Source organism: Calypte anna, chromosome 18 (assembly GCF_003957555.1).
Source record: "Calypte anna isolate BGI_N300 chromosome 18, bCalAnn1_v1.p, whole genome shotgun sequence".
Lineage (NCBI taxonomy): Eukaryota > Metazoa > Chordata > Aves > Apodiformes > Trochilidae > Calypte > Calypte anna.
Window position 1 is genome coordinate 1224617 of NC_044263.1, and position 135834 is coordinate 1360450.

Genomic DNA, 135834 nt, shown 5'->3' on the forward strand with positions numbered 1-135834 from the left:
ACAGCAGCTGTGGCTGGTGGCTCTGAGCTCACCGGGCTCCCTCTGCCCCCAGCACCACTGCCAGAGGCCCGGGGCCACTGTCCCTGCTCTGAGCATCCTCCCCTCTCCTGGTGCCTGCATCTGGGGAGCTCACAGGCTGCCGGGCGCGACCTTGCTCCTCCTGTCCCTTATGGATGCGGCAGGGCAGAGCAGGTCCCTGGGCTTGGCACCTTGTCCCCTCCTTGTTCCTCGGGGAGGGGGAGAGGCCCCCGGGGCAGCTCAGCACCAGCCGCCTGCGACCATCACTCAGCAGCCACCATCGTTGTGACGCCTGTCGGGTCCAGCTCCGGCTCGGCAGCACCGCGCTGCCGCGACCCGACGGGGCAGAAACTGCGCGGGGGTTCGCGGGGCGTGGGACAGGATGGTGGCCCTGGCATGCTCAGTGCAGCCTGGGCTGGCAGCGCCCGGGCAGCTGCAGGAGAGGGCAGATCAGCCGGGGGGGCACCCACAGCCTCCCCAACCTCTCCCTTGCACAGCACCGGGGTGGGTGGGTGGGGAGCAGCTCTGCGTGGGACCTGGTGCATGCGGGGGCTGCAGGCAGCAGGACGGATGGGTGCTGGGTGGGTGCGAAGCACCCGAGGGCAGCGCCGGGCCGGTGCGTTTATAGCTAGTGACAGAATGGGAGCAGAGCTCCATCCCCGATGTGTCAGCCCACGTCGCTGCGGGCGCGTGCCGGGGACACGCGTGGCTGCGGGAGCTGCGTGATGGAGGAGGGGTCGGAGCCTTGGGTTACACCCACAGGGGCTGTGGGAGCCTTTGCCGAGTGGGCCACCAGCAGCCCAGCGCCGTGTGCCACAGCCAGCCCGGCAGCGGGGACGGGAGTGGCTCCTCATGGGGCTGCGAGGTGTCACCTTGTCACCCTCCCCTCGGGGACGTGGATCTGTCCTGCTGGGGATGGAGCTGCTGTGCACCCAGCAGTGCTCAGAGCACTGAAACCCACGCAGGATCAGTGCCCTGGTTCTGGTTAGGGCTGAGCAGCAGCCCCGGGGCTCGGGGGTTGACCCGGCCCCTGCAGACTCCCTTGAGACTGTTCTGCCCCCAGAGGCAGCTGTGGGTGCAGGGAGGTGATGGGGGGGGTGTGGGGGTGTGATGGGGGCCCTGAGCTGCCTGCAGCTGGGCTGCAGCTCCAGGCACTCAGGCTGCAAATGGAGAGCAGCTGGGAGCAGCTCCTCTCTTTAAATGGAGGGCTCTGGGCTACTGCTGGGTTCCTTTCACTCTGGTTCAAGGAGGAAGAGGAGGAGGAGGGTTCCTCAGTGCTGCTGTGGCCCAGGGTGGGTGTCCTGACCTGCAGAACGTGGAGCTCCCTCGGGAGAGCTCTGATTTCCTGGGGCAGCCCCTGTGCTGCTCCCTGTCTGTGCTGGCTGGAGCTGGGTGATGCTGGAGCTGGGTGATGCAGGAGCTGCTGTGGAGCAGCTCAGGTTTGAGCTGGGGGCTGCTGTGGAGCAGCAGTGAGGAGCTCAGCCCTTGCCCTTCCTGGGTATGGACAGTAAGTTGGGGACAGGGTCTTGTGGCATCCTTGGAAGGTGAGAGGGGTGCAGGGGGTGTTGGGGTTCTCCTCCCTGCTGCTGCTCCTGGCTCTTGCTGCACCCCCACAGTACCTGGGTGTCTCTGGTCCTGCCTCCTCCCTGGGCTCCTGCCAGAGGCCAGGCTGGCTCTGGGTGTTGCTTCCTCAGGGATGCACCTGGCCCAGCTTTTGGGATGGGATGGGATGCTCTGTCCCTCGGGGGGTTTGGTGGCACTGGGGCTGGAGGGTGAAGCTCTCCCTGCCCTGCTTTCCCTGCAGAGCTGGGGGTGGCTGTCTGTGAGTTCATCCCTGAGGGGCTGTGCACCAAGGGTGAGCGTGGGAAGGGGCAGGGATGGGACTGGCATCACCCCTGGGGACACCAGGGAACAGGACAGGGCCCCTCTCCCCTCCATGAACCCCCCTGCCCATGTCAGATTGCTCCATGGTTGGGAGTTTGGGCCCCACATGTGAACCCTGCTCAGAGTCCCTCATTGCCCCAGCCCTGTGGCTGAGCTGCTCGGGGAGTGGGGGCTTGGACCTTGGCAGAGCTTTGGGGGGAGGGACTGAGCCCCAGGTGCTGCAAATCCCCTCCCCATCCCAGGAAGCTCCTGCTGGGATGTCCCAAGACCAGGAGCCGGGGGCTTTGCTGGGGTGGGGGGGTGCCTGGGTGCAGGTGGGACTGACTGGAGGGGCTGCCATGGGGGGATGTGGGGCACAGTCGGGGGGTCTGTGGCGTGGCCAGGGGTCCGGTGTCCCTTCTGAGATGTCAGTGGGGAGGGGACAGTGGTGTGCAAGCACTGGGGGCTCTGCAAGAGGGGCGAAAGCTGCGACTTCTGCAGGAGCAGGACACGAGCAGGGTGCCCGAGTGCTGTTTCTACTCCAGGTTCGGTGAATCCCGAGGGAACAGAGCTGGAGATCCCTGAGAACCTCTCCCGGCACCCGAATCCCTCGGGTCTGGCCCGGAGCAAGTGCCTGATGCCACCTCCTGTCTGCGGGAAGAAACGCTCCTGCCACCCCCCTGTCCCCCGCGGCCACCGCTGCCCGGCCCCGCTCTGGGGAGCTCCTGGGGCCCCTCGGTTCTTCCCATCCTTGAGGGATTTCCCCCTCCTTGGGCTGGAACCGCCCTTGTCCCCCCCATCCCACCCAACCCCTCGGTCCCGCAGGGGGTGCAGCAGCAGGGATTGTCCCTTCCTGCACGTGGGTGTCACCTCCTGCACCGTGGGCTGTCCCACGTGTGACCGAGGCTTCTGCAGGCGTGGTGAGACCCGGAGTGGGCGCTGGGCTGAGGGGAAGGGGGGGCTGCCCATATCCCTGGTGATAATGGGGGCTCTGGATCCTGGGTGCTGCTGGAGCCACCTCCTGCCACCTCTGGGGTGAGCAAGGGGGGGACTGAGTGCCCTGCAGGACCCCCACCCCCATTATGGGGACTCCAACAGCAGCACCCTTAAAGTGGGGGTGTCTGGCTGTGCTTCCAGCCCCAGGCAGCTGGGGTGTGAGGCTCTGCTTGGGTGTGGAGAAGGGAATTTTGTGGCAAGGGACAGAGGGTGAGGAGTGGAACAGCCCTGGGGGGCAGCAGGTCCCTCACAGCCCTTCTGGCTGGGAGGTTTTTTGGGGGTTTTTTTGCAGTTGGAGGTCTTGGGGTGCAGTTTGCAGGCAGGAGCTGTGCTGGAACAGGAGCCATCCAGCAAACTGGTTGCTGGGAAACGCTGAGAGAGCAAATCTGTGGCAGCCTGGCAGGGGCTGATCCTGCACAAACCCACTGCCTGTCCCCCCCTGGGCAGGCACAGAGGGCACCCAGCTGGAAGTCCTCCTGGGGAAGGGATTGGGGTGATTCCACCTGGAGCACAGGAGGAGGAGGAGGAGGCTGGGAAGCACCATGGAGCTCCCAGGACTCCAAATCCCAGCTGGTTTTACCCAGCACAGCCTCTTGCAGCAGAACCATCACTGGTTCCATAAAGCCACTCAAACTGGACTCTGCCTGAACCCCAAGCCCTGTGCAGCTGAGGTTGGAGGGGTCCCAGGCTTGGTTTAACCCCCTGGGAAGGGAAGGGGGGGGGGGGAAGAAGCACCAGATGCCCATCAGGAAAGGAAAATTGACAGAAGGTTTAATTGCTGGTGAGAGGGAGGTTTTGGTGAAGCACAGAACTGCTGCACTGCTGCTACAGAGCTCAGGCCTTGGGGTTTGCTGGGGTTTTTTTTGTCTTTTTTTCCTTCGTGCCTGTAACATGATCACTCCTCTCCCAGACACGTTGAGCCCTGGCAGGCAGTGACCAGCAGCTCTCCTGACTGCCCTGGTTTGCCTGATGCAGGCAGCAGTTTGCCCTTTGGGCTCAGCAGCTCATCCAATGGATTTTCCTCCTCCAGAAATAGTGTCCAGCAATCCTACAGCTGCCTTCCCAAAGCTCCTTCCCCTAGAGCCCGGGCAGAGCTGCCCACCCTGACACCCAGCAGGGCTGGGGGGGCTTTGTGGGATCCCCACCTCCTGCCAGTTGGTGTTTGCTGTGGGGAGGGGTGAGTTAGAGCTGGGCACAAGGCTGCTAAGGGGCAAGAAGTGGTGTTATTCCAGCCTAACCCCCCCGTGCCACGCTCCCTCTCCAACCTCTCTGCCTAAAACACATCAGTTAATCCTTATCAGAAGGGTTTGTCCTGTCTCTGGTGTCCCCAAGGAAGAGATCTGGGGCTCTGCAGGAGCCCTGAGGGGTGGCTCAAGCACATTTCCTGTCAGTGCTGAGCAGAGGCTGGCACTGCCCCTGCCCCTCCTCTGCCTGCAGGAGGGTGACTGAAAAGCAGCCCCTTCCACCACTAAAGCACCTGCCTGGGGTTCTAAACTGGGCTCTGCTGGGTTGCAGTGCTGGGAGTTGAGCTGCTGAGCACTTCTGCTGCCTCCAGCTGGGAGATCCAGGGCTGCTCCTTGCTGCTCCAGCCCCTCAGTGGTACCTGTGCCAGTGGTGATGCTCTGGGAACACAGGGAAGGGAAAACACAAACCCCAGGAGGGTGTTAGCTGAGTGCTGAGCTCGGGCACTACAGCACTGCCCAGCACAGCCTCTTGCAGCAGAACCATCACTGGTTCCATAAAGCCACTCAAACTGGACTCTGCCTGAACCCCAACCCCTGTGCAGCGTGCTCTGACTGCTGCTGAGCTGTGCAGGGGAGGGGGTGCTGCAGGGAAACCCCCCCAGACCCCGGGCAGTGCCCTGTCAGCTGTGGGGACACCCAGGGAAGGGGTGTTCAGTGCTGGAGAATCCCCCCCCTCTGCTTTGTGCAGGGTTTGGAAGTGCTGCCTGAGTGCTCCTGGGGTGAGCTGCTCACCCCCATCCTCCCTTCTGCTCAGCTGAATTCCTGAGGCAGCCCCAGAACGCTGCTCTGAGCCCTGGCATCAGCCTTCCCCAGGAAGGGATTCAATTCTTTCAGAGCTGGGGTGACAAGAAGTGAGAACCCCACCTCCTGCCTGCCCCCCAGCTGAGAGCTCCTGCCCCAGGGAAGGGAATGTGCTTACTGGTGTGCTGGGATTGCCAGCAGGAGGTGAGGAGACAGGACCCTGCCAGCAGCACCGAGACCCCCGCCAGGCTCCCCCTCTTCACCTGGAGGTATCTGCTGGAAAAGCTGCTCCAGGCTGTTGGAACAAAGCCCATCCTGCAGACTGCACTGCTGCCCAGAGCCACAGGCTTGGCTTTGTATCCATAGAGCCAGAGATCCATGGATCTAACAGAGCTGGAGGAGGAAGATCAGGGATTTGGGGTTCAGCCTCACCTCTCTGTGCTCCTCCAAGCAGCCCCTGAGGGGAAAGCTCTCTGGTGGGCAGCCAGGCAGGCAGCTGAGCTGAGAGGAAACCTGGGGAAAGGCAGAGTTAGGCTGGGGGGGGGGAAGGCAGCACCCCCTGTGCTGGGGGGCATCAGGGAAGGGGTGTCTGACACTGCTGGGGGGAGCAGGGAGGGGGTGTGTGACACTGCTGGGGGTCTGGGGGAGCAGGGAGGGGGTGTCTGACACTGCTGGGGGTCTGGGGGGAAGCAGGGAGGGGGTGTGTGACACTGCTGGGGGTCTGGGGGAGCAGGGAGGGGGTGTGTGACACTGCTGGGGGTCTGGGGGAGCAGGGAGGGGGTGTCTGACACTGCTGGGGGTCTGGGGGGAAGCAGGGAGGGGGTGTGTGACACTGCTGGGGGGACCATGGAGGGGGTGTCTGACACTGTTGGGGGTCTGGGGGAGCAGGGAGGGGGCGTGTGACACTGCTGGGGGTCTGGGGGAGCAGGGAGGGGGTGTCTGACACTGTTGGGGGTCTGGGGGAGCAGGGAGGGGGCGTGTGACACTGCTGGGGGTCTGGGGGCAGCAGAGAGGGGGTGTGTGACACTGCTGGGGGGCTGGGGGACAGCAGGGAGGGGGTGTGTGACACTGCTGGGGGTGCTGGGCAGGGCAGAGTCCCAGGGAGCTGCCTGCAGCACCACAAGTCTGCAGGAACCTGACCCAAACCCAAATAAAACCCCATTAAACCACTGGAGGGTTGGGCACTGAACCTCCTGGGATCTTCCTGGATCCCAAGCCAAGCAGCTGAGTGTTCCCTCCCCCTCCTCTCCCACTCCCACGGGACACCTGAGCCCCTCAGGGACACAAGGCTCAGCTGCAGGGTTTTCCCTCCCCAGTTACCTGGCTGTCCCCTGGAGGAATCCCCCTTCAGGGCCCTCACTGGGATCCTGCTGTCTTCCTGGAAAAGCTTCTCTGGGAAAAGCCTCAGCCCCCGGTAATTGGGATACAAGTCTGGAAACCATTCCAGGCCCTTGGCAGGGGCTGCACAGATGGGTTGGTTTGGGGAGGGCTGGAGCAGAGGTTGGGGCAGTGCCAACCCCGGGTCCCTCCTCCCCTCCGGGCTGGGCTGGGCAGTGGCAGCCGCCTCCTTCCCACCCCCCCGGAGCTTCTGGGTGTCCCTCGGGTCACTCCCGGGTGTCCCTTTGGGGTGACCTCTGGGAGGCTCTGCTGCTGGCAGGAGGTTGGGGGGATCACATCCCACCCCCACCCCCGGGAGCTGCTGCTCTGCCCCGGCTCTGTCCCCTCCCTCCCGCCGGGGGGGCTCACGGGGGCTGCTCCCGCAGGGACCCCCTGGTGCCTTCCCTCGGCCCTTCCCTCCCTTGGCCCCCGCAGCTCCGGAGCCCCTCGGTTCCCTCTTTGCGGTTCCGGGACCGAGCGTCCCCTCCCGGGGCTCAGCCCGGGCCGGGTCGGTACCGCTCGGGTCCGGCCCCGCCACGGAGCCCCCGTGGGCGCTCTGCTTCTGCCTTCCCGTGGGAAAGCCCCTGGGGCTCCGGGAGCCGCCGTCCTCCCGCAGCACCCTGGCGCGGTGGTTCCTGATGACGATCTGCGCCCCGCTCCTCAGCTGCTCGGCGACTCCCGTCACCTCCTCGGGGGACAGATCGAGCCACTCGGACACGTCCCGCACCGCGGGTTCTGCGCCGTGAGCCCCGTGCTGCCGGCGGATCCCTCCCGACGCCTTCTCCTTCCCGCTCCCGGGCTCCTCGCTGCCCTCAGAGGCCGCCGCTCCCCGCGCTTTGCCGGCAGGGAGGGCTCTGCCGGTGCCAGAGCCGCTACCGGGGGTGGCGGTGCCCGGCCGGGGTTTGGGGTTGGGTTTGGGTTCGGATGCGGTGCTGGGCGCGGCCTTGCAGTGCGGGAGGTGCGCACGGAGCCGTTTGAAGGCCCTGAGGCAGTGCGGGCACCGCTGCTCCGCCGCCGCCATGGCCGCCGTCCTGCCCGCGCACGCTGATGACGTCAGGGAAGGGAAGGCTGGGCAGGGCGTGGCCGGTGCGTTCTGAGCGCTGCTGACGCCCCGCCCCCTGTCCTCGTCGCGCTCAGTGACGCGCAGGGAGGGGCGTGGCCGGCCCTGTCGGGAGCTGCGCAGGCGCAGGAGGCGGCGGCGGCGGCGGCGGCGGCGGAAGCGGCGGGAACGGAAGGGAACGGAAGGGAAGGGAACGGAACGGAAGGGAACGGAAGGGAAGGGAACGGAACGGGGGGAAGGGAAGGAAGGAAGCACCGCGGGTCCCGGCCGGGCAGCGCAGGGAAGGCCGCAACCCCGCAACCCCGCCCCGCAACACAGCCCCGCGTTCCCCCCCGCCTCGGGCCGCCCCATCCCGCCATGAGCTGCCGGCAGCCGCTGCCCAGCGAGCGGGGAGCGAGGCAGAGGTGAGGGACCGGGCCTGGGGGCGGCGGGAGGCGGCGGCTGGGCAGGGAGCCCCGGTCCGTGCGGGGACCGTGCGGGGACCGTGCGGGGACCGTGTGGGGACCGTGTGGGTACCGGGGGGAGGCGGGGAGCGGGTCCCGGGAAGGGGTTACGGGGGGGGAAGGAGGCTGGGAAAGGGGCGAAGGGTTTGGGGGGGTTTGAGGGGCATTGGGGGGGATGGGGAGGATGGGGGGGGGAGGCAGGAGGGAGCGTGGAGGATCCGGGCTGTGCCCACCCGCGGTTGTGACGCGGGAGGGGGGCAGGGAGTGGGGGTTTGGGGTGGTTTCCCAGGGGCTCTGGAAAGGAGAGGTGTGGAGGAGAGGGAAAGGAATGGGGACTGGGGAGGGAAAGGTCTCCTCGGAGGTGCTGAGGGAGGGGGGATGTGGTGGTGGTGGCCGTGGGCACCCCCGGGATGAGGCAGCTCCAGCTCCGTGGGCGTGGAGCAAGAGCTGAGTCTGCTGCAGCAGCTTCTGTGGGAGAGGAACCCAGTGGGAAATGCCACACTCCAGGCTGGTTTGACTCAGCTGGGGACGTGTTGGGTTTTAGTCACCAACCCCAGCTCTGCCCTGCACTGGGGATGGTGCTGGAGCTGCTGCCTGAGCCCTGGGAAAGGAGGCTTAAAATCAGGGTTAGATCCTGGGCTTGGGGTGCAGGAATCCTGCTGAGTTCTGCCCCTGGAGCAGCACTGAGATCCCCAGAGGAGGCACTGGAAAGGGACAAAACCTCCTGTCCTGCTGGGACAGAGCCTGGGGGGGCTTTGGGGCAGCTTTGGGGTTTGGTGGCAGTGTGGTCACTGCCCTGGGGGCTTTGCTCAGCCTGCTGGGTGTCCCTGGAAGGTCTGGGCTTCTCTTCAGCTGTTCCTGGGTACTGGGAGCAGTTGCAAGGCTGAGGATTGTCACAGGAGTTCCTGTGGGAAGGTTCTCTGCCCCTCTCCCTTCAGCCCCAGCCTGGCAGCTCTGGGGGTGCTGATGGTTTTGTCTCTCAGGGGTTTGGATCCATCCTTCAGGAATTTATCAGCTTTTCCTGCTGGCTTGGCAGAGTTGCCCTTGGAGAACAGCTCAGGAGGTGTGTCAGCAAGCTGATAATGTCTTTGGTTTCTGTTTTTTCTCCTTTCTCCCTGGCCTCTCCCTCAGGAAGAGGAGGAGGAATGGCCCTGAGGAGGATGGGCACGTGCCCCAGAGCAAACGTAGCACCAGGAACTCTGTGCTGCAGGACTCCTGGGACACTGAGGTGAGAACCTCCCTGGGCAGGTCCCCTTCCCTCTGGTGCTGAGTGTGGGGAGGGGATGGGAGAGCCTGAAATGGGATTTGTTTGGCTTTGTGTGGGAGCTCAGGAGGCACGAGAGGAGTTGGGAACCTGGGACTCAGGTGGTTTGGGACTCAGCACCTTTGCCCCTGAGCCTGGTTCCCTCCTGCCTGGATGTTCCTGGTGGTGCCTTTCACATCCTGGTGCACAGCACCCAAGGGTGCCACAGCAGGGACGTTTGGTGCCACTTGGAGCTCTGCTGCCAGGATGAGGTGTGTGACCTCTGAACAAGGGCAGCCCACCAGGGGTCACCTCCCCTGCCCACCCTGCTCCTCTCACTGGGCATCTCCTGAGGTGAAAGTGGTCCCCAAGCCTCCCAGCCCCTGTGCTGCAGGCAGAGCTGTTGTCTGGTGTTTGGAAAAGGCTCTGGGTGAATCCAGGCTCACTTGGTCACAGCTGAGCCACTTGGACTCAGGTATTGAGTTTCTGTTCCTGTTTGTCATGACCATGGGATAAACTGTCCCTGCTTCTCTCCTTGCTGAGGTGACAGATGTCCCAGGATGGTGCAGGCTGTGCTAGCTGGGAGAGCTCTTTAAGGAAAAAATAAAAATTAAAAAAAAAAAAAAGCTGATTTCCAGACTGGTGCCAGGTTTCCTGAGCTGTTCCCTGTGCTCATCATCACCTGGATGTTGCTGTGTTCATACCTGGCTGGCACTGCTGCAAAACATCCTGGGCAAGGGCATGCAGAGCAGAGCAGAGCAGAGCAGAGCCCCCCTTCTGCTTCCTGGCCCTGGGAGTTCATATGGAAATCTCCTTGGTGGTGGTTTGGGTTTTTTTTTTTTGTTTTTTCCCCCCAGCCCTCTGCAGATTGTAATTCTGAAGCAGGACACCCAGCAGAGTGCTGCCTCTGCTTGGGCTGCAGGAGATGGTTTGTGGGTTTGTTTCCATGCCAGGGGAAAGGCTTCCCCCTCACACTGACATTCCAGCCCAGCCACAGCTCTGCATCCCACTGCTCCTTTCCTGGGGGAAACCTCCCACCTGGCTGGGGTGAGGGTCACTGATGGGAGGAGAGGTTTGAGTGTTCCCCAGGAAGGAATCTGCTCTGCTGCAGAGTTCTCCTGGCTCCTTCCTGCAGGGCTGGGGTCTGAGGGGTAGAACCATCAGGAGCTGCTCTCCCTCTGACACTGCCCCACTTGTCCAACAGGTTAAACACCTCTGCTCTGTAGAGTAGTTAATGGCTAAAGGAGCTTTGTGGCAGGAGGAGGAGGAGGAGGAGGAAGAAGTTAGTGTGGAACAAGGGATTGGAGTAGGAGTAATGAAATTAAGGCTCTCAGGAAAAAGCCTTCATGGTGAGTGGCTGAAGCACCTCTGCTTGTCCTGTCAGCACCTGGCTGCTCAAATGCAGGAATGGGGAAGTGTCCTGTGGTGGCCTCACCAGGGGGTGACCTCAGCTCTGTCCCTAACTCTGTCTGCCCAGCAGCACCCACCCCATCCCACCCCATCCCACCCCACCCCCAGGGCTAACCCTGAGCTTCCTGCATGCCCTGCAGAGCACAGAGCTGCTCCTAACACCCCCAGGGGCACAACAGGAGGAGCTGTCCCTGGGGACACTGGATTTGGGGGGGGGCTGTGCTTTGAGTTGCCCCAACTCAAGCCTGACAGTGCTGCCTGCTGGTGAGCAGAGCTTTTTGGGGTTTGTTTTGTTTCCCTTTCCTGCTTTGTTGTCCTGCTGAGCAGGGTCACTGAGCTGAGCATGCCCAGGGAGCTGAGCCACGGGGTGAAATCAGTTGTTTGTGTCAGGACTTCCTGTGCCACAGGGAGACATCCCTGTGCTGACAGTGCAGGAGTGCTTCCCACGGGTGGCACTTGGAATTTCTGGGCAGTTTGTAACCCTTTGAGTCACTTTCCTGATTCTTTGCCATTTGCTGCTGCAGGTGAGAGCCCCTCAGGACCTTTGGGATATTGAGCTGGGAGAGAAGGGGGGGGAGGAGGAGCAATTTGTACCCCCAAAGGGCACATGAGGAGAGAATTGCTTTTCATCTGAGAGCATCCACACTCCTGCTTTTTGTGGAGCATTCCCTACAGCAGAGGTTCCTTTGCCCCCTTCAGCTCCAAGCTCTGTTCTCTGTGGTTTACCCCAGCCCATGACCTCAGTTTGCAAACCAGGCTGTGGAACTAACCCTGAGCTGGCTTTTTTGTCACCATCTCTTTCCATTTATATATGTTTTTTTTTCTAGGTCTTGTTCTTCCTCCCTGACAGAAAGATGTGTAAGATGAAAGGTGGTGTTTTTTTTGATGTCTTAGAGCCAGGTTTTTATGTCTTAGAGCCATGGGCTGCTCTGTGAGGCTGCTCCTCACTCCTGCTCACGTGAGCTCAGTTGGGTGCTCAGAAGGATGAACAGGATGGTGCTGTTTGCTCCCACTGGATTGTCCTTCATCCAGGCTATGCAGGCAGCATCCCTGGCTCTGACACTTCCAGGAGGGAAGCAGAGGTTTCTCCTCAGCTTCTGAGCAAACTGCTGAGCTCATCTGCAGTTCCTGCTGCTCCTCCTGGAGCTGCCACAGAGCTGGAGCAGTCACAGCCCCCCCAGGAGCTGCCAAGTGATGGAGGGGCTGGGCTGGACCCCCAGCAGAGGGTACACAGAGCATTTCCCTTCCCCTCAGCAGGAGGTCACCTGTGTGGTGCTCCCTGCTCCTCACTTAGGCAGGAAAAGCCCTTCCTGCTCTCCTGGCAGGCAGAGCATTTGGGGATCCCTCTCAGAGGAGTCATGAGCTCTGCAGCCTGGGGAGTCAGGAATGAGGAGCCCTTTGCTCTGATTTTCCATGAGAAGGAAGGGAGCCTGCAGTGTTCTGTTCAGCCCTTTTCCTTCCTGAGCAGCTTTCTGCCCTGAAACCTCCTTTTTTATTTCAGGTGGTTCCTCTGTGTGGCTGGCAGGAGCCTTTCTCAGCACTTCTCTCCCACCTAAGTTTTGCTCTATCACCCCACTGCATTGCTCTTAGGGAGGGGATGATCTCCAGCTCTGTTTAAACCCAGCTGACACCTCTCTCCAGGTCAGCCTGGAAGCTTCTGAGAGCAGCAGGGTCAGGTTCTTAAGTTCCTTAAGTCGTGGATGGTTGAGATGCCACCTCCCAGCCCACCAGATGGTGATCACCACATGAACACACTCAGCCTGGCTTTGGGAATGGTTTAAAACCTCTGTGGCTGCTCAGGGTGATGTGGAGAGGGGTGAGGTGTGCAGCTGCCTCTTTAGTGCTCCAGAATTCACATAAAATCTCCCTGGGCTGCTCCCCCTTTGCACCTTTCCACCTGAAGCTGTGTCTGGTTGTGGCTGCCTGTCACTGCTGCCATGATGACTTTTAAGGATTTCTTTTTGTTTGGTTTTTTTTTGGTTTTTTTTTTGGCTGATTGTGGTCCAGATGCCTCTCAGGATGTGCACCACAGCCTGGGGCAATGGTAGGTGGGTCTCTGACATGGTTTGGGCAGTTCACCTCACCTGCTAGTGAGTTTTTGCCTTGGAGAAATGGAAATAAAGAGGGTCTGAGAAAGCAGAGCTGCCACAGCCTGAGGTGCAGGAAGCACCCAGGACACTGACCTTGTTTCTAAAAAAAAAACTAAACCCAAAAAAACCCCAAAGAAACAAAACTTAGCACCAAATAATCATTACTAACAGCTCTGAGAGTGCTTCTTGCTATGTGGAAGGGCAGCAGGGAGCAATCCCAGGTTCTCACTTCCCTTTTTCACCTTGATTTTCAGAAAGTGGCGGTGAAAAGCCCCAAGGAAACCAGGCAAAAAGGCAACAAAGTGTCCTGTGCGGTGGGTTCCTCTCCAAGGCTGCTCTGAGCTGCTCAGCATTGCAGTGGTTGTGCTTCTGGGCACTGCTCCTGCCTCCCCCTCTCCTCCTGGAGCTGCTCCCTCTCCAGCTTCACCAAAGGGAGGAGAAGGAGCTGGAGGTGTAGCTGTACCTGCTGCTTCCCTCAGGAGAGGTTCTCTTGTTCCCTCCTGCCTGAACCTCACCCCCCAGCACACCTCACTGCCTTGCTTGCTTTACTACAACTGAAGCATTTCTTTTATTTTAGTTTTTTTCCCTTCTGTGACTTACCAAACCAGGGAATTTTTATGCCCCAGTTCTCACCAGCACTTGTGGAATCAGTGCTGGGGTGGAGGGGGGGGGGTTTCCCCCTCTAATCCTCATGTTCTTCCTCACTGGTTGTTCACAGCTGGGTTGGGTGCAGCTTGCACCATTCTTCAGATTTATTTATTCCAAAGTGAGGCCTCCTGGATGTGGAGCTGCCTGTTGGATTTACTGAGGGCTGCTCTGAATTTGTTGTCCTCCCCCTGTGGCCACCAAGCTTCGACCTTTGTGGTTTTAGTTTCAGACTTAGGAAAAAAAAAAGTGTTTTCTTTTTAGCTGCTTTTGTGAGTTCCCTCCTTGCAAGGTGGCACTGCAGCCCTGCTCTGGTTCTTTAGCACCTAAACATCTGCAGCCTTACCTTCCAACTTAATATCACCCAGCAATGAAGCATTTCAGCTGTAACCAATGGAACTTTTCATGACCAGCCCTAAAAATGGTGCAAGCCAAACAGTTTTATGTCTTTGAAGCACTGAAAATGCTGATTTTTCTCCCAGTCATTTCTGTGTTTACCCTAACTGCTGGCAAACCTGTCCTCCAGGAGACCCAAACCATCAGTTCCCTCTTTGGAACCTCAGTGCCTGTTGCTCTGGTCAGTAAATTGTTACAGAAAACCTCCAGTTGGTGTTGCTGGTGCTGAACTGGGAGGAGGAGTGGTTGTGTATGGTACCAGGGTGCTCAAAGACTTAAAATGGGCATGGAGCTGTGTTTGTAACAGCCTTGGGCTGCTGCAGATCTCCCTTCAGAAAGGCTGGAAGATGCTTTGCATGGTGCTAACCATCTGCCAGGGCAGCAGGGAGCAGTGTTCCTCCTGCCCTGCCCCTCCTCACACCTCCACTGGGCTCGATTTCCCAGTTCTCAGGTGAACCCAGCAAACTTCACTCCTGCTGCAGGGGGTCTTGGGGCAGAGCTGGTGGGCTTAGAATTGGAGAGAAGGTTGAAATGCAATGTCCTGGAGGTCAGGGGAGCTGTGGGGGAAGGATTGCTCCTCCCTTCCCACCTGCTGGCAGTGAGGGAAGCCAGGAATGCCAGGGAAGCAGTGGGTGGGTTTGTGTTTGGGCATCGGGTGGTCTGGAAGGGAGGGATTTGGGGTGAAGGAGGTTTGCTCCCCCCAGGGGCTTGGTGCTGGACAGAACTGTGTGACTCTGGTGTTCACTTTCTCTCTGTCTCAGTCCTCCAGCAGTGATAGTGGCAGCAGCAGCAGCAGCAGCAGCTGTAGCAGCAGCAGCATCAACAGCCCTGACCCAGCCTGTGGTGCAGAGAGCAGCCTGAACCCCAGGATTGCAGGATCCAGCCCTGTCTCCTCTCAGCCCTTCCACGAGCAGTCTGCACTAAGCCAAGGTCCCTACTTCCACATCAACCAGATCCTGAAGGAGGCACATTTCCACAGCCTACAGAGCAGGGGACGTCTCCCCACATGATGCACCAGCAGCTCCCTGCCTTCTGTGAAGGGACAGCACTGTGTAGATTTGATATTTCAACCTAAAAGTTTGTTAAAAATGGAATTGCACAAAACGCCTGTTGCCTTTTCAGTCTATATTTGGAATAACAGGTTAACAGGAAATTGTTTACTTGTGGTTTGCTGCACTATTGCAATGCAAAAGGGGCTTTGAAGCAATTTTTATAGGATTCTTTTCGAGGTGGTTATAAAGTAGGTGGCAAGAGGAGACCTGAGGAACCCACATCTGTGTTATAGGATTGCAAAATGTCCAATTCCAATCGACTGCCTAATCTGTTTGTTAGCAGTTTGTTGCTTTCTGTAAAGTTCTCTCCAACATCCATCTTCAGTTTTATAAGTCTTTTTTTTTTTTTTTTTTTTTTTTTTTTTTTAATTTCAATAAACTAGTAAAAAAATGATTTGGCACCAGAATTCTTTTGAGCATTTAGAGGGAATCAGGCAGTAAGAACAGGGGCTGTCTCTGGAGTCCCCTAGAAATGCTCTGGCTGGGAACTTTCCACCCAGCCTGGCATGCCAGGAGCCTTATCTTGCTTGATCTTTATTGCTGCAGTACTGGAAAAAAAAAAAACAAATGTGGAACTAGAAGCTGGAAAGGTTGGGCAGCTGGAGCTGGGATGTCAGGTGCCTGTGGAGAAAGGAGAGGAGGCTGGGGAGGGCTTTCTGAAGGTGTTTTGGGGTGATGTTGCTCCAATGCCCATGTTTAGCTGTGAAATGTTTTCTGTTGCAGTGTGTAGCCTGGTTGTTGTTGTTGTTGTTGTTTTCTTCTTCTTCTTCTTTGACTTAAGGTTAACAGCTCCTAAAGAAGAGGAAGTGAAGGACTGGCACCCCCTCTGTTCCAGCAGCCAGAGGCCAGGCCAGTGCTGAGCTGTGCCTGGTCCCTGCCCAGGGAAGAGAAACATCTTGCCTCGAGACACACACACACACAAACCTTTTTATTTTTAACTGCATCACTTGGTCATGCCCGAGAGCCACCCCAGCTTGAAGAGAGAAGGTGCAGCTGTGTCCTCCTCCTCACTGAGGAGCTGCCTGAAGAGTGAGCCAGGGCGTGAGGCCTCCTCCTCTGCTCTTGTCAGCCCAGGGCTGGGAACCTGCTCAGTTTGGAAGAACAAACCCATCAGGAGCTGCTGCAGCTTGACTGTCACCCCCTCCATCCCCTCATCTACAGGAGCTGCCAGGAGGTGAGGACTGCATCAGAACAGCTCTGCTGAGGCAGCTGGAAGCCCCAGGGCAGTGAGGAGCAGGGGCAGCAGCACAGCCCCTTGCTGCCAGCACCAGGGAACGTGGCAGAAGTTGTTCACCTGCAGGAAAGGGGCTGTTGCTCCCAGAGCATGGGGATGCCAGCAGGGCAGAAGCACAGCTGGTGCCCTCACAGAGAGCTGTTCTGGAGGAGTTATGGACTTGAACCTTTCCTGAAGTGTTTGAGCCTAAAAGAAGGTGCAAGCATCTGCCAGGGATGCTGAGAAGTGTGGCTGGCACTGAACACAGGTGTGTGTGTTTGTGTGTGTGTGTGTGTGTGTCTGTGTGTGTGTGTGTGTCTGTGTGTGTGTGTTTGTTTGTGTGTTTGTGTGTCTGTCTGTGTGTCTGTGCCACCACAGCAGGAGAGGGGAGCAACAGGAGTGAGCCAAACATCACTGCACACTTCCACACCACTACAGGTGAGGGATGAGAGGTGCAGGACACCCTCACTGCCAAGCTTTGGGCTTTTCAACAGCCCCCATGCTCTGCCTGATCCTTAATGGTTCTGAATTGGGGGAAGCTGCAGAGGAAACATCTGCATCTCTGCTTGGATCAAACCAAGCTCTTCCATCCCAGAAAAGGAATCACCAGAGATGGTTATGGGGATGCTGAGTGCTCATTACAGCATCCTGGAGCAGTGAGGTGTTCCCTGCCCCTCTCAGACCTCAGCACAGAGAACTCCATTGAAGCAGATGTTGTAAACTGGGGGAGATGAAGCAACAGAATGGTTTGTTTAGTGCTAAAACTGAGAACAGGACAAGACAGAGCCTTTGCAAGAGAAGCAAGCAAGCCACTCTGTGCACACAGGCTTCAATACCCAAGCAGCCTTCCTCAGGAGTTAAAGGTCAGCATCCCACTGGAAAGGAGGTCAGAGAATTAGCTGGAATTCTTTGATCTTTCTCACAGCCATCTTTAAATGAACTTTTATGCTTTGATCTCAAAATGCCCCAGCTGTTTAAGTGTTCACTGCCTTCTCGTGGTGGTTATTGCCTGGCTGGTACCACAGAGCAGTGAGCCCCAGGGCTGCAGGGGCTCTCGGGTGGTTTTGGTGAGGGTCAGGGGGAAATCCAAACCACCCCACACTGTGTTGGTTCTCTCGTTTTACCCAAAATAAAAATCAGGTTAAATGTTAACTGTTTGGCTACTTTCTTCTTTCCCCTCTAGCTCTAGTGTTGGTGGGAGAAGGAGCCCTGCAAGAAGCTGTACTGACCTGAACCCTTTCTGTGCTCCTGGCAGCAGATTTGCTCTTCCGTGAGCTCGACATACTCAGGGGCAGGAGTCCAAACCTTCAGAGATGGAAGAAGGAAACGTGAGAGGTCACAGGGAAGTTCCCAAAGAGACAGGAGAAGGCCCAGGAGAGCCGAGTACCTCACCTGATCTGGCTGGATGCTAAAGGCAAGATGTTGTGGAGCTCCTGGGAGCTGGGGGTGCTGCTCCGGCCCGTGTACTGGTTCTCTGTCCCGGTCAGCAAGCCAAAGAGAACCTGGAGGGCAAGAAGGAGCTGTGGGTATTTGGGGGCAGGGTCTCAGGGTTGGTTTTAAGTTTGAAGTGTCTCCCTTCCCCCTCTTCACTCTTGCTTTTAATTGGCACTGCTCCTTATCACCCCAGCTGAGTTCTAGCCCTGTTCCAGCACTATTTAACTCCAGGCAGGATGGAGCTCAGCAAGCTCCTCTTATCTTTGGCTGGCATTAAATAATTTCCTGCTTCTGAGAAGTGCCAGTGGTTATCTCGAGCCATTAAGCAGTTTATGAAGCCAGCCCAGCCACCCTTCCAAATGTGGTTTGCAGCCCTGCTTCCTGATCCATCCCTTCCTCCTCCTCCAACTCACAGAGGTTCTCTGAACCTGCCGATTCAGGTTGCTGTTCAAGTGGGGAGTGAACACATCCAGGTCGAAAGGATCAATGTGTCCCTCCAGGAAATCTGTCACCTTCTCCATCCTGCAAGCAGAGCAGAGCAGAGCCCTGTCAGGGTTTCACTGGCCCTTCCAACAGTGAGGGATTTTTTCCTGAGCAAACCAGGAATTACTCAGCAGAACAGCAGCTGCCTCAAGGGCTTCCAGCAATTACACAGCCTCCAGCAGCTGCTCAAGAGGAACCTTCTCCCCGTGGCACCACTCAGAGCTGCCTCAGCTCTCAGGGTGAGCATACACAAGGTTATCCTTAACTCCTGGGTGGAGGCTTAGCTGTTCTCTCCAGAATATCCCTGCCACCATATGGACACAGTGTGGATGGAAGCAGGGGGGACCAGCCCGCCGTCTCCAAGCTCTGTGCTGCAGGATCCCACCCCTCCCTCTCTATTTTGAGGACAAGCTTAGTGTGGGTGAAGATATCAGAGACCTGTGTCTGCACTGCCCTGCTCCCGAGGGATCCTCCTGGATTTTAAACCCTTTTAGAGCCCCACAGCTGACCCCCAGCACACCTGGAGTCATGTCTCATCCTGCTGGTTTTTCCTTCCTCGCCCTTTGCCGCCAGGATGCTGCTCAGGTACCGCAGGTCATAGAGAAGCTGCAGAGCTCTGTTCTGGGTCATGGGGAAGGCACCTGCTCTCTGCAAAGAGGAGGCAGGAATGGGCTGCTCACTGGCACCAAGAGAGGGCTGCCAAGGGCTGCCTCAGGGGAAATGTTTAGAAACAGCAGCCCCAAGACACAGCCCCCCCTAAGGAACTGTCCCAAGTGTGCCAGCTGCTGCCTGAGCCCTTCTTGGCTGTTTTTTGGGGAGCAGAGGAAGAAGAGACTCACCCAGATCTCTCCTGTCCCCAGTGACCCTCCCATGTCCCCCCAGCTGGAGTGAGGGCTGATCCTGTACCTTCTCCTGCTTCTCTTCCATGAGCTTTTCATAGGCACTCAGCACTTCTGCCATGCAGGTCTTCAGCAGCTCCTGCAAGGTGACTTTGGGAAGAGTGTGACCACCCACCCTGTTCACCTCTTGGCACAGGCTGAAGAGGAGGCACTGGACATGCCAGGAGGGCTGTTTAGGAAAGCTGTGTTAGTTCCCTGGGCTCTGTAAACAGCATTAACTTTCTCAGCAGCACAGCATCACTTGGGTTCTCCTGGTAGCAGCTTCCTACTTCCTCACAAAGCTCAGAGCCTGAGACCTATCTGCCCCCACACAGCATGGCTAAGGCACCTCACACCTTTTTGCTGATTGGTTGTGGTTCTCAAAGTCCCACAAGAATTTTTACCAGAGGTGTTCACCTGAGTGTCCTCAGAACAGGATTTCCTGGGCCTTTTCTGTCCCCACCCACTCCCTGGCCTCTGGAGTTACTCCCCTGCTGGGCTTCTCCCAGCTGTCCTGAGCTCTCACCCAGCTGCTTTTTCCTTCAGAATCAACAAAATTCCCCTTTCTCAGGTTCACTACAAACCTGGCCAGCCCCTCCTGTACTCTGCAAACACAGAACTTGCTCTTGCTCTTGCCCTCCTCTCCCTCCAGAATTGTCCCCTCTGTGTCACTCCTGTCACACCACACCCCAGGGAAGCTGCTGGGTCTCCTGGGCTTTGCCCAATCCCCCTGCTGCATCCTTGTCCTTCAGTGCATCCAAGTTCCATCAAATCTCTCTTCTGGGGGCCTCTGTGCACAAACCAGACCCAAGTCCTTCTTTGGCTCAGTTCTACAGGATCTGGGCCCATCTCATTCACTGGAACATAAAGCAGCAATTCTCTCATTTCCTTCCTCTGACCTCTGTTCTTAGAAGCTGAGTTATCTCCAACAGTAAATAAGAGCAGTGGAGCATTTGCCCTGTGTTCCCAGCACCAGGCACACAGCTCAGCAGGGCAGCCTTGTCTGACAAAGCAGCAGGTTTGCACACCAGCACTCTGCTCCCCCCCTGCAGGTAATTCCTCTGCATTTTCCCCCAGGATGTTTCTCATACCTGCACAGGCAGCCGGATCTTTGATGTTACACTGTTCCCAGCCTCAGTCTCCTCCTGAATTTCAATTTCATCCCAGTTGGTGGCTGTAGCCAGGACAGAGCCAGCTGTGTCCAGCAGCAACGTGTGGCTGAAGGACTGCACCAGACCCTGGAGTGGAGAACACAAAAGCTCCCAGTCACAGCTCCAACAGAAGGACCAAAGGATGGACAGCCTGCTCCTGCTCACACATCCCTGGGGGTTTGGATGGGGCTTGGAGCAGCCTGGTCTAGTGAGAGGTGTCCCTGCCCAGGGCAGGGGGTTGGAATGAGATGATCTTTAAGGTCCCTTCCAACCCAACCCAGTCTGGGATTCTCTGATCCCCTTGCTCCACCCCAGGTCAGTCTTCTGGAGACCTTCCCACTGGATACCACCTCTGGGCTGCCACCACCTCCTGTCCCTGTGGGCAGGGTGTCCCTGTCCCTGTCCCACGAGCACCGTGGCAGCAGCACAGGCTGCAGAGAGCCACAGCCCACGCAGGAAGCAGCTGTGACAAGAGAAGCAGCTCCTTACTTTGGTGACAGCCGAGCTCCAGATCTGGTAAGCAAACAGGCTCTGCTGCAGGAGCTCTGCCTTCACCTCCTGCCACTTGGCCTGCACAGGGGTCATTTCTTGGCTTTTCCCTTTTCCCAGCTTCTTGGTGGAGCGGGGTTCCCTCAGCAGGGTCTGGGTGCTGCTCCCCCTGCCCAGGACACAGCGCTGCAGGTGAGGGCAGAGCTCGCTCAGCGCCTGGCACAGCCTGGCCATGAAGAGGACGGCGTTGAGCTTGGGATCGTTGGGAACGTCCCCCTGAGTCCCCAGCAGGCTCTGGGCAGTCTGGAGCTCCTCCCGGAGGCAGCCCAGGAGGTGTTGGATGCAGCCCAGGCAGTGCTGTCGGAGCAGCTCCTCCACCCTGCCCGCGTCCCCGTAGCGGTCGAAGGCAGAGGGCGGCGGAGTGGCTTCCCTGGGCTCTGGGGAGTCAGGGGGAAGGTAGAAGAGGAGATCGTCCAGCTTGTCCTTCAGCTTCCAGTCCAAGGCTGAGCAGAAGCTCTGCAGGCATGGCGTGAGGGCCTGGGCCTTCATGGAGAGGCCACTCTTGGGGAGAGGGCCACGGTTGGCCACGCTGACCCAGGCGGCGTCAGGGGGAAGGTCCCCGGGGCTCTCTGACCACAGGAACAGAGCCACGTTGTGTTCCAGCTGGATCTGCCTGCTGAGCCCAGAAGTGCTGGGTTGGACTTCCAGTTCCTGCAAGGCTGAAGTGAGAAGCTGTTTGGAGCTGCTTGAGATGGAGTCGAACCCTTCTTTGGTCAGTGTCTGGAGAATCAGGAGGGAAAAAGGAAAGAAAAAGAAAAACTTTTGTGTGTGCTCCCTGGCAGTTAAAATACATAATTAGTGCTGCTAACAGGAACCAGTGGGTGCTGGAGATCACAGAATCATTTAGGTTGGGAAGGAGCTCTGGGATCATCAAGTCCAACCCCTGATCCACTCCCCCTGTGGTTCCCAGACTCTTTTTAAAAACCTCCAGGGATGGAGAATCCACCCCCTACATGGGCAGCCCATTCCAAGGCCTGATCACCCTCTCTGGAAAGAATTTTTTCCTAATATCCAAGCTAACCCTTCCCTGGCAGACCTTAAGCCTATGGCCTCTTGTCTTACTGGTAGCTACTTGGGAGCAGAGCTCGACCCCCCCCCCAGCTCCAACCTCCTTTCAGGGAGTTGTAGGGAGTGATGAGGTCTCCCCTGAGCCTCCTCTTCTCCAGACTCAAAGAGTTATGTCAAGAGGGAGCAGAGAGCAAGGCCACTCACCTCTAGCCTGTCCAGGAAGAGCTGCTGCAGCAGGTCCTCCCAGAAGGAAGCAGTTTTGTGCAAGAGGCGCTGGCACAGGGCCTCCCAGTTCTGGCTGATGGACTCACTGGTCAGCAGCTCCCAGACAGCATCACGGATCCCTGCCAGGCCCTTCATGCTCTTCACATAGACCAGCAGGCTGCTGACCCCAGCCCTGATGTCCTCACTGCACCTGAAAGCAATGGTTTTTTTTCCCCTCAGTCTGAGAGGCTCAGCTGCAGCCCCTGGGAAGGCAGGAGAGCAGATGAGCTGCACTGAGGTGGGGGAATTCTCCATCTGTTGGGCAGAGGCTCTTCCAGCAGGGCTGAGGAGACCTTTGCCTCTCACATCCCACACCAGGATCCTGCAGGAAAGCCACTGGGAGGAACCCTGGGCTGTGGGGGGTGTCAACTCCAAGAGGATGGCACCCAAGGAATGCTGGAAAGGTTGGAGAGGGGAGGCTCTGGGAAGGGCTGGGGAAACATCCCATGGCCAAGGAGCACCCTGTGGGGGCTGCAGCTGCTGGCAGGGACCAGCTGGCCCATCAGATCATGACACCAGGGCTGATGAGGATGTTAAGGGGCAGTGGGGCTGCCCCCATCAGCAGTGCAAGGCAAGGGGGGAAGGGGTGGAGCTGGCAACTCTATAAAAGGGGTCTGGCTGCCCCCAAACAGCTCAGGGAAAGGCAGAGAAGAGGAAGGAGGTGCTGGAGCAGGAGCCAGGTAAGGGATTTTCTTCTCATTTATTCTGTGCTTGTTGCTGGAGGCTGTGGCAGTGTAAAGGAGCTCTAGAAAAATATCTTTGTGCTGCTGGGTCTGTTACAGCAGTGTCACTGCTGTTAGGGGGGTGCTGGCCCAGAAGCCAGCAGAAGGAGCAGCTTGGCTGGAGTAAGGAAGGAGGAGAGCTTGAGTTTGTGGCACGGAAGCCCTGTGGTGTCTGGGAGAGCCCTGCAGAGGGGAACATGGTGCCACTCACATGGTGATCCACTTCTGCAGTGTGTCTCTGAGGTAGTCCTGGCTGATGGGGTGTGCCAGGGTCCTCAGGGTTGGCTGGAACCCCACTACAGACTCTGGGAGGTACTTGAACCAACTGCTCAGTTTCATCTCCTCCTCCAGAACCCCTCCTTTCCCTGGAAGCACAGAGGGTTGGGTCAGCTCAGCATGGAGGTGACCTCCTGCCTGTCAAGCCAAGGTGGGCAGAGGTCTAAGAGAGGAGTTGCTTGGGTGCTTACCTGCTGGGTGCTGGCCTGTGGTGCTCTCCAGGGTGGAGAAGAGCAAACCACAGGGCAGGGTGGGATCTGGGGGCATCCCTTCAGGCATGGTGTAGAAGAGAGCGTGGGCCTGGTAGAGGGTGGTGGTTAGCAGCTCCATCAGTGAACACACCTGAGCTTTTATACCTGCACCTGCAGAGAAAAAACTTCCAGCCCAGGCAGCCCTGAGGGTTCAGTGAGACTTTCCAGAGAAGGCCCCAGGCTTCACCAAAGCAGATGGGCTTGAGCACTGTTATTTTTTTTCTGGTGTTTTATTGCTGTGCTAACAGTGTGGTGGCTGCATCCCCCCCATCCCAAGCTCTAAAGGTAATAACCACCCACCCACCCTTCTGTGGGGCAAGAGGGGGATGAAGTGAAGGGGGCTACCCTGACTTGGGAAAAAAAACCCAAAAAAGGAGCCAGCATGTTCTACTGACCATGGTGTGGCTGGTTGAGGAGCTGCTGGATGGCCAACTTCCTGGCCAGAAGGAAGTCAGCCAGAGCCTGGCGTGGAGAGCTGTCCTCCAGGAGCATGATGGCACAGAGGGCTTCTGCCACTGCCTGGTCTGATGCAGTCTGGCTCTTCAGCAGGCACTTTGTTTCCTGCAGGATGGTGGATCTGCCCAGGGAAGGGGGTTCAGCAGTCAGTGCTCGTGGGGATGTTCTTATCCCCAGACACGGGGACTCAGGACTGAGCTGTTCCTGCCCCAGGACCTTAGGGTTGCTGTGGGGTCTCAGGGGTAGGAAGGGACCTTCAAAGCCCACCCTGGGCAGGGCCATATTTTGCTAGCCCAGGCTGCCCCCAGCCCTCTCCAATTTGCCCTTACCCACATCCATCCCCTCGGATTAACCCATTCCAGCATCCCACCACCCTCACTCCTCCCCGGTGGCCACCAAGGAGCCGCTGGTAGCCCTGTCCCAAGGGTGTCCCTCACCTGAGGTGGCTGGCAGTCGCCACTTGCCGCAGGAGGATGGGGAACCGGGTCAGAACCGGGCTGCTGTGTGCCCGGGGCCCGTCAAGCTGGAGCTGGTGCCGGAGGTGTCCGGCGAGGAGGTGTAGGCGGGCAGCAGGCAGGTACCTGGCAGCTTCCACAGCCCCCCACACCTTCTCGGGGACATCCAGCAGCAGCTTCAGCTGTGCTGCTGCCCGGTAAAAGCTTTCCTGAGCTGGGGGCTGAGCCTGGAGAGGGGGAAAGCAAAGGATGAGGAGGGGATTGAAGGCATGAGGAAGGAATTCACAGAATCATTTGGGTTGGAAAGGGGCTCTGAGGTCACCAAGTCCAACCCTTGATCCACTCCCCCCGTGGTTCCCAGACTCTTCTTAAAATCCTTCAGTGATGGAGAATCCACCCCCTTGGAGATTCCCAAGGTCTGATCACCCTCTCTGGAAAGAATTTTTTCCTAATTTCCAACCTAACCCTCCCCTGGCAGACCTGGAGCCCATGGCTTCTTGTCTGACTGATAGAACCCGACCCCCCCCTGGCTCCAACCTCCTTCCAGGGAGTTGGGGACAGTGATAAGGTCTCCCCTGAGCCTCCTCTTCTCCTGAACCCCCCCAGCTCGCTCAGCCCTTCCTCACAGGACTCCTGTCCCATCACACCATCAATCATTAAAAGGATTCAATTAAAAAGCTTCCGGGGCCGCCTCCCAACCCCTCACCAGCACGGTGGGAGCGGGCCGGGCCGGACTTCCCCGCTGCAGCCCCCGCACAGCCCCCAGCAAGCGTTGGGCGCTGATCCGCATCTCGGCGATGGTGTCGGCCGCTTCGATGAGGTCTCGGTAGCGCTCCCCCACCATCTGCCTCAGCTCCTCCCGCTTCTGCTCGATGTCTGCCCGCAGCTTCCGCTCCACCGCCCGCAGCTCGGACGCGGTGTGAGCTTCGAAAAGGGCTTCGGCCTCCGCTCCCCGAACCCCCGGGACCGAACCAGCCCGCACGGACGTGGCCGCCGCCATCTTAGGGCAGGGGGATGGCGGGGAGGGCCCTTCCGGGGTGGCCCCGGGGGCGCCGCCATCTTTGTGCGGGGCAGAGCCGCGTTGCCATGGTGACGGTGCCGGCAGGCCGCGCCGATTGATAGACATCTTTGTGTAATTAATTTATACGGATAATTTTATTTATTTATTTATTTACTGACGGTCCACGCGTCCTGCGGGTGCCGCTGTGGCTCCACACACACCACCGGAGGAGGGGAGGGAGAGGGAGGGAGGGGGGTGTTGGTGTTTTCCCGGCTCAACCCCCCGGGAGTGGGGATGGGGGCTCGGGGGGATCTCTCCGAGCCCTCCTTGTCTCCTCTCAGTCGGGTCTGCCTTAAAAGGGACCTCCCGGAACACCCCCGGTTCCGTGTCATCCTCCCCGGCAGCACTAGAGGGAGACAACGGGACGGCGGAGCATGGCGGGGACTGGACCGGACCGGACCGGGCTCGGGGTTCTCCTGCTTATGGGGCATTTTTGGGGTGGGTGGGCTCTGCTTAAAGCTCTGCCTGCCAGGGGGACGGCGAGGCTGCAGCTGGGGGGTGCTGAGGTCCCCTCTGCCATCCCTGCTCTGCGCACCCCCCAAGAAATGCCCCAATCCGCGTGGTTTCAATTGGGGGGAAAACCCCCAAATAACTGCTCCTCTTGCTCGGGTCTGGCAAAATCACGCCGAGTGGAAGGGTGTTTGTGGGGGGAGCAGCTGGAAAGCACCCCATGGAGTCAAAACTGCTCCGAATTGTGGGTTTTTCCTGCCTTTTGGTGCGGCTCCATCCCGCAGATCCCATCCCCACCACCACCCCACTCGGGGTTTGGGTCGCGAACATCATCCTAGGCACTTGCTGCCTTCCTTTTCTCAGCCGTTGTGTGAAGGCTCAGTATTTCTGGCAGGCACCATCTCTCTGTACTGATAATTACAGGAATTCCTCACCGCAGGAACCCGAGGTCCCTGTTCGGAGCCCGATGCTCCCTCAATCCCGTAACTCCCCCTTTGTGGTGCGAACAGGGGGGAAAAAAATCCTGGGTGTTTAGGAGTGAAGGGGTTTATTTGCACAGAAGCTGCTGGTGGCAGAGCCAGGGCAGGGTTTATGGCAGAGCTGAGTTCTTTATCTCTTCATGTGATGATTTGCTAAGCAAACACTCCCGTGCATCCACACCTTCTGCCACTGCTCTTGTCTCCGGTGGATTAAACCCCCAGTGATGGCACTTGATGTGCCCTGAGCTCCTCAACAACAGCCTGGAGCTCTGGGAGTTGTTGGCTGAGTTTCTTGGACCCTTTTTACTCGAGTTATTTGTTGTTGTGCTGTGTCTGTGACCCATCCAGCTCAGGGGTTGATGCTGCCTGGACCTCGGTGCCCCAGGTTTGTGCTGAGCCAGGAATGATTCTGTGGGGGTTTTTTTTGGGGGCTCTGTGTGGAAAGCTGAGATCACCCCAAGGTGTGGTGCTCACCAACAGGGAGAGGGATGTGGGGGAGAAGGACTGAGCACGGGCGGTGGGACTCCAGGCTTGGTGCCTCTTTTCCTCTGCTGCTCGCCCAGCTCTGACACACACACACGGAGTCAGAAACTGTAGGAAAAATCTTTTACTTCCTTCCCACCCCATCCACAACTCCCTCCCTTGGGGTACAGACCGCGGGAGCCTTTGCTGGGGGAAGGTTGAGTTCCACACGCACAAAAAAAAACCCCAAACAACCCAAACCAACCAAGAAAACAAACAGCAAACAAACCCTTTTATAGGGAGGAAAGCAAGAGTTACAGCAGGGAGAGGTGCTGGGGGTGTTCCAGTGACAGCAGAACCACACACACTGCACAACAGCTACAGGTACAGAGAGGGGTATGTACAGGGGGTGCAGTGCTGCTGGGAGGGGGGTGACCCCCAGATGGTTCCCAGCTTGGCAGGGAAAGGCTTTTTGTATTCAGCAGAGATTAAATCTCATTAAATCTCTCCCCTTCCCTCCCCCTGCAGAAGTCCCCTGGAGCAGCCTCCATGGTCCCTCCTGGCTCCTGCCCGGTGTCACCAGCCCCACAGCACATGAGGAGGGTGAGGGGGAGCCAAGGGACCCCCCAGGGGTTGGGTCTGAGTCCTGTGTGCACCAGGAGGGGCTGATCCAGCAGCCACTGCAGAGTGGGGTAAAACACTGCTGGTGTGTCCACTATATACATCTATGTACAGGCACCCCCATCCCTCCTGGCCACGGGGCGTCCCTCATCTCCTGCTCAGGACACAGCTCAAGGAAAGTTCCCTGGATCTCAGCTGGTGTGTGGCTGTCCTCCTGTCCTGGCTTTTTGCAATCCAGGTCCTGGAGCAAGCAGGGAATGGGCTGAAATCCATCAGGAGAGACGGGTGTCAGGCCAGGGCTGGGCAGAGGTGTCCTTGGCTTGGGAAGCAGCAGCTTTTGTCTCAGACTTAGCAGCAGGAAAGGTGGTTTGGGGTCTGCTGTGCCCTTTGCTGGTGCCTTGCTGGCCATTCCTCCTTGGAGCAGCCCTGGCAGAGGGGATGGAGACTCTCCCTGAGCGGGCTGAAATCAGCTCCTTGGCAGCAAAGGCTGAAACAACCCCCAAAAATGGGAGAGTCAAGCCCAGCTCTGAAGCAGCAGCAGCAGCACAAATGTGGAGCAGGGGAGCTCCCAGTACAGGAGGGGAGCTGACTGGGAATCACTGGCTGGCTGTGTCTGTACGGGTCTGGGAGGGAAGGGACCTCCCCATGGAGTCTCCAGCTAAGAACAAAGCCTTTCCATTGGGATGGAGAGTCAGGGAAGCCATCCAGAGTCAGGCAGGGGGGGTTCCTTAGGAGATGGTTATTTTTAAGAAGTCCAAGGCAGCTTTGGTGCTGAGATGAGGAGCTTCAGAGCTGGAAGAGGAAGGCTCCAGGTCCAAGCCCAGCCTCTTCCTGCCCATCAGACTGGGGTCTGGCTATTGAGCATCACTGAGCAGCACAGCTCCAGGAGCCAGGCTTGGTCTGAGGTCGTGGTTGGGAACGTTCCTGGGGTGATGCTCAGCCCAGCCACAGCACCCTTCAGCCCCCAGCCCCCCAGGGATGGGGAAGAGCTCAGTCCCATGGGGGGGGTGGGTGGCAGAGCTGCCCCTGGGGTTCCTGATCTGCATGGGGGGGAGGCAGGGAATGGAAAGGGAAGGGGAGTTGGTGTCTCGTGGGCTTTGGGGGTCTGTGTAGGTGCTGGGACTGGCAGCTTCCTGCAGCACTGTCACACGGGCATCCCTGCAGCAAAGTGACACCTGCTCTGACCAGATCCCTGCTCCCAGCATCCAGAGGAGCTGTGGGACAGGCAGGTTTCTGCTTCCCATCACCTCCCCTCGGTGATAAATCTGTTCCTGCTGCTCCAGCCAGGCAGGCAGGAGCTGGAATTAATCTCACTTGCCTGGGGACAGCCTGCGTGTGGAGCAGCAGCAGAGCCACTCCAGCAGGATCAGCTCTGCAATAACCGGGAGAGGTTTCTCATTATGCTGCCAGCAGCCCCGCGAGGCTTTTCAGAACAGACCCAACACGGGGTCAAGTTCCCACTAAAATCAAGTGGCTGGGAAGGAAAACTTTGTTACTCAGAGCAGCGCTGGTGCTGCTGTTCATTACCCAGCAGTGAGGCAGCAGCAGGTTTTATTCTGTGGGGTTTGCTGCCAGCCTTGGGCTCTGGTTCCTTCCCCTGCTTGCTCCTGGTTTTGCTCTCCTGCCCTTTCTGCCTGGGTGAGGAGCTGGGGGGTGCCCCTGACACCCCCTGGGACCCTCCCCCTGCCCTCAACATTTCACCTTGGTGGCCTTTGGGATGTAGTGGCAGCCCCCACCCCCCTGTGCCCTTTTCTGCTCACCTGCAGCCCCCTTGACCCCAGCCCTGGCTGCAAAGGGGCAAATGGGATATTTGGGATCACAGCCCCCCCTGAACAGCTCTGAGCTGCCAGAAATCACTGCCTGAGGGGTGCAAAGCTGAACTGGGCACACGGAGTGCTCGGCACAGGTCCTTCCTGAGGCTTAGGAAGTCAGACTCCTGCGTTCTCAGCATGAAAGCAGCACCCAGAGGAGATGCTCCCAGCCCAGGGCTCCTGCTGGAGACTGCCCCGGGGTTACAGCCGGGAACAGGCACCCCCCTTCCCCTCCCCTGCACTGCTCCAGGGGCTGCTGGCAGGACTGGGGTCAAGTCTGGGTTTGGGGGTGCAAACATCACCCCCCGTGATGGGCAGGGGGCTCAATGCCCCCTCTCCCTGCCACCTCCTCTGCTTTCCCCACAGATCATTCTCTCGCTGCCCACCAGAACCGAACCCCCCCGAGCCCCCTCAGCCTCACCCCGGCTGCACCATCCCCCCAGTGCCACCACCATCCCAGATGTCACTGTAGCGTGACGGGCTGCTTGTGTCTCCATTCCTGCAGCATCAGCAGGGCTGCCCGCACTCTCAGAGCCCGCCTTCGGTTTCTTTACCGCAGGCGCTGCGGGGCTGTGCTCGGGGAACCCCTGCCCGGCACAGGCAGAGAGGGGACGGGCACACGGGAGGAGCCGTAAAGGGTTAAAAGCGAATGAATGCTGAAAAAAAGCAAATGAATGCCGAAAAAAAAAAGGAAATGAATGCTGCAAAGGCTCCGCTTTGCTCCGCAGGAAACCCCCGAGCCCTGAGCTGGTGCTGGGAAGGTGTCAAGCCGGGCACTGAGCCCTTTCTGTGGGGCTGGGGGGTGCTCGGGTGGCACCGCGGGACCTGTGACACCCCGGGCAGGGACTCGCTGGGCAGAGCCATGGGAAAACTTCTCCCCGAGCTGCTGCTCCCGGAGCATCGCCCTGGGGTAGGTGTCTGAGCGAGGTGTCACCCCGCAGCGGGTGTCCCCTGATGGGCAAGGCTCAGCCTGTCCCCCCGCACGGCTCAGAGCACAGGGAAGGCTCCGGTGCTGGGATGGGGAGGAAAGGGGAGCGGGAGCGAGTCCCGGGTGTTTTCTCCACCTATTGCCCTGCGTTCCCACGGCTCGGGAGCACAAGAGGCTGCGAACAGACTGAGCTCTGGCACTGCTGCTCCCCTGGGCTTTCCCCTGGGAAGGGGGGGCTGTGCCAGGGGTTAGGGCTCTGGAGAACCGGGCTGGAGGAGCAGAATCCATGGCTCCAGGGTGGACTCGAGCCTTTACATGCAGTGGGTGCCAGGACTGACCTGCCACCCACCCCTCACCACGAACTGCACCCCCTGTCACCTCTCACCCACGCTGCTGTGCAGGAGAGGGGTGAAGGGGATGTGTGCTGGGCTGCTCTGCTCTGCCCCATGGCTTGGTGCTGGGAGAGGGGGGGGTCTGCTCTGCCTGGTCCCCCACCACCTCCTGTCCCCCATCCTCTCTTGTCACCCCGTCCTCCGGTGTGACTTGCCTGGAAGGAGCAGGACAGGTGTCACTGGTGTCACTGGTGGGCGGCCAATGCTGGAACCCCCGGGGCCAGCAGCCCCTTCCAGCCATCCTCAGAGCTGGGGCAGGACAAGCTGAGGTATCACCCGGCTGCAGGAGCACTGGGATGTGCTCCAAACCCCCTGTGTTTTGCTGTTCCCAAGGATTTCCTGGCAGCTGCTCGGCGAGTTCGGGTGGGATGCTGGAGTGGCTGTGGTTGGCTGGAGGGAGAGCAGCTACCTAGGAGGAAAAAGGAGGAAATCCTCCATCCGAGGAGAAAACCTGTGAGCAGGTGACATCAGGAGGGAAGGGAGATGGTGAGGCTGGAGGAGGCACCGTGGGAGTGTGGTGGGAGCAGAGGGGGCAGAGATCTTTCCCATCCTGAGGTCTCACCTCCAGGCAGGGTTTGGAAACGATGCAGCCAGCAGCAGGGAGGCTTCGGGGGAGGTGACGGAGTAACTTGTAAACCAGGTAAAACACAGCCCCAAATATCCTCTTCCCCTGGGGGAGGGTGACTGGGGAGCATGGGTGGACTCTCCAGGTTCTCCCCCCAGGTCTTGGCTGGGAGATGGTGCATCTCCATGGTGGCCACACACCCATGGCCTCAGCTCCTCCTGAGGCCACCCCACTGCGTGTGTTCACGTGCAGGCACCCAGGGGAGAGCACCCAAAGCCAACTGGTCCCAGAGGTAACACCAGGGAAGCCATCAGAGCTGCCTCAGAGGTGGCTGTGGCCCACGGTGGCACTTTGGTGTTGCAACATGCTGCATTGCTCCAAGCTGTCTTTGTTTTCCTGCTGAGGAAGCTCCTCTTGATCCATATCCTTCCCAGCACTTGCAAGTCAACCCACCAGCAGCTCAGGAGGAACCCAGATGAGGGTCCCCATCACCATCCACGTCTGCACTGCTGTCCCCTAAGCTGGCGCTCCTGCCCCGACCCCGTGGGTGCCGCTGCCATCTGGCAGCAAGCAGGGAGAGGAGAGCAAAGGAAGGACAACCCTGCTGTCCCCTCAGATGCTCGTCTGCAGGTCCCCATTGAGCAGGGTCCTCTGGGTTTCTGTGGTCTCGTTGAGCCGGGATTTGTCCTGCTTGCTGTCGCTCCGGTCAGCCTCGTCCATGCCGCTGACCTTCACCAGGCAGAGGACGTTCTGGAAGCTCTTCTTGAAGTTGTCAGACAAGAAGGCATAAAGGATGGGGTTGGCACAGCTGTTGGCATAACTGAGGACCACCACGAAGTCGAACATGCCCTTGAGGACAGGGGTGGGCACGATCAGGACGGAGACAGAGGAGACGTTGAAGATGTAGAAGGGGAGCCAGCAGAAGATGAAGACGGCAACCACGATGGAGACCATCCTGGTGACTTTCTTCTCGGACTTTTTCCTCTTGGAGGAGCCCACTCTGATGCCTGAGGACTTGACTTTGATGATGATGAACAAGTAGCAAAGGCAGATAATCGTGAGAGGCACCAGGAAGCCCAGGATGAAGGTGTAGATGATGAAGCCCGTGTACCAGGCACCCGACTCTCCTGGCCAGATGATGGTGCAGCTACTCCTGCCGTGATTATGCTGCACCCCAGCATAAATCATGATGGGCATGATCACCAGCAGGGAGACACCCCAAACGGCCACATTGATCATTTTGGCTGTCCTGGGTCTCCTCCACTTGGCAGATTTAATGGGATGGACGACAGCCAGGTACCGGTCCACGCTCATAACCGTCAGGCAGAAGATGCTGGTGAACTGGTTGATCCCATCCACTGTCATGACAATTCTGCAGATGGCTTTGCCAAAGGGCCAGTGGACCAGGGCAACCTGCATGGCCAGGAAGGGCAGGCCGAGCATGAAGAGCTCATCTGCAATGGCCAGGTTGAGGATGTAGATGTTGGTGATGGTTTTCATCTTGGCATAGCGAAGGATGACGTAGATCACCAGGGTGTTGCCACACAGCCCTATGATGCACACCACGAAGTAGATGAAGGTGAGGATGGCGTTGCTGGTCAGGTCAAAGTGCTGGCCCGTGGTGTTCTGGGATGTGTTGGTGGGTGCATCCACGGAGAAGTTGTCAAAGGGTGAAGCCGGGGAGAACCAGAACGCGGTGGCGTTGGGCAGCTCGTATTCCAGCTCCATGGCTCTGCTGGTGGTTCAGAGGAGCCGAGATGTCATCTTCCTTTGCTCTGGGGAGAGAGGAGAAGATTCTAGAATCGGAGGACAGAAATGAAGGGATTCCTGAGGAGGAATTGCCCATCCTGCTGCCAGGCTCTGTGGGAGAGATGCTCCCCGGAGGGGCTTTCCCCAAACCACCTCCCCCGTCTTCCCTCCGGAGATGTGTCCGCCTGGACACACCACGGCTCCTCCCGGCTACCGGAGTCCTTCCGACTCCCCAAATCCAACCGCAGCGTCCCCTGCGGGTGCCACAGCCACCCGGACCCCTCAGCGCCGGGGGAAAACCTTTCCCCTTGCCTCGCCCTGCGGAGAAAGGGGAGATTGTCACCCCCTTCCCGGCCACCCCGGAGCTGGGATGGGCACCCCGAGCTCCCCCAGGCTGGAGGATGAGCTCGGGGGCGGAGGAGCCGTTACCCCCCCCCCCTCCCCCGGTCCCGTCCCTCCGCCCCGCACCGGGGTGCACCGGGAGGTGCTTCCCGCAGCGCGGCCCCGCCGCTCACCTGGCCTCGGTCCCGGTCCCGGCCTCGGTCCCGGCCTCGGTCCCGGTCCCGGTCCCAGTCCCGGCCCCGCAGGCAGCACCCGCGGCTCCGCTCCTGCCCGTTCCGTTCGGCTCCGTTCGGCTCCGCCGGACCCAGCGCACCGGCTGCGCTCCGCCCCGTGCGGGGCGGCTCCGCGGGACCGGGGCGGGGACAGCCCTGCCCGTGGTGCTGCTCGGGGCTCCCACCTTGCCCACCTTCACCCCAGCCGGAGACCCCCAGGAGGTGTCTGAGGGTCCCCGGGAAGCTTGGGGAGTGCCTCGGCCAAGGGATTTTGCAGCTCGCCACCGAGGGCAAGGCAAGGCAGGTGCCTGCTGGCCCGGCACAGCCCGGGGGGGTGGGAAGGTGGGGAGGTGATGCCAGGGGTGCCCACGGCTTTGGGGACTTGGGGATTACGGGGAGCTACTGCCACAGCCTCTCCCTCTGCGGTCACCCAGTGATGATGATGACAAGTGGAGGAAGACCAAAAAAAAAAAAAAAAAAAAAAAAGAGAGTTTTGGGGTAGATAATCTCTGCTCTGGTTTCTTTGAGAGCTTGAAAGCAATTAAATAATAGCTACTCCTTCTCCCCTTCCTTCCATCACTTATCAGAGACAAGGGAAAGCAGGAAATTAAGGGTGACTTGGAACAAAGAGCCCAGAGGAAGGTGGCTGATGATGGCAAGAGGAGCTGGAGGTTCTCACTCACACTTGGCCATCCACTTTGCCAGGGTGGGTCTGAGAATCTGAAAACCCCGAGTCCTGGAGCAGGAGAATCACTTTCAGCCTCATAAATCTTTACGAGGCTGGGAAAAGCTCTCCAGGAATAAACGGTGTGGAAATGAATATCCCTGTAAAAATGTGTGAGGAGGGGGTGGGGGAGAGGATGGTTTGGCTGAGGATTGGGGTTGGGTCTCTGGGGGGTGCTGGGCTTGGGGTTCTCCCGGTGCAGCCACCCTGTCTGGAGTTCCCTGGGGGCTTGCACAGGTGACAGGCAATGGAACTGCAGCATCCCCTGGTTCCCCCCCACCCTGGCATTGCCTTTTGAAGGTATTTTTAACATCCTGCTTAGATTTAGGGTTGCATTATAGCTGATGGACATCTGGGTGGTCTCTGGTTTGGAGAGACTTTGTCTTACCCCAGCAGCTGGTTTGGTGCTGGCAGATAAACTCCTCTTTGTCCTTAAGCCTGGGAAGCATCCATTCTGCTGAAAAGCAATTGACTGGCAGGGCTGGTGGATGGAAGAGAGAGGCTCAGCCTCTTCCCACAGGGCTCCAGCGGCCCATGCAGCCCCTGGGAGAGGGGCAGGAGGATTACGTGACCATAAAGCCGTTTTTTAAAGTCCTTCCAAGTCTCCTGCCATCTATTCCCAGCTGTTCTGCAAGACTCCTGGTGGAAAACAAGCGTGTTTGACCCCTGTCCTGGAAATGAGTGTTGTAAGGAGCTGGGGCTTCGGCTGCCAAGGGAGGGGTAGGGTGAGCTGGCCTTTCTCCCCAATATGGGGGGAGGCAGTGAGATCTCGGGCATTTTGTGGGAGGGAAAGGGGTTGTGTGGGCCTGGTGGGGCTCTCTGATGGTGGAGGGTAACTGGGAGGCAGCTGCCATCCCCCAGCGGGCAGGAGGGGAAGGGTTTGCTCTGCCACAGCTCACCCTGCAGCTTGTGCCTGCTGTGCTCTGCTCACCTGCTGGGGGAGAACTGGGGGTGCTCAGGGAACATCACCCACTTTTGGGTCCCAAGTAGGTGCCACGGGAACCCACAGGCCTTCTGCTGGTCTCTTCTCTTAAAGACTGATGGCAGAAGCACCGGGTCACTGGTCTGGCCCCTGTCTGTGCTGGGAATAAGTCACTGGGAGATGACCGGGATGTTTCCCATGGGTGCTTTGGGTGGCACTGCCCCTTCCCTGTCCTTTCCCTTCCCCTCTCTTAGCACAACAGCAAGAAGCAGCTTCGGTGGCTCTGCTGAAGCCTGGCTGGAGGCTATGGGCTCGATTAGAGGCATGCCCAGGCTGGGGGAGGCTTTGCTTTTAGCTAATTACCCAGACAAACAGACCTGGATCATCTCCCCGCACCCCCGGGGCAGGTCAGACCCAGGCCGGACACGTAATCTAATCGGGGAGCAGCAGCAGCAGCGTCTGGAGCTGTGATTGATGGCGAGGGAGAGGCCCTGGCGCCTCCACCTGCACCCAGGGGGGGCGAGAGCATCCCTGCAGAACCCGGAGCCCACGGGATCCAGGTTTTGGGGTGGTAGGGGAGCCCCACGCCCTCCACACACGGCTCCATCCCTGGGGCTGCATCCCGCTCCCAGCACGGCTCCTTCCCCCGCTCTCTCCCTCCGTAATGAGTTCATGGGTCTCCGCCCAGAGTCCCGGGGATGGGCTGCAGGCAGAGCTGCCGCACAGGGTCCCCCCCCCCCGGGGCTCATCCCCCTGAACCCCTGGTGCCACGGAGCCTTTGGTAATCACGGGTGGAATTAATGATTCTCTCTGCTCCTGCCGTGCCTGGCTCGTTGGGAGTGTTGTGCTCCTTAAATCGGGATTTATTAATCCTCTGCTTTTGGTTTCCCGCACCCGTTTGAAATGTCGGAGAGTGGGAGGTTCCGGGGTGTCAGGGAGGGGGATCCCCCGGTACTCGCCATCCCCTCCCGGGTGGGCGCTCGGTGCCGGAGGGGCTCAGCTCTCGCCCATCCTGGCACCGCGGAGAGGCAGAAAGCTGTCACCTTGTGCCCTGTGACTCACAGGTGCCAGGAGCTGGTGGGATGGAGGTGGCCCTGCCCGGGGCTGTGCTGCTCCCCATTCCCGGGCTGTCTCGGGGTGTCCTCTGGGTCCGGGCTGGCTCCATCCGCTGCTCCAGCCTGACACGGATGGGTTTGTGTTGGGAAAGAGCCCGGCCCCGAGCCCAACCTGCACAAAGGGGACAGGGGGCGGGGGCAGAGGGACATGTGGGACATCTCCTGACCCCCCCGGTGCCTCAGGACATTGTCCTCCTGGGACCTGGCTCTGCACCTTCTGCCCGCCCAGGAGCTTCATTGCCACCAAACGAAGGGATGGGGGTCCCGGGTGGCCCCAAGGCACCTCGGAGCTCATTAAGCTGCACCTCTCACGCACCTTAATGAGAAATTGCTCAGGGATTTGTGTCCCTTTTGTGGGTTTTCAATGTAGGTAATTGCTGGCGCCGCTGCTCGCAGCCTCGCTGCCACCGGGACTGTCCCCACCTCCCGGGGGACACGGGGGACACATCCCTGCCAGCTGCCCCCAGCCCATGGCAGTTCGCAGAGCTCCTGTGTCTGCGTTGTCCCCAAGGCTGCTCACCAGCTGTCCCCAGCCCTGCCAGTCCCTCTGTCACGGCTGCCCGGGGAACCTCGGGGTGTCGAGGAGGGGGGAAAGCTCCGTTTGTCCCCGTGTCCCTCCTCCCAGCTGGCACCTCACGCTGCATCTGCCTCGATGCGGGAGCTAATGAGAGATGCGGGCAATTAAAAGGGGAGATTGATTAAATCCTAACTCGGGAAGGTTTCAAACGGCCTTGGCCTTCCGCAGTGTGGCAGGGGAGGCCGATCAAAGGCTGTGAAAAGATAAACACTGGAATAAAGGGTTGTGTTGCAAAAGAGCTGGACGTGTCCTTCTGCCCCTCCTGGCACGCCACAAGCAGGAGCCACCAGCAGTCCCAAAGCTGTCCTGGACCCTCTGGAAACCCCGATCGCTCCCGCCGGGGGAGGAATCGCTGCCGGAGCTGCTCCTGCCGGGGCTGCAGCCTTGGGCACCGATGATGCTCTGAGGGGACACCAGTGGGTAGCAGGGGATAGGGCCGTGCCTGCTGCATGTGCTGCGAGCAGCGATGGGGCCGGGGGGGTTGTTTCCATCCGGCTGCCATGGTTACGGTGCAGGAATTGTCAACGAGTGGCGCTGAACGGACACAACTCATCACACCAGTGGCGGGGCCGCGCTCAGGGGCTGCTGGACGGCGGGAACTCTCAGAGCGTTCAAGCCCAAGGCCCGGGGTGTCTTTATGTCACCTCGAGGCGAGGAGGGGGTCTGGGCCGTGCCCGGGGGTGGCGGTGCCGGCTGTCCCCAGCCCTCCCTTTACCGCGCCCGCCCGCTCCGCCCGCCCGCGCCGCTTTGCCACCGCCTCTCTCGCCCGAAACTCAAAGCCGCGCTGGCGGCCCGCCCCCGCCGCGCTCCTATTGGCTGCAGAGCCCACGGGGGGCGGGGCCACGGCGGCGACACGTGTGCGGCACCAGGAAGTGGCGGCGCGGCCGGGCCGGGAGTGCCGGGGTGAGCGGGACCGGGACCGGGCGGGACCGGGGGGATCGGGGTGCTGGACCCGGCTTGGGAGCTCTAGGACCCGCGGGTACAAAGCGCTGGGGTGACCGCGGTGCGGTTTGGGAGGGTCCGGTAAGGGTTGGGGTCCCCCCGCCGTGGGGACCCGGGGGGCTCCGTCTCTCCGGGACCGGGGTCTGACTCGGGAACCCCCCCCCCAAAGGGTTTGGTAGTGGAGCTGGGGCAAAGCTGGGGTCTCGGGAATGACTTTGGGGGGCGGAAGGCAATGGTGTGTGTGCTTACACTTATAGGTAGATGTAGGTGTGTCTGTTTCCGTGTAATCCCGGTGTGTGTTTATATGTTATTTACACAGAAAGGTGTCAGTACGTGATTAATCTCTGTGCTTACATCCAAACGTACGGATACCTGTCTGTTTCTGTGCCTTTACATCTCCATACTGCCCCACAATCTGCATTTCCTTGGCAGGGCTGCTCCAGAACCCACAGAACCCCCCCTGGGTCCTGGGCACCCCCAGGCACAGCCCTGAGCCCCATTTTCCTGCCCTGTCCCAGCACTTGTTCCCCTTTTTGCCTGGTGCTGCGAGGGCGTTTGCCTCCTGTGCCAGAAAAATGGGGATTTTGGCCCAGAAAAGTGCCCCCAAGAAGTGGGACGAGCTGTGTGTGTGCTGGGAACCTCCTGGGGTGGGGGATGGAGCACCCGAGGTTTGAGCACTGGGTTTTTTAAACATTTTTTTTGGGGTGTTTTCTCCAGAGCTGCTGTGCCCTGGTGCTGGCGTGGGGAGGGGGCTGAGCTCAGGGGGCTGCACATCCCATCCCTCCTGCTGCTTCCACCTGGGATTAAACTGCAAAGCGATTAAAGAGAGAACCCCAAAGAGGTGTGGAAGGTCCCTCTGTCCCCTCGGGGGAGGAGGGCTTTGGGGCAGTGCCCATTCCTTAGCCAGGCAGGAATCTGGGGGTTGTTTTCTGATCCATCTCCTCTCTCCCTCTCTCCCAGGTCAGGATGATCCCGGGGCAGGGGCCGGTGATCCAGGCAGTGCTGGGGACATTCCTCACCTGGGGGCTGACAGCAGCTGGCTCAGCACTGGTGTTTGTGTTCTCCAGTGGGCAGGTGGGTGCTGGGGTTGTGTCCCCCAGCCCAGGGGAGGGTCACAGAGCTGCCCTCTGCTCCTCTGCCTGCCTTGGAGGGGTTTGCTGTGGCCTTTGGGAGGTCCTGGGGTGTAAGAGGTGGAAAAAAAAAACCCTAAAATCCAGCTTGTTCCTGTCCCACGTGTCAGCACAGAACGCAGAAGAGGGGAAGGAAATCCCATTCCTGCCTCTGGTATGTGCTGGAGGGCACCCAGAGCTGGGGCAGAGCCACGGGCAGGGCTCAGTGTTTGGCACAGGTGCAGGATTTGGGTCAGCTCCAAACAAGCAAAGTGCTGGTTCTGAGGTCATCTTGTATTCCAAAATTAGAGGAATCCCCCCCTTCCCCCCCTGCCTCCTGCCAACTTGCTGCTGTGCTCTGAATTACTGGGGTTCATTTATTATTTATCCTCTCTCTTGTGATGATTTATTCAGGAGTTTGTTGCAGGGTGAGATGCTCTCTGCAGCCACACTTCAGTTTTCTTCCTGGGCAGGGAGGGAGGGATGGGGGGGATGTGCTGGAGGGGGTGCAGTGGTGGGCACAGCAATGCCTTTGTTTGTGGCAGCACCTTGGGAGAGGAAGTGAAACCCCCCAGGAAGGGAATCCCAGAGGGCAGGAGGATTCCTGCTTCACCTTTCCATCTCCTCAGAGCATTTTCTGTCCCTCTTTTTTGCAGAGGAGGATCCTAGATGGGAGCTTGGGCTTTGCTGCAGGGGTAAGTCCAGCACCCTCTTTGGCACCCACTCTGTTCTCCTCCTGCTGACACCCCTGAGCTCTCATCAGGCTGTGGGGGCTTTTTTGGGGTGTTTTTTGGCTGCCTGGGGCAGGGGGGAGCAGGGATGGTCACATCTCATCCTGTCCTGGGGCCTCTTCAGTCAGGGTGGAGGTGGCACAGGGTGGGTGATGAGGATGCAGAGCTGCCCACCCTGGGTCTGGCTCTTGAGTCAAATTCTTGTCACTTCCCTGGCCTCTCAGCCCTTCCCCCAGGAGCACTGGTGTGGTAGAGGGGGGCAGGAGAGCCCCTGTCCTGCACCTTGCTTTGTGCTTCTGGCTCCTGCAGAGTGCTGGGGGTGCTTGGTGGCTTTGCAAAGAGCCCAGGGAGAAGCTGGAGGACAAATCCCTCCTGAACAGGATCCCTGAAATGGGATGGGATGGGATGGGTGTGATGGGATGTGATGTGATTGGATGGGCTGGGTGGGATGGGTGGGATGGGATGGATGGGATGGGATGGGTGTGATGGGATGGGATGGGTGTGATGGGATGGGATGGGTGTGATGGGATGGGATGCTGGAGCTCAGCAGGCTGCATCCCAGGTGGGAGCAGTGGAGAGGGAGGTGTGGGATCCTCCTGGGAGCTGGGGCTGTTCCTGCCTCATCCAGGCTCAGTGTGTTTTGCCAGGCTGCCTTTGTGGAGGGGGAGCAGCAGGTTTGGGAACCTGTTTGTGCTTTCTTCCCTCTCCTTCTCCCTGCAGGAAGCCCTGCTGCAGAGAGGGACACTGAGCATGGGCTTCTGCTCCTGCTCCAGGGGATTTCTGTTTCAGTCCCTGTCTCTTTGTTGGAGGTGCCCTGCAGAGATGTGTGAGCTGCTTCTCTGGGGCAGAGCGAGGCAGAAATTCCCTTTCTTTATCTGGGATTTGTTCAGTTTGGGCCCTGGGAAGGCTCAGCTCAGCTCAGCCTTCACCAGAGGTGCTGGAGCCTGGCACAGGGTCCAGCCCAGTCCCAGCACTTGGGTGCCTGAGCATTTCTCTGCTCTCTGCCTCAGTTCCCTTCCTGGCACTCAGGGATAATAGAAGGTTTTGTTTGCAGGAGGCTGGGAGGTGATGTGTTGCCATGGAGACAAGGCTGCTCTCGCTTGGGCATCTGAGGTGGAATTCTGCCTTTTCTCTTAAATCTTGATGTTCTTAAACCAGACCTTTTTTTAGATCTTCTCTGTTATCTTGGTGTTATCCTGGAGCTGCTGAGGCATCAGAAACACTCCAAGCACTCTCAGTCCTCCTTCCCTGCAGCTCCTCATGGCTTTCCCTCCTGCTGGATCCCAGTTTCATCTCCTCTTCTGTCCCGAGTGAAGCAGAAAATCAGAAAGCCAGGCTCCTTGGAGTGCACCCACCATCCACCTACTGAATATTCCCTTTCAGTGCTGCTTAAATCAGCAGCAGTTATTTACAGGGGTCTGCTCAGGTTGCTTCTCCTTGTTGGAGCCTTGATGAAGTCAAAGGCTTGGGAGGCAAAGGATCCTGCCAGTCTCTCTCTTCCCTCTTTTCTTTCCCACCCTGATCCCTCATCCACCACCCCATCCTGTGGCTCTTTCCCTTGGAGCTGCTGTGGAGAATCCCAGGCTGGTTTGGGTTGGAAGAGGCTTTAAAGAACATCTCATCCCCCCTGCCACAGGCAGGACACCTCCCAGGTGTTCCCAGGAGTTGCTGGATTTGTGCAGTTCTTGTTGCATCCTGGCTCTGGAACGTGATGCACAAATGTTCCAGTCCAGTTTGGCAGGAGGTCTGGGTCCCAGTGCCAGCACTGTGGGTCCCTGCTCCCTGCCCTGGGGGGCCTGATGCTTGGGGAAGGCTTTGTGCAGAAAATCTTACCCTCTGGGTTTGTGTTTGGGTGATCTGAGGAGAGCCCAGGCAGGGTTTTGCTCTTTGATTTCTGGCTTTGATACCAGCTTGCTGGCTGCCACTGGTGGGGGGGATTTGGGCTCCTGGCCCTGGCTGGATAATGAGGAAGTTTCTTAGAATTGTGGGTGAGATTTTTCTTTTAATTATTATTACTGGGTTGTTGTGGGGTTATTTTTCTTACTTACCTGAACTGGCTGGCAGAAATCCTCACCCTTTTGTCCCTTCAGGAGCATCACCTGCCAAGAGAGGCTGCAGGAGCAAAGGGGTGGGTGCCAGGCTGAGGCTGAGCAGGAGCTGGGGGCCAGGACCTGGCCAGGACCCCCCAGCCAAACCCATGGCCCTAAAACCCCCACCCCTGAGGGGGGGGGCACGGGGACATTGTCACTGCTGCAGGACAGGGACATCCAGCTGCCCCACCACAGGGGCTCACGGGGCTTCTCTGCATGCCAGGGAGGAGGAATAAATCACTTTTGCTTCTCCAGGAGGTGGGTGCAGCCCCACAGTTTGCTCCTGGCGGGGTCTGGAAGCTTTTGTCACCTCCTTCATGTGCTGGTGGGAGCTGCACTCCTGGCTTTGGCAGGGCTGGGATCTGGGGGCTGAGCAGTGCCAGGTCTCTGCTTTCCCTGGGGAAATGATCTCCTTCCAGAAGATGACAATGTAATTCTGCAGAGCAAATTTCCCTCTTGCTTGTGTTTCCACGTTGGGGTGCGTGGTTGTTGTTTTTTTTTTTCAGAGGAGGTGGCATTTGGAATATGAAGTTTGACAGCTGTAGTTAAGCCTTGGCATGACAGCCTGCTCACTTCTTACTCACAGCCCCTCAGGGACTGGTGTCTGCAGCAATAGGCAGCTCCTCCCTCCCTGGAAGGTGATTTCAGAGAGGAATTCTTGGTTATTCACTTCTCTTCTCTCAGCACGGGGGGAGCAGCATCACTGCCCAGCATCCTGCAAAGGGGCTGGGGGGTGCTGGGTGGGGTGGGCTCAGCTTTCCTCCCACCATCCCAGAGCAGTTCCCGTGGGGTTAAATGGCAGCAGGGGGAGAAATGGGGGGGCAAAGGTTCTGCATTAGGCTGATGACTCTTTAATTAACCCAGCCCAGAGGGTAATTAACCCAGGGGGAGCTGAGGTGATGCAGTGGGTGGTGATGTTACGTGCTGGAGCAGAAGGATGGGAAACCCATCCCTTGCTTGGCTTTCTGGTCTCTGCATTGGGCAGCACCCTGAGCACCCAGCTCTGCAGCTGGCTCTGAGTTGGGGAGCCCCATAAATCCCCAAATCTGTTTGGTTTTTTTTTTCTCTCATCTTTTGGGGTAGTTGTTCCTTCTCCCTCTGCCACTCTGCTCCTCAGAAGGTTTATTTTCCTGGTGGAAGCTGGAGCACTGGGCAGCTCTGGCTGGGATACTGGGATGCTGGGCAGGTACAGGGCAGGAGGCAAAGCTGTGGAGTGGCCTCAGCTGGCTTGGAGCTGCTCTTTGGCTCCAGGTGATATTCAATATTTATTCTTATCTTGTCTTTCCTTTCCCTCCTGCCTGCTCTGCAGAGAAGCCCAGAGCTGGGGGCAGGAGGGATTTGGTTCAGGTGGATTTGGTGGGGTGCTGGGACCTGCTCTCATGGTGCTGAGCCCCCAGGGGCTGGGGGGGCTTTACCTGCTCCCCCTTCTCTGTCCCTTTTTGGGCTGTGCCAATCCCCCTGCCCAGCCCCTGGGGGTTTGTTTGCTGCTTTAGACTTCTGAGCCCAGAAAAACCCCCTTGGTGAAAACAAAAAAAAACCCCCAAAACTCTTCACTTCTCCCCCTTTCTCTGGGGTTTGGTGGCTCTGCCATGGCCACTGCAGAGGGGGGTCCTTGGCTGGAGGCTGCTGGGTCCCCCCCACAGCAGTGTCCCCAGAATCTCCCTCCTGTCCCCAGGTGATGCTGGCTGCTTCCTACTGGTCCCTGCTGGCCCCAGCCATCGACCTGGCCCAGGACTTGGGCACCTTTGGAGTTTTTTCCTTCCTCCCTGTGGCCCTGGGCTTCTCCCTGGGAGCAGCTTTTGTCCATCTGGCTGATCTGCTCCTCCCAGCACTGGTGAGTAAATGGGCTGGACTGGGGGGGGGTTCCTGCAGCTCTGCCTGGACAGGCACCTGGGGCAGATTGGTTTCCATCCCAGATTTAATGGAATTGTGTTCTCCCCATGACCCCAGAGCTGAGTGCAGCTTTAGGGGCTGTGTAGCCTCTTTCTTTCTTTATTTCCCCCCTCCACGTTTCTGCCTTTGTTCTTTTTCACTGGTAAGACTTTTTTTTTTCTTTTTTTTTTTCTTTTTTTTCCAAGCAGTTCAGGTGTGACCTTCTCTTTCAGCCCAGGGGTTTAATTTGCAGCTGCCAAACCCTCCGAGTGCTTCAAAATTGAATCTTCCTGTCAAGGATCAGTATTCAAATATTAAATAAATTGGGAGCTGCTGGATTTCTCCAGCTGAAAGCATAAGAAAGGCTTGGTGGGGGAAGATGCTTTCCAAAGCTTCCAAGGAGCTTTTCAATTTTTGTTTTTAATTATTTTGGTGGATTTGGTGAGTTATCTGTGGCTGTGAGTAAGGAGAGCTGAGGAGTTGGAGTGGTGCAGGCAAGAAATGAAACTCTGGTGTTGCACAGAGCAGGGGGGGTGGTGACAAGGGGGGACCCAGTGAGGAGCACAACTTCATACATATATATATATTTATATATATAAAATATACTCTTATTTCTTTAGGATAAGGATGGAGACTTGGCAAAGGGATGAGTCCATCTGGAGCCATCCTTGGGGCTGTGCTGGCAGGGAGCTGGGCTCAGGGTGCATCTCCCTTCCCTTGCAGCCCATGTTGCTCAGACAAGGGTCAAACCTTTGCCCTTCACTTCTTATTTCTAAATCAGTTAAAATCTCAGGGCTGGGTTGTTGTTTTTTTCCCCCCCCCTCCACTGAAGTGGGGCAGGGAGGGGATGCTGGGACAGGACCCATTTTTAGCAGGCTGCTCTCTGTCCCCAGCTCTCTCTCTCTCTCTGCCTGGCACTCCTCCATCACTGCTTTGCTGGAGAGCAGCAGGTACTGGAAGCTTTTCCTAAATCCTTGTCAGCCCAGCCCTGGGAAGGGAGGAAGCTCCTGAGCAGCCCCACCAGGAGCTGAGTGGTTCTGGTGGTCCCCAGGTGTTTGCTCAGCCCCAGAACCAGGACCTGGGGGGGGTTTAAGCCTCCAAGACAAAGTGGTTAATGATGCCCAGCAGCTGCAGGCATTAAATCCCCCACAAAAGGCAGATCTGGTCTCTTACATCTTTATTTCTCCCCACGTGGAGCCCTTACCATGCTTGTTCCTCCTTCAGCTGGGCTGGGGAGGAGGTGCTGGGACATGGCTCCTGCCTTTCCTGGGCAGGGTTGGGGCTGGGGGGGTCTTTGCCAGCACCCAAAGCCCTCGAGGGAGAGGTGGCTACAAAAAGCTGCTCAGTGCAGTAGGTCCCTGGTCCCTGTGTTGGCTCTGCTGGAATTCCTAAGGATCCTGGCATGAGGAATTCTGCTGCTCATCCTTCAGCTCTGCTGGCTCAGAGGCAGGTGGCAGTGAGTTTCTGGGATGGGATTCTTGCTCCAGCCTCCTCCCTTCCTCCTGAAAGAATCCCACAGGAGTCCAGAGGACTCCTCCAGCCCTGACTCTTTTTATTTTTTCTTTTTTTACTCCTCATCTTCCCCTCGTGACTCTGCTGCCATCGGGAGCTCCCAGGTCCCCAGGAGTGGGTGCTGTGGGAGATCCCCCCAGGCTTCCCCTGCCCACCCAGGTGGGCTCTGGGTGGGATGCTGGAACCCCTGTTGCAGCTGTGGATTCCAGGAGCTCCCTGACTCCTGCCCTTTCCACACCTCTGGCCTTAAACTCCCCTGAGCAAGTGGGAGTTCACCGGTGGGATGCTGGTGGAAGTGGGAAGGGGGGGCATGGGCAGGGAAGGGGGGACAGGGAGCTGGGTATAATGGGAGAGGATAAACCCCCCCTCAGCTGGGCCATGCCCCTCTGCAGAGCTGCTCCTCCTAACCACATTATTCTTCCCTCTCCCTGGCTGCCTGACGTCCTCTCCCAGCTCCCCCATCATTCCACTAAATAGGATAATGAGGCTTAATCAGCTTCATCTCCTCTACCTCCAGGCTTCATTTTGCTCAGAAACATCTGTCCTCACACAGAGCAGCCCCAGCCCTCCCAGCACACTGGGACCTGGCTGGGTGCTGCAGGATGGGGGGGCTGGGGCAGCCCCAGGGAGAGCTGAGGGGGGGTTGGAGGGGGCTCTGGGGCAGGGAGAAGGGGGGGAGATGTTGCAGGAGAAGGAGGAGTTAATGGAGAATCTGAGGAGAGAGCTGCTGGGCCAGTGCTCAGCTCTAGCTAGGAGCCTGCCAATACTTCTCGTGTAAAAGCTGATCAGGGATGGGGAGCCAGGGCTGGAATTTTGCACTGGAAATACCATCTCAGTTGGATTGTTGAGATTTTATTTCATGTCAGCTAGATACAGGCTGGTTTTTTGTTTTTCTTTTTCCTGAATGCAGAATAAATTATTAATAAAGCTGCACGTGATGGGTGGACCACTCCCTAGATTTAAACCCAAGCCTAGCAGAATTCCCTTTTCAAACCCTTTTGCTGGGCTTGGTGTGTGCTCTGTGGGTGCCAGCCCTGGCCCCTCGTGCTGCTGGAAGGACCAGCCCAGCCAAAAATCCCTGCCTGGGGTTTGGGTCTTTTTTTCAGACCTATTCTGAAATATTTGGTGGTTTGGAGCTGCAGGGGGGGTTGTGAGGAGCTCCCCGTGGGACAGAGGGGAGCAGGATGGGTGCCTGGGGGTGGATGTTCCCAGCAGGAGGCTGGATCTCAGCATCCACTTGAGTTGTGCTCTGTTTTGTGCAGGTTGGGGGCTGGCAGGATGTTTGGGAAGCGGGGCTGGGAGGGGGCATTTTGCAGAGGGAATTTTTGGGCTATTCCTGGCGAGCCCCCCCCCTGGGGAAGGATTTGAGGGCTTGATAAACAGACCCCCGAGGGGTCCTCTCCCTTTCCCTAGTGGTGGTGCCTGTTGTTTGGCTCAGAATGTGCCTCCAGGATGTATATTTTGCTTTCTAAATCTGTGCCAGTCACGTACGGGGGGAGAGCTGGGAGCAGGATGGGGGAGCTGCAGGAGGGGGGGAGGGAGGGAGCATCACACCCAGGCAGAGCTGCATCTGATTTCCAATCAGTCTCCTGCTCAGGGCTCAATCTGTATCCATGAAAAGCTTTTTTTTTATTATTATTATTATTTAATTTTTTTTTCTGTGGGCACAGGGTGGTGATTGCTGGCACGGAGCAGGATGGGAGGGAAGGGCACTCCTGGGTGCAGGTCAAGGATGTTGCTGCTCTTCCCAGGGAAGCTTTTAGTGCTTGCTCTGCCTTCTGATCTGCATGGGGCTGGGTTTGATGGGTTAATTATTCCATGAGGCAGTAAAGCTGTGCCGGGTCTTGTTGCTGGTGTTAATTTGTAATCGGAATCAAGATTCCTCTTATGCAATTTGCTGATTCCTCTGAGACCTGCCTGTCACAAGTTCCCATTCTTAATGTGCTTTTTCCTGTTCATCTGCGACTCCTAGAAAGTTAATTAGCTGCACATCCTCGTTGCTGCAGTTTGGAGTCGAGCATTAACCAAGGGACAGGCTGGGGTGTGGGCTGTGGGTGTTTTCTGTCTTTGTTTTGGGTGTGGGACTGAAGCACTGCCCAGAGCAGCCCAGGGACCTCCTTGAGCTCAGCCTGGCACCTGCCTGGCTTGGACTGCACCAATCTTGGGAAAATGATCAAAAAAAGGGTTCCCACTGAGGGGGTTTGATGGTTTTGGGGCATGCAGAGTCAGTCTGTCCCTTTGGTACTTGCAGGCTGCGTTCAGCCTCTCCTGGCATCACCCTCCTGGGGGGATCTGAGCTGGTCAGGGGCCACCCCGAGGCAGAACTTGGGATTGGGTGGATGTGCAAACACCCAAATCCCAGCAGAAATGGGGTTTTGCTTGTGCAGGGGCTGCAGGAGGGGAGGTTCTGCCTTTGGGGGGTGAGGATGGACCCGGGGGGGGGCTGAGCCACAGCTGCCTCCTGCATTCCTGCTTTGCTCTGATTTCCTTTGCTTAGGGGAAAATAAACAGCAGCCCTCCTGTTTGTTTGGGTTTGGTTTGGTTTGTGGCATTCTGGCCCTTTTCCCCTGGCTCTGGAAGGAAGGAAGGATCCAGCACTGATGGCTGAGGAGGGGAAACCTTTTTTGGGAGCCTCAGCAGGGAAGGCACCAAGCTGGGAAAGCTCCTTCCCCTGCTGGTGCTGAGTACACAGGAGTTACCTGGGCATGGGTTTTATTAACTCATCAAATAAACCCAGCCCAGCTCTCCCTGAGGCCAGCAGCAGGAGCTCAGGGCTCTGGATGGGGCTGATGCCAGGACCAGCTCCCCATCTCCTGTCCCAGGCAGGTGGCAAGGGACAGGGCTGCAAACATGATCCCTGCTGATCCTCTGCCAGCCCCTTGTTCACGTCCCAACTCCTTGAGGATGGGACCCAGGAGCCCCTAAAAGTTCATTTAAAGTCTTTGCCCGTGTGCTCTGTGGTAGCTCTGCCTGCCCCAGCCCTGGCTTTGGGCTCTGCAATCCAGCTGCTGCTGGAGAGAGTAAAATCATTCACCAAATAAAAAAACCCACAAAGCTGTAATTATACTGATTTTTAGAAGAGCATTTTGGGTTATTAATGGAGGTAGAGAATTATTTAGTCCCAGAGTGCAATTTGTCAGCTGCTCCGAGTTAGAATTCTCTCTCTTGTTATGCATTAACCATCCCAAGGAAACCTGACATTTGAAGGTAAAATGCCTTGAGCCAGAGTAGAATTCCTGTCTCTGCTGTGTGGCATCTCCCACCCCTCTGCTCACCCCCAGCAGGCAGGTAGAGCTGACTGGTGAGGTTGGAAATGTCACACGGGGCTTTTTCTCTCCTCCTTGGCTCAGCCTTTGCTGATTGAATTCCAATTACTTTTGGGGGCCTGGCTCAGAATTGTAAAAGAGGATAAATTTTCCAGAAGGAAGAGCATCCTGGAACAGCAGATCTTGCCTATACCTGGCAGAAGAACCTGGCTGGCACTGTGGGGAGGGTTCTGGGGGTCCTGCATGGTGTCTGAGCTTTCTGCTGGTTGAATTTGGGCACCCTCTCTTTCTTACTTGAAGTTAAAGCTGTCACACGATCAGAAAACAGGCAGCAGGAGAGCAGGAGGTGGGTGCTGACCCACTGGACCAAAGGGGATGTGGGTGCACCCATGCTTCAGGGGTGATGGGCTCTGGGGGTGGGAGCCTCCTGGATTCTGGGGGTGATGCCAGGGAAACTCCAAGCTCCCTCCCTTGCTGCATCTGGGTGGGCTCAGGGAAGGAACTGGGAGTCCTCTGCCTCCCTTCTCCTGTGCCTGTGGTGCTGGTTCATGGGGAAGAGCCCCTTCAGGTTCTGGAAGGGTCTCCAGGGAGGCTGGGGAGGGATGTCTGAATAGTGTCTGGAGGGATGGGATGAGGGGAATGGCTTTAAACTGGCAGAGGGGAGGTTTAGGTTAGATCATGGGGAGAAATTCTTTGCCATCAGGGTGCTGAGTCCCTGTGGCTGCCCCATCCCTGGCAGTGTTGGATGGGGCTTGGAGCACCCTGGGCTGGTGGGAGGGGGTGGCAGAGGATGAGCTTTGAGGTCCCTTTCACCCCAAACCATCCCCTGCCAGCCTTGCTGCCCCAGCACCCATCATCTGCTCCAGACACCTCCAGGAGGCTCCGTTCACCCACGGGTGCTCCAGGGATGGTTCCTTGGCTGCTCTCTGCTCTCAGAACCTTCCTTTGAATTCACTCGTAGCACAACCCCCCAATTAAAGCCTCCACTCTGAAAAGCAAACCTAGCATTAAGATGTCAGGGAAGCAGGAGCAGGGCTGGGTGGGGAATGCCAGGGGGAGGAAGGGGGATTTCCTGGGGAGCCACCCAGACACAGACAGCTCCCCAGCTCCAGCACTCTGCTGGGGGGCTCTGGGGGGGGCTCTGACTCCCCCCACCTGCTTGGCTGCTCCCTCTGCTTCCAAGGGGAGCTGCAAAGAGTCACTTCTGTGTTTTTGGTGTGTTCCCTGGGGAGGAGAAGTCCTTGATGTCAGCATGACCCTGCTGGGTGCCCATCCCCATGGCTTTGGGCTTGAGGGTGCCATGGGTGGGGGTGTCAGCCAGAGATCTGCTCTGTATCCAGCAGGACATCTGCCTGATGGGTGACAACAGGCAGAGAGGGACACAGGGACACACTGCTGGGGAGCTGGGGGGTTTGTTTGCTCCTCTCTGCTCAACCTGCTGCCCCTCAGCATCCCCCCCACACCCCCTGACTTCCCAACCCCCTCAGCCCTGCTTGGTTCACCCTCTCCTAATTAATTCAATCTGCAGCGATAGCAAATCGTTACCCAGGGGTAGATGGTGTAAAAACGAGCTGTTAATTGAGGTTTTGTTTGCTTTTCCTCTTAGCCTTGCTGCAAAGCCTTGCATAATAAAGGGCTGTAAAAATACATGTTGCCACGCTACAAATATCCAAGGTGGGAAGGGGGCAGGGAGGGAGAAGGGAAGGGAACCTGCTCTCCATGAGGCTTTAATAAGCATGTGGAGCCTTGTTAATCCCATCTGAGGCTTAAAGGTTTATTGCTAACAATTAAAATCTCATCTTGGAGTGCTGACTTGATGCCACAAAGCCCTTGTGCCCTGTCCTGCTGAGCAAGCTGAGGTGGTGGTGTGGGGGGCAGGTCCTTAGGATAAGGGAAATATCCCCCAGGGAAACACCTCTTGTCACCTGAGCTCACCAGCAAAGAGGCAACTTTCCTCCCAGCAAAGCTCTGGAGGTGCAGGAGCATCCTCCCTGCTCTGGGTCTGCTCAAAAACTTTGGAGCAATTGGTCCTCTTGAAAACCAGAAATTGAGTGGTTGTGTCCCAAGGTTTCTCCAGGCTTGGTGACCCCCAACCTGTCCCCTGCTGGTGCAGAGCTGGGTTTTGTTTGTTTAAGAAGTTGTTTGGGTTTATTTGGTTATTTATTTGGGTTTTTTTGCTTGTTTATTTGTTTTCCTCAAGCTTCGCACGGCAAGAGCAGGGAAAATCCTCCCCTGCTTTTGTGTCTGGAGTGGCAGAGGTTACAAAAACCTCCTCCTGTCTGCCAGGGAGAAAGAACCCTCTTGCCAAACACCCCATTTTGTAACAAACCTCCTGGGTTTGCCAAGGAGCCTGGGAATTGCCTCTGCCTTCCCAGCCCTGCTGCCAGCAGCATTCCTCCCTCCTGGAAAGGCCAAAGCCCCAAACGTGCAGAGGAATAATCCCTACATTTGGTTTTAATCTGAAGGTTGCTTGGGCCAAAGGGATGGGTTGGGCTCTCCCTCCTTTTATCTGGAGTTTGGAGTGAGTTTTGGTCTCTTTTGTCTTTCCTTGGGTTTTCTGGAGGTGTCAGAGCAGGGGGGAGCTGGGGGGTTCTGGTACTGTCCAGGTTCTCCCATCAGGTCCTGTGGGACCTGGCAGCCCCCAGGGACCCCCCAGCTGTCCCCATGCTCCTGGTGACACAGCAGGAGGGGATTTATTCCTCCCCTGCTCCCTCAGCAGAGACCAGGGATTAAAGCTGCTGTTTGCAATTTTCAAGAATTAGGAGCTATCAAAGTGGCTGATAATTAGCAGTGAATAAAATGTTCCTGCACTAATATGACATTAGCTGCAGATAAATTGATATCAGCTTTCCTTGATATTCCCTTAAGCTTCCCTGGTTGCAGTGGGCTAGGTGGGGGGGGTTTTGGTGTTGTGTTGCAGCTCTCAGGATGAGAAAGGCTTCCCCAGCCTGAGCTGAGCTGATCTGCTGTGAAAATGTGGAAATTTCCCATCTCTGGCTTCAACCTTTCCTTCCCCCTTCCCACGGCCGTGCTGCCATAGCTACCAACTCCTGCCTGCTGGGCTGGGGGAGGATGGAAGGACCAGCCAGATGGAAGATGCTCCGTGTGGGAAGCAGGGAGCTCCCAGGTCTCCCCCCATCCCTGCTGCTCCCGTGAGGTGTTTGGGGGGGGGGTGGAAGGAGGTTCCTGATCCTCCTGGGGAACCCAGGGTTTGTCAGGATGCTCCTGAGTGCTGGGTTGGGTGTTTGGCTCCCAGGCTCTGCTCAGGGTCACCCTGTACCCAGCTGGAGCTGAGGAGGTTGGGGTTGCTGTAGGGGTTCTGGTTGTCACCCAGGAGTGGGTCCCGTGCAGCCCCTGTGCTGGGGAGGGAAGGGGGGGTCCTGACCCAACACAGCTGCTTCTGGTGTGGTGGGACAAGGATGTTCTGTTGGACAAGGATGCCTCTGAGACCTGGCTGTGGGGAGCAGAGCTTGGGTTTGTAGACCCCAGGAGTTGCTGCCATCCAGCAGCAGGGGATGATGATCTTGAGGGTCTTTTCCAAGCAGGATGGTTCTGGGGGTCTTTGAGCCCCTTTTCCCTTTGCTGTCTCTGGTGTGGTTCTGCCTTCTCCTCCTGCTCTGTTCAGCAGCACTTGGGGGATGGTTCTGAGCACCCTTTGTGGCTGTACGTGCTGTGGTTTTGGTTTTGTGGCAGTTGAACCCCCGAGGGAGAAGGGAAGAACACCCAGCACAGGAGACATCACTGGCCCAGCTCCCCTTAGCATTCCCCAGAGGAATTGCCCCTTCCTGCCTGCCCCTTGTCAGCAACCTCCGTGTTAAAACACAACCAGAGATGTTCCTGGAACACTTGGAGAATGCTAAAGTAAAAAAAAAAATAAAAAAATAATTGCCTTTCTCTCTCCATGATGTGAGGCTTTGTTGGGGTGGGGTTGGGGTTATTTGCTGTCACTCCAGGGCATGCTGGGTGTCCCCAGGATTATCCCCAATTTACAGGGCCACAACCTGTCTGATCAAAGGGGTCTGAGTGCTGCTGAGGGGGCCCAGTTGTGACCCTGAGCAGCTGGACTGGGCTGGGCTGGGGGAGCAGAGAGGAGGGAGATTTCCCTGTGCTGGGTGCTGGTGGCCATCACTGTGGCTGCTCCCACTTCAGCCTTGAGAAGAGGTTTTTGTATTGTGTGGTTGCACTTGAGCTGTGTGACCTGAGGGTTTCAAGGAAGGGATGCCAATGATCCTGGCTTTGAGAGGAGCTGCACGTCAGCTCATCTTAAACATGTGTCTGCTGGCCCTGTCCCTTTGTGCCAGCCCAATATTGACCAAACCTGGGCTTTTGTCCCCAAGAAGAGGGGGGGGGATGCTGTGCTGTGCTGGGGGAACTGGCTGACTGCTTTTCTTCAGAGACTCTGAAATCCTATTCTATGAAATCATTCAGAGAGGTGCCTGGTGGCACCCAGGCTCCCTGCAGCCTTCAGGGCTCATTCTCACCCCCCCAGTGTCACCTCCTGGTGAGGGACATCACGGAGCCTTGGGGAGGATGCCCAGCCTGCCCAGTGCTCCAGGCAGAGGTGACAGCAGAGCACTTTGCCACTGCTCACGTGAGGTTTGGGGCTCTTGCAGGCACGGGGAAATCTGGTGTTGTGCTGGCAGAGGGGAAATGGAGAGCCTGGAGCCCTTGGGATGGTGTGTCAGGTGCCAGCCTCTTGTCCTCCATGCACGGGGGGGCTGATAACCAGGGGAGCTCTCTTCCTAACCAACCCCATGGCATGGGTTTAGCACAAATCTCTTTATCTGCCTCAGAAAAGCTCACTGCTTTGTTCCTGCACAGCCTTTGTCTCCTTGATCTCCATCCCTGAGGTGTTGGGCTCTGTGCAGATGGGCAGTGGGTGGGTGGGTGATGCTCAGAGCTGGCTGGGGACATGGGGGGACAGCAGAGATGCTGTGCCTGTCCCCTTGGTCTCACAACATCTGCCCTTCCTCTTCTTGCTCCGTGCTGCTCTTTTCTTTCTCCTGCAGCTTTCTGGTCTCTGATCTGTTATCACTTTTTCTCTTTTAATAAGTGTGAAATGGGAGCCTCTGGGCACCATCCAAGCCTGGCTTGTTACTGTCTCTTATTCTCTTATTGTCTCTGTGTTAGCTCCTGGACAAGTTAAGATCATTTTTTTTTCTTTTTCTTTTTTCTTTTTTTTCTTTAATAAGGTAATGACATTTGTGCTGTTTCTCTTCCCTGACGTGGTGCTTTCTGCTGTTAGCTGGTGCATTTTGGTCTTTGTCTCCTGTGGCTCCAGGGGGTGCAGCCAGTGAGATATTGCATGGCAGGAGCAGTGTCACCCCAATTCCCAGACAGGCAGCACCTCCAGGTTTGGTACCAAGTGACCCACCCAAAACCAGACCATCAGGTTTTGTCATCACCATTTCTATATTAGTTTATTTTCCTTGGTTGGGTGGGTGGGGAAGGACAGATTATCTCTGAGGTGTCACCCTCATCTCTTTTTCAAACCTGATTCAGTTAATGCAGCAACTTGTGTCTGGGAGGCTGGCTGGGCAGCAGGATGCATCCATGGAATCATTAAGGTTGGAAAAGCCCTCTTAAGATTGTCAGGTCCAACTTCCAGCCCCAGCACCACCATGTCCACTAAACCATGTCCCCAAGTGCCACCTCTACACGCTTTCTGAGCACCTCCAGGGATGGTGACTCCAGGGCAGCCTTTTCCAATGCTCAACCACTCTTTCAGTGAAGATTTTTTCCCCTTTTTTCTAAGCTTCTTCACTCTGTCTAAAAGCCACCAGCTGCCACCTCCTCCCTGCCTCACCCCTTTGCCCTGCAGCACCAGGATGCTCCCACCCATCCCGGGGTGATGGATACAGGAGAAGGGCACTCTTCTTCCACACAGATTAATTCAGGATTCCTGCAGCTTTTGGGTACCAAAAGCAGGATCTGCACATTTAGGGGGGTGCTGCATGGAGTGAGGTTCTCCTCTGCCTTCACCCCCAGGGCTGTGACAATCTGATGATGTCCTTGCTGCTGTGGCTCCACCAGCAGAGCCCAGCACGGTGGGGACTCCCGTATCCCGGAATAGTTTTCCTCCAAGCTCCACAGGTTTTCCTGTCCAAGTCTTGTCACTGCATCAGGCTTTTTGAAATAATCAGCCCCCGTGGTTATTTCAGTGAAACGCTAATTAGTGCCATGAACTAATTAATGTGGGTTGACTTCCCTCTTCTCTTTCTAATGTTTTTTTAACCCACTGACACGTTCCAATTACGGGACTCATGCAGGGACTGGACTGGAATGACTCAGAGCAATCACAGTTGGAATAAATCATGTGCTTTACTGAAGGTCACCAATATTTTTTCAAATTGCCAGCCCTGTGTATCTGTGCCTGCCAACAGAGCTGACCTGACCTCACCAGCAGCATCTGGAATATCCTCACGTTTGCCTCCCTTCCCTTGCCCGGGTACCAGGTCAGGAGGAATTTGATGTGCCCAGCAAACAGCCCTGGGGAGGCTTCTCAGCTCATGCAGCCCTTGAGGGAAGGGGCTTGACCTTGCAGGGCCCTGGCTGTGCATCCCTAGCTGTCTGGTGGTGCTTGAGGGCATGGATTGGATGTTACCTGCCTGCTCCTGCTCAGACAGGTGATTTCTTTTCCCTTTGGCTGTTGTTTCCCTTCTCAGCCCCTTCCTGCCTGATCCAGGTCAGGTGGTGATGCTGAAGTTCCCTTCTCCCCTCACTCGTGTCCTGTCACACAGGTTTTGCTGGGAACCCTTTCTGTTCCTGCCTTCCTGGTGCTGGTGGGTGCAGAGCTGTGGGGGGGTGTAAAACCAGCACCTCCTGGGTGCATCTGGTGATGCTGGGTGAAGGGAGGTGAGAGCACCCTGATTAAACTGCAGCAGGCAGCAGGTAGCAAATGTGTCATTAGTATTAATGGCATGGGGCAGGTTGTGCTACTCAGACTTGGGAGCATTGAGTTATTCATCTTTAACCTTTATTTTTGTTTCAAGTGACCTTACCCAGCAAGTCTCTCGTTAGCAGCTCTGCCTCTTGTGTTCACGTTTGGTTATTCTGCTGCCATCAACCCCACAACCAAACCACCAAACCCATGCTCCTGGCTGGGGGCACTGGGGGCAGCCTGACTGATTCCCCAGGGCAGGGACTTGGGGTCCTGCTCCCCATCTTTTGGGTAGAGCTGGTTGGGACATTCCCTTCTCTGACCCCAGGTTTCCTGCCTGTTTTGTGGCTGTTGTGGGTTTGAGCAGCCTGGGGACAGCCAGAGATGCCAACTTCCCTGCCACGTGTCCAGCACTGTGTGGAAAGGCAGAAACAGTGTCTGCCAGTTTTGAGGGTGGGTTTTTTTTTTTTTTTTTTTTTTTTTTTGTTTGCTTTTTGCTTTTTTAAATTTTGGCCAAGGCAGAGAAAAATCCTGGCACGTCCTTGGGTTGTGTCTGGGTTTGTGTCTGGTTTCTGCAAGCCATGTCCAGGTTGGCAGGAGCTGCTGGTGGGATAAGTGTGGTCCCTCTTGCCTCAGGGTGTCTGCTTGGGTTCCTGTCAGAGGGCTGGATGGTGTTGGTTTTGGCTGTCCCTCCCTGCTTTCTGGAGGTTAAAATTGATGCAGGAGCATATTCCAAGTCAGTCTGAGATTTTATGGGGTCATCTGGATGGGTGTCAGAGGGTGGCTGTGGACACGGTGTCTCGTTTGATGCTCAGATGGGTTCCATTTGGAACAAACTGTTTCCCTTGCCAATTCAATCCACGCTGAAGAAATGGCAGCTCCCAGCAATCCCACCTCCTGCACAGGTCCCATGCAGGAGCTGTGAGTGGCCCAGCAGTGATTCTCCCTCCTTGCCTGCTCCGGGGTGACTTTGGAGGGAGCTGGGTTTATGGAATTGCATTTCTTTGTGGGATTCCATTTCTTGCTCCCAATGCACCTGAATTTTGGCTTTCCCTCATTTGCCCCGTGCTTCCTGGGCTCTTGTTAACCAACTTGGTGATGTTTCTGCTGGAAATGCACATCCAGACCCAAACAACTGAGCAGTCTGCAGAGAGAGGGGAACCCAAGAGACCCATCCCCATGGACCTGTGAGAAGCTGCTGGGATGCTCTGGTTGTCTTCCCAACAGCACAGAAACCAGAGCGGCCCTCGAGGATGGGGCTTGGGAGAAGGTTGAAGGAGAGGTGTAGGAAACCCCTAAACTTTCCCTCTTGCCTTGCAGGGTTTCAGTGGACCTCCCCACGCAGCCTTTGCCTTGAGCTGCGACCAGCGAGCGGTGAAAGAGAAATCTGAGCAGGAAGCTTTGCAGCCCTGGGACCACAGGAGCGAGTTGTCCATCCCCATAGGTAGAGCTGGGCTCCATCCAGGCAAGCATCCTCTCATATACCAACCACTGAGTGCAGGGGGAAAAAAAAACAAACAAAAAACCTCTTAATCAGGCACCTGGGCTGTCAGGGATGTGATTGAAATGAGACCGGTCCTGACACAGAGATTCCTCTCTGGCTCTGCCTCTCTGCTTGGCTCTTACTCCAAGGGTCTTGGCTTCTGTTTCTGCTTCAGTTCTCCAAACCACTTGCACGTCTGCCTGGGAGTTATTGATAATTGGATATCTCACCCCTCAGAGGGGTGGAATCATCAGCTTAGCTCAGGGTGGGTTTAATTTGCAGTGTGGGCACAGTGGGTGCTGGCCCTGCCCTGGCCAGGGTGCCCCTTGGTGATCCCCCCTGCTCACAGACTGGGACAAGCAGGGATGCTGTTACTCCTGAGGTTGGGGGTTAATAGAGTGGCAGCTGCCAAGGTGGGGACTAAAATGTCATCTGGGCAGCTGTTTCCCCCCCTTCTATAGATTTTAAGGCAGGGACTTCTCAGGCAAGGTGGGGGAACCTCACTGGGCTTCCCCAGCAGGACAGGGAGTGGTGGTGCCCCCCCTCATCTGCTGGGGATGGGTCCTCTGAGGCAACACAGTTTTCTTTAGGCAAAAAAAATTAAATATATATATAATGGAGTGAATTAATCTTATTTCTGCCTTTTCTTGGTTGGAGAGAAACTGAACTGAGGGTTTACAGTGGCTTGGGTACAACTGGGAGCAGGTTCAGAAGGAGAAACAATTCTTTATGCACAGGATGGTGCTGGGCTCTTCAGTCAGTAGATCTGTTGAGTGCTTTGCTTAACTGCATCTTTCAGAAAGTGTTTCAAATCCACAGGTTTTCTCAGGGCTTCAAATACCAGCTTGGATTTTTCCAAAGAGATGGGAGGAGGTTTTGTGCTGAATGGGCTTTGGATCCTCAGAGTCTTTTAGCTCTTGGAGCAAGAGCAACCTTGCAGACTGCTCCATCCCTGCAGGCTCTTTTGGTGCAAAGTTTTCCTTATTTTTGGGGAAATTTTATGTCCCAGGTGCAGTTTAACTTTTGCAGTCAAGGAGGGGAAAAAAAAAAGTAAGCAGCCCTGCAGTTTTCAGAAAGTTAAACTGCTGGGGTTTTGTCTTCCTCTTTTAGTTGCAAAACATAACAGTGCAAGTGGTTTGGAGAATAGAAAATTTCCATTAGACTTCATTGTTTTGTCCTCTCTCTGGGGAAATGGCAGTAAGGATCTACAAAACATTAATTCTTTTATTGTCTCTTGCTTTTTTTGTTGCCTGGTGTTGGTTTTTTTTTTTTCTTTCTTGCTCAAGTGAACTCAGGATTTTCACAAGATACCTCAAGCCTTCCAAAAAAACCAGCTTTTCCCCAGCCCTGGGTACTGCTTGGCTCTGCCCTGGGCACACAATGGGTGTCTGCAAAGTCTAAAGGGTACCAAGTGGAATATTTCAGACTTCATCACAGTTGAATCATTGACCCTTCCTTCATATTTTCATGTTTTAAAAGGGCTAAAGCTGTGAAAATGTGAAAAAAAACCCTCCCCAAGCCCAGGAGTGCCTTGCTCTGCAGTTCTTTCCTGCTGGGGAGTGGGGAGGAGGTGGCTGCAGAACCTCTGAGCTTGCAGGGGCTCTGCCTGGTGAGGTCTTTGCTGTTCTGAGGTGGGAATGAGGATTTCCTGGGGTTGTCAGAGCCTGGAGCAGAAGGGGCTGTGCTGTCCCAGGGGGCTGGTGGGATCCTTGGAGTGAGAGGATTCCTCATAGAGGTGTAGGAAGGGAGCTGGAGGAAACTCATCCATGGGATCTATTCCTCATCTGCTCTGTTATTCTTATTCTGCTCTTTCTCCCAGTCAGCAGCATGTTGGGCTGGCTCTGTGCTTCAGGTCCCTTGGTTTCCCATCCCTTGCAAGCAGTTAGTAAGGAGTGAGGAAGGTGTTAGTAAGGAGTGAGGAAGCAGAGTGGCATCTGGATGGGGCTGGGGCTCTGCTCCCCTCATCCTCTCTCCTCTCCATCAGCATCAATGCTGAATCCAAGGAGGATCCTGGTGGGAGCTGCTGGCTGGGAGGAGTAAGGCACACGTGGGGTGGATTGGGTCTGAATTGCAGTGAAGAGTCTGTGTCTAGACAGGGTGGTGTGAGTGGGATAATCACTAGGATTTAATTACTACAAATGAAGGAGATCCCAGCCTTGTCTTTCCTGCTCCTGGGTAGGCAGGGGATGGGATCCCTGTTTCTCTGCCTCCCTTGGAGCAGTTGGGACCAAGCTGAGGAGTTTGTTTGCTCCTCTGGGGGCAGGTGAAGCCCCCTGGGGCTGGGGAGGGACCTGGGGGGCTGTGTCCTCCCTGCTGGGGGGGGGGTTATGGGCTGCCCTGGTCCCTCTATCCCCCCTGGTACCCCAAGGCTGGGGCAGCTCAGCCTGCCTGGCTCTGCAGATGGGAAAACCAAGGGAGGGGGAATAATTTGGGCAGGATCAGGGCAGAATATGGGGCTGGAAGTGGTGGGGGGAGGGAGGAGTTGAGGGCTGAAATCCTAGCTACGTGTTCTGGGGTTCTTCTGGGGTTGTTCTGGGAAAGGATTTGTGTGCAGCATCACATCTGGAAACCTGAGCTGGGACTCCTGCTCCTCCAGAGTGTGTATTGAGCAGCCAGGCAGGGCCCTTCCTCCTCCTGCCCCTCTGCTGGAGGATTCTCATCACTCCTGATCAGCTTCACCCACCTGGGGGGCACAAGATTCCCCAGCAAATCCTCTGCTCCCCCTCTGCCATCCTCCCTGGCCCCAGTGCAGGGGGGGGGATGCTGTGTCCAAGGGGATGCAGGGGGGGATGCTCTGTCCAAGGAGAAGCTTCCTGGGTGCTCTGGGGCACAGAAATTCCCAGCAATGGGGCTGGAAAGGGTGTGGGGTAAAATCCCAAACATTTAGAGCTCAGCTGGGAGCATCCTCAGCAGAGCCCCAGCCCTGGGGGGGTCAGGAGCAGCATTCTCCCAGCTGGCTGCCCTCCCAGAGCTGGGGAGGGCTGTGCCAAGGGCTGTGATGTGCTGCTGGCATCACTGATATTATTCAGGAGGATTCAGGGCTTGGTTTCATGACTTGATTGACTTTTGGTGGGGTGTGAGTGAGGATCTGGGGCTGTGACATTCCTGCAGTGCTGCTCAGGGAGTGGATCCAGATTGGGCTCAGTAACTGGGAGAAGATACTGGTGTCTGCAGCAGTGTGCTTAAGAGATGAGATTTCATTAAACTTGTTACTCCAATGAACCGTGGGATTTAGAGGCACAGTAGAGAAACCTCACTATGTGGGATTTGGGGAAAAAATAAAAAAATCTGAAATTTGAGCTGCTGCATCAAAGCAGCTGCAGAGGCTCAGGGGGTGATGTGGGCAGGGGGGTGCTGGGGGCACCACCAGGACCAGACCTGGCGTGGGTCCATCCTGCTGTGTCCCTTAAAGACCTCCTGGGCCTTTTCAGCAGCATCACCCAGCTCTTGCAGACCCAGCTCTTGCAGACCCAGCTCTTGCAGACCAGTTTGGCCCCAGTTTGTCTCCCAGCTGAGCAGTCAGGGAAGCTGCTGGGGGCAGAGCTCATCCTCCTTGGGAACTTTTTTCCCTTCTAAAGGCAATGGGTTCCTTTTCCTTGTCCACTGCTTCTGATGGGATTTGTGCTTCTGATTCTTTCCCATCTGATTTCAGTTTCATCCCATTTCTACTCCAGACCACTGTGTTCTGAGACAGTTGTTCATCTCCAGGTATCTCTTTTATTTTTTTCCCCCCATGGTATATGACACAGGATGATGGAAAATGCCTTTTCACTAAAAATCAATGTTTTATTTTCTCCCCTCCCCCACCAGGAAGAAGTATTGACTGTACAGATAAAAGCCACATTTAGACTCTAATTGCTCTTTAAATCAGTGGGGCTCGTGGGTTAAGGTTATAATTGCCCTTTAAAACAGTGCAGAGCTTGTGGCACCTGTCCTGACTCCAGTGTCCTCCTGGGCTGGGTGGTGGGACTGGTGGCAGCAGGGCAGGACCCACTGCTGGCTCTGGAGCATCTCATCCACTGCAGGGATGGAGAGGTTTGGCCAGCAGCTTGGGAGCTCAGCAGAAAAAAAAAGCCTTTAATTTAAGTTTTTTTTCTTTTTCCTTGCTCCTTCCTCATCTGCACTTCTTGTCAGCTTCAACCAAGTCTCTATTTTTATTTTTTTTTCTGAACTGTGCCATCTGCAAGTCCTACAGCTCAAGCATATTCATGGCCACATCTCCATGGAGTGGCCAAGCACTTGCCCTGGGATTCCCATTTTCCCTTCCTGGGGAGGGGGGAAGCCAAGCAGGTGATGCCCCCCCCCAGCATCAGTGCTAACTCAGGCTCAGGGGGCTGGGGGGGAAGCCAAGCTGAGGCTGCTTCTCTGCAAAGCCCTGAGCTGTGTCTGGGGCAGCAGATGGTGTGAGCTGCCTTCAAGTCAGCTCTGAATAGCTCTGAATCCACAATTACCCAGCATTAAAGTGCTGCTTATTTATTTATTTCACAGCCCATGGGCAGCTTTACTCTTTGTGCGTGGGGCTCCAGCTGGGAGAGTTTATGGCATCCACAGGATTTAAAAATAATCAGTGAAATATTTGTTGGGCTCCATCCACCCAGGAATCCCTCTGCAGGATGCAGGCAGGGGCTGGAATCCCATCCCAGGGAGGTGCAATTTGTAGAGTGACGTTTTAAAAACCTTTTTGCAGTTGCACACCCTTTTCCAGGTGGACCCTGGCAGCTTTCCCAGGGTGTGTTGAGGTGGCTGACACGTTTGACTCTTAATATTTCATTATTCATGAATATTTGATATTCAGAGGAGCCCTCAGAGTCGCAGCCGTGCTGGGCTCAGGGGTATTGGCTCTGCCTGGTGTGAGAGCCCTGCTAAACAGCCAGAAGCTTCTGCACCAGGTCAGGTTTTTCCCTGCTTTGCTTCTGGAGTTGGTCTTTGGGAAGACCAGGACTGGTCCCAGCATCACCTCTGCATGTGGCAGGCATGGGGCTCCTGCTGTGCAGGGCTCAGGAATCCCTTCAGCTGGGACCAGGAGCTGTTTGGGAGGCTCAGTGCTGAGTGCTCTGCCATGAAAAGGCAGAAAAAGGCTCTTTAAAATAATCCCTTATTGAAATGCTAGAGGCAAATGGAAGAAATGGATTTTCTTTCTTTTCTCCCTGTACGTGTGTGTGGTTCCCAGCTGCCTTCCCTCTGCCTGAGTCATCCCCAGCTTCCCACCCCAGGCAGGGGGAGATCGATTGCCTTTGGATTCCAAGGAGGAGAGGAAAAAAAAAAAGAGCCCAGCTCCCTCCCATCACAAACACCAGTGGTGTTTCACATCCCTTTTTCTTTCAGAAATCGATTTTTGGGAGGCACTTGCTGCCCTCCTGCAGCTCCAGGTCTCTGTGCCAGGGGAGATGTGGTCCTGTGGGTCCTAAAAATGTTGAGGAGCCAGAGAGCTCCTGGAGCATCTGAGCTGAGCCCTGGCTGCTGGTGAGGAGGAGGATGATGATGAGGAGGAGGATGGGCACAGATGCTCTGCAGCTGTGGTCAGGAGCTGGCACAGCCTTGCTGCAGAGTGAGGGGTGAGCACGGGGACATCCTGGGGTGGGTTGGGGTGTCCTGAGCCATCCTGGAGCTGGAGGCTGGAGCCAGGCACCCTGTTTCTACTTCAGCTCATTGCTAGAGACAGTTTTCATTTCTGAGGCGTTCATCCCAGATCCATAAATCAGAATTTATTGAAGGAAAGGAGGTCAGACCCTCAGTGCAGTGTCTCAGCTTGGGACTGCTGCTGACTCCTTCATTTCATGCAGGTCGAGCCCTGGGTTTGCTTTGCTGGTTTTACCCTGAGGGGTGCCTGAAATAGGAGAATTAAAAATGTAGTAGCAGGCTGGGTGGTGCTGTCACACGGGAGGAGAAGCCTGGGATCCTTCAGAAACGTGGGAAGGTGGCTCTGGCTCTGGGCATCCAGGGGGTTGGGCAAGAATCCAATCTCTGTGTCCCTTCAGGAGGAGCCAGGATTGATTTTGTGAGTCCAGGGGCTGAGGTGCTGAGCACAAAGGAACATTTGGTTTATTTTCCCTCAGCAATTGGTTATTTGTTCATTTGGGTTTTCAGAGCAGGAGCCAGAGCCCCTTTTCCCAAGGATGTGCTCGGGCTGCTTGGCTGCTCCAGTGACAGCTCCCAAGGGATGGGTCCTGTCCCTCCCTCTGGGATGAGGTTGGGAAGCCAGATGTGTCCCTCCAGATGTGGTCTGAGCACCTGAGAAGGGGCTGAAATGTTCAGTGCAGAGCAGATGAGGGGGGAGGTGAAGGTCCCTCCTCTGACCTCTGCACCCCAGGATTTAACAAGTTGTTGCTTTAGAATTTCTCTTAAGTACCCCCTGCCCCTCACCTGCAAACAAAAGGTGATAATCTGGTGAAGTTGCTGCTTGGGGAGGTGTTGGGTTTGGAGCAGGGGAGCCTCTGGGGGCATCGCTCCCTTGTGCTGCTTCCAGCTCCAGTTGAACCTCTGGGCATTTTATTCATTGCTTTATTGATTTGTTTTTCCCCAAACAAATTTAATTAATTTGCAAAGAGGATTTTTCCGGCTGAGCCACCGTTTCCTTCCAGAGCAAAAGGGGAGCAGGTGGATGTGCTGGAGTGGCAGAATGAGAGAGGTGATGGAGAGCAGGAACTGAGCAGCTCAGTTTGCTCCTCTCTGCTTTGGTGTCTTGCAGAGCAGGTGACAGCAGCCACCCAGCTGCTCTGCTCCCAGGGATGCCAACAGCCAGGTTGGGTTTCTGTTCTGGGGATTTCCATAATTTCCTTCAGCTCTAATTAAACAAAATTAAAAAAATAAAATAGGAGAGAAGCACGGGGAGAGGATGAGCTGGGGCATCGTGGCTGTGAGTGGCTGGGAAGGTGGGTGCATGCAGAGGGCAGATGGTGCCAGGTGCCTCCTTTGCAGATGTGGCCCTGGGGTGCCAGCACTGCCCCTCTGGGGACAGCAGGAGGTGGCTCTGGTGCCACCACCCAGGGCTGCCCTGGGGCTGTTTGGAGGAGGCTCAGCAGGAGCTCCATCCCTCCTCCTGCCCCCATCCTCTGAGCCCTGTGCCTGCTCCCTTAATAGCTCCTGATAAAAATTCCTGTTTTCTTTTTAAGCAGCTAATGAGGTTCCTTATTTATTTATTTCAAGTTCCTTCAGAGATTCACTGCATCTGATCTTGCTCAGATCAGAAGCTGCTCCCTGCCAGGGATCAGAGCTCAGCCCTCTGAAATGAAGTGATGAAATTAACTCCAGTGTGTAACGTTGGAGCATCAGATGGTTCAGCAGTGCACTTTATCTTCTGGGAGCTCTTTAAAGAGCTCTTGGAAGTTAGCACGAATTACTTGGCTTAAAAGGACCTGGTGCATGTAATTCCATTTAACTTCGTGCTCTCGCTCTGGCACAAGAAATTAATCTTTAAATGCTGCAGAGCTCGGGCAGGAAGGGGTTTGGCATTCCTGCTGCCTTCTGTCACCCCAGGCTGGCTGTGGCATTGCTGGTGCCACCTCTCCTATCACTCAGGGTTCTGGTCCTTCACTGGGAAGCAGCCTTGTGTTTTTCCAGGGAGATTTCCTGACTGTTTTTGGGGCAGGAGGATGGGGGTGATGTGGTGAGGGGGTTCAGCTCAGTCCTGAGCACTGGCAGGTACAGCCAGACCCTCCTGGCAGAAGCTGCTGTGGCATCACTGAACAGGGGGTTTGGTGTCTGTGAGGGTCAATCCCTGGAGGAAAAAGCCTCTGGTTTAAAGCATCCAGTTGAGATTTCCAGAGGGTTGGTTTGCCCAGGCCAACCCCTGCTGCTCCTTCCCTTTACTGTGCTTCTTTCCCTCTGAAAAGCTGCATTGTGGGGTTAATTTTCCCATGCAAAAACCCGACCCCAATACCTGCTGGCAGCAATCTGGGCTGCCAGGAGCATTCCCGGGGGCAGGAATTACACAGCAGCTTAAAGGCTGCCCAGCAGCAGGAGCTGGAGCGGGGCAGGGGGAAGATTGATGTGCTGGGGACCTGCCCAGGCATCATTTCTCAGGATAAATGCAGCTCCCTGTCAGCATCCAGAGGGCTGGGGCAGGAATTCCATGTGAGACTCAATGATGGATCATTGGAGCAGCTGAGGGGGGGAAGTTTATGCATTAGGATCAGGGTTTGGGGGACACAGAGGTGACTCTTGCAAAGGGGCTGGGAAGGGAGATGCTGCAGAGCCACTGGGGGGGATGGGATGGGATGGGGGGGAGATGCTGAGACTCTTTCCTGGTTGTTGTTGGGGTGATGTTTGAGCTGGGGTGATGATGTTTGAGCTGGGGTGATGATGTTTGAGCTGGGGTTTGGGGTGCAGGCTCCTGTCTGCTCTTTGGTAACGGGGTGAAGGAGGGAGCTGGCTGGGCTGGTGCCAGTGCTGGGCAGGCTGCAGGCTCCAGAGTCCTCCTGACTCCAAATTTCAGATGGATCCCAGCAATAATCATGTGTCTGAGAGCAAGTGGTAGTCAGTCATGCTGAATTAAACACCCTTTTATGAAAGCCTCCTGTGCACGCTTGGCTAAAGGAAGGCTCCTAATAGACAGTGAGTCATGACACTCCATTTATCTCCCTTGCTGAAAGCCTGAGCAGATGCAGGGACCTCTTTTATCTGCCAGAAACGTTGGAAAATGAATTTGTTACGTCTGGGGGGGGGGGCTGGGGGCTGAGCTGATGCCAGCAGGCTGGGGCTGCAGGGGGATGGCACAGGTGTCCTGCTCCTGTCCCTGTCACACTGCCTGGAGGGGTTGGTGGCACTGGGCTCTCCTGGGGCAGCCCCTGCTCTCTGCTGGAGCACACTCAGCTTTTGCTGGTGGTAAGGAAATGTTGTTTTTAAAAACCCATCCTTCCTTTGGCCGTGGTTGGGCAGCTCCAAGGAGCTCCTGTTTTCAGCAGGTTTGTTCTCTCTGTGCCAGCTTTCCAGAGGTTGGGTTTTCCTTGGGTTTGGGGACTCGTTCCTTAAAGGAAAACCTTTTTCCTTGGCAGATTCATTTCCAGCTCCTCTGTGGTCAGGGCTGTCAGACCAGATCTGTGCTACCTGGGATTTCTTCCTGCTCCCCTCTGCCTGCCTGGGTGCCTGTGGCTCTCCCTGTACCTGTCTGTGAAGGGGGAGCAGTGAATCCCCTAAGAGGGGCTGTGCTTAATTACTCACAGCAATTAAAACCTCTTCTGGAGGTGTCAGATAAGAGCAGTGTGCCTGTGGGGAACAGATGCTCCATAGCATCCATCTGCTCTTTAGCATCCAGGCCCTTCTGTGCTCCCTGAAATTCCTGCTGCAGTGGGGAAAGGAGGACAAGGAAAAGGGGACGAGGAGCCCCCATCCAGGGGATGTGCAGGGGAAGGGTGCTGTGGGCACATCAGGTGAGCTGTGATGCCTCTGTGGTGCTGCCAGAGGAGGAATCCAGGAGAATGGGAGCACGGATGGGATCCATGTGCCAGAGGGATGAAGCCCAAGTGCCACCCAGCATTTGTTCCATCTGCTTCAAGTTAATGAAGCATCAGAGGTTTGTGGAGACGAGCAGAGCCAGGCAGGGGCTTGGGTTTGCAGAGTGAGCTGGTAGCATCACGTTTGTGGTGTTCCTGTCAAGGGCTTGGATTGACAAGCAGGCCTTTGGGAATCTGAGAAATTGCTCAACTAATTTGGATTTTTCTCAGCCATGAGGGGAGAGAATTTAACAAGCAATTATTTCCTGTGCCTCGGGAAGGGATCCCAAGGACTCGTGTTAGTGTTTTCTTCTGCAAATGGTTCCCTCTTCCCTACCCCAGCCCCAGATGAGGGCTCAGACCCAGCTTGTGCAGCTCTCCTGGATCTAATGGAGCAGCTGTGATGCCTGATCCAGCTTTCCAGCTGCAGAGAGGCAGGTGCTGGCAGGAGCAAGGTGCTGACGTGGGGCTCGGAGGAGCCCCGAGGAATTTGGCAGCAGATTTGCTGGTGCCTGCTCTTAGGGGTGCAGTTGTAATGGATATCATAGAAACAAATGAGAGAGCCAGAGACATGGAAATAGGAGTATTTGATGGGTTGGTTTTTTTTTTTTTCCCCTTCTCCACGTTCCCACGCACATCAAAACTGAACAGTTTTTACAGATAGCCAGTGAGCAGTGGTTAATCATGGATTTTAATAAATCTGTTGTGCAGCCAGGCTTGGAGCTGTCTCCCCTTCCCTTCTCCCACACTTTAGGGATGGAAGCTGACATGTTTACAAGTGAATTTTTTATAAATTCATCCCTTGCAAGCTAACTGGGAGGAAGAAACCCCAGGCAGGACTGGTGTTGCTGTGAGAGCCTGGAGATCCCACCACTGGGTCCAGATCCCTTTTGGGGAGGCAGGGTCTTGTTGCAACAGTTTGATGGGGAAATTTATTTGGGGACAAGATGGAGGATTTTGGAGCCATAAATGATTTTCCTTCCAGCATCTTTAGCCAAGGGAGGCTCCAGGGTCCTGTGAACGTGGAGAAAGAAGGAGACACTTCAGTTTGCAGCTGAATCCAGACTGAAATGGGTCTGGGTTCCACAGGTTCCTCTTTGCCAGTGGGGGAACTCAGTAGCCCCATCCCCAGGGTATGTGAGAGCTGGAAAGCTCCATGGACTTCAATGTGAATTCAGGAGCTAAGGCAGTGCAGAAAGGGCTTTTTTTGAGCACAGAGTAAATAGTGTGTTCATCTGTATGCACACTGCTTGAGAGTGCAATAAAGCTGAGCTCAGGGCTAATGCAAACAGTTTTCATTAAGAAATAATCAAAAATAAAAAGCCATTTCACATGCTGATAAGAAGCCAGTTGGTTTTTATGTTTCACCAGCAGCTTAAGCCATACTCAAAGCCATTTATCTTTTTTCCAGACCTGACTGCAGAGAATACGAAAAATGCAGCAGGCTGCACATATGTAATTAAACTTCTGGCAGAATCTTTGCCCCACAGCTTTACTGAGAAATTCAATAATAGAAAATGGAGTAGTATATATAGAGGAGTTTTTTGTGACCAAGATTTAATATAATGTATGTGGCACAGATAATTATTTGCCACATAATTGTCTTGGCAACGCTCTTGCGAGCACTCTTGTCTGACTGTGTCAGCTATTCTTTAAAAACCACCCCTTCTTCTGCTCTTATCGCTACTCCAATTTGCTATTGAGGCTTTCCTGACTTCCAGCCAAGTCTGTGTTTAGCCATAATTATTGTTTTGTTCCTCTTTGCCTGCAGTGTTTCAAGCTGGGAGCACTCTGGGTCCTGCGTTTTGTCTGACAGCCGCACGAGTCCCCTCCCGAGCTGCGTCCAACACACTGAGCTGGTGTCATCACTTCACTCTAATTGTCTTTTTCTTTTTCTTTTTCTTTTCCTTCCCCACAGCACTTGGAAGCATAACACAGCACTTGACCCCTGTGCCATTTGCAGGCTGGCTGCTGGCTCTGATGCTGGGCTTGTCTCCCTGCTTTTGGTGTTGCTCTCTCTGCTAATGCACCCACGATGGGGATCAGAGGCAATTTGGTGCCCAGATTCTCCATCCATCCAACCCCCCCTCGGTGCCTCTCCTGGAAAAGCTGCTTCTTCTCTTCTGCTTAATTCCTGCTGATTTCTTCCAGTTTGTTTCTGGTGGAGCAGAGCTCCTTGTCCCCATGGGTCCTGTGGCATCCCCCTGTCCTTTGTCATCCCTGTCCTAGGGGTGCTTCAAATACACTTGTGAAAACTCTGGGGTTTGTAGCTCTTTCCTTTTCCAGTAGCAGCAAGCAGGCTACTTGTAAGGAAGATGGAGAAGCCAAATAGGACTTGGGGGGGGTTTGTTGGTTTTGGATGCTCTCACACATTTGGTTTCCACAGCTGTTGATTGTCCCTGAAACAGCAAATCCCTGGATTTACTCGTTTGGGTTAGTTTATCCCAGGAAAATGAGGGTGGTGTGGTCAAGGGCTTGGCTGGAGCAGCCTTTGAGGTTGGTGGAAGGCTCCTTGGTGTGTTGCTAGGTGGTGTGGCTGGAGGAGGGGGAAGGAGGCTCCATCCTGAGCCTGGAGCTGGGATGGGTGAGCAAGAGGAAAGGGAGGAGCCAGGATCAGAGGGAGATGTGTTGGACACAGGCTGGGGCTTCCCTGGGCAGGCCAGGCTTCTCTTGAGCCAACAGCTGGGTTTGTTGTTAAGCACAGTCTTTAAAAGTCAGAAATGTGAAGGATGGACCAGGCCAGGTCAGGTTGTGGGGTGAAAAAGAGGAAAAACTAAATTACAAGGAGACTGGCAGGGCTGGAGCAGCCTGCCCAGTGCCAGGAACACTGCTGGGAGAGCTGGGAGCCCAGCAGAGAGGCTGCTGCTCTGCTTGGCCTTGATTTAAGAACAAACAAGTCCTCACCCACCTTACATTCTGCATTCTCCAGCAGACACCTGCAGGAGGGAGCAAACCTGCCCCAGCACCAGGGAAACCTCTGCTCTCAGCATTCAGACCCATCCTCAGCATCCTCAGTGCCCTGGCTGTCACCTCTGCTTTTATTTAACCCTTGTTGCTTTCTGTAAAGGGAGAGGGGCTGAGATGTTATCATTGGGATGTCAGAGCTCTTCTCCCCTGTCAGAGGAACCTTTGTCCCTCCTCCCTGCACCACCAGGATGCTGGGCTGGGGCTGCCCCTGGCTCTGTGGTCAGCTGAGGATAAACCCATTTGTGCCAAGCAATTAAAGTAATCCAGAGGTCTGGCAGGAGAAGGGAATTTCATCCCTAAGTGGCTTCAGCCTGGGCAGCCCCAGTGCCAGGGCTTTGCTGTGCCAGTGCTCCTGTGGTGAACTGGAGCTGCTTGTCCTTGCTATTGCTTCAAAACACAACAACAACAAAAGAAAGCTATTTATCTCTGTCCCTCCAGGCTGGAACAAAGCTCTGCCATCAAAGGTTACTCAGCATTATTGGCTGGGCTGGGATCTGGGGACAGAAAGCTGCTGGCTCAGTGTGGCTGAGGCCAGTGCCAATCTGTATCCCTGCAGCATCTTGTGGTGTTTGTGGCTTTTTGGGGGGGAAAGCACCAGAGTTGGGGACATTGAAGTTTGTAGCCCTGGGGACACCATCCAGGGATGCTCCTGCAGCAGAGGAGGTGGCAGGAGGGAACCTGTGAGAGAGGTGTCTGGGGGAGCTGCAGGCAAGAGGGGTTTTAGTCTTTACCCTGTGTTTTATGGTGCTAAAATATATTAAATTCTTCAGTTTATTTTCTGCCTTGTTGAGGGCTGTTTTGGGATGCCTTTTTTTTGTGTGTGTGTTGCAGCTGGTGAGGTGCAGGGACACCCCTGCTTTGCCAAGGTGACCCTGGGTGCCAGTTTGCACCAGTGCCCTTGTGCCCAGGTCCTCAGGAGGTGCTGGGTGACATGCAGAGGGGTGGCAGGGTGTCACCTGCCCTCCAGGTGGCAGGGGAGGCAGCTGGCATCCTGTCACAACACTTTCAGACAGCTCCTTAACACTCTGTCTGCAAAAACATCTCGGAGTGAGCGGGTCAAAGGACAGGAGAGAGAATTATACAGACCCAGGGGGAGAGAATTATCTTGTTTAAATGTCAGAGCTCCAGTATGAAGCTGTAGCTGCATGAGGGTGAGGGCTGCTTCTTTCTTGGTTTCTCCTTTTCCTGCTGAAGGTGACCAGGGAAGGTCTTGGGGTGTGTAGGTTTTGTTGCAGGGCTGCCTGGTGCTCCTTCCACCCTAACTGAGTGGGGTTTAATGGAGGCTTTTTTAAATAACTGGTTGAAATAGAGCTGGTAGTGGGGATCCTGCTGGGAGCAGAGGGCTGGGAGAGCCTGGGGTTAGCTGGGGATGTCTCAGCAAATGGCAAATCTTTGGGTGGTGGAACAAATAATCACTTTTTAGTCACTGGTTTTCCTTCTCTCTGTGTTTTCCTTCTGGGATGGGATGGGATGGGATGGCAGGAGATTCCCAGCTGTCTCCCTCTTGGCTGACCCCTGCTCTTTTCTTACCCCCAGACAAAGGTGAGAACGGGGAGCCCTACCAGAGGAGGAGGGGTGCAGGGGCCAGCCTGCCTGAGAGCCCCCCAGCATTCCCCCCCAGCAGGGATGGTGCCCCCACAGCTGGGAGCAGCAGCTGGAGACGGATTCTGCTGATGATCCTGGCTATAACCATCCACAACATCCCAGGTGAGTCCTCTCCTTCCTTCCTTCCTTCCTTCCTTCCTTCCTTCCTTCCTTCCTTCCTTCCTTCCTTCCTTCCTTCCTTCCTTCCTTCCTTCCTTCCTTCCTTCCTTCCTTCCTTCCTTCCTTCCTTCCTTCCTTCCATCCATCCCGGAGCTCACAGATCCCTTCCTCAGGGTTGGGGCCATCCTGGGGGGATGCCACGGGGCTGCTGCCTTCTCTCCCATCTGTTTTTGCTGCTCACACATGGCTCTTGCCAAGTGGGTGCCTTTTGACAAGGTCTGTTGTGTCAAATCTTTCTGTCTTTGTTGGCTCTTGGCAGCAAAGCCCCTGCTGAGGAGGGGGCTGGGGGGCAGGCTGGGGGCTCAGGATTGTTGTACCCCACTCACTCCCACCAGCCAGGGGTGGGGGAGAGTTGTAAATCCCAGGGGCTGCTGAGGAAGTTGGCACAGTAAAGGCAACAGATTCTGGTCTCTTTGCAGTTCTTTTCTGGTCTGTAGCAGCATGTTAAAGCTCTGTCTCTCTGGGGGGAGCCTTTGGGGTTTCTTATTCAAGGGCAGGTGGGCAGTGGAGGGGATGCTGCAGGCTGGGCTGGGAGACTACAGAGAGAGATGCTGTGAAAAACCCCAAACAAAACCAAAAGATGAGAAATTTGGAGCAGTTGAGGACTGTTGGCTGATTTGTAATTCTTCGTGGTGTTGGACATGACATGAGGGAACCTTTTGAAGCACTTGTTTTCCTGGGTCCTTCTCCCCTCCATCCTCCTTCCTCCCCTCCTCTCTGCTTCCTCCCTTCCCAGCTCTGTCTCTGCCTCAGGTGATTGCTTGGTTCCACTGGTTCCCAGCACCCTTGGGTGCTCCTGCACCCATGGGTTTTCCTCTTTTCATCCCTTTTTACTGTTTTATTTTTTAAGTGATAGGTGTGTGACTCAGGTGCCTGAGTTCAGCTGGTGCCTGGCAGCCAGGGCGAGCAGGGAGCTTTAAATTACCCACGTGCACACCAAAAAAAAAGAGGAAATTTTTGCCCCAAGCAAACAGTAATTGGCTTTCATCCTTCAAACAACGTGTCAGGAGCCTGAGGTGAAGAGCTGGGTGATGTGTGTGTCTGGCTGTGTGGCTGAGGATTCCTGTCACTGGCAAAAAGAAAAAAAAAAGCAAGTTTTAGTAATGGAGTGACCAAAGTGTCACCCTCAGCAGTAGGTTAATGGTGACATGGCCCTGGCTGCTGCACAGCCACCACTCTGTCCTTTCATTGCTTCTGCAAGAGCACAAAGCCACCCTTGGAGGCTTGCAGAGGCTCAGGAATTCTCTTTTGCTTTGTAAAGGTCAGGATTTAAAAGCTCCATCCCCAAAGAGGGGTGGGAGAGCAGGGGCTCTGCTGCTTGGCCCCTGCCCAGAGGCTTGGTCGGGCTCCCAGGTCAAGGCAGGGGGGTCTGTCCCTGTCAAGCCCTCTCCCCAAAGTCCCCAGCTGCCGTGGCCCTTGCCAGGAACCTTGGGGGGGTGGCAGTGTCTGTTTGTGCTCACAGCCCTGTCCCTGTGTCCCCTTTTCCATGGGGATTGTCACCACTTCATCCAGAGGTTTCAAGTGCCAGGGGTTGGACTGGAGCCCGTGCCTGCTGCAGGTCACAGGATGCCAGCCCTGATTTTTTGCCTCAATAAATGATTCAGATTGGGACTGAAACAGGAGCTGGTGGCTGAGGGAGGGACCTTAAAGATCATTCCTGGCAGGGACAGTCCCAGTAGAGCAGGTTGCTCAGAGCCCCATCCAGACTGGTCTGGGCTCCTCTCTCTGATGGGCTGGCAGTGGTTTTGCTCCTCTGGAACCTGAGCTGCTTCACATCTGAGCCCAACCTTCAACACACTGCTCCTTGGGGTGGTTCAGCCTCCCCCAAGGACCAGGTCCATCCTTGTTCTCCTCCAGCACTGGTGAGGAGCAGGCTCCCTCTTCCCTTGCCAGCAGAGAGTGGTTGCTTTACTGGGGGGGCTGAGCACGTGTTGGTCTTGGCTCTGTGTCTGGTTTCAGGGAGATGTGCTGGGAGCTGGTCAGGGTGCAGGTGAGATACCTGGGTGTCCAGAGCAGCCTCTCCCATTCAGTTGGTGCTCTGGGAGTTCTACCAGCCAGCTACAGGTTTGTTCATTTCTCCCAAATCCGGGGTTGGTGACGTGAAGAATGAACTGGTAATGCCAGGAGCTGCCAAACAGGAGACTCTGCCTGCTAATTAATATTCATATATGCCGGGCTTAGTGGAACATTAATTATGCATTTAATCAAGCCCTGTTTATTCTGGTTTATCTTTGTACCTTGGGTGGCTGTTATGCTGAAGACTTCAGATTAATTAAAACGTTAGCAAACAGCAATTAGTGAGGTGTGAGCGGAACCGCCCGCCCCTGCCTGCTCACTGAGCAAGGAGCAGGAGGAGAACCCGGTGGGATGGAGCTCCCAGGGCCCTGGCTCCAGAGAACCCCCAAGGTGATGCTTCCAGCCCCCCTAGTGTTGCCAAGGAAACCTGAATTTCCCTTTTTCTTTGCTGTTCTGGGGCTGGAGCAGTGGGCAGAGCAGAGCAGCCCCATCCCTGGAGCTGGAGTCATCTCCAGCCTTGCATTCCTGCTAGGAAGTGTCTTGCTTTCCCACCTTCAGTGCCAACACTCCGTGGGTGCTCCCTGATGTGAGTTCTGTGCTGTTTCTGCCCCGAGTGGAGCAGAGGGGTCTGGGATGGAGCAGGTGGGACACAGCAACCCAGAGCTGTGGGGCCTGGGGTGGGACGTGGCACTGATGTCCCCTGCTCAGCTCCCAGATCTCACGTGGCTCCAGCTGAGCCTCTGTCTCCAGTTCCCCCTGCCAGAAACCCATCAGCAATCTGGAATTTATTTATTTTTTTTTTTAATGAGGAGGAGCAAAGCGAGGAGCAGGGCCAAGTGCCTGAGTTAAAGTCCCCCTTGGCTGCTGAGGTGTCACCGTGGGCAGCAGGGAAAAGATCTTAAATGAGGAAACCTTTATGGGGAGGGGGAATGAGTCTGCTGGGAAACTGTGTGGGGTCCTGGGGAAGGTCCCTGCACTCCCAGGTGACAGCATCCAGGTTCATCTCCCTCCCACAGGGAGGACTGTGCTTGGGGATGGCAGCAAGGAGCAGTTGGCTGCACCACGACCTGGCACTGACACCAGGGATTTTGGGGGCCCTCCTTCTCTGTTTGCCCAGGAGGGAGGGAGAGATTTAGCCAAAAAAATCCTAGTTTGGGTCTGGTCATTGCTGAGGATGGCACAAGATGATGCCCAGGGCAAGGTGTGCCTCCTGCCTGTCCCCATGCAGCTCTGTGTCCCCTCCCCAGGTGCAGGGGGTGGCAGTGGGTGCTGCTGTCACCTTGGTTTATCCCGAGGAAGTGTGGGTGGAAGGGAAGCCTGCCCCAAAGGCTGGGGAATGTCAGACTGATCTGAAGCATCTTTGTTCGCAGCTGGGCCTGGGAAGGAGCCTGGTTCAGCTGAGCACCCTGGGGCCAGGCTGTGTGAGCCCTGCCTGGTGCCCTCTGCTCGGTGGCATTTGGCTGGGGACAGCCCCGGGGGTGGGCACTGTCCCCTTAGATACAGCAGCTGCCTGGACACTTGTTTTTCTTCATGGCTTCTGACAGCTCTGGCCACTTTTAATGTCCTTTTATGTGTCTCCTGCTTTACGACTGTCTGGAGCAGAGGAGCAGGGGGGGGATGTTTGCCTCTGCTTTTGGCTGCTCACCCTGAATCCCTGAGCTCCTGGCACCCTGCCCCACCAGCAGGGATCTGCAGGAAGTTTCTGGGGCCCCTGGTGCTCAGCCCCTTGGCCCAGTCCCCTGGTGTAGCCATCTCCAGGGGTGGACATCCCATCCCCTGCTCCTTGGCTGAGCTCTCTGCTCATCTGCCCAGAGCATCTCCTGGCGTGGGGGGCTGGAGGTGAGCAGGGGGCTTCTTCACTGGGAAGGTGTCCAGACCAAAGGAAGTCTCCCTGCTGAGGAGGAGGCAGCTACCTGGTGAGGTTTGTACCTAAACCATGAGGTTGAACACCCCCAGCTGTGGAGGGGCTCAGTCCCATGACTGGGCTGAGGTGGGATGCTGGAGGCTGCAGCTTTTTAAACCTCAAAGCAAGGCAGCAAGATTCACCCAGAACTTGTCCCTCATCCTCAGAGCAGCACTGAGCTGCCCCTCAGATGCTGCTGAATTAGAGGATGCAAAGAGCTTGATTGTAGCTGGAGAGGAGGGTGTGGGGAAGAGAGGGGTTTGTGGATGGCTGGGCACAGAGTGTCAGATTGGTGTTGCTGGGAGGGGGCAGGATTTCCAGGCTGGTTACTTTGTCATTAGCAAAAATTGATTGAATTTGGGCCCGTGGGATGGGGGCTCCCAAGCACTCAGCCCCCCTGAGAAGGCTGAGGCAGCCAGCGTGAGATTGAGTGGCAATTAGAAATAAAAATGATTGTTTGTGTGAGTGTTCTCTGAGAGCCATTAAAGGTTGGTAACACTCCTTGTGAATAATGGGGTTTTGGTTTTTTTTGTTTTGTTTTGTTTGTGCTTATTTTTGTGTCGTTGGTGATGATCTGTTGAAATGGAGACTGTTTTACAGTTGCTGACTTTAATGTGGGTTTGGTACCCACTGGGGTTTGGCAGAGCTGAGAACAGGAGCTGCTCAGCTGTGCCCATTTCTCTGTCTGACATCCCTGCAGAGCCCCTTCCCCTGCCACTCCTCCTGCCCCCCCTGCCCTGCATGGCAGCTCCTGGGTCACTCCTGCAGCACCTCTGGTTTCTCCTGAGAGGTCTTAATTTTAGTAAGCAAAAGGAGGGAAAGATTCCACCTGTGTGTCAGGCAAAGGGGTGAAAAGGAAGGGAAAGAGGCTGGGGATGGGCACCTTGTGCTGCAGGATGGAATTCCATGAGTTGAGTTCACTTGAATTTGTTGGAGTTCAGGTGCTGCTGAAGGTCAGGGGGGAGCAGGGGGAGTGCTGGCTCTGGGACTGGCTCAGCCTGCACTCACTGCTCCAAAGGGTGGGAATATCCTAGAAATATGGAATGTTTGGGGGGGAAGGGACCTTTAAGCTCATCCAGTGCCCTGGTTAGGAACCCCTTCCCCAGCCCAGGGTGCTCCAAGCCCCATCCAACCTTCAGCACTGCCAGGGATGGGGCAGCCACAGCTTCTGGGGACAACCAGGGGCTCAGCACCCTCATTTCTTCCCAAGAAGAAATTTAAAGAAGTTTAAAGCCATTCTCCTCATCCCATCCCTCCAGGCCGTTGCCCCAAGTCCCTCCCCAGTTTTCCTGGATCCCTTCAGGCACTGGAAGGTGCTCTAAGGTCTCCCCATTGCAGCCTTCTCTTCTCCAGCCTGAACACCCCCACCTCTCTCCTCCATCACTCCAGATGCCTGTTTGAACAGCTGTGAGGTTTTCACAGCACTTTCAGCTCCAGGGATAAAACCCAGCCTGGGATGTGGCTTTCTGAGGCTTCTGCCCATCTCAGTGATGTGGTTTCCAGAGGGACCCTTGGGGCATGGGTGCATCCAGGATGGAGCAGCTGCTGTTTGCAGTGATGCTGCAGTGTGCTGGCTCTGCAAGAGGAGCAAGGTCAGGTTGGAGGCAGCCCATGAGGCCAGAGCTGGATTTTGGATGCCAAGCCCAGCATTTCACCCCTGAGGAGCAGCATGGCAGGCAGGCAGGCTGTGGGGAAGGTTGCTTTAACCTTTCATTAAACCTCCCAGTAATTGTCACCTCCTCAGCACATATTTTGACATTTTCATCCAGCAAGGACTTGCTCAGAGTCCTAAGGCTTCTGTGTGAAGGGGTGGGAGATGTGGGGAGGTGGCCAGGGGAGGGATGTGGGTGGCAGCCCCAGCCCTGGGGGATGCTCTCAGCATCTGCCCTGCTCAAGGTCAGATGGCACCAGCAAAAACCTGGTCCTGTAAAGGTGGGAATCCTCCCATGGGAACAGCAGGGCTCTCCTGGGTGCTTGTATATCCCTGTTTGCCTCTCCCCTGCCTGCACCCAAGGGGTTTGTCACTGTTGGGGATGGGAAGGGGACCTGGGGGGCTGCTTTTGGCTCCATGGCCACCGGCTTGGTTCCCTTGGGACCTCCCCTTGCTCCTCCTGAGCAGACAGAGCGTGGGGCTGGGGGTGCCTTGGGAACTGGCAGTGTGAATACCAGCCAGAAATGTCACTCCATGTATTGTGTGGGCACGGTTGGGAACAGCCTGGGGGGAGTCACAGCCCCACACGCTGGGGGGAGAAGAGTCATGGGCTCCCTAATGCCTTGCTGACAGCAGCTCATATTTCAAAAACCCATTTGTAGGCAGATTTCTGGCAAGCTGCTGGTGAACTGATAATGTACTTTTATCTCTGCAGCATCGTTTCTAGCAGGCGATCAGTGTTTTGTAAGCAGGAACAGCCACAAAGGTGACAAAAGCCAATTAAATACAGGATTTTCACCAGCTGGAATGAAAGTCTGCTGAAATATGCATGTGGAAGCTTTTTTTTCTTTCTTATCCCCATCAGATCTTGCAGGTCTGCTGCATTAAACATCAGTGAGCAGTGGCCTGAGAAATCATTTGTGTGCTGGTGATGGAACATGGAATACCCGAGATGGATTCAGGTTGTGTGGGGTCAGGTCAGGCCCTGCTTTTAGGATTGTTTGGGGGTTTTCTTTCTTGGGAAGGAGTGTTTTCATGATGAAGGAGCTTTGGGTTGCTGGGCTGTTAGTTTAATTCTTTAAAACCAGGTGTCTGGGGTGTGAGCAGTGGCTGCTTCAGCATCTCCTGGGCAGTGACTGCAGCTGAATGGATGGAGGTGACAATTTGCTCCATGTGGTTGTGGAAGGAAAATGGATCAGGATGGGATGTAGATGGATGCTGGGGGGTAAATCGGGAAGTGGCAGAGGGGCATTGCCTCGTGCTACCCAAATTCTGCCTTGTTCAATGGACACAAACCCTTGAGCTTCTCTTGGGCTGGTTTTGCCCTGTGTCTGTTGCCATGAGCTGCTCAGGTGCATCCTCCCAGGTTTGCTCTGAGCAGTTTGGGTTTGTTGGTCCCATTGTTTCAAACCAAGCCCCTTCAGCTGGGCTGGGTGCTGAGCTTTATTCTGGAGGGTTTTTTCAGACAAAACTCCCGTGAAATCGCCAGGACCCCCCCAACCAGGGGAAGGCATTTGCTAACCCATCGGGGATTAAAATTAACAACTGCATCTTAGCTCCCTGGTGCCACATCCAGCACCACAGGCTGGTTTTCTTTGTGCCCATTTTTGCCTGTTTGCTTCTCCAGGTGGTGGCTGCCTGGATCCTCTCCCCCACCTCTTGCAGAGCCCTGATGGGTCCCATCCTCCAGCCCCTGCAGAGCTAGGAGGTAACGCTGCTGCCTCCTCTGTTTTCTCATCTTTCCCAATCAAAGCAGCCTCGTTGAGCTGCCTGGGCACGTCAGAAGCATTTGAGATATTTCACCTCCTTTCAGCTTGGTGCCTGCACATCAGGGGGCTCAGCTGCTGCCCAGTTGGTGCTCCAGGGCTGGGTGAGCTCCTGACTTGTTTAGAGAGGGGCAGAGGAGCTGAGCTAACATGATGCTGAAGCACCAGGTCTCTGTTGGCTTGCCTGGAATTCCCCACTCAGAAAGGCAATTTCTCTCCATTTTCTCCAACCTGCCTGCCTCTGCACTGCTGCCCTCCCCACAAAACTTTGATTGAGTTTTGCCCCCACAAAAAAAACCCCTTTTCCTCCCCTCGAGCATGGGATGGAGCTGCTGGTTAATCCTGCTCCTCCTGGAGCTGGCAGCTGTGCCCAGCTCCCCAGCCACGCTCTCACCTTTCAGCTCTTTACTCCCTCCAGGCTGTTTTTGGTGTAAAATAGCACCAAAAGGGCTTTATTCCTCTTCTTGCTTTTTTCACAGCCAGCCCTTTGGGGAGGCAGCAGCCATGGGGCTTCTCAGCTCTGCCTGTGCTTGCAGAGAGTGCTGAGAATGAAGCCTGCCCGGGATTGCTTTGTCTGAGCTGATTAATCCAGCTGGAGCCTGGGGTTTTGTTGTCCCTGGCTGCTGGCAGGGTCAGGGGGGCTGTGAACCCAGTGGGAAGGGGGGACCCGGCCACGTCCCCAGCCCCTCCGTGGGCTCCTCAAACAAAAGCTCTCGTTTGTCAGGAGCCCAGGGGAGAGGCAGGGGGTGGGTGAGTAAATTCACACTGCAGACAGCATCGTGTGACTGCTGGGAACTGCTAATTCCTCATCTCAGTTTTGTCTCTCTGTTTTGCTGGAAGGGGTTTGGGTGAGGGTAACAATCGGGGTCTGGCTCTGTCTGCAGAGAAGGTGTTGAGATCCTGGCTGGCCAAGGTGGCTTTGTCACAGCTCCTGATGGCAACGGGATCCCCGTGGACAGCTTGTGGCCATCAGGTCACACACACTGTCACCACTCAATAATAATTCATGACAAGGTGATGCTCCAGGGACTCCTCTCTCTCTTTGCTCCATCCATGCCACAATCTGCTGCTGCTCCCTGGGTTCTCTCCTCCTGCACCTTTCGGAGGACAAGACCTCTCCAGAGCCCAGGGAGCTGCATCCCACCTGGGTGAGGTGAGTCAAAGCCAAACCCCAAGGGGCAGCAATAGTTTAGGATAAAGTGTGGCTGGTCCTGTGCAGCTGGGATGGAGCCATCCATCAGGGTTTGCTCAGGGGTGGTGCTGGCTCAGCCAAAGCCTCCTCAGGAGCAGCAGTAGGATTTGTGTTTCTCATGCAAAGTGAGAGTCACCATTTTCTGGCTTGGTTCAGTTAAAGAAGGGAAAAAAAAAAAAAAAAAAAAGTATTTGGAAAATGAATTTAATCCCCTCCTTGTCTGAATTACACTGGTGGAACAGAGGAATCACTGGAGTCTGGTAATCTCTGCACTTGTGCAGTAATGGCAAAATTATGTTACCTAGAGGGAAATGGGTGGAAAAAAAAAAACCCTTAAAGTTTGAATAGTGGTGACAGGGACATGCTTAAACTCTCATAGAAATGCAAACCTCATTAGAGCAAGATTAATTTCCCACTGGGAACTTAACCATTCTTCAAAGAGCAGGATGAATAATTGATGCCATGTTGGCATCTCTAACACCTTCCTGCAGGAGCAGGTTCCTGTGCTGACCAGGGAGAATCAGCTCTGTAAATCCTCCCAGGGGAGGTCAGTGTCCCCAGGGCTGTGTTAGTGCAGGGGGTGTAAAGCACTGAGGTGCCAGGAGCTGTTGTAACTCCTGGTGCAGCCAAGGAGAAGGATTTGGGTGCTGGTTATGAGCCCCCCCCTGTTTGCTTCACTCGAGCAGAGGAGGATTTTGCCCTGAACCTGGGGAGTTGGGCTCTGGCCCAGCACCTGCACTGGCACCCACATCCCTGGGGTGCTTTGGGTCTGTGTTACCTTCTGCAAAGGGTTTACTCCTCAGCACTGCAGACTCTGCTCACAGGAGCAGCTACTGCTGTGAAGCATTTACTACAGGCAGGGCTGCTGTGGTTCTCTTGCAGGCAGAAGTTATTTACAAACTCTTTTCCTCTTAAATTTTGCCCTCCCTCCAAGCCCAGGATTTTGCCTCTGCTCAGCCTGGGAGTTGCTTCTTGTTTGAGCATCACAGAATCCTAGAAATCATCCCTGGGATAGAAATCATAGAAATCCCCCCCTGCCTGCCCTGGGGGGGGGATGTGCTGCACCCCAGGAGAATTTCCTGCAAGGATATTTCAGGCAAAGCCCCCCCTGGGTGGGTGATGGGTGGGAGGTGCTGCTGGCACCCTGCTCATCCTCTCGGAGATGGGATGAAGGATGGGACAAGGACAGCTCTATCCCAACCTGCTGCTACAGCAAAAGAAAGGGGAGGGGGCAAGAAGCCCCTGAACCCCTTGCTGCCCCCTCACTGCATTCCTGTGGGATGAGAGAAAAGGGAATTTTGTTTGGGAGTTTGGGTTTTATTCCTCCCCCCCTTGCAGGATTTTGTTCTCCCCTGCAGGCCCGTGCTGGTTGCCTGTGAGGAACACAACCACTGGAGCTCATTTCCTTGCTGCTGTCATTTATCAGGGCCCCAGGAAAGATGCTGGCTGCTGCCTCTGGATTTCTAGGGAATCTGAAGGCTTTTTATTTGCAGTTGTTTCTGTGAACAGCTCTCCCTCCTCCTGAGGGCTACAAGTGGCTTCCCGGGGTGGCTGTGGAGCTCATTTCATGCTTGAAAATGGAGCTGGAGAGGGCAGGAGCTCAAGAGAAGCAGATTTCAGACCAGGGGAAGGGAGCAGCTTCCCAGTGAGCTCAGTGGCTCCTGGTTTCCCAAACTCTGTGTATTTTGGGGGGGGGGGGTTTCTCCCCTTTGATTGAACACGTCCTGTAGTGTGCCAGAGCCATCTGTTTAACCCCTGAGCCTTCTGCTTTCAGAGCAGCAGCATCCTTCCAGCAGAGCTCTGCTCCTGGATTTATTTCTGTATTTTGTGCATTATCCTGCCCAGGTCTTTGGCACCCGGGCTGCTCAGGACCTGGCAGAACAGCTGTCCAGTGTCCTAGGACTGTCCCAAAGCCAGGCATCTCACTCCAAGGAGAAGAGTTCCTTGGAAAAAGCAGCTCTAGGTACATCTTTTTGGGCTGCGTCCAAAGGCAAGACCCCCTCCTGCAGCCCAGGCATCATGGTGATTGGGGCCATCTCAGGAGTCAATGGGCTGGAGAGCTTTGGCTTCCCCAGGAACATCCCAGCACAGGATTGAGCTTTCCCCACCAAGGGAGAGGAGATGGATCAGTGCTGGGCCTTATCCCAAAGCCCACCCCAGCCAATTCCTGTGCTCCTGTGGGTGAGAGCAGACGGGAACATTGTCACTGTCCTCCTGGCTCAGTGCAAGGGAACATCTTGTGCTGTTTCTCAGCTCTGCTGATGGGGCACTGAAGTGAAATTAAAGTAAAAATAAAGCCAGAGCTGTAGCAGGCTGCCACACACATCTGAGCCTCTCTGCTCACTGGATGGCACTGCATGAGCCTGGGGAGCTGGGGACCTCAGGCCAAGCGTGAAGGTGTTGGGGATGCTCAGGGAGCAGCCTGCTCCTCACTTTGCTCCTCACTTGGCAGCTTTTCATCCCTGTGTAAAACTCTGCTCAGCCCCATGGCCACCAGGTTGCCCTGCACCCTTGTCCCCTGGATGTGACTTTCAGATCCCAAAGCTGCCTGGTGTTCAGGGGGGTGCCTGTGGTGCCCCCCCAGCACGGCTGCCACTTTTCAGTTGGAGGTTTTGAAGCTTTTTCAAAAATCTTTTCTCAGAAAACATCCCTGTGCCACGAGTGCTGCTGGGCTGAGAGCTTTGTGGGATGCTGGAGGATCAGGCTGAGCCTTATCGGGGTGAAGCATCTGGAATTGTAAAGCTGAGGAAGCCCAAGAGAAGCAAAATCCTTTTGTTTCGGTTAAAGAGAAGCATTGTCTGGCTGAGTCTGGTCAGATTTTCCTTTCTTTGTTCTGCCAGTTATCACCTTCACCACACCAGCTCTCTCCTGTGAGCCCTTTGGCTCTTCCAGCTCCATCACCAGTTGCAGGAGGGGCTGCCAAGTGCTTCAGCCACAGAAATCCATGGGGAAAAAACCCCTCTCAGGGATGGAAAGCTTTCCTGTTCCATGCACAACTGCCTCCCACTCCCTTTCACATCCAGGCTGCGGGCTCTTGCTTTGCCCTGCACAGAGTGGTGGCTCTGTGGATCCTGCATCCTGGAGGGCTGCCCAGCCCTGAGCCTCTCTTTGCCTTCACTCCTGGTGGTGCCAAGGAGCAGAAATCCCCCAGGACTGGTTGGTTTTTGTGCTGGTGCCTGAGCCTGCAGGGGGTGAGGAGCTGTGTCCTCCCTTACCCATCCTCACTGACCGTTTGCAGAGCCTTCAGTGCTGCACTTCTCTAAGTGCTGGACATAAAAACATTGACCTTTCTCTTTTTGTGGCTTTTCCCACCTAAAGAAGCTGCTTGGTCTATTTATTATTTGTGTGTGTGCAGAATGAACTGGAGAGGGGGGCTGGAGGCTGAGCTGTCACCTGCCAGAAGGGCTGATCCTTTTCCATTGAAATATTGGTGTTCCTTTTCCATTGAAATCGTGGTGTAGCTGCTTGCTGACCTGCAAAAAAGCCTTTGGAGGTCTGACACCTTTGCAGATGAGCCTGTCTTGTTGAAGTGGGGGAGCTATTGTGTGGACTTGGCAGGCTTTTTAAGCTGCAATGTTGAAAGTAAAGCTCAGTGATGGGCTGAGGGTGTCCCACAGTACCTGTAGCTATCATCAATCCCCAGCTTCAGCAGTGACTGGGAGGTGTTTTGGGGTCCCTGCTGCCTTTGGGCCATGCCTGACTCCATCCTGCTTGGCTCAGAGATCCTGGTAGAGGCTCTGGGGTCCCCAACTCTCCTGTCCTCTCCTAGGCCAAGGGCCACTGAAGCTGGCCTGTGTCCCCTTCTCCTCTCACTCTGCTGAGCATCTCCACCGTGCTGCAGCTTTCCCCCGAGTTTCCCCTCTCCCAAAAAGCAGTTCACTGGGCACCATCTGTTGATTTTAATCTCCTGTAATTGGTTTCCACATCTGTGTAATTTGTGCTTCCATTAATTGCGCTGCTGAGTTTCCTGCTCCCTGGGACTTGCTTTGCAGCAGGGAAGTTGCTGTGGTTTTCCCTCTCTGTCCAAGCTCTCCTGGTTACTCACTGCTTTCTCTCCTTGGGTTTTTTCCTCTCTGGGCAAGCCTCACCTAAAGAGAAATCTTTTGTTCCATTCCCTAGCATCACAGGCTGCAGGGGGTTGGTCCTTCTGTGTGGAGGATTAGTAGCTGGAGTTGTCACCCAGGTATCACCCAGTCGTGGGATTTGAGTGACAATTTGGGGTCTCCTTACCCCATAACCCCAGGCACAGGGGCTGGTGGCTGCTCTCCTGTTCCCCTTCCCATCCTGAGCCTTGGCACAGGCAGAATCCTGGCTGGGAATTGTCACCGGGTGCTTCAGTTCTCCCTGCTCAGCCTGGGCTGGAGAATGCAAATGCTGTGATTACCCGAGTTAGTGCTGCTTTTTTATGGGTGTGTTTCCAAGGCAACTGGAAATTCAGGGGCCACAACACACACACGACACACACACCCCCAAACCTCTTCTTTGGATCCTCCAGCACACAGGGTAAAAAACTCCCAGTGGACATTCCAACCTGTTTGAATGCTCCTCTGAAGAGTCCTCACTGGCTCAAGTGGGTAATCACCTCCTGTGAAGGCTGTAAAACCAACCCAGGCAGCTACACAAAAAGAAAAAGGAAAAAAAAAAACCAAACCCAACAAAAAGGTTGGCTTTGTTCTCTGAATGTTTTTTCCTCACCCTGCATTTGCCTAGTGAGGAGAGTGCTGCCAGAGAGCTGCAAAAACCAAACCCAGGAGTTGACAGAGGGGAAAACCCAAAGCAGCAATGGCTGGGAGCTTGCTGAAAGTCAGATTTTTATTTTTCTAGGAGAGAGGGAGCTGTGCAATGCAGGAGGGAAGAGAATTTGAGAAGGGCAGGAGGGAAGCGGGGAGCAGTTGTCCCCCAGGAGCTGCAGGGAGCAGGCAGTGATGGATCACAGGTCTCCTGCCCCCCTTTAGTGGTTTTCTTTGGGGTTTATGGGGTTAATTTTCATCTGAAATTCTGAGGTTAGGGTGTAATCGAAAATAATCTGCAAGGGTGGGGATTTTCTCACGGAGTTTGGGCTTCCTTCTGCTTTGCAGACTGAGTGTAAAGGTGTCGTGCTGGTATTTGGCTGCAGAGAGACCCGAAACTGGGGAGGTGACATTGCTGGGGGCCTGGGGACTTTATGGGAGGAACTGGTGTTTGCTGGTTCTGCCATCCCCCTGGCACTGGTTCCACTGCACCTCCCAGAGGGGTTTGCCAGGCAGAATCCTGGCAGTGCTGTGTTCCCTATAAAAACAGGGATTTCAGCTCAGAATGTCACCAGCTCCCCTCCCAAGCACATCTTGTGACCTCAGAAATTTCTCTCTTGGCTTCCCAAGGAGCTGCTGGTTTGGGATCTGAGTGGGGAAGTCCCCAGGGCAGCGTGGCAAGGTGGTGGCACTGAGCTCAGGTTAAATGTGTTCAGATTAAAATGAGGAAGGAAACGACCTGGGCTGCAGAATCCCCAAGGTCTTTTCCAACCAGCATGAGGCTCTGACCTGCTCTGCTCTCCTGCACAACAGGAGGAGGCTGTGGGCTCAGGGCTGGGGTAGGGTTTGACCTTACTGGTGGTTTTTTTGTCCTGTTTCAGAGGGGCTGGCAGTGGGAGTTGGATTTGGGGCTATTGGAAAATCAGCATCTGCAACCTTCCAAAGTGCCAGGTAAGCCATGACCTGGGGTTGGGGTGCCTTTGCCTCTTGTCTGTCTGACTGTCTGTCTGTTTGTGTGTCTGTCTGACTGTCTGTCTGACTGTCTGTCTGTTTGCCTGTGTGTCTGACTGTCTGTCTGACTGTCTGTCCATTCCATGCTGCTCCCGAGGTGCACTGCCTGAACCCTGCCTGGCAGCCCCAGTGTGGGCAGAAGGAGTGGAAGGAGCTCCTTGTGCTGCTGTGTGTTTTTTCCTCGTGGTTGTGCTTGTTCTGATGTGGACAGAAAAATCCTGAGGTTTTTTTCCACAAAAGCAGGCATCCCAAACAGGCAGCAGCAGCTGCCACAGAGCTCTTGAAAGGCCTATGGTGGCTTTTGTTTCCATTCCTGCTGAGCAGGGACCCCCAGGCTGGGACCCCCAGTCCCTCCCAGTGGCCGCTCTCTCTCGCGCCAGTTTGGGTTTGGGCAGCTCCAGTGTTGCCCTCCTGCTCCCATGGTAAAGCTTTTTTGTGGCTTCTCTCCCGGGCTGGTGTGAAACATATGGGGGTTTCATCAGCTCCTCCAGACTCCCTGGGGAAGGGTGGGGGAATAATTTGGGGCTTTCAGGTGCATTTTCAGATCAAGCAGTTGGAAACCCTGAGGTGCTAGGGTGAGCTCTGCTGTTCCCCAGCCCCAGCTGCTCGCTGGCAGGGCTGAACTGGGGCAAACTGGGGGATTGGTAGAGAAAGGCACAAGTATGGTGGGAAGTGGGAAGCTCGGAGGAGCTGCTGAGGCTTTGGAAGAGCTGCTGGCACCTCTCTGCGGCTGGCTGGCAAATAGCAGCCTCCTGCCCAGCCTCCTCCTCTTAACAAATGTATTTAGTTTATTTTTTTTTCCTCTCTTGGCTTTTTTTACCCCAAGCCTCACAGCACACCGCATCTGCCAGACCCATGCTGTCATTCCCCTGGTTTGGGGACACGTAGGGTGTTTGGGCCATGGAAAACCTGCCCAGCCCTTGTGACTGGATGTGTCTTTAGGTGTCAGCATCCCTGCTCCTGCCAGGTGAACCACTCACCAGGGCTGGTTTGGGAGCTGTGCAGGCTGCCCACCTCCCCCCTGCAACCTTTTGAAATGAAAAGGTCCTGGTGAAGAGTCTGCAGAGGCTCTGGGGATGCTGAACAAAAGGACTTTTTTCTTTTTTCCCCATCAGCTGCTCAGCAGAAGCTAAGAAGCCAGAAGCAGCTGGTTCTTTCTCTCTATTTACAACAGGCATTAATCATGTTAGATGAAGGTGGAGTCTGCACCATGAAAATACCAACGCCACTTCAGTCAGCTGCAAAAGGAGACAAAATCACTTCATTGCCATCAATCTGTCTGTTTGGCAGCCCTCAAAATCCCTGGGTGTAGCCAGGCAGCCACTTGGAAATACCCCAGGGTGGGATGTAGGTGTCTGGTTTGTGTTCTGTGGCCTTGAGAAAGAGGAGTGGGATTAGATGGGAGGTAATGGGAGAAAGGGAGGTAAACATTTTGACACATCCAAAGGGGAAATTGCTCCTTGGCCAACCTCAGCTCTCCAGGGATCCTCTTCCTGCCCAGCAGCGTTTTGATGCAACTGCTGCGTGACTCAGTTTACCTCCCCCATTTTATTCCTGCTTCCCCCCGAGTGTGACTTCACCAAGTTAGTACCGGGCAGAGCTGGAGCATCTCGGGGCTGCCCGCCAGGCTCCTGCCCGGTTTTCTCCGCGGTTTCCTCCGCGTTTCTTTGCTGCCACCGGGTGTGCGGGCTCCGTTCCTGCGCCCCGGCTGCTCCCCGGCTCCTCCCTGCCCCGACCGGGCACGGATCCCACCCCTCACCTGCCCGGTGCTTTCCTTGATGGGTTGGGGTGTGGAGGGTGGGGAACCCCCTTGATTTAGCCGGAGAAATGGGTGCTGGGGAAACGCAGCCCAGTCCCCCGGGGAGATGGGGTGGGGGTCTCAGCGTGGGGGGGTTGGGTCTTTGTTTTTGTGTGCAGGTGAGCGTTGGGGCTGCTTCAGCTGGGCAGCACACTCAGACCTGCTTTGGGTGGGTGATGTAGTGTTTAGGGAGGTTAAATGGGGCTTTGGATGACTTATGGTCTGCTTTTTGGGGTGTTTCCCCTGAGAGGGCTGAGCTGCTGCTTGTCCTTTGGCAGGAGCATCCCTCCCTCCCTCCCTCCTGCATCATCCTGCTGGGGTTCCTCACAGGCACAGAAATATGGGGGAGTCCCAAGGGCTGGAAAAAAGCATCCCAGGACAAGATGTGGGGCCAGGAAGTGGAGAAGAGCCAGAAGCCCGTGTGTGCCCGGGGTGCAGAGCAGTGCCCAGCGTGGGGCTTGCAGGAGACCTGGGAGGGAAGGTCCCCTCCAGCTGTGAGCAGGGAGGCCTGAGCTGCTCCTGGCTCTCTTCCAGGCAGGAAGGTAAAGAGAAGGGCAGCCATGTCTTAAAAAAAGCTGTTTTACCTCCCCCTCCTTGCACGCTATAGCGTGTGGGGGGGGAGGAAACCCTCTCCACCTTGTGTGGTTGATTTAACAGGAACCAGATGGGGCTGGAGCTGCTGAGATCAGACTGGAAGAGCTGTGTTTGCACCTCCCCAGCCTGCTCTGGGGATGCAGTGCAGGCAGGGCTGTCCCATGCTGCTGGCTTTGTGCTTTCTGTGGGGCTGGGACAGGTCCCTGCTGTGGTCTCCACCTCTCCCCATCCCTGGGGGCTGTGGTGCAGTGGGAGGTCAGGGATCAGGGTGCTGTCCCTCTCCCCATGTCTCTGCTTTGTCTTTTAGAGGAAGAAAGGAGCCAGCAGTGAACCCCGGGGTGACCCTGTGTGGTTCTGTGTGACCTTGAGCCCCTCATCCCATGGGGGTTATACCTGTCAGGGAGGAGCTCCCGTTTGCCCATCCCTTTTGGGCCACATCCCTTCATGATAAAAGGTTGTTATTATTAATTTAGGCTGGAAAATCAAGCCCATGGTTACTGTGAGGTGATGGAAAACAGGATTGTCACCACCTGACTCGGGTGGCAAGAGCCATGGCCACGGCATCCCCATCCCTGGGTGCTGCTCCTCTCCTGCCTGACACTGGGTGGTAACATCCATGTTCCTATCAGCCTGTGCTCCACGGATCTGGGGATTTGGGGCCAGCCCTGGAGTCAGTGGGACTCCCAAATGTGGCTGGTGAAGGGCTGAGCAGGGGCTGGTTGCTCTCTCCCTCTCATGTTCAAACCCTTGAATCTGATACCGAGTTCAGTGCAGCCAATACCTCGGAGCAGATGAGATGTATGTGAAGGACTAAAAGTTTGAAAAATAAAGTGAAATGTTTGGTTAAGCCCTGGGTGGTCTGGGCACCGTGTCCTTGTAGGATACCATGAATGCAAAGAATTTAGAGAGGTTAAAAATGGTGCAGGGAAATTTCTTGGCAAACCTCTGCCTTTAGGATGGAGCTGAGAACATTTTAGGGCTTTGGGGGGCTGCCTTTGGTTTAAAGCAGAGAGAGCTGGGGGGGGTTTGCTGATGGTGACCCTGGCAGTGTCAGGGGAACCCTGGGTGCTCAGGTGGGGGGTGGAGGTGTCCCCACTGTGGGTGCCCCCTCAGCACCCTTGTTTCCTGGCTGCTGGGACCCTCCTGGGTGAGGTGGAGCTGCACCCCAAGAGCTTTTTCTCACCTAAACCCAGGGCAGGGTTTCTTCTCCCCTTCAGCAGCACCCAAATCCCACCCAGGAGTTGGTTCAGGTAAGGTGTTCCCCTGGGGCTGAGCCCTGGTGCCAGGAGGGGGGGGAAAAGTACACAGGGTTTTTGGGGGGTGATGTTTAATTCGGGCTTGTCCCTCCCCAGCACAGCTCCAGCTCCACTCCCAAAGTGTTTCCAGTGGAGCTCCCACCTGCCCCCTTATCTCCTGAATAAAAGCTCCTTATTTAGGGCAGCTGGAGAGCAGGGGTGAGTGTAGGAGGGATGTAAACAGATATATTCCCCCTCCTCCTCGATGATGATGATGATGGTGATGTTTCCTCCACTGCAGCACAATGGTTCCCATTCATCAGCCCTTTTTGCTGGGAATGCTGGCCTTGTTTTCATCTGTTGTGCCCACAGATTGTTTCCTGTCCAGCTTTGGTAAAACAGACAGAAAAGAGGCTTCGAGTTGACAGGCAGACTCTGAGTATGGCTCGGAAAATATTATTTCATGGGACAGGCTGTGCCTCCCACGCTGTGTCTCTCAGGGCTGGGGGGGAAAAGAAAAAAAATAGGCCTGATTAATGTAGGGAGATTGAAACCAGGCAAAAAATTTATACTGTGTTTTCTTTGAATGAATGGAAAATCATTGTGGTCTGGGAGACAGCAGAAGACACACTGGGTTTTTCTTGCCTTACCACACACACATGCAATCTCTGCCTCCTGGTTATGAATAGATCCACAGTGGAGCTAAGTAAGGAGGAGGTTGCTGGGGTAGGATCAAGATGTGGGGTTAAATCCCCAGCCCTGTATCAGATCAAGGCCTGTGGACAGGAACACCTCATGGAAAAAAAAAGCTGTGGATTGTAGGTGGGGTGGGGCTGGGTGGGGATTTCCAGGTGTCCCCCAGAGCCCAGGGAAATGCTGCCTGAAAGAAACCAGCCTGAAGATGCTGATTAAGCACCTTTTAATTAGCCTCTCCTGAGGGTTGGTGTTGATTATTGAGTGTGAGTTAATGATCTGGGCAGGTTTCCCCAGGGCTTTTCTTGGTGAATGGTGGAGCTGTACCAAGGTGTGTTGGGAATTGTCCTGGGGAGGGTTGGGCTGGCCAGAGGTTTCCTCTGAGTGGCTGTGCAGGGGTAGGGGGTGGCAGAGGTTGGTCCTGGCTGGTGATGGTGCTGAGGAGCCCGGGGAGATGCTGAGCAGGGAATGATGGAGAGGAGCTGTGCACCAGCTGCTGGCACCTCTAGAGGTGAAGGGGATGGGGAGCATCTTCTAAAAGCAGCCAAGCTTGCAGGAGGGGGAAGCAAAAGGGGTGTTTTGTGCCTCCCTGAGATTCAGAAACCAGAATTCAAGGTGCACTAAGTTAGGGGAAGGCTGCCCCAAGCAGAGCCAGGCTGAGCAGAATCCCTCAGGTTCTGTGCTTTGTCTTTGTCACCCTTTGCCACGATGGTGCTGGCAGATTTGGTGACAACATCCCTTCTTTTTCCTGTGCCTGTCCCTTAAGCAGGTTGTTGGAAAGCCCACGGCAGCCCAGGCTCTGCTGCTGGGGCTGGGTGGGTGCTGCAGCCTCATTATTGCCCCAGGTTGGGGAAGACCTCCCAAGGCATCAGGGAGGTCTCCAAATCCTGGCTGGGAGCCAGGCTGCTGGCTGTGAATCCCTCCCTGCCTCTTGGCATTTACATCACCCTTTGGATAAATAACCTCCCCTCCTCTTCTCTCTCACTTCTTCCTTCTCCTTTACTCCAGTGTCTAGACCGAGGAGGGGTTTTGGTTGATTTGTAATCCTTCTGAGAGACTGCTGGGCTCCCAAACAACATCTGGCTCCTTGGAAAGTCTGTGTAACTGGTGCTTTCTTCTCTTCCCTGGGGGACACAGCCCCCCCCCGTGCTGGAGGGGGGGCACTGATGGCTCCAGGGTTGGTGTCTGCAACATCTTCTGGCCCAGCTCTTCCCCTGGCAGAATGATGTTGGGGTCCATGGGGGCCCAGGCTGTGTGGGATGCTCTGGGTGGGTAACAGGAGCTGCAGAGGATAGCTGGGACTAGGGTGGCCTTAAATCTGGCCCTGGTGTGCTGCTCCCTCCCCAGTCCCAAAAGCCCAAAGCTGGCCAAGTGTGTGTTCTCCAGGACCTCTCCACAAAGGTCTCTCCTGACCCAGCTTTGATCTGTGAAGTTCCCCCTTTCACCTTAAAATAAAAGAAACAGGAAAAACATAAAAAACAAAAAACAAAGCCCTAAAAAAAAAAAAAAAAAAAAAGAAAAAAAAAAAAAAAAAGAAAAAGCCATAATCTGTGTTTTTCTTACCAGGACAATGCCATCCAAGGCTCACTTTGAACACCAGGTTGGGTCTTTGCAGCCCCCATGTCCCTTCCTCTCTTTAGCAGCCTGGTTTAAAAATAAACCCTCCAAGGAGGGGAAGCAATTTGAAGGAAGACATTGTTACTCTACACGATGCCATAATGGGGCCTTTTATAGCTACAGCTGTAAGTAAATTGTTTAGTTCCAGGTTTTCAGGCTGCTAAAGGAGCTGCTCTGGTGCTTTCACACTTCCCCCCCCCCCATCCCCCCGGTGCCTTTTAGCAGTGATGCTGCAGGAGAGGAAGAGGAGAAGGCATTCCCAGGGCTTTTAGTTTTGCTCTTTGCTAATGATCCCCCTGGGGATGCAAAAGGGGCTGCCCAGGGGTGGTTGGGCAGACCCTGTCCCTGTGTGAGTGGTGGGATGAAGTGGGATGGGATGGGATGGGATGGGATGGGATGGGATGGGATGGGTGGGATGCTGAGCTCCAGCACCACCTCCCTGCAGGCACCCGAGGGAGGATGAGTGAAATATCTCTGTTTATTTACACATGTAGCTGGGCTGTGAGTCCTTTCAGGTGCTTTTTGCCCACCAGCAAAGAAGAAGAATAGTGCCTTTATTAACTGTGCTCATCCTTCTTCCCTTGTCTCCTCCAGGCTTTTGTTTTCTGTAAGCACTGGGGGTGCTGGTGGCTGCCTGGCTCTGGAGGACAAAAAAAAACAAACCCACCCAAACCCTGATAAATAATCCCCTAAAACCATTCCCCCAGTGTGTTATCTGCAGTGAGATTTCCATGGCATGTAAAACAATTTTCTGTGTGCTGTGTGCTTACACTTTGAAGATTGGTACAAAAAGGGGAGGGTTGGTGTTGGTGTGTGAAGCTGTAGCCATTCACTGGCAGGTAGGATTGGGAGTTTTTATAGATGGGCCATAATCCCAGCCCTGCTTTCAGACCACCCAGCTTCTGGGTAAGTTTTATGGTTAAAAAATTCATTTTAAGACCCTTTATAAGGTTCTGGATCTCCCTCCAGCCCTACCCGAGATCAATGCAGCCACGTTATTAAATCCTGTTTCCCTTACAGGCGTGCCTGTATGGATATGTAAAAAATTAAATTATCTGCAGCCTGATGCTGTTCAGAATAGAGTGGAGGAGGAGGAGGCCTCGGGTGAGTGTCTTCTTAAGGCAATTGAATTTCTGACTTGTAGGGTCTTAAGTGGAATCTCCTGGGGATGGTTGGAGTGGTTGGTGCTGCTGGCGGCTGCCAGGGAAGGATGTTCTTGGTTTCTGCTCAGAAATGGAGAGATTTTGATCCAAGCCATCAGCTCCAGGAGCTGGTTCTGACGAGGTGTGAGCTCTCACTGTCCTCACAGACTCAGTAAATTCAACGGGGAAGTGATGCTGGGAAGGGGAAATGATGATGGGGAGGGGAAATGATGCTGGGGAGGGGAAGCGATGCTGGGAAGGGGAAGCGATGCTGGGGAGGGAAGCGATGCCTTCATCCATTTCAGAGTCTGCTTTTAGGTAGTTAGACCATAACTGTGCAAACAGCAATTTGTCTGCCTGATGGATCCTGCTTTTCATGACATGTCAGGAGAGCAAGTGGCAGGACAGGGGTGTTTCCTCCTGGCTTACACCTCCTGCAGAGGGGGTTCTGCAGGGGCTGACTCTGGGCTTTGCAGACACCAGCCTTGGAGAGCTGGAGCTGGATGGGTCTTGGCCACCAGAGGATCCTTGTCCGGCACTGGCTGGCTCCTGTGCTGGCAGGTTGTGTTCCTGTTGTGTTCCTCCTGGCAGGTTGTGTTCCTGTTGTGTGCCTCCTGGCAGGTTGTGTTCACACTCTTCACCTGGCAGCAGGAGAAAGCTGCCCCAACCCTTCCTGCTGCACAGCCGAGGTCAGAACGTGGCACAGGAGAGGGACTGGTGAAACGTGGCTTTGTGCTTCCCAGCACGGGGGAGATGTGAACTTTTACCCTTCTGCGTGAGGCTGACTCATAAATCAAACAGTTGCATAAATAACCGGGTGGAGAAGAATAAAGATTTGAAAACCCCAGGGGAATAAACAGCCCCGAGACAGCAGGACCCTCCCGGGCAATCCGGGGGAAGATGTGCGCGCTCCGCTCCTCTCCCTGTCTCTTGTCCCCCTGCACAGGGACATCCAGAGCTTGATTTGTCTCCTGGCACTGCTCCTGTTGTGGCACACACTGTCTGGACTCGTGTCCTTTCAGCTGAGCCCCCCTGGCTTTGCAGGGATGGGGAGGAGGTGCCCCAGCCTGGGCTCCAGCACCTGGGACGCGGGGCCATGGTCCTTCCCTGCACCGTGGGTCTCCTGAGATCTTCTTGCACCCTTGGCCAGCAGCCTCCAAGGGCTTTTCCACCTTGGTGTCCTGGTTTCCTCAGCCAAGTGATGAGTTGGTGGCTCACACAGAAGGGTCTGGAGGCCAATCCCCCCCAGAGAACAGGAGGAGGATGTGGTGATGCAGGGGATGGAGCTGAGTGTTGTGTTTGCTGTTGGGTGGTTTGAGGTGTGGGGTGGGAGGCAGGGAAAAGCCTGAGTGCTCGTGGGAGTCCAGGAAGGAGAGGTGTAGGGACACAGCAGTGGGGTTTGTGTGGGGAAAGCTGAGGGATGGCTTGAATTCAGGTGAAGTTCATGGCCCGGGCAGGGCAGTCAGAGGGCAGGGCAGGTTTTATGGATCTAAACTTAGCTTAGGAACCTTCAGGATAAATTAAGGGTAAAATTTCCTAAAAACTGTAAAGGTTTAGTGCGTGCAGCCCCAGAGGGGGGGTGTTAAGGGCTGGCAGAGGGCCAGGCAGGCAGATGTGACACAGAGCAGGCAATTACTGCCTGAGAACCCAGAGGCTGAGCTGGCAGAGGGAGGGAGGGGATGGGAAGAGGGATGGAAGTGGCTTCCAGGGAGCAGAGCCAAAGGGACAAGCACTGGAAGAGCCAGCACTGGGATGCTCCTACCACACATGGCTCTAGCAGAGACCCAACTTGAGCTTCTCCCAAGCAGGTAACAACAGGACTAGAGGAAACAGCCTGAAGTTGCTCCAGGGGAGGTTTAGACTCCTTATTAGGAAGAATTTATTTACTGAGAGGGTGGTCAGGCACTGGGACAGGCTGCCCAGGGCACTGGTGGAGTCACCATCCCCAGAGATGTTCAAAAACCATCCAGCTGTGGAAGTGCAGGACATGCTCTGGTGGGCATGGGAGTTTCTCTGGGTTGATGGGCAGACTCAGGGATCTTCAAGGTCTTGGTGATGGTTCTGTGATTCTGTGATTCTCTGTCCCAGGAGCAGGCTTGGTGGAGTGGTTTGTGTGCAGGATCCTTCCCCATTGTGGTTCTGCTTCCTGATGGGTGTCCCTGAGACCACCCAGCCCCTTCCTGCCCCCTCATCCCTCCAGCCCTTCCGCTGCTTTGTGCCCCCCAAATTCTTCCTTGCTGCCTCTCCCCTGCCCCGTGCTCCTGCTCAGAAGTCTGGGCTCTCTGTGGTGCTCTTTGGAAAGCCCCTTGCTCATGCCATGCTTAGGGTGGAGGCTCTGCTGGCAACTTCCAAATGGAAGCAAGGTGCCTGTTTCTTGTTGGATTACATTCAGACAGAATTCCCAGTCTGTCTGTGTGTCTGCATGACTTGAAAATTGTGCTGTGGCCACCAGAAAGTTGTTTTTCAGTTGATGGGGAGGAGAAGTGAGGGCTCAGGAGCTCAAGGCATGGGGTGATGGGCAGCAGACGTGTTGCTCCATCAGCTGCTGCATCCCTGTGGGTGATGGGGCTGGGGGATGCTCCCGAGGGGAGGAGGTGTGGGAGCTTTGCATCCACCTTCTTGCTGTTCTTTAATGGTTTTGAGTGACTGAGAGGAAAGGTTCTGCACCCTCAAAGAGCAACCCCAGAGCACTGCTGGATCCTCCCACCCTGCGGATTCTCCCTTCCCAACGTGATGGCCCCAGCAGGAGCCCCATGCCCGGCTCCCTGGGGTGCAGAACGTGGTGGGGACACCTCTGCCATCCCTTTTCCCCCCCCTGTGGCAGCTCCCTGGGAGCTGTGCTGAACAGGTAGGGCAGGAATGGGGAAAGGCTGAGGGCCCTGAGCTCCTTCCCACCTGCCAGCCCTGATCAAACACCTCGACCCGGGTGGGAGCCATGATGTAATCTGGGGAACCCAAAACAATCGGGCCTTTCATGGCAGGATGATAACAATCAAAACAGTATGTAAGAGCCTGCCATGCAAGAATACACATGCACATTATACACTGGAGGGAACTGAAAGCCGGAGTGAAAAGGGGCTTGTTAAGAATATGTAGCCTGCTTTCATAATCAGTTTGTAAAAGAATAGGCCCTTGAAAACAAGGGTTTAGGCTTATAGAAGGCTTTCTGTGCCTTGACCTTGCAAATATGCAGAGATGCCAACTTTTTTTTGAAAGTGAACTTGGAGTCTCCCAGCGTGGTGCCATAGCAGTTGGCAGGCGAGCTGGGGGTAGGAGGTGCAGCCCCAGAACATTCCCGGGGGATGAGGAGTCCTTCCCTCTCACCACCAGGAGCTGGGCCTTGGTGGAGCTCTGCCAGGCTGCCACACTTTCCCAGTTTTACCTTTTCTTCCTTAACACTCCTGCAGGAGAGGATCAGCCAAGGGGGGCAGCATTGATGGTTCTCCCCAGAGCTGGCACGGGTCTGTCCCTGGGTCAGGCTTTGGAGTTCTGGAGGTTCTGGAGGACATCACTGTCACCTCCTCACTGTCACCTTCCCCACCTTCCAGCTGAGGAAGCTGAGGCAGAGCTGGGACAGGTAAGATGCCCAGGGCATCTTGGCTCCTTGATGCTCCCAGTGACACCTGAGTCCCTCGTGCCCAAACACAGGCAGCCAGGTGACATCCCTGCATTGTCAGGGTGCTGCTGGCAGAGCTAAGAGGGCACCTGCATCCCCAGGCAGTCCCTGGTGCAGTTTCACCATAGCTGCTCTTTCTTTCCATCAGTTCCCATTTGCAGGTTGAGGAGGAGCCACAGGTTTTTTCCTCCTTGCCTCCAAGATGCTTTCCAGCTGGCCATGGGTAACAAGATGGGCTCAGCTTCTAACACCTCTCCCCACTTTCCTCACTGCAGAGACCCCAGTGTCTCTCCACGTTTCATTCTGATGATTGTCCCTTTGGCTCCTGTCCCTGTTGTCACCTCCTCTGTGCCCCAGAGCCCACCCCAGGCACCCAGAGGTGCAGGTGCCCTGGGCCAGGCTGCTCCAGCCTCTTTGTGCATCTGTTTTACAATGTGTTTCTTTGCAGCTGGGGGAAGCCTTCCAAGAATCCCCACCTATTTCTGTAATAAGGAGGCCTTTGTGTTCCTGGGACACAATGCAGCTTTGATTCACTCCCTTTCTCACCAGCCCAGCTCAGCACAGGAGCTGTGCAGAAGGTGTGAGGTGTTCACAGCTCAGTGGCCAAGGCTGGGGAGAGGAATGTCCCCCGGGATGGTTTTATTCCCAGTTGGGCCATCAGAGGTAAATCTGCTTTTCCTGAGCCCCTGGAGGTTGGGCTGGGCAGAGGTGGCCCCTGAGCAGCCCTGGAGGTACCAGCCCTGGGAGCAGGGACCCGAGGCAAAGCAAACAGGTTTGGGGGTTCCGTGGTGTCCCCCAGTTATCCTCAGTTCAGAGCAGTGGCCACGGGAAAGACCCAGAAAGCCCCCAGGTCCCAAAAGTGTTGGGGCAGGGCTGCAGTGAGAGGAAGGGCTGAAGGAATGAGGGGGACACGGAGGGGCTGGGGGCCAGGGGGTGACATGGGGACCTTCTCAGCCCAATGCTGAGCCCAGAAGGTCCTTTTTCTTCTCTTGCCCTGCTGGGTGTGAGTTGCCATGGGCTGGTGCTGGCCATGGTGAGCAGCACCTTGCTCACACTCCTTCCTCCCTCCTCCTGGGCAGCAGAACCAGCACCGACCAAACCCAACCTGTGCCAGACCCTCTGAGCATCCCCTGCTGCCACAGAGGTGTCCCAGGCTGTGGGGCTGGGGCCAGTTCTTGCTTTTGGGGAGCCCCGAGGGGCTCTGCTGAAGGTGTGCATGGAAGGGGGGGACAGCAGGACCTTTCCCTGGGGGACATTCCCTTTCCTCCTGCCCTTTGGGGCTTCCTCTCTCCCGGGGGCTGCGGCGGGGCCAGGGGTCAGCTTGGGGTTCCCTGCTCCCAGGAAGGAACACAGACCCCTCCATTCACACCTCCCTCTCCCACCCCATTAATTTGTTGTGGTTGGGGCCAGCAATAGCTGCTTTGTGCAAAGGCGAGGGAAGGAGGAAAAAAAACCCAGGGCAGAGACAGCAGCTCCAGTGTTTTCTAAAAGGGATGTTTTTTCCCCCCTCCGTTCTCTCTCTCTCTCTCTCTCTTTCCCTTGAATAATGTTTTTGATTGTAATAGCCTGTCCTGGTTAGGGAAACCCACAGCCTCTCCCCCTTCCCCTCCCCTCTTCTGTAAACCCTGGTAGAAGTTTAAACAACCCGGAGAGATTTTTTCTCACCAGTCTTATTTTACTAATAGGAAACAAGTGTTTAAAGCAGCACTGGGAGCTCTCAGCTGCTGGCAAAGGAATCACTGACCTTGCAGGGTTCTCTCGTGGGGCAGGTTGGAGCCTGGCACCTTGCTGCTGGGGCTTGGACCCCCCCAAGGTGGTCATGTCCCCCCAGAACTGGGCACTGCCACCTCCACCAGCACAGGAAAACCACGGTGGGAGAAGAGCTGTGGAATTCCCAGCTGTGGAATGAGTTGGTGTTCACTCTCGTGGAGCCCACGCCATAAAAAAAATGGTTTGGTGTTTGCAGTGGGTCTGTTCTTGAGTGAAGGAGAGAAAAAAAAAAACCCCAGCATATCCCAGCTTCCTGGTTTCCACCAAAAATTCCCAAGCTCTCACTGAGCTGGAAGGGAGAGAAAAGCTGGGAGCAAACCCTGGCTGTGGCTGGGGGGTGCTGGGAGCAGCCTCTGCTCCAGGAGGTGCTGGTGCTGCCTCCTGCACAGGAGATCCAACACTAAACCCAACTTTCCTGCCCCTCAGCTGTTCCCTGGGCTGGTCCCATTTTGGATAAGCCCCTGGTGATGTGGGGGTCCCACCATGGGGTGTTTGCTGCATGGGAGAGCCTTGGGGAGCTCGGGGTGCACAGGAGGTAGGGGCTGGGATGGGTGTCTGGAATTCCAGGTGCATTTCCTTAGGATGCAAAAGGGGAGGAAAAGAGAAAAGGAGCAAAATCCTGTAGCTAAAATCCCCTTCTGATGAGCCCCAGGGCTTCAAGGCTGGTGCAGGGGTGGTTATGGCTAAGGGTGGGATGGTGCAGGGCCCAGGAATGCTGCAGCTCCTGGGAAGCCTTGGGATGGGAACACCTCGTGGGGCTTCCCTGGACAGGGTTCTTCTCCTCTCCTGGTCTCTGTCACTCCCAGGGCTGGTGCTGAAGCTGATTAAAGGCTGGGGGGCTGTTTGAGGATGGAGCTTGCTGTGTTTATGATAAACATTAAGGTGGTTGTTAGCCCCAGGGCTGGCTGCACTTCCATGGAAAAGGCAGAGCTGGGACAATGTCTTCCCTTTTGCTAGCTCCCAGCAGCCTACCCCAGGGCTGTGCTTTGCACCTGATATATATATCTATATTTATGTATTTGTCCTCTTTTTTTTTTTTTTTTTTTTGGGGTAGGAACTTAGCAATTGGGATTGGGATTCAGAATTTCCCGGAGGGCCTGGCTGTCAGCCTGCCCCTACGTGGTGCTGGATTTTCCACCTGGAAAGCCTTCTGGTAAGCTGAGCCCCTCTCTGCTGGTGGCAATGGGGACCCTCTGCCAGCAGCTCCTGCCCAGCCTGGTCCTTAGATTTCCTCCCCACATCCATTTGTGCTGCTCCAGCATTGAGGGATGGGCTTGCTCCAGACCTGCCAGGTCCCCTCTGGGCATCACTGGGAGCTGATGCTGGTGTCCAGCGTGGAGGGAGGGTGCTGGGTGCTGCCCTGCTCCTTCCACAGCACCCAAGCTCAGCTCCCAGTCCCCAGGGATGCCTCGATCATCCTGGTGAATCCCCCTATCCTGGTGGATCCCCCTATCCTGGTGGATCACCCCATCCCACTTCAACCGAGCCTGCGGTCAGCTCCCACATCCTGCACTCAGCAGTTTGGTTGTGGGTCTTTTTGTTTCACTTTTTTTCTCTCACTTCACTCTGGGCTGGATTTCAAGCCCAATTTTTACAAATTTTTGTTTCTTTCCCCCCCTTCCAAGGAGGTGAAGAAGCCAAGGGCATGAACTCTCCACGCAGGGGCTGCGTTCCTGCCCGTGCACGTGTGTGCAGCTGGGGGATGGATGGGGAGGGCTTGGAAACAGCTCCCACCAAACCTTTGTTTTCTTTTCCTCCCACTCACCTCCAGTTCAGTAAGTGCAGCCAGTGCTGGGACTTGCACTGGGTTTGCTGCTGCTGGGAAGGGAGTTCCTGAGGTCCTAGAGGGGAAAGAAAACGAGGGGGAAGAGGAGAGGTTTGTCCTGGTTGAGGCTGTGGCCAGATGTTCTCCCTGGGTATGAGCTGAGCTGCTTAGAAATGATTCCACCCAAGAGCTGGATCCTCAAATCCCAACGGAGCTGTTGGGCAGAGGAATCAGATGGTGCCTTAATTCCCCTCCTGGAAAAACCAAGCAGGAGAGGTCACATCCCCATCCCTGCCCATAGGGAAGTGGCTCGGCACGGCGTGGCTGGGTGGCCACCCCCCTGGGACACAGTGGCACAAGGGAGAGGGTGGGACTGGGGATCTGCTGTGTCCCCAGGGGCTTCCAGTCTCTGTGTTTTGCAGGTATGGGCAGCTGAGTGGCATGGTGGAGCCCTTGGCTGGTGTCCTGGGTGCCTTTGCCGTGGTGGTGGCTGAGCCTCTCCTGCCCTATGCCTTGGGCTTTGCTGCTGGAGCCATGGTCTATGTGGTGATGGATGATATCATCCCGGAGGCACAGACCAGGTGAGAGCCCTTGGTGACACAGAGGGGAGAGCAGATCCCTTCCTTTAGCAGATGAGGTGCAAAGCAGCTCTTCCCTCCTCCAGGAAAGCTGATCCCAGCTCCAGGAGCTGATGGCCTCTCCTTTTCTCCCTGCAGTGGCAATGGGAAGTTGGCTTCCTGGACCTCCATCCTGGGATTTGTGGTGATGATGTCCCTGGACGTTGGGCTCGGGTAGGGCAGCAAAGCACTCCTCAGGAGAAGCCTTCAAAGCCATTTCTGGGCAGCGTTTGGAACTGGACACACGTTATCCTCAAGATCCTTTCTGTACATATGTTGGTTTTTTATTTTAATCTGGTTCGGTGTTGATTTCCTATCATTTTATATCTCTTCCTCCCCTCCAACATCATGTCAATGGTTTTCAAAGCACAAAGGTGGGTGGTTCCCCGTGGGTCCCAGTTTCCTTTTGCCACCAGGTTTTCTCTTCCCCTCAGGAGGTTGTAGGACAACGTGCTGGCCAGGCTGCAGGTCACCACGTCCCTTCCCTCCCATGCTGGGCTCATTTCTCTGGGTCAGGTTGCTCTGGGGTTTGATCAGTTTTGTTCTCTAGAAGATTAGAAATTGGATGTTGCACGTTGAGGCTGCTCTGGGGTTTTGTACCCAGGTGTTTGAACTGAGTAAGCTCCTAATGGAGTCTTCATTTGGAAACTTCTTTCAAAAGGCAGGGGGAAGGTTTTGGGGCTGAGGTGCAATGCTCTGCAGGACCACAGGTCTCCAGGATCCTGCTGGTCCTTGGGAATGTTTTAGGGAGTTTGTTCTGATGGATGCAAAAAGGCAAGGAAAAAAATCCCTGTAAGAGGGAAAGGTCATTTTCCCCTGATTTTCTCTCCTAACTGGGGCATTGATCCAATTCATTGTGTCCAGTACCTTGAGGTTTCCTCTGGAAAAAGAAGCAGGGTAGCAAAGTTTTTGTGTTTTCTGCTCTCTGCAGAGCCAAGGGGTGGTCACTCACCCACCCCCCGGGGAGGTGCTGGGGTACAGCAGGATCTGTTTCCATGGGGGGGGCCCTGTCTGCCCTTACCAAGCAATTGCTATTTCTGATGTTTTGTAACTCCCCGAGGAGCCCACGGAGGTTTTTCCTGGCAGGTTTTTCTTTCCTGGTGGTGGCCCTGGTGGCTCCTCACCCTGCAGGAGAGCTGGGAGCTGAGTCAGGCTCTGAGCAGGAGGAAATCATTCATCTGGGTGAATTCATTGTTCCTACCTGAAGGGCCAGAAATGTGCAGCCTGTGTGTCTGCCTCCTCACCCTCTGCTTTTCAAGCATCTCCTGCTGATCCTGAGCAGGCAGGAGGAGTCCCTGCCAGGCAGAGGGATGAGCTTGTCCCACCCTGCACCTGGGACAGACTGGAGCGAGGAGCTGGAAGGATGCTGGGAGCATCCTTTTCACTAGGGATGCTTCTGCCTTCAGGAAGAAGGGATTCCTGAGTCCCTTCTGCAGGAATACCAGGATCTCCTGGCTGCTGCCTGCATCCTGGGCCCTCCCCACCCCGAGGGCTGGGGGTAGGAGAAGCTGCAGGAAGGGCAGCTCAAGGGACGGGGTTGAATAAACTCAGCTGGAGGCAGGCAGGCTGCTATGGGTCAGGTTGATTTTGAGGTTTGTTTTGGTGGGGTTTTTTTGGTTTTGTTTTGGTGTTTTTTTGTTTTGGTTTGGTTTTTTTTAAAATTTTTTTTTTTTTTTGGGTTGGATTTCATTTGTACTTCATTGGTGTGTCACTCTGGGTGGTGATGATACGAAACTACTGTCTGCTGATGGATTTGACCTTTTAACTGTGATTGGTTTCAATAAATGGGAAGTTCAGAGTTTGCACTGGTATGTTTGAATGCCATGAACTGGACTTTTGCTTCTCCTCCCTCCCTTCTCCTCCATTTCTCCTCTCTGCCCTCTCAGGGCTCCTGCCTCCCCACCAGCTGCCATTCCTGCTTTGGGGTGACCCAGAGGGGTGATGGGGATGGGAAGGGGGACCCGACCTTCCCTGGGATCCTTGGGGGTGTGGAGATGAGCTAGAGCTCAGAGGAAATTTGGGGTTTAGCCCTGGGGTGGCCAAGTGAGGGGTGTCAGGACCCTCTTTTTAAAGCCAGGTGAGAGCTGTCCCTGGGGCTGGAACAGGCAGGGAGTGGGAAGGGACTGTGGCCAGTGTCTCCTGCCCTGGGCCACCAGTGGCCACCAGTTGGGTGAGCTCCCACCACTCTTTTCTAGACACACTGAGGAAGTTTGTAAAGCTTTTAGCCCTCTTGTTTTCAGGCTCAAACCTTCGTGTGAAAGTGAAAAACCTCTGGAGGGGGGTGTCCACGGGTGGGGGTTTCTCCCGGGCTGCTGGTGATCATTTCTTCTTTGATTTCTGGCTCTGTGGTGTAAGTTGGTACAAAAAAACACATTAGACATTTAAAGGCAGCCTTGTAATCAGATTGCTGGGAGATAATATCACCTAAAGCATTTAATCCTGCTTAGATGTAGCCAGGAGAGGTAATTATGTACATTGGCCCCGTAGGGAAGGAGGGAGGGGGGTGGGTGGGGGCTGCAGAAAGCACCTCGGAAAATCCTTCTTTTCTGTTTGCACCCTGGGGGGGGATGAAATTATAGATGTGTTCCTTGGGAGGACTGAAAAGCTGGAGAGGGGCCAGGCCTGAGGTTAACAATCACTGTCAATGGAAAGGTGGAGCTGAGCACCAAAGGCAACAGAACCACTCGGCCAAGCCCTGCAAAATGGGAGACAGGAGCTCCTGCTGCTCAGTAAAATGCAGAATCATTGGGGTTTGTCTGAGAATGCTAACAGCTTTTTTTTTTTGCATTGGCTGGAGGAGAGCTCAAACTGGGACTCCCCTTCATCCAGGAGCCTCAAACCCCAACAAGTGATGAGAAAGATTTTTTGCTGAAGCACTGCAGGCACAGTGCAGGGGTCTCAAAATAACCCCAGTGACATTTGTGGCCTGCTCCCTGATGCTTTTCTGCATCTTCTGGGAGGTTTTGCAAGCCCTGCTAGTGAAGGGGCATGACCCAAGAGTTTAGTTGAGAGTGGAAACCCCCCCAAACCCTGGCAGCCCCTCCTTTGGCAGGGGGGGAAGCTCAGGGGTGGTTTGGTGCTGCATGGACAAACCTGTGTGCCCCGGGTGAGGAGCTGGTGCTTGGGGAGCTCCACTGGACAAATTTGCTGGGAAAATGCTGTGTAGTGCAGTGCTGGGGGGGTGTTGCTGCTCTTCTGGTGCTTTTCTTCCAGTGGAAGAGCTGAGCTGAGCTGCCCTCCCGTGGGATGGCAGTGGGCACGGTGCCCAAGGGACAGTCAGAGGTTGGGCAGGGGATGGTGGAGGAGTTGGTGGGGAAAGTCCTCTGCCAGCAGGAGGGTTGCCCAGGGAGGCTGTATATACATTCATATATATATTCATTTTGTGCTTATGACTAAGTGGTGGCTGGAGAGGCTGCTGATAGCTCTGCTGCACGGCACCCTACGTGTGTTTGCCAGGGGATTAGGGCTTTGGAGAGGGGATTAGCCAGGGCTGGGAGTGTGTGATGCCAAGTGTTGGGCTTCTCCCTTCAGGGATGCAGCTGATCCGTCCTGCTGTGCTGCAAGGAGGAAGCACAAACCCCTTTGCTCCAGGTGAATCCCAGCACATTCCCTGCCTCCGGGCAGCTCCTGGTGGGGCACAGGGTGGCACAGGGTGGCACAGGGATTGTCCCCACGCCACGACGCCTGCCCAGCTCCTGCTCTTCCCACCCTGGCAGCTCCTCCCTGCTCGCTCCCAGCCAGGGAGAGCAGGAGGAAGGGACAGGGATATGGTTTAGCAACCAGAGCAGGGAAATCCCCCCCTTTCCCCACGCCGGCGCGACTCGGGGGACATCGCCCCACGTGAGTCAGGGAGCAGGAATTGGGCGGGTGGGTCCTTGGTGGGTGCTGGGGGAGGCAAAAGCAGCTGTGGTTTCACAGGGCTGGGCGGGGCCAGGAGAAAAAACCCCAAAGAAGGGCTTTGCACGCAACCAAACAATAATCCCATTCTTAGGGCCCAAAACCTCAAACCCCAGGCGGCACCGAGCATCAGCCGGGCTGGCGAGATGCTCCCCGGGGGAGGTGGGAGAGCACCTGAGTCATTGCTTGTAAAGGGATGGATTTCACCTTCCTTCCCCTCCCCTTTGGAAAGAAACAATTCAAAGCCTACAGACAGAGTGACTTCTCTTCTTTGTACCAGGACTTTGTTGTACTTGGCAAGGAGGCTGCAATTAAAACCCAGGCGCGCTCGTGTGCAGCCCGTGGGCTCCAGAGCAACCCCGGGGCTCCTCTTCCTCCTGGCACCTTGCTCAGGAACCCCGAGCCCAACACCTCAGCCCTGCCCGGTTCACCTTGCCTTGCTTGGGTTGGGAGCCCTCCCAACCTTGGGGACAAGCCTGGGGACTGGAGGGGAGAAGAGAAATTATGGCTGGGGGTGCCCTAGGGGAGGTCTTCTGAGGTCGCTGGGTTTCTAGGGAAGATTCAGTGCTTTTATTTCTTTTTTTAGGTGAATTTTGGCACCCTCTCAGCACGTGTATACAATCTTGGATGCCCAGGCAGCCCTTAGAAAGCTACAAGCTCCTGTCCCTGCTGGGTGATCCCCTGGTTGCATTTCTCCTGGGTTTTTTAGTTAAAAAGCTTCCTTCCAGCTGAGTGATGGATGGGGAAAGGTTCCTCCCTGCCACCATAAAGGGGTGATCTGCCCAGGGTTTCTTTTGTGGTGTGTGAGGTGAGAATAGTCTGCAGGAGGGTGAAATGCCATCCATCCAGGAGAGGCTAAACTGCAAATCCTTCAGTGTGGATTGTTGTTTCTAATGGGAAAAGAAGGAAAATTACACATGGTGGGATCTGCATATTGCACAGCCCTGATCTAAATACTCACTTTCTTGTTTTAAGGCTTTTACAGCGTGGAGGGAAGTAATTTGTGAAAGAAGAGGGAGAAAATATCTTTAGTGTCTCCTTGGTTGGGATTTCTGGGTTATGGTTCTGTGCTTTATAAGCTTACAAGGGGGTTCTTGAGAGCAGGGAACTGAGCCTGAAGGTTTATTTTAATATAAGCTTACAAAACACTGATGATAACTAAAAAGCTTTTGTGTCCAGAGCTGGTTTGCACTGGGGAATTGTTTAAACCTCTCTCTTGCTGATGCCTTCTCGTGTTCTTAGAGGAATAATGGAAGCATTACAGACCCAACATGGGCTCCCTCCCCATCTCACCTGGTACAATCCTTCTGCTCTGCCTGGAGCAGAAAACAAAACCACAGCTCCAAAAACCCCATGTGAAAACAGGAGGGAAGAGAACGGCCTGGATCTGCTTTCCTTTTACTGCAAAATAATTTCCCCTGCCATAAAATTACCAGCAAGAGCCAAGGGAAGATTAGGTCATAGGGAAAAAAGCTGGTTGGGAAACAATGGAGGGAGGTGCTGGTAATGGATGGGGTGCAGGGCTCCCCGCTGCCCCCAGGGACCCCCACTTCTGCCAGGATCCCCCCATTCTGCTGAGACCCCCACCTCTGCCAGCCCCCAGCCCCCCACAGGGCAGGCAGAAGGCTTCAGCATCCCAAACCCTTTTATTTCCCATCCTTTCTCCAGGTGAAAATGCCAGTGAGGGCTGGAGCATCCCAGTTCCTCCCACCCTGGTGTTTCAGTCTGGGCTGCAAGAGGGGCAGGTGAGAGCTTGGATTTCAAAGTAGGAAGGATTTTGTTGCCCCCCCCAACCCCCTTCTCCTTCCTAACCCAGAATTTATCCTGGATCTGCTCTGCTTCCACCCTCTCCAAGCAGCTCCGGTCTGCTGGTGGATGGACAAACCCTGGGGAGGGTTTTGGGGGCTCCTTTCCCCCGAGTCCGGAGTTGCTGAGACCCCCGGGCACACAAAATCTTAAACCTTGTGTTGGTGTGGGTTTCACAGGAGCCCCCCCGGAGCCTTTGGTCCTGGGGTGGCTGCTGCACCCAGGGGAAAAACAATCTCTCGGAGACCAAGGAAACAAATCCAGACAACAAGGGGGCCCCGGGGGCCTCCGAAGTCATTAAACAAATTAAGTTGTTTGGAAGAAGGAGGCCCAGGTGAGTGGGTGTGAAAGCCCCCGAGGCTTTGTGGAAAGGCAGCGCTGATGGGGGGGAGGGAGGTGAAGAGATTTGGGGGGATTTTCCCCCCCGCCCTGTTCCCCCGGAGCAGCGGGGGACACAAGGGGCACCGGGAGCCCCTGGGATGCTCCGTGGGTGCTGCGGTCTGGCCGGGGCTGGCCTGGCCTTGGGGATGGGGCAGAGACCCCTCCAAAGGGTTCTTTATCCCTTTTACCTTGACTCTAAACCCTCCCGAGATTCCTTTCCTTGCTCTTCTGCTTCCTCAGGCTCAGGAGATGTCGGTGAGCAAAAGAATTTTTTTTCTTATGCAAACGATTTTTTAATTTTTATTTTTTTTCCCCCCTACCACTTTTTCTTTATTTTTTTCCCCTCCCCCTCCACCCTTTCTTTTTTTTTTTTTTATTTATTTCTTTTTATTCTTCCTTTTCCCTTCTGTTTTGTGCAAAGGTGATCAGAAAGCCCACCTCCAAGCCAAAATACCAGGGGGGTTTAACTAAACCTCTCATCTCTCCGGGAAGAGTGAGAAGAGGAACTGCCTTCCCTTCCCTTCCTTTTCCTTCCACCCAGAGAAAGATGCAAAATTCCCAAACTCTGTGCTCAGCCGAGGTGAGAAGCTGAGAGGTTCCCTTGGGGAGCAGGATGCTGCGGCTTGGGAGCTGGAGCCAAACGCTGCCTATTTAATCACAATTATTTAATCACACTTATTTAATCACAATTATTTAATCACAATTATTTAATGCAGACGGGGCTGGGGCATGGCTGGGCTGAGGGACCCTGTTTGCAGGGGTTTAAGGTGCAGAGAAGGGTCTGGGGCTGTCATTAGGGCCACAAGCCACCCCACCCAGTGTGGGAAATGATGTTGGGATCCGAGGACAAGCTGAGACTCCTGCTCCAGTGGGGGTGGATTCTCTCTCCTCCTTCCTCCCCCCGTCCTTTTCCTTGAAGCTCTCTGAAACAAGTGCTGGTTTATTGCAGATAATTCTCCAGCTGCACAAAGGCTGCCTTGTACCTCTCAGCTCCAGATGTTTAACATTTCACACACACACACAAAAAAAACCCCAACCCTAATCACAAGGTACCTGTTTCACTGGAGCACCAGCTGACCTGGATGGGACTGGAGCTGCCTTTTTCTTCCCTTTCCCCAGCAGCTCCCAGTCCCCCAAGAGAGCAAATGCTGCGTGGTGCATCCGAGGTGCCTGGAGTCGTGGTTTGTGCTGCTCTGCTTTGGGGGACAGCAGATGGGAGCTGGGACAGCACTGCCCGGGATGGGGAGGTTGTGGGGCTGATCCCTCCTGCTCATCCCTTCTGCAGGGGCTCTCTGGATCAGCCTCTCATGGATCTCTTGGAGGGTTTTGACAGGGAAGGCCAAGGGGAGGTTTAGCTCCTTCCCTTCACGTGGGAAACGGGCATCTCCGGGATGGGAGATGTGCTGGAAGGGGCTGCAGGGAGGAGAGCTGGAATGGTTTGCACTGGGGAGGTTTTTGGCAAGGGTTTGCAGGTCTGGGTTGTCCCAGGGGCTCTGGCACAGACCCCAGGTGTCACTCTGCTCCCTGGCTCAGTCCTGCTGGGCTCCTCCAGGAAAAGTGACCCCGAGTCTCCAGCGTCAGCTTGGGATGGACCCTGTGGAGCCCTGAGGGCTGCAGTTACCCAGCTCTGCTCCAGCCCCAACCCAGGGCTGCAGAAAATCAGGTGCAAGGTGCAGGCAGCCCGAGGCCCTGGGGGAATGTTTTCTGTCAGGAGTTATGGTAAAAGGAGCAGGAGGTATGGAGGTGGTGATGGTCAGGGGAGTGCCTGGTCTGATGTGGAGAGAGCAGAATGCATGGCTGAGGATGGAGGGATGGAGGAAGGGATGGATAGATGGATGGAATGGAATGGAATGGAATGGAATGGAATGGATGGATTGATGGAGGGATGGAGGAGGGATGGAGGGATGGATGGATGGATGGATGGAGGGAGGGAGGGATGGAGGGAGGGATGGATAGATGGATGGAAGGGAATGGAGGGATGGATGGAGGGATGGAGGGATGGATGGATGGATGGATGGATGGAGGAGGCATCTCAGCTCTCAGACCCAGCACAAGACCCAGGGATCCCTCTGCCTGGTGGGGGAGAGCTGCCATCAGTCTCTTGCCAGGAGGGACAGTGAGAGGGGTTCTCCTGGCAGCTGGGAGGCTTCAGGAGTGGACTGCCCCCCTGGGAAGTGCTCCCCAGCCAAAGGAGCCCCTCATTCACATGCAGAACGTGAGGGGGGGGGGAATGAATCCCTCCATTGGGGAGCAGAGCAGCTTGGGGCAGTGAAGTAATCCTCCCCGGGCACCCTGAGCATATAAAGCACTGTGGAGCACAAGTGCCTCTCTGTCCCCTCTCTTTCTTCTCTTTCCCGTTAATAATCTTACTCTTTTGTCCCCATACGTTTACTCTCCATGTCATTGTCCCCTCCTGCTCCAGAGCTGGCTGCCCCATCGTGGTGGGACCCTCTGCCTCGGAGGTGCTCACAGGGACACCTGTTTTTTCCACTTTATTTTCCAGGACACCTGATATATTCCTTTACGTCTATGATTTTTTTTTTCTTCTTTTTTTTTTTTTTTTTTCCCTCTGGTTTAGGGTCTATTAAGTTTACTCCTTCTTCCCCTGCCCTGGGAGAGCCAGTTAATGAGTAACCATAGCGTGCTTGGAGGCAGCTGCCTCAGACAAACTGACGGAGACTTTTTTGGAGCTGCATAAGGGAACGTTTGTTCTGCAGCTTCTCAATAGATCCTTGTGCAGGAGGCAAGAAGTGTGGGGAGAGAAAGAAAGGGACACTAAATCACTGGACTCCTTGAAAATCTCGCTGCGTGTGTGTGTGGTTTTATTCCTTCTTTTTTTTTTTTATAATCGATGTTAGTCGAGTCACCTTTTCAACCTTAAATAATGAATTTATCTTCACAAGGGAGCACACAATGTACTTTTGAACAGCGTTCCTGCTCTAAAGTTCTTTTTAAGTAACTTAAGTATAAACCACACAGCCTGGATGTGCACTGGGATTTGCTTTGTCCCAGCATACAGCAGATTTTTTCTCTTCCAGCTCTTAATTCTACCTGTTCCTTTACTTTTGGGAGAGGGTCTGTGGGGTCTCTGCTGTCTCTGCTGTCTGGGTAAAGGTTGTTTTGTCTTCCAGGATGGAGGTGGTGCCGCAGATCTCCTGCTTGGCCTTAGTGATGCCATTTAAACCTCTCTTCCCTGCATTGCTTTTGTCACTCAGTAACAGGGGCAGGATCTGCTTTTTCCTTCCCAGTGTGCTGAGGAGATTGCAGAGGTTGGATGGGATCTGGGGAGCTGCTGGAGCAAGGTAACAAATTGCTCCTGGATGCCTTGCAATGTCTCTACCTCTCTCTGTGGCTCCATCATTCTCTGGTTCCTCTCATCCTTCATGTTCCTGGGTTTGCTGGGGGCTGGGGGAGATCCCCAGGGAGCAACCAGTCCATCCCAGGGACCTGCTGGGAGGAGAGAGTGGTCCAGGCTGTGATCCAGCACTGGGGAGAAAACTGAAAACACCCAACCACACTTTTCCTCCTCTTCTACAAAACCTCGGAAGGTTGTTGCCTTTTTTTTTTTCTTCTTCTTCTTCTTCTTCTTCTTCTTTTTTTTTTCCTTAACTTTTGGATTGGTTCAAGCTTTGGGTAAAGATTCAAGTTGTTTGTTTCTGCCTGAAACCCAGCTCCCTGTTCCCTGGAGCAGCAGTGCCTTACTGGCTCTCCCAGACACTTGGCACTCCCAGTGCACGAAATAGAAAGCTTTCTGTTTCCATATTTCAATGTATTTATAGATATTTAACTGGTTTGGGGGAGGCTATTTGGAGGTCAGAGGACTTTCAGAGGTCACAGTGCTGGCCAGGCCCTGGGAACAGCCATCCTGTGGGAACTCCTTCCCAGCACACCCTTCCCAGAAAACTCTTCCTCTTTTCTTTTGCCAGTGCTGGTGCCCACCAGAAATCAACACCAGGATCCATGGGGTGGGATTCACCATCTCGCCTGGTAAAAGTAACACAGCCCGGGGCTGTGAACCCAGCTGAGGTGTTTGTGTTAGCAGAACCTTCACAGAAGGAGCAGTTTCACAGAATAAGCAGTTTTTGGGGCTCCACCCTCCTGGGAAGGCTGCTGCAGCTGCAGGGGAAGGCAGAGGGGCTCCAGCCCGAGGTGTTCCATGGTCCTTTCCTTCTTTCTCTGGAGGAGTCAGCAGCCTTGTTCCTTCTCCCTGACCATCAGTATCCCCAGGGTATTTCCAGCTGGAGAGGAGCTGGTGCCTGCCCATCCCCCTGGTGGTCTCAGCCCCGTTGAGTTGTGGACACAGAGACCCCAATCCCAAACCCAGCCCTGGAGCAAGGTGCAGAACCTGCCTCTCCAGCAAACCCCTCTTCCCTTTTCATTTGAGGATTTCCTCTCCTCAGAAGCTTTCCCAAAGCCACTGGGAGCCAGCAGAGCCAGCAGCCCCAGGATGTTTTGCCCTGTGTTGGGAAGCCCTTGGCCCACCCCACCCCATCCTCCCCACGGGATAAAGGATGCTTTCAGCAGCTCTGAGTGGGTCCCTTGGGAAACCACTGATTTTCTGTGAGCTGGAAACATCTGGCTGACATTCTTATGTCCACAGGCTCTTGTGTAATTATCCTTATTACCTGAGCCCCATGCACTTTATCTTGTTTTATGGGCAATTCTCCTCTCCCTCCCTGCCCTCACCACCCACCACCATCACAGCAGCTCACGGGCCACTTTCCTAATTAAAACTTTGTGCTTTCTTCCTCTGGCTCGGGTCTCCCCTCCCCAGCTCAGCAGTGGCTGAGGAATGTGAGACAGGAATGCTGTCCTCTCCCAAGGAGCCAGGGAAGGGGGGGCTGTGGGGAGGGGGCTGGCTATCACTTAAAAACAATGTCTTTGTGTTTCCAGGCACTGCACTCATGTAAAGCCCTGCACACCCCTCCCACACCTCACCTGGCACCCACATGGCCCAGTTCAGCATCTTCCAAAACCTTTTACCATCACGTCATATTCTTGCAAAACCAGGGCTGGGAAGCATCCCATAAATCAGCGTTGAGCTGCTCTGTGAATAAGGAGCTCCCCTTCCCATTCCAGTTCCTTCCTCAGAGGCTGGCTGGGGGGCAGAGCTACCTCCCCAGCTCCTGCCTGCTTTGCACTGCTCAGGTGTTGGCAAAAGCTGTGGCAGAGTCTTACAGAGTCTTACAGTGGCTTCAGGTGATGGTGGCTGATGGGGCCAGGTCCTGTGGGCTCCTGGCTCCAAAGGAAATGCCACTAGAAAAGGGAGCAAAGCTGCTTAATTAAGTTATAATAAAGGCAGCTTGCCCTCTGAAATGCCAGGCTATCCACAGCTCTGTGCTTCCAGCCCCTCCAGCTGATGGGAGGCTGTTACAGACCCACTTCAGGTCTTGCTGGGTCAAACAGGAGCCTTTCCCTTGACTCCAGCGAGCTCTGGGTCCCATTCTGCCCAGGGCCATCACAAGGCCAAGTGCTCACATCCCAGACACCCCACTGGGTTTTTGCTGCTGGGCCAGTTCAACGTTTCCATGTTCCTCTGCAACCCAGTCCTGGGTTTATGGCCTGAGATGCTTTGGGGGCAGTTCCTGGTTAAGAGAGGTGAGGGACAGCAAGCCTGGACCTCAAGACACCCAACACCTCCCTCTCCACTAAATACCAAACCACCCTCTGCCATTTGGGGTGCTGGTGCCATTATTTTCCACTTTCATCTTCCACACCTGAGATTTCTCACCTGGTGCTGCCTGTGTTCTGCATCTGCTACCTTTGGGAAGGTGTCACCACTTATGGGTGGAGAATTCCTAAATGCTGGAGCCAAGCAAAGGGAGAGGAGCAGGCAGTGCTTCTCAGAGGGAGAAGCTCCATCATTGGACTGATCTGCAAGAAAAGTGAGAAGAAAACCAGCAGTCAGATTTCTGTGCTTGAATAAAATCAGGTGAGCTCTCAGAGGTTGGGATCAGGGTTCTCCTGCTGCTTCCCACCAGGATAGGATCCTCAGGCAGGCAGAGCTGCTCCCTCCCAGGCTCTGAAGCTGCAGAGACTTGCAGAGGAGCAGCTCTGGGATGGCCCAGGCAGCACCCGTGGGGCAGCAAATCCCCTGGGAGCAGCACCCAGAGCCCTGCTGCTCCACACAGGGATTGTCCCAGCAGCTGAGGGATGGGGAGAGAAGGGATGGCTCAGGGGGGACAGGACAGGGCTGGGGCAGAGCCCCACATCACAGCATTTTCCTAGGTCCCTCTCTTCACTGTGAGTTGCACTCTGGTGCTTGCCAAACAGGTTTTAATTTCCAGAACGTGAGTATGAAAAAAGTAACACAACCCCCTCCTCCACAGCCCTAAAATATGATATTTTTTTCTTTTTCTTTTTTTTTTTTTTTCCTTTTTAATATACCATAAACGATGACCTTTTACCTCCTTAAGCAGGCAGCCAACACAAGCACAACAATGTGATTTGTGCAGCATTTCAGCTGCGGTTTCTTCAAGAAATTCATCTGGTCTCGAAGCAATTAAGGGAAGGGAAGCATTTCCACTCCAGCTTTGGGCCCTGAAAACCTGCCAGGAGGTTTTATTTTTTTTTTCCCTTTCCTTTCACTCTCCTTCTTTCTCCCCCAGCCCCCCTCAGCTCACTTGTCCTAGAAAACTTCTGAGGTTTCACTTCTGCAGCTCTCTTGAGTGTGTCAGGAGAAATCCTGAGCCGGTGCAGGTGGGAAAATGCCAGCTCTGGGTCCCCTCCCCTGCACAGCTGCTGAGGTGGGACATTGGCTACCCAGAGCCCAGCCTGGTGGCCAGCCAGCCCAGGGCTGTGCAGGAGCATCACCCCAACCAGCACCTTCCACCCTTTCCCCTGCCCCCAGTTCCCTTGTCCCTCTGGCAGAGGAGCTGTGCTTGGAGAGGGCACCAGCCCTGGGGGGTGATTCCTGGATGGAGTCAAGAATACGTGGGATTCACGGAGCAGAAGGGAAACGTGTGGGACAAGACCCCGAGGACATGTGGGTGACTTTGCCTGGCTGGGGCATGCTCGCAAGAACGGGCCTTAAATTAGCCCCTAACTCAGCAGCACAGTTAATTGCTCATTCATTCCCCAGATGGGTTAATAATTAAGTTAAATTAATAATTGGGACAATAATTAAACTACAGAATAACCAATACACGGGACAATTCAAGTAATCGGTCTTCGCGCTAAGTATTTGGCGGGGTTACTCATTTACCCAGCAGTTTATGGGATGGATTCTGCACTTGGCCGCTTTGCCGTCGGGCGGGATGAGACTCCGGGACTCCCGTGATCTCCCCGGCTTTCCCAGGAAAACCCATCGCCTTTTCCCGTTCTTCGGGAGCCGCGGAGAGGAGCGAGGAGCCAGCGGGGAGCGATATCCCCCACTCCCCGACTCTGCCACCACCCCAGTGCCTCCCCCCGGGGCTGCGTAACCCCCTCCCCGCAGCTGGGCCAGGCCGGGCCGGACAGACGGAGGGAGGGACCGAAGGAGGGAGAGAGGCGGCTCCCGGTTCGGGGGGGAGGAACTACAAGTCCCGTGAAGCCGTGGCGCCCGCCCGCCGCCGGGGGGCTATATAAGAGGCGAATGGCCCGGGCGTTGCAGTCGGAGCATCCCTGGGCACGGTGGTGCTGGTGCCGGTTCTGGTCCCGGACACCTGCGAGGCTCGGGACGGCTCCTGCACCGGGGGGAGGGTGGGAGCAGGGCCGTGCCGTGCCGGGTCCCCGAAGGGCGGTTTGGATATGAAGGAGGATGGGGATGCCGCTCCTGGAACCGGAGGGGCCGGAGCCCCGGGAATGTTTCGGCGCTGGCGGGAGGATGCGGGGGGAAGCGGCTCGGAGGTGGCAGCGGGGCGGCCCGACGGAGGTAGGAGCCCTGCTCAGGACGGGGTAGGGGGCATAAAGAGGGTCCGGGGGAGGTCGAGCCCAGCCGAGACACCCCGCCGGGTCCCGTTGCTCGGTGCGGCCCCCAGGGCAGGGTGCGGGTGCCACCCGGGGGTCCCGGTACGGGGGATACAGGGCAGGCTGCGGGACCTCCCCGGTGCGGGACCTCCATCCCCAGGGCCTGCCGCTCCCCGTGCCGGCTCCTTCCCGGTCCCGTCCGCCTTTGTGTCGCACCGGGTCCGGGTTTCCCCCACCGGGGATGCTTCTTGCCCAGGGGCGGAGGGGAGGGCGAGCAGCGGGTCCCGGGTAGCGCAGAGAAGGAAGGAGAGAGGGAAGGAACCCACTTCTCTCTCGGAAAAACAGCGTGCGTGTTATTTTTTTCTCCTTTTTCTTCCGGGGGGGGGAACGACCACACGTTTTTCCTCTGCTCCTTCCACGGAAAAGCCTCATTAGAAAGGCGAGTACCGGCTTCCCGCGCCCGGGGCAGGTGCCCAGCCCCGGTGATGGGCGAGGGTTGGTCCTGGGGAGTCCCCAGCTCCCCCTCTGCCCCTTCCCCTCCTCTGCGGGTGGCCGAAGGGTCCCCCCCATCCTTCGGGCGTGAGCCCGGCAGGGAGGAACACTTGCTCGGGGCTGGTGATGCACGGGACCTGTGATGCACAGGAGCACTTCTGTGTGAATTCTGGAAAAAACATGAATGACTCCCTTATTTTGCTCGTTACAACAAAAAGACCAGACCAGACCAGTCTGGACCTACAACCAATAACACACAGGGAATTGGGTCCTGTCTGCTCCCGGGGACCCAGCTGCTGAGGACACCAGAGCCCTAGCAGTGTGTGAGCCCAGGCTGGGGATGGAGGGAGAGGGATGCTTGTTTGGGGAAAGGATGTTTGAGGTTTCTTTGATATAAACAAGAGAAGCTTTTATTGCCCAGACATTGTTAGTGTTGCTCTCGGCTGGCTGGGAATGTGTTTCCTCTGAAGGGGGATTTAAGAGGAGAGGGATTGCTGGGCTCCCTTGCTAATTGAGACATCTTTTTATAATCAGGGGCACAGCTGGTGGGATGGAAGTGGGTGGGTGGAGAGGGCTGGGGTGTGGAGACTCAGGGCCTGGGAGGAAGCTGCATCCCAGTTTGCCTGGCACTGTGAAGGGGAGATTCCAGCTTGGGAGACCGGAGCAGCGTGCACAAGGATGCTTTTCTTCTCTGCTGTCAGGCAGGTGATGTTTTCAGGACATCAGCTTTCTCATTTCCCTGTGAGAATAGGTGGCTGGGTGAAAAAGTCTTCCCAGGTCTCCCCAGTGAATCTCAATCCTTCCCCTTGGTGTGGAATCCCACGTGTGCTGTGTCCCTTCTGGCAGGGAGGTATCACGGAGTGGAAAGGTGCTGCAGTAGTTCTGGGCTCTCCTTTCTCCAAGGCTTTGCTGCAAAAAGAGCCAGAGCTGCCTGGACTTGCTCTTTTTACAAAGCTGCTCATTTACCACTCACCTCCCATGGGCAGGTGTCTCCAGCAAAAGCTGCTCCGAGGTGCAGCATCCCTCAGGCCTGAGCTGGTGCCTCACTGATACGTTTTTAGGGGGGCTGTTGCAGGGCAGGGGGGTGGCTCCCTGCAGCCTCTCTGACAGTGGGGCTGGGAAGGTTTCTGATGGGAAGAGGGTCCCCAGCTGAAGTGTGAAGGTGCTTTGCAAGCACAATGTAGGTGAAGAGAAATACAATCCATTTCTTGCCCTGACTGGAGGAAGTAAAATTGCTCCTATGGCCAGGAGTGTTCCCTTGGTAGCTCCTGAGCTGGAGGGCTGTGCTGCTGGAGCTGGATCTCCATTTGTGTGGCAGAAACCCAGTGTGGGGAAGGCTGAAACTGGTGAGATACTGGCTGTGGTGGGCGGCAGTCACTGGTTGGTTTCTCTGCTGGGTTTGGGTGCTGGTGGATTTGATCCCAGTGCCTGGATTTTCTGATGTGTGTGTATCCCTGTCCAGCCACCTCCAAATGAACCAGAAAATCAGCACCAGAGGAGTCCAGAACTGATCCTTCTGCCTGCAGGAACAGGGCTGGAAGGGTCTTGGGGGAAACAACTGGAATGGTTGGAACCCCACAGCTCTTGTCTGGATTGTGACCTGGAAAAAGGGGGATTCACCCCTCCTGGGCTGGGAGAGGAGGGGGTGGGTGCCCTAAAACAAACTACAAAAATTGGTGGTCACATCATGGATTGTTCCAGGACCAGCTAGAAATTAAACCACATATTACAGAGGGTTTCAGTAATTTCTGACCCAGTCTCAGGTGCCATCTCCTCTGCCCTGGCCTGTCCTTGGTGTGCCACAGCTGGCAGGGTGCAGAGCAGAGAGGATTTTGGGGATGCTGGGACCTCTTGTAACCAGATGGGAAAGCTGGAAGCCCTGGGCTCCCCTCAGCTCTTCCAAAGGCTGGATTTTGGTCTGCATTCTTCTTGGGCTTGGTTTAAAACCTCTTTGATATAGTGGCACCACTTCTCCTTGGAGCTGGGTGGTTTTTAGTAGCAGCTGGCTTGGATCAAGACTGTCTTGGACTCAAACTCTTCTACCTGGGGGTTCTTCTGTATAAGAAATTATCTGAGTGCCTTCAGTTTTAGGAGATCAAATGTCTTGGGCCACACCCTCCCCTCTGCCTCTGCCTCTCTGAGCCCCGGACAATGGGGAGATAATGCCTGGAGCACAATGCAGCTTGCTGGCTTCTGGGGTTTGGTTTTTTTTGTTTGTTTGTTTGTTTTTGTTTGTTTTGTATGTTTGAACTTTGAACAGAAAAGCAAAGCAACAAAAGAGAGGGCCAGAAGAGCCCAGGGCTTTGCCAGCTGCCGAGGCTGGAAGTTGTAAGTGCCTGACAAAGGCTGGCCTTGTGCAGGATGGCTCAGTTCATCAGAAAGATGGATTTCTGACAAAACAGAGGGGCAAGTGCAAGCCTCAGGTCCCCCACGTCAGTATCAACACGGCCTGAAAACGCTTTTATTGCCTCCTATAACTCCCTAATAAATACTGCTCCTTTTTGATGAAAGCTCTTAACACAGGATTAGGCTTTACTGTGCCTTGCCTTACGAGTCCCTGGAGACTGAGCCTGTGTTGAGTGTGGCTTCGTGTCCTGCTCTGGTTTCAGAGCTTCAAGGCTTCCTCCTTTCTTTTTTTATTTATTTATTTTTATGGTTTTTCCCCTGTGGCAGCATCTGAATTGCAGGCAGGACTTTCCTGGACCAGCACCCAAGAGGGAAAGGGGAATGAGTGTGGTTAGGGAGGTGGCTCTCCCTGCTGCTTCAGCTGGGTGTCTGCTCCCAAAAGGAGCTGATGAGGTGTGAAGAAGCCCCAAGGTTGTGCTGCACCCATGCCCTAAGAAGGTAACATTTTTCTTTCAGTTGGCTGCTTGTTTCTGCCAAGCCACAGATGGGTTTTTTGAGGGCTAAAACCTAAGCCTTTAAATAAATGTGTCTGATCCCTGGGTGGTTGTGCAGCTTTCCTGAAAAAAAATCACAAGCTCAGCGTGGGGTTCTTATCAGGAGCCAATGTTATCTTGTCAGGCTCTTCTTAAAGCTGCTTTGCCTGGGGTTTTAGTCTTCCCTTTTCTCCCTGGGAGTGGATCAGAGCTCTTGTCTGCTACGGCTGTAGCAAAACCTCCCCTGGTGTCGTGAAGGAGAGGAGCAGCAGTGACTGAAGTCAAGCATGAACTCAGGCACCCTGAGCCTCTCAAATGACACGACGTGGCCCCAAGAGGCTCTTACATGGCTTTGGAGAGCTTGGATGTGTCCTCAGCTGGCTCAGGTGGAGGCATGGGTGGTTGGGGACCTCAGTGTCCCATCTTCTCCCCTCTGGGCTGGAGGAGAGCTTCAGGGCTGCTGTTCCCTCCAGCTCCTGGTGCTGGCCCTGCAGACTGGACTTGTGGGTCAGTGGGTCTCAGGAGTGGGGTCTGAATTTTGGTCGTTTTGGTTTGGTTTTTTTCTCCTAAGTTGCCATGAGGAACAATCTGTGGTGGGGCTCATGCTGGCAGCCAGGGGTCCTGGGAAGGTCCCTTTTCCCTTTAGGATCTGGGGGTGGAGTGACTCTGGTGTCTCTTTGGTGGGTGGCATTCTCTGCCCACCTTTGCTCCCTGCAGATAAGCTCAGCAGCAGGGCTGGGGGGTCTGTGCACCTCTGGTGGAGGGACAGGGACCTGGTGGTGGCACATGGGATGCCAGTGACACCAAGAGGCAATAGGACCCACTCTGTGGCAGGATGGCCAAGTGCCTGTCTCTGTTGCTATCCATTTGGGAGTAAAGCAGAGGAATTAAAGCTGACAGGAGCTTCTCTACACTCCCAAGATTATGGAGAAGAAGTCCTCCTGGCTGCTGGGCTGGGGCTGTGCATCACCTCTGGCAGTTTGCTGCATGGCCAGCAAGGGCTCTGCTTTGCTTGGCTTTGCTCATGGGGTTCTACCACCTCCTCAGCAAGCTGGAGGGGAGGGAGCCTACTGGGACCACTGCACCCCTCTTGGATGATAAGGGGATGAGCAGGGGTGTAGGAAGATGTCACATCTAGGCTGTGGTTGCTGCTGTGTGAGAAGAGCTGAAGTCAGTGGTTGGGATTTGTTGGTGCAAAGCTGGAGCTGAGGCTCAGCAGGCTCTGGCTGCTCTCTCTGGGCTGTGTCAAGCTGTGCTTGCAGTCTCCATCACAGCTCTGGAGGGGCAGCTGCTCACCTGGGGCTGGCTGGCAGCTCTGGGTGATGATGGATGGGGCAGGATTCCATCTGGAGGGGTTTGGGGGTCCAGGGTCACTGGCAGGATGACTCCATCCTGCTCCACCTGGTCCATCAGTGGGCATGTGAGTCAAACATTGTTCCTGGGAGATTTCCTTCTCTGGAGCTCGTTGTTTCTGAGGCAGAAGGACCTGGAGGCAGCTGGTTCCGGGGAGGAGAAGGTGGCTCATGGAGGTGGCACCTGTCCTGGAGGGAGGAGGAGGAGGAGGAGGTGGTCATCTCCTGCTCACAGGGCTTGGGCAGCTGGGGGGTGACCATTGTCCCACCTCCTACGTTTGTCCTGGTGTCAAATCTTCCCAGCTGAGGCCTGGGGAGAAGGAGGAGGAGGAGGAGGAGGAGGAGGATGGGGCTTCCCAGCCCAGCAGCCTGGGTGGAAAATAATGATCCCCTTTTTATAGCTTCTTCAATTGTTCCTGAAAATCCTTTTCAAAAGGAGGAAAGTTCCTTCCTTCCTTTCAGCTCCCGGTATCTTTAAGAATTCACCCTATTGTGTGCCCAGGACAGAGACCCCTCTATGAGGCTGCTCAGCCACTCTTCAGAGGCCCCCTGCCCGTGCCCCCTCCCAGCCCAGCCCAACAAACCCCCATTCTCCTCTGAAGAGGGTCCCTCTGTCTAACGCCAAGTAACTCTTAAGGGCAGCATTTATCCTCGGGCACTCGGCTCACAAAGAGTGCTGGAGTGTCAAATAAACTCACTCCAGCCTGCAAAGAGAAGAGGAAGAAAACACAAAACCCCCTTTATTTCCACCCCTGCAGGGAAACAAATACGGACTTTGTGCCCGGGAGCAGCAGGGCCCTAACGAAGCCGGGGAGTGCGCCTGCTAATGGACCTCTCATAAACTGGTGTGTGCCTGCACACGTGGGGGGGCCCGGGGGGGGCTGGAGGGCCAGCAGGAGAGCAAAACCCCTCCGGAGAAGCCTCGGGCATCCTGCATCCCTGTGGCTCCCAGGGCAGAGCTGGCTGTGCCAGCAGGGCTGTGGTGCTGCTGCTGGCAAAGGGAGGGAGATGCTGGTTGTGTGCTGGGCCCTCTGAGGTTGTCACCAAAGGTAAGGGACAGTGTGGAGGGGGCTGTGCTGGGTGACATCTTCAGCAGAGCCCTGCTGCAGGTGTTGGTTTTGTCAGGAAACTCTTGCAGGAGGGGAATTCAGGTCCCTGCCCCTTTGCCATGGGAGGTGCTGGTGCTGCAGCTGGGGCATGGCCAGCAGTGCCACTTGTCACCTCCTCGTGTGCCCTGTGCCTGCATTTGCTGCTCTGCTGCTGTGCAGAGATGTGCTGCTCTGCAGAGAAATCCTTGTGTCTTTTATTTTTCTGTGGATGGGTTTAAACTGCAGCCCTACATGTCAGAAACCAGTGTGACCAGTACTGACCCAACAGCTGGGACAGGGGCATCTAAGCAAGGAATTGGCTGGTACTGGGGGTGTCCTCAGCAGCATGGGGACTACCTCTGCCCAGCAGCAGCAAGAAAACTCCTGTTTTGTGCTGCTCCATCTCAGCACAGTCCTGGCTCCTTAGTGCTGGATTTGGGAATATCCACTGGTTGTTCCATGGAATGTGCTGTGCTGCACAAGGAGTGACTCCAGCTCTGCTGTGGGGTCACTGCTCTTCCCTTCTCCTCACTCTTGTTTCCCTACAGGTTTTGGTATCACTGAAAGGAGAAGATGCCATCAGCCACAGCTGCTCTTGGACTCTCCTGGGACCTGGAAATCTGAAGAGTCTGAGCGTGTGCAGGTCTGGGACTTCTCCTCTTCCACCAAGCAAATAGTCCTGAGCCAAGAGGATTTGTCTCTGGATGTTTTTTCTCTCCTGGGATCTCTGGAGTCATAAGCCTTGGAGGACTGGTGTGGGTTTTGGATGCTCCCTTCTGTTTGTAGCTGGGAATGTCCCGGCCAAGAGGCTGCAGCTCCTGCTTCTCTCCCAACCTGGTGGATTACTGCTTCTGGCATTATGTGCCAGTGCTGTGGTTTTTACTGATCTGGTGGAACTGACTTCAGCACAAACAACCTCCCAGTTGACAGGTGTGGAAAAGCAGCACTTACAAGGAAAAAAAAAACCACAACAAAATGCTCCTTCTTTTTCTGGGCTGTTTTCTGGGCTAGCATCATGGCTCTGGAGGAGGAAGGAGTCCACCTGCACGTGTAGGACAAATCCTGCTGGTCTTAGGTGAGTCAAGAATTTGTACTTTTCTTCTCCTTTTTTAATCCATCCTGTGGTACTGGCATCTTTGAAAATTATATTGACACTTGTAGGAAAAAGAAAAAATGTAGTGATCTCCTTCTCCAGGAGGAACAGGAGTAGATGGGCTTGTTTCTGCCAGCTGAAGTGTTTTTTCCCCTCCTCTTTTAATCAAAGCACTAACTTTTTAATACCATTTGAGACCGAAATCCTTCATAAGAGTTTTCTTTCTGGAGTTATATTGCTGAGTAATGGACAAAGGAGTTAAAGCCAGGCAGCCCCCAAGCAGGATTTTCTTCCTTGCCCTGGGAAGGGGCAGCCCCAATGGCTTTCTGCACTTCAAAGCATGTGGAAGCAAGCAGGGAGGAGCCTGCTGCTTGTTAGGCTTACTGGGAACACTGGGGGGCTGGTCTGGAGGGTACCATGGGGCTCCCAGTGCCTGGGTGGATGCAGGGGATGAGCTGAAAGCCCCCAGGGTCCCTTTGGAGGAGAATTCAGTGAAGGCTTCCTTGAAACAGAAGAGCCTCTTTGCTGGGAATGGCTGGAAAATGGTGCCAAGGCTTTGGATGTTGAGGGGGTTTTGTGTCCGTGTTGATGTTTCAGGTGTGATGCTGGGAGATGCCCCAGAGGGCTCTGCATATGCAGCTGTGGCTGTGCCAGGCTGGGGAGGAGGAGGAAGAAGAAGAAGATGCAATGTGGGGATTTCTGCTCGGGTGGGGATGGAGCTGGTGACTCCTGTGCTGGGGAGTGGGGTTTGCTCTCACTGGCCCTTTGGGAGGTCTCTTCTCCAGAGGGAGATGCTTGGCTTTCCTTTGGATACCTGGCTTTGGTCCCCAAGTGTTTTAGGGAGGACATTTCACTTCTCTTCCCTTGAAAGCTTTTGCTTTGGGTCCAGCTTGGTTTTGGGGAGCACAGGAGCACTAAGGATGGTGCTGTGGTTCCCCCTGGCCAGGCTGCCAGGTTTTGTGGTGGTTTTGTGGTGAACTTTGTTCTCTGGGACAGCAAGGCTGAGATGAGCAAAGGGAAAACTTCTGCTGGGGAAGACTTGAGTGCTTTTTTAAAAAATTACATTTCTATTTTGGGTTAGAGCTCATCTGTTCTGGTTTGCTGGTGACCAAGAAGTCTGAGGCAGGCTGGCAGGAATGGGACCTCTGTGCTCCAGTCTTTTTGGGTCCATGGCTGTGGTTCTGCAGCAGCTGAGCTGTGGGCTCTGCCAGGATGGTTGCAGGGAAACTGAGAAGAGCTGAGCAGCTCATCCCTTCCTTGGGCTGCAGGTCCAGGAGGACGTGGTCTGTGCCCTCCCCAGCTGGGTGCTCTTCAGGATGGGCAGAGGTGGCAAACGGGAATCTGAAGAGTGAAGTGGCTGAAACTCCACTGGATTTCTGCTCTGCACTGCAAACTTGTGGCTCTGCAGGGAGCTGGGATGTTGTGATTTCCCTCCCTTGTCATTGTCTGATGGATGCTGTTACAGCTCAGTCCCTTCCCAGCCTCTGGGGATTGTGGTTTTCCACTGAGCATCTGAGTGCTCCAGGTACTTCATCCCTTTGCAATGTGGCTCTCTTAGTGTCCTGTCCCTGGAAATGCAGGACATTCCATGCACATCCTCTTGCTGGTAGTCCAGCAGCTCAGCAGGGGCTTTCCACCCCAGCTGTGACAAGGGGCCAGGCTGGCACTTGGGGTTTGGTTTTATTGTTTCTCATCTTCAGCAGCTCAGAGAGATGCCCTGTGGGTGGATGATGCCTTTGCTGGCTGCTTGGCTGCTCTCTGTCTGTGTAACAGGGGATGCTCTGAGCCCTGCTCACTTTGGGGACCTTGCTGTGTCCCTGGTGCAGGTGGGGACAAGCCTTGTGTGGCTGGGACACTCCTGTTCTGGTCCCGTGCTTCTTGCTCTTGATCTGGAAGGTCTTTAACATTCAAAATTGTTCTTTTGTTCTTCCTGGATCCTGGGGGAAGGACAAGCTGCAGGGATCCTTGCCTCTACTTGCAGGCAGTGAAAACTTTGTTTTTTAATTTTTTTTATTTTTTAAACATGATCTTAAGTAGCAAACCCACGTCCGTGTGCTGCAGTGCCTGTGTGTCCGCATCCCCCCCGAAGGGCTGCCCGCTCTGCATCCCCCCCGCGAGTGGGGGGCAGGGGGATGCTGGAGCTCGGGAGGAGCCGTCGGGATCGCTCGTGGGTGCGCGCTGACATCTGCCGGCAGCAGCGGGCAGGGACAGGGAGGGGACAGGGAAGGGGCGGGCAGGGACAGGGAGGGGACAGGGAAAGGGCGGGCAGAGACGGGCAGGGGGCGGGCAGGGACAGGGAAGGGGCGGGCAGGGCAGGCAGCGCTTCGTGCTGCTGCTCCTGAGCCGGGATCCGCGGTGCCGAGCGCTCGGGAGAGCATCTCTGGTCCACGGGTGGGAAGATGCTGATTCTGCTCCCTCCTCGCCGGGGAAAAGAGCCCAAATTCTGTGTCGTCGTCCCCACCTCCGCGGGTTCCCGTGGCTCCGCGGTGTGAGCTGCGGGGGATGGAGAGAGGGGATGTCCCCGGTTGGTGTGGTGTGCCTTCTGGGAGGGACTGGGGGAGAATGGAGAAGATGATGTGTGCTGATGGGGGATATTTGTTTGGGGTATTCTGAGTTAGTTTAGGCTGAAAGTCCCTTTTAGGCACTTGAGGCAAGAGGAGAGGAGAGAAGAGAAGGTGGAGGGAGAGATGTGCTTGCAAACTGCAATTGTGGCAAGTAGGAGGTGAACTGGGAGCTGGGGAATTAGTACAAGAAGAAAAGAATCCCAGAATGGTTTGGGTTGGAAAAGACCTTACAGAACATCTCGTTCCAACGCCCTGCCATGGCCAGGGACGCCTCCCATAGACCAAAGCCCCATCCAACTTGGCCTTAAACATTTTCAGGGAGGGAAATCAAAACTGAGCTCCTGCTGCTGCCGTGTCTGTGCTCATCCCCACTGCAAATGCCACATGCTGTCCTTGTTCCCTTCTGTCCCTCCCTGAGCTGAAAAAACCGGGGACATAAAAAGGTGTGGAGAGTGTCGTGGGGAGCAGGAGTTAAGCAGCCAATTAAGTGGGATATGGGGAGGGGGGAGAAAGGAATCGAATTGGCGTTTGCAATGGGAAAAGTCGGGGGTGGAAGCACGGGCTCTTCCCGGGGTAGCAGGACACAGCTCGGGCTGCCCGGAGCCCCGTCCCGCGGCCGCTGGATGGCAGCGGAGCTCCGCAGCTTCCCCCTTCCCTCCCTCCTTCCCTCCATCCCACTCCGCAGCTCCCCCCTTCCCTCCCTCCCTCCGTCCCACTCCACTTTCCCGCTGGTTTCTCTCTCCTGTCCCTTCCCTCCCACCCGCACAAAATGGCTGGGGTGCGGGTCTGGGGTCCCACCTCCTCCTGAGGGGAGCTGGGTGGGGGGGAGTGGGTGCTGCAGGGGGGTGAGTGGAGGCTGGAGCAGTGTGGGGTGAAGGGGTTCTCTGTGCCTCTTGCTCCCCAAAATCCTGCCCTGAGTGAGTGCACCCCTGGTGCATCCCTGCAAGGGCCCAGCCATGCTTTGGGTCGGGGTTCCCTCTGGATGTAGCTGCAGGGAGATGGAGAATATTTTGTTTTGTTTTGTTTTAGGGCAAGGGAACATGATTCTAGATGAGGAACATTCCAGTGCTGGCTGGAGTGGAGGGCAGAACATGGTAGCTCCCAAGGTGGCAATTATGAAAACTCTTTAAGTTGTACCTAAAAAGCTGCAGATCCACGAGCATGACCTGGAAATGTGGGTGCTGAGGGAACCTCGGGTGGTGACCCCAGGCTGTGCATGGGGCATCACCTGGGAAACTGGGGCTGGAGGGTACTGGGAGAACAAGGGGCTGGTGTCTTCGTGCTGGTGGCCCCAGGGCTGGGATGCAGAGGCTCCTCCAGCATGCTCCTAGGAGGCCACCTACACTGTTCCCGGGGCTCTGTGATGGTTCAGCATGCTGCCTTCCCCCAAAGGAAAGGTGTTGGGAACCTCCATCTCTGCCTCTCCTTTTCTCATCACCCTTTCCCTCCCTTCTCCCACTTCCCGGGGGTTGGGAGCTCTGTCTGGCTCTGCTACCTCCTCACTGTCTGCAAGTGGGTGAATTATTGCTGGATAAACCATCGTGTTTGGCTGCCTCCAAAGAGTGTTCCAGACTCTTTGGTCGCCACCATTCAGGTTGCAAAGTCTCAGTGTCCGGGCTGTCTCCTCCGGAGCTGAAGCCAAACGCAAATTCCACCAGCGCTACCAGCCCCGGGGCCGGGTTTCCATGGTGAACGCATTTGGGTTCGGCACCTAAAAGCCCGGAGCTTTTGGGAAGTTTTTTTGGCCGGGATTGTGCCAGTTTGCCTGTGGCTCCTACGGGAGGAGGAGGAGGAGGTCCCGTGGCTTTCCCTGGAGAGCTGCCTGCCCAGCAGAGATGCTTTAGAGGCCTCTGATGCCTTGGGGACAGGCTCAGGAGCCTTGTTCTCACGGTGCTGGGGACTCCAACACGCCCCCTGCCCCTGGGGGGGACCCTGAGCTGTGGGTCCCTCCTGGGATCTGTTTGTCCTTAGCCCAGTGCCTGTCCCTGGAAATGCATCAGCCCCCTGCCCCTTGTGCCTCCCACTCACTGCTGCAAGCCACAGCCAACAACCAACAACCAACCTGGTTCAGTTTGCCCAGGGCTGGTTGGTTCAGACCCTCGTGACACGGGAAACTTTTAACCCAGCTGTTTATGCAGGACTTTGCACTGAAGGAGCTGTAAGGTTGAACCTTCAAGGAAAAATGGGTGTGAGTGGTGGTGCCCACCCCACTGCTCTGCCCCAGCATCCCCCCCTGTCTCCCTGTCTCCCTGTCTCCCTGTCTCCCTGTCTCCCTGTCTCCCTGTCTCCCTGTCTCCCTCCCTCCCTCCCTCCTCCCTCCCCTCCCTCCCTCCCTCCCTCCCTCCCTCCCTCTCTCCCTCTCTCCCTCTCTCCCCTGCATCAGCAATGAGACAAAAAAAAACCTCAAACCCAAATCTTTCAGAGCTTTATCTGGGTGTCCCATGCATTGCCTCGCTTGCAAAGGAGCTTTGGAGTTGCTGGATTTGCCCTTCCTCAGGGCTGCATCTGCCCACCTGCCCTGCAAGGACATCTCCTGTGCCCTGGGAGCTGTGCTGTGCCTTGGCCTCTGGAATGCTCTTTTCATTGATGTTTTCTGAGAACAAAAAATGCCTGCTTTGTGTCCACTGCCCCTTTCTTTCCCCACGCAGAAGGGGAGGGAGAAAATGACTAAAATATTTTCTTGCAACAAAAGGCTGAGGGTGAATCTAGAGCAGCCATTCTGATCCATTTAAGGCAAAATCTCCAGGGTTTTCAGCAGAGAAATTAAAACACTGGAGCTTTCTCTTTTCTTCAGAAGAACAAACAGGAGCGGTTACCACTTCCTCCAGCTCATAAACAAAACCAGCCCGATGTCTCCAAGAGAAACCCTGCCAAGAGACTTTCCTTCCTAATTGTTTGATTTTTTTTTTTTTTTTTTTTCCACTTCTGATTAGTATTCGGGAGTGCCTGGCACACAAATGGGAAGTTTCAGGAACAGGCTGTAGATCTTGCTTCAAGCAGATCCTAGTCTCCTTTTTTTTTTCCTTTTTCCATCTTTGCCCTCCTCCTCTGCCCCACTCACCCTCTCCCTCCCTCCCTGTCCTTCCTGCTTTGTTTTCCTTCATCTGCTGGACTTGGCTTCTTCCTGGCTTTGCAGTGATGTCTTTTGGCCACCAAACTCCAGCACTTGCTCTTCCTTTGGGAGCTTCTCTGCAGGAAATGCATCGAGGCTCTGAAGGCTTTTGTTGCCCTGCAGTTCCTTTGCTTGGCTCTCAGGCTTTTTCTCTGCTCTTGGGAAGCAGCTTTGGCTGGAGCAGCTGCAGGGGCTTCACCTTTCCCCAGAGCAAAGAGCAGGTTGGCATTTGGACCCGACTTATTAAATGCCATGAAATAAGAGGGTGCAGGTGCCTCTGTGTCCTGCAGCGTGGGGATGGTGGCTCAGGTGGGATTTGCTGCTCCCTCTCCAGGGCCAGGTGTCCTCTGCCTGCCCCTTGACTTTGTCACTAGTGAAAATCCTTTCTGTGAAAGGACACAAAGCTCCAGCCAAGCTTGGAGGTCCTGGGAGGGGAGTCCTGCATGGCTGCTTGCTCTGTCATGGGACAGTGACTCACTGAGATGGTCCCCAGGGCAGCAGGGAAAAGCAACTTGGGGCTTTCTTGGTGCTTTGCTTTGCTTTTTTTTTTACCTCTGACATCCCTGGGCAGGCAGCCTGGGGCTGGGGCTGCTGCCAGAGCTCCTGCCCGGGGACAGAGGGGCTGCTGCCCTCCTCCTGCTGGGTTCTGCAGCTTTCCCACATCCCGGGTTGTTTCCATGTGTAACATTGTTCTGAGCTCTGCTCTTGCATCATGTGCTGGAGATTAGGAAATCGGCAGCGATAATAAATATCACTGAATGAGTGGGTGTGGGCCCGAGGGGGAGGGAGAGAGAGGGAGAGGAGTGATTTGAAGGGCAAGGAAAACTGCTCCCCGTGGGCAATGCTCGTTTTGCAGGGAGGAGCTGAGCTTTTCCATCCTCTTTTTGCAGGAGGTGCCCAGTATAGGAACTCATTTGGTGCCTGTGCTTGCAAAGGCTCATCTGTGAAACTGAGGGGGATGTGGGGCCCCCCCAGCATCCCCACCCCTCAGCATCCCCCCTGCCCAAACATCTCCATCCAGCCCTGCTGAGGACACAAGGTCCCCGTTAGCTGTGACCTCTCCTTGAGTCCCTTCTGGGCCAAGGACCCAAATCCCTTCTCTGGAAACCAGTTTGTTGAGTGTCTGGTGCCCCTGGGAACACACAGCTCCGACTCTGTGACTCAGCCTCAGTTTCTTCATCCCCAAACCAAACATCAGGTCTCGGGCTTTTCTCACGCTTCCCCTTCCATCTTTTCCAAGGGTTTGGGAAATCCCAGACAGACTGGGGCTGGAAACTCCTCTGGGCAGGCAGGGGAAGAGCCTTTTGCTTCCGTTTGGTTTGGTGCTGTGTTGTGTTCAAGAGGGGAAACTGAGGCTCTGAAAAGATTAAAAAAAAAAAAGAAATAATTCATCCCAAGTCACGTAGGGGAAGAGCTGTGCTGGGGGAGCAGTTCCTGGCCGAGCTCAGCTTGTTCTAAGACTCTTAGCATGGTGTCTGAGCAGGGGGTGAGGGATATTCCTCGGGGGCAGGAAGATATTATCCCCTTTTAGAGAGGGGAAAGGCGGCTAATGCAGCGCAGAAGGATTAGGGCTGGGATTTTCTAAAGCCTCCTGGTTAAGAAGGCTGGGACTTGCAAGTCACTTAAGTTACTCAAGAGCCCACGTGGAACATTGCTGGATGGAGCAGAAGCTTCAGCTCAGGTCTGGGGAGGTGCAATGGGGCACCAGGAGCTCTGAGGACTTTTTCCTCCTTGACTTTCACCTGTCGAGGTTTCAAATTTTTTTATTTCTTTTTTTTTTTTCCCCCTCTTCTTTTTTTTCTCTCCTGATGTTTACGCTGTGCCAGGAGGGGGAGGAGATGCTGTGGCACAGGGGGTGATAAGCAAAGCTTTTAAACCAAAGTTCAGGCACACAGCTGGCTCCCTGTGGAGGGCAGGTTGCCCTCTGGAGGCACAGGGAGCAGCTCTGATGCTCTTTCTGCTTGGGGGGCTTTGTGGCATCTCCCCTCATATCATCTCCCCTCATATCATCTCCCCTCATCATCTCCCCTCATTCCTGGCTCTGTTGTGGCCATTGCACTCTTGCTCAATTCTTCTCACAGAAAGTCTGCTTCTTGTAGGTGCTGTTTTTGTATCTCTGGACTTTTTTCACATGAAAAAAAGCCACCTTTTATTACTTCCAGGACTGTTCTGTGCTTTTTTTTTTTTTTCCCAACTTGTTTGTGCTCCAGCTGAGCCGAGGCATCAGAGCTGTGTGTGCAGCTCTATCAGGGAGCAAACCTGAAAGCAGCTTGTAGCATGGGTTGGGTTGTTTGGGATTTTTTTCCATCTTGGTGATGGGAATAGCTGGGCAGGGATCACCCTCAGCACAGCCAGCTCCCCTTGGGCCTGGGAAGTGCTTTGCCTTGGGGGTATTGAGGATGGGAATGGTCCAACCAGTCATTTCCAGGGCTGGGAGGGTTTGGACTTTTTTTTTTTTTTTTTTCCAGCCTTTTGCTGGGGTGGGTGAGAGGAACCAGCTGCTGCTGGCAGCCCTGCAGCTGGATGCCTGGCAAATAACTTCAGTTTGCCCAGGGAAACACCCAGAGGGGAAGAGCATCCTGCAGCCAGGAGGGGGAGAAGAGGGCTGGGGTCGAGCTGCCTGCGTCAGAACTGTGGGGGTTGGTTTTTTTTGATGTTTTTGGCACCCCTTGCAGCCCTTGGAAGGGGGATGCTGTGATGTCAGTACAGGTAGAGTGTGAGCTCTGTGCTGACCTCCCCTTCTTGGACAGGGCTTATCCTAGCTTGTTCCAAGAGGGTTTGGCTGCTTTGGGGAGATGTGAGTGTTGCAAGACAACAGGGAGCCTGGAGGGGGGAGCTGGAGGGGGGCTTCCTACCCTCCATGGGAAGCCCTTCCCCAGCTCAGCCCTGTCCCTCTTTGGAGCAGGGAGCTCAGCTCCATTCTGCTTCCCTGGGTGAGGGATCTGTTTTGGTGACACATCTTATTCTTCTTGCCATGTGCTTAAGGCAGTGTGGAGCATCCATCCCTGTGCTGGTGGGAAGAGGCTGTGTGTGTTTCCACACCATCCCAAAGCCAGGACTTGCTGCTGGGAGGGCCCTGAGTGGCCTCAGATGTTCTGTTTGTGAGTGGTGATGGCAAAAAGCTCAAGGTCAGGACCATCAGGAAAGTGATTTCAGCAGGGAACCCCCTTAGAGCTGGACCCTGCTCTTGGTTCCTCCCGTGGACGTGGTTCCTCTCCAGCCCCAGGTGGGAGTTTTGTGACAAACATCTGACCACTGGGTTTGGTTGGTTGGTTTTAACTCCTCCTGATTACCTGTCCTCAGAACATCACCTCCTGGGTTGGGTTTCTCTGTGCTCCAGGGTTTGCTGCCCAAAAATGCCTCTGCTCCTCTGCAGACCTCCTGGGCTGCCCTGCTCCTAAGGAGCAGCTCTGACAGAGGATTCCTGGTTAATCAGTTGTTCATGGAGGGTCATAAACAACCTCTGGGGCTCTTTAACACCTTCTGCTGATGTGCTCCTTGCCCTTCAGAACACATTCCTGTCTGTCTGCTGCAGCCTCCCCACCCCCTGTAACCCCTTCTCACCTCCTGCTGCTGGATGGGTCTCGGATGGTGCTCAGCACCCTGGGGACCTCACCTGCTGTGCCAGGATTCCCAAATTCCTGGCGAGACCCAGCAGGAGCTGTAGAGGCCACATGAAGGACACTGAGGCTCTGATGCTCCTGTGCTGTGCCCTCCCCATGCTCTGCTCATCCCCAGGAGCTGGGGGTGAAGCTGCTGGGGGAGGTTTTAGGGTGTTGACAACCACCCCAAAGGGCAGGTCCAGGAAAGGTTTTCTGGGCTGGCTCCCCTGGGATGGGGATCTAGCACTGAAGGTTTCCTTGTCCACCAGGTTGATGCAGGAACAGACACAGCTCCCACCTGCCAGGAGATGAGTCCTGGCCCCATGGTTTAGTTGTTAGCTGTGGTGTTGGTCAGAGGTTGGACTGGATGATCTTGGAGGTCTCATCCAACTTAAAGATTCTGTGATTCTGCTCCCTGCCTGGTGGAGGGGAAAGGTCCTGTGCTGTGCTGGTTCTGGTGTCTTCTCCTTCCTTCTGGTGGTTGGGATGTGGTGAGCACCTTTACTCCTCCTCCTCTGGGGAGCTCTGCTGGCTGAGCCAACAGGGCAGGGATAGAACCTCTCTGTTCCCCTTTCAGCACTGCCCTGCAGCTCCCTTTAATCTCCAGTCCTGGAATTTCCCCTCCAGTTTCTGCCTCCCCCTGCCTGCCCCCTTCCCACCAGCAGGGTAATTAAATATTGCCCTGGTGTTTGCTGAGGGGAGATAACTGAGTGTTTGCTCTCTGCACACCAAGGACGTGGGCAGCCCATGCCCAGACAGGGCACAGGGTGACGTGTGACATCAGGTGGGGTGGCAGAGCTCTTCCCATGGAACACACCTGGTGTCTGGAGCAACCTCTGCCCTTTGGATAAACTCCTACCATGACCTGAGCAGTTAAATACCTGTGTTTCAGAAAGCTGGGTCCAAGGAAAGGTCTGGCTGTGAGAGGAGGCTCTGCCTCCTTTCCCCCTTTTACGTAGGTTTTCTTCTTTTCTTGTTCTAAGCTGCTCTTTCAAAAATGTCTTTTTTTCTTTTATTTTGTTCCTGAAGCTTGAGGCTGTTGGTGGATGCTCACCCAAGTTCAGGACAGCAGAGCTGACCAAGTGCTGGTGTCCCCACTGTCCCCTTGCCCGTGGTGGGCAGCACTTGGCTCTGGGTGGAGGAAGCAGAACCCAAATGTTTCCCATGGGCAAGGTTGGGGCAGATGAGCTGGGAGCTGCCAGGTGCTCCCTGCTGGATCCTGACCTCTCCCAACCCTCTCCCTGCTGTCTGGTGAAGGTTGGTGGTTTCTCTGCCTCTGTGGAATGGTCCCAGTGCCCCATAGGGACCAGGAGCTGGAGACATGGGCCAGGCCCATCCTCTGAGAAGTGGTGACAAGGCACTGGCAGCCAAACTTACCATTCTCAGACCCATCCTTAATCCCTGGGGATGGGGCAGGGGGAGATGCTCCGTGTGCCAGAGGAGCCCAGCTTCCCTTCCCCTGCTCAACCCATGGATGCTGAGGAGGGAAAAAAGAAAATAATCCCAAAGCCCCTGAAATCCTGTCCTGGTTTTTCCTGCCCCGCTCAGATCAGGGTTCAAGCTCCTGGGAATGAAAGTGAAGCTGCTCACCCTGGAGCTCTGCCAGGCTGGGCTGGCATCCTCAGATGTGCCACCACACACCTCTTGTTTGCTGTGCCCGGAGCAGGGCTGGTGGCACAGGGACTGGTGGAGGTGGCCCTGGCTCTGGTGCTTTGAACACCCTGGGGCTGCAGAGCTTCATGTCTGAACAGCACTGAGGGGCTTGGAAACCTAGGACTGCTCCTAAGCAAAGAGACAAGTCAGGTCTCAGATCCCAGGAGCTCTGAACTCGGGCCCAGGAGGTGGGGTTTGCCTTGCAGAGGGCTTTGGGATCCTCTGGGGTGATGAGCCAGATGTCAGTGCTGGATTTAAGGCTTCAGGCTGGCTGTGAAAGCCAGAAACAAAGTCCTGTAGTAGAAAGCTCAGAAGAAAGAAAACTCCCAATTTATGATTTCTGGATCCTCTTTACTGTTAGGGATTAGGAGTCCAATTCCTGCAGCTCTTCAAGGCTGCCATGAGCTCAGCCATAAATTAAAATTGCTGCAGAACCCAACGCTGCTGCCAGAGCTCTCTGAGCCTGGATGCTGCTGGGCTGCAGATGTCCTTGCTTCACCTTTACACGATCGAGGGGGAAAAAAACCCTTTTATACTTGGCTAGAGAAGAGAGTCTAAACAGTAAAACACTGAGCTGGTGCCCTGTGAAACCCATCATGGAGCTGGGGGTCCCCAGCCTGGCCCCCTCCCCTGGCAGTGCTGGATGCTCCCTGTGCCATCACTGAGGCCACTCCTGTCTCCCCAGCTTCTCAGTTTTTCCCAGTTAAATCCCATTTCTCTGCCATGGCACCCCCACATCACCTGTGATGCCAGGGCTGGGGGGCTTTCCTTCCCACCTCTGCTCACAGCTTTCCTCTGGTGTGGAAAGGAGCAGGGGCACAGCTGGAAGCACAGAGCCTGAGCTCCCTTAGTCCTTCTGCAGCTCCAAGGAGCTCAGAGCTTACCCATGGTGAGCCCACAGCATCCCCTGGGTTGTGTTTGGGGGGATGAATGCTCTGGGTGAGCACTGGGGGTGCTGGGGGACAAGATCCCAGCTCAGTGCAGCCACTTGGGAGGGTGCCAGAGGCTCCCCCAGCATCATCCCAGCACTTTGGGATGAGGGGAGAAGCCCCACCAATGATTCCTCTGAGCTGTTTGGTATCTGAGAACCTCCAGCAGCCCTGGCAGGGAGGTTGCAGGTTGCCTGGGCTCCTTTTTGTCTTCCTTTCCTGAAGCTTGGGTCACCTCTGGAGCTGGCTCAAAGCTCCTTGAGGGACACTACAGGGAATAGGAGGAGGAAATGAAAAACTGGGGGGACTGGGCCAGCACCCTGAGAGCTGCCAAAGACCCCAGGCTCTGCTGGGTGGCTTAGGAGTCTCCTGGGGGGAGGCAGGAGAAGGAAGAGTTTTCATTTAATCCCCAAGAGGCAGCAGAAGCCTCAGATGGGGTGTGGGATGCAGTCAGACCCCTCTCATTTGGGATGGGGTCTGGGGGATGGGGACCAGGTCACTGCTGTCACAGGTGCTGTGGAGCTTTAGATGGAAAATAGTTTGGTGCTGGCTTCACCTGGTTCTTCCTCCTCTCTCCCTGGCTTTGACAGAGGCTTTGATAACTCTGAGAAGTTTGGGGATGTTTCTGAGCAGATGTCACAGCTCAGGGGGGACCTGTCCTGTATGGTCCATGAGCACTGCCCCTATCTGAGTCACAGCAGGGAGTGCTGCACTGATGGGGAGTTCTGCAACCTCATCCTGATCACAGCTTCATCCTGATCACAACTTCATCCTCGTTTGTTTTTTCCTTAAAAATGGAGATCTTGGTGGAGTGCCTTGCAAATTCACTTCTGGGTTGGTTTTTTTTTTAGTGACTTTATAATTCTCCTCTCTGTTTGAAAACACAACCCTGGTGTTTCAAAAGCCAGAAAGGAAATAAAAAGGAAGGCAAAGAAAGTTTTCTCTGTGTTCAACTCTCAGGATTTTTATTTTTTTTTAAACCTGTCTCATGCTATTCAGAGAGCAATGGCTTCAGGGAGTGACACAATGCCCATGCACTGGTGCTGTCCTCCAGCTCTGGGGAAGCCTGCTATTGCTGTTGGGTCATCCTGCAGATCCCTAATTGAGATAAATTGATGAGTGCTGTTCCTGCTGCAGCTTTAACCTCCTTTTCGTGCCCCAGAAGTTTCCAGGTGGTTAGGAAGGCCTTGGGAAGGATGCTCCTGTGGCTGAGCAGTGTCAAAGAGGTTGCTGGCAGGAGGTGACACATCCATCAGAGGTGTCTGTCACCTCTGCACCATCCCCAGACCAGAAGCTCTTGGAGGTTGAGTCTTTGCTCCCCGAGGTTGCTCAGCTCTAATCATGGCCTGGCCTTCCTTCCCCCCCAAAATCTCTCTGGGGATTTTCTCTGCTGAAGCAGTAGGTTCCAGCTCAGGGGATTAATGTCCCCAGGAGCGTGGGGCTCTGCTGCTGGGTGTGTGAGCCTGGCTCACCTCTCCCTGCTCCTTCCTGGGGGCAGAGAGATTTTTTGGGGGGGGTTTGCTCTGAGCCACGTGAACAGCCTGGCTGGCACTGGATGATTAAATTAGTTCTGAGGAGACCAAATCCTGGATTAGTGGAGCCGTTTGCCACGCTGGAAGCGGAGCTCTGCTAATTAGGTTTATGTAATGAGCTGAGGGGGAGCTGGGGATGCTCTGCTGGGTGGTGGGGAACCACGCTGGGCTGGGCTTCTGCAACTGAAAATAATTCAGAAAGCCTTGCAAAGCCTTGCTTCCAGCAGGACTGAGAAATGGGAGCTGTGTCCCTGCTGCTCCAGTGCCTGGAAGGGCTCCAGGAAAGCTGGGGAAGGACTTTGGACAAGGGGGAAGGGTTTCAAACTGGCAGAGGGGAGATTGAGGTTGGACATTGGGGTTAAATTCCTCACTGTGAGGGTGCTGAGCCCCTGGCCCAGATTGCCCAGAGAAGCTGTGGCTGCCCCATCCCTGCTTGAAGGTTGGACGGGGCTTGGAGCACCCTGGGCACCAGGTGCCCATGGCAGGGGATGGCACTTGAGGAGCTTTAAGGTCCCTTTTGACCCAAACCAATGGCTTGCCCTCTCCCTTTACTACCATTTCATTCCTTGGGACCAGCATCAGGTGGCAGGCAGGGACAGCTCAGCCCCAGCTCCCCTTGGCACAGTGCAAGGGGGGGATCCAGGATCCTGCAGAGCCAACCCCTGTGGGCAGGGCACATCCCAGGACCTGCTGCACATGGCACAGCCTTTTCCTGCTCCTGGCTCTCCATGCACATCCCTCCCCTGCTCCTGACTCTCTGTGCACATCCATCCCCTGCTCCTGACTCTCTGTGCACATCCATCTCCTGCTCCTGACGCTCCATGCACATCCATCCCCTGCTCCTGACGCTCCATGCACATCCCTCCCCTGCTCCTGACTCTCTGTGCACATCCATCCCCTGCTCCTGACGCTCCATGCACATCCCTCCCCTGCTCCTGACTCTCTGTGCACGTCCATCCCCTGCTCCTGACTCTCTGTGCACATCCATCCCCTGCTCCTGGCTCTCCATGCACATCCCTCCCCTGCTCCTGACTCTCTGTGCACATCCATCTCCTGCTCCTGACTCTCTGTGCACGTCCATCCCCTGCTCCTGACTCTCCATGCACATCCATCCCCTGCTCCTGACTCTCTGTGCTCATCCATCCCCTGCTCCTGGCTCTCCATGCACATCCATCCCCTGCTCCTGGCTCTCTGTGCTCATCCATCCCCTGCTCCTGGCTCTCCATGCACATCCATCCCCTGCTCCTGACTCTCCATGCACATCCATCCCCTGCCCTATCCCTGGGTGTCCTCCCCCTCCCCAGCAGCGCCGCGGAGCTTTGATCTGCTCCGAGTGATTAAATTCATATCATCCAGACTGACAGCTTAATATACCTCAGCCAGGCTGGGCTAAATTAGTTGTGTCTGTCTTGCCAAAGCTGCAGAAATGCTTTCTGACAGCTCCAGGCACTCGATACATTGATTTTTCTGGTTTTTCCCCCCCGTGCTATAGCGTCGGGGTTGCCTTTGCTCTGTGCGGGGCAGTTCCCCCAGTTCCATCTCAGCTCCTCCATCCCTGCTGGAGTTGAGTTGGTTTCTGTCTCTTGAGTGGAAACAGCTGCCCTGGAGCAGTGTCCAGGCTCTGTGTGGGAGGGGGTTTGGAACTTGCCTGCAAAATCCTTCCTGCAAAAGCTCCTGCCTGCAGAACCCCGAGTCTCTGGATGGAGGTGTGTTTGGGAGGCTCTGGCTTTGGGCTGAGTTTTTCTTTCTTGAAAGCCATTTGCTGGCTGAACAGGGAGCAGCAGGATGGGGCCAACCTCACCCTGGGACCAAGAGGTGTCCTGAGCATTGGGCAGCTTGCCCTGGGGTTGGTCACAGCTCCTGTCAGGACTCTGGATTGATGCTTTTGCATCAGAGCTTCTGGTCCTGCCCTGGAAACCACCCCTGAGAAGTTAGGTTGGATAACTCTGTCTGTATGGGTCACCAGAGATGCCTCTCCCAGCTCATCCCAGTGTCCCCCGTGGTGGGGAGGTCACCTCTTCCCAGTGGCAGCTCCTGAGATGCTGGAGGCAGAGGGACAGGAGTTGACATCTGCTGGAATTAGGGGACAACTGAGCCCTAGGACCAGCCTGGCAGTGTTGGCAGAGGTAACCAAACACCTCAGGCTCTTTGGGGTTCTGGAGGAGGCTTTCATATCCCCAGGGATGCTCCAGGCTTCCCCCACCTGGGAGCTGCAGCTGTTTTGGGGTGAAATGTGGCACTTTGGTGGTTCCTGAGCCCAGCAGAGGAGGAGCAATC

At 55.4% G+C, this 135834-nt stretch overlaps 4 protein-coding genes and 1 long non-coding RNA gene across 9 annotated transcripts; 2 read left to right on the forward strand and 3 right to left on the reverse strand.

Annotated features, from left to right (window-relative positions):
• Window positions 1–3745: 3745 nt before the first annotated feature.
• LOC115599301 lies at window positions 3746–6528 on the reverse strand. Its single transcript, XR_003988291.1, has 4 exons — window positions 6183–6528; window positions 5295–5375; window positions 5041–5157; window positions 3746–4499 (listed from the first exon to the last, which is right to left on the reverse strand). It is a non-coding gene; the product is annotated as an uncharacterized LOC115599301 (long non-coding RNA).
• A 1019-nt stretch (window positions 6529–7547) lies between these two features.
• FAM104A (family with sequence similarity 104 member A) lies at window positions 7548–14972 on the forward strand. 2 transcript variants are annotated; one of them, XM_030461681.1, is made up of 4 exons: window positions 7548–7703; window positions 8874–8970; window positions 12740–12799; window positions 14288–14972. In XM_030461681.1, the coding sequence occupies exons 1-4, from the start codon at window positions 7657–7659 to the stop codon at window positions 14534–14536; spliced, it is 453 nt and encodes a 150-aa protein (XP_030317541.1). In that variant the 5' UTR covers window positions 7548–7656; the 3' UTR covers window positions 14537–14972. The 2 variants fall into 2 exon arrangements, with proteins under 2 accessions (XP_030317541.1, XP_030317542.1); XM_030461682.1 differs by lacking the exon at window positions 12740–12799 and having other exon boundaries at window positions 7552–7703.
• Window positions 14973–15490: 518 nt separating this feature from the next.
• On the reverse strand, window positions 15491–24751 carry COG1 (component of oligomeric golgi complex 1). 3 transcript variants are annotated; one of them, XM_030461680.1, is made up of 15 exons: window positions 24425–24751; window positions 23701–23945; window positions 23203–23384; window positions 22748–22918; window positions 22492–22645; window positions 21499–21709; window positions 20227–21006; window positions 19678–19824; window positions 18615–18776; window positions 18229–18356; window positions 17639–17747; window positions 17184–17293; window positions 17021–17096; window positions 16628–16666; window positions 15492–15662 (listed from the first exon to the last, which is right to left on the reverse strand). In XM_030461680.1, exons 1-14 carry the CDS (start codon window positions 24716–24718, stop codon window positions 16649–16651), a joined length of 2787 nt encoding a protein of 928 aa, XP_030317540.1. In that variant the 5' UTR covers window positions 24719–24751; the 3' UTR covers window positions 15492–15662; window positions 16628–16648. The 3 variants fall into 3 exon arrangements, with proteins under 3 accessions (XP_030317539.1, XP_030317538.1, XP_030317540.1); XM_030461679.1 differs by lacking the exon at window positions 16628–16666 and having other exon boundaries at window positions 15491–15662; window positions 22748–22912; XM_030461678.1 differs by lacking the exon at window positions 16628–16666 and having other exon boundaries at window positions 15491–15662.
• Window positions 24752–29956: 5205 nt separating this feature from the next.
• SSTR2 (somatostatin receptor 2) lies at window positions 29957–35920 on the reverse strand. Its single transcript, XM_008494543.2, has 3 exons — window positions 35867–35920; window positions 35479–35613; window positions 29957–32261 (listed from the first exon to the last, which is right to left on the reverse strand). Exon 3 carries the CDS (start codon window positions 32212–32214, stop codon window positions 31099–31101), a length of 1116 nt encoding a protein of 371 aa, XP_008492765.1. The 5' UTR covers window positions 32215–32261; window positions 35479–35613; window positions 35867–35920; the 3' UTR covers window positions 29957–31098.
• A 1050-nt stretch (window positions 35921–36970) lies between these two features.
• Window positions 36971–101084, forward strand: SLC39A11 (solute carrier family 39 member 11). 2 transcript variants are annotated; one of them, XM_030461804.1, is made up of 10 exons: window positions 36971–37030; window positions 38030–38143; window positions 38835–38873; window positions 42675–42833; window positions 55850–55994; window positions 69947–70117; window positions 84314–84383; window positions 97963–98061; window positions 99096–99254; window positions 99390–101084. In XM_030461804.1, the coding sequence occupies exons 2-10, from the start codon at window positions 38036–38038 to the stop codon at window positions 99466–99468; spliced, it is 1029 nt and encodes a 342-aa protein (XP_030317664.1). In that variant the 5' UTR covers window positions 36971–37030; window positions 38030–38035; the 3' UTR covers window positions 99469–101084. The 2 variants fall into 2 exon arrangements, with proteins under 2 accessions (XP_030317664.1, XP_030317665.1); XM_030461805.1 differs by having other exon boundaries at window positions 36973–37030; window positions 55850–55973; window positions 99390–101071.
• Window positions 101085–135834: the final 34750 nt, after the last annotated feature.

Bases quoted from the DNA above. Each gene is read 5' to 3' on its own strand.
- FAM104A (XM_030461681.1), top strand. From the start codon at position 7,657: ATGAGCTGCCGGCAGCCGCTGCCCAGCGAGCGGGGAGCGAGGCAGAG. The intron at 8,971-12,739 runs GTGAGAACCTCC...CTTGATTTTCAG, and splicing joins AGGACTCCTGGGACACTGAG to AAAGTGGCGGTGAAAAGCCC. The intron at 12,800-14,287 runs GTGGGTTCCTCT...TCTCTGTCTCAG, and splicing joins GCAACAAAGTGTCCTGTGCG to TCCTCCAGCAGTGATAGTGG.
- SLC39A11 (XM_030461804.1), top strand. From the start codon at position 38,036: ATGATCCCGGGGCAGGGGCCGGTGATCCAGGCAGTGCTGGGGACATTC. The intron at 55,995-69,946 runs GCAAGCATCCTC...TCTTACCCCCAG, and splicing joins TAGAGCTGGGCTCCATCCAG to ACAAAGGTGAGAACGGGGAG. The intron at 84,384-97,962 runs GTAAGCCATGAC...TTTTTGGGGTAG, and splicing joins GCAACCTTCCAAAGTGCCAG to GAACTTAGCAATTGGGATTG.
- SSTR2 (XM_008494543.2), bottom strand. From the start codon at position 32,214: ATGGAGCTGGAATACGAGCTGCCCAACGCCACCGCGTTCTGGTTCTCC.
- COG1 (XM_030461678.1), bottom strand. From the start codon at position 24,718: ATGGCGGCGGCCACGTCCGTGCGGGCTGGTTCGGTCCCGGGGGTTCGG. The intron at 22,919-23,202 runs GTCAGTAGAACA...TTTTCTCTGCAG, and splicing joins CCTCAACCAGCCACACCATG to GTGCAGGTATAAAAGCTCAG. The intron at 21,710-22,491 runs GTGAGTGGCACC...CATTGCTTTCAG, and splicing joins CTGCAGAAGTGGATCACCAT to GTGCAGTGAGGACATCAGGG.